This window comes from Varanus komodoensis, unplaced genomic scaffold, assembly GCF_004798865.1.
Source record: "Varanus komodoensis strain SLA01 unplaced genomic scaffold, ASM479886v1 scaffold7_3, whole genome shotgun sequence".
Lineage (NCBI taxonomy): Eukaryota > Metazoa > Chordata > Lepidosauria > Squamata > Varanidae > Varanus > Varanus komodoensis.
Genome location: NW_025336480.1, coordinates 534459 through 678637, shown reverse-complemented (window position 1 = coordinate 678637; position 144179 = coordinate 534459). Strand labels below are relative to the sequence as shown.

General features: G+C 43.1%; 1 protein-coding gene across 1 annotated transcript; it reads right to left on the bottom strand.

The window, feature by feature from the left end:
• Positions 1–42914: 42914 nt before the first annotated feature.
• LOC123035792 (Kv channel-interacting protein 1-like) lies at positions 42915–129726 on the bottom strand. The gene is made up of 8 exons (XM_044454384.1): positions 129498–129726; positions 56892–57016; positions 52167–52236; positions 51257–51327; positions 50469–50576; positions 47108–47212; positions 46842–46904; positions 42915–43072 (listed from the first exon to the last, which is right to left on the bottom strand). Exons 1-8 carry the CDS (start codon positions 129724–129726, stop codon positions 43025–43027), a joined length of 819 nt encoding a protein of 272 aa, XP_044310319.1. The 3' UTR covers positions 42915–43024.
• Between the last annotated feature and the right edge of the window lie 14453 nt (positions 129727–144179).

Below are 144179 nucleotides of genomic sequence, written 5' to 3'. Positions count from 1 at the left end.
CTTTACCTTAGGCTGGTCTTATTAATATTTCAGTATTGCCATACTGCACATTGTCAGTGAGGAAAGGAAGAAAAACAAAAGGGTTCTTACCCTTGCTAATCCTGGCCAGCTGTTGGTAATGGTAGTGTGTCCTCAGTGAAGTGAGATCAATAAATACTGCCAGGCATCGCTTGCTTATATATGATTAAATACAGAAACCACAGGGCCGCAAAATTATGACACATCAAGTAAGTTCCTTTTTTACAAGCAATACAATCTGAATGCAGAAGAAACCACTGGGTAAAAATTTGGGAGTCCCAAGTAATCCTTGAAGAGGAAATTGGATGCTTTGATAGACATCTATCCTATGTGGTCGGAATTTCCTTTTTTTCTTCATTCTCTTGCTGGACAGACACAGAGACACAACAAAGATATAGTAGTGTGATCTCACTGGGAATCCAGAATGTATTACGAATAAAAGAAATGGAAAACACTGCAACTCTTTCTAAGCATTCAGTGGAATTTTCTGAGGAAAATAAAACAGCAAGAAGAAATAAAACACAAATACAGAGAACATGGTATTATTTGCAGATGTTTTCTATCAGGTAAGATGCTTGATATTTAGGACAATGTGGAAATAAGTTGGGTGTTAATTCCATGTTAATTTCTGAAGACTGATGGGAATGACTTTCCCGTCAGTGCCGCTATGAAACTACTGCCCTGATTCAGGATTAGTAGTGCAACGACAATCTATATAAACATGAATTACAGCAGTTTCTCCTAGTGGCTATAATAAATGGAAGGAAGAATTGGACTTCACTGGCGTGGTGGAACTTCTACACTAGCCAACTTTATCCCTAAAAGAAAGAATCTTGCCTCCCATTTTTCCTGCTTTCTTCTCCCTCTTCCTTGTCTTTTTTACATCAGTGTATACACAACCTCAAATGAAATGGAGGTGCTTTTCTCACACAATTTTGATAGTGCCCAAGATTTCCTTTCCTTTTGGGAACTTTCTAAACGTAATGGTGGAAGGAGGCAAAAGTATTTGCCCATCCAAAGTAAGAGCCGTGTACCAGAGCACACATCATATACAGCCTGAATATCCTTTTCAGGGATTCATTGAAGGGTAAATAGGCTTTGGATGTGGATAAGGAGAAAAAACCAACCGAAAACTACTCATAAAACCCACATCAACCAAATCTAAATACAAAAATCTCCCATCTTGTTAGACTAACTCATAGGTTAGAGTAGGAATTTGCAAACTCTGGTTGAAGTCAATGACTTTATATAGCATTTTCTGAGTTACGCACAGCATTTCACATACTTGGTTTCATCGATCCTTGCAATAATCTTGCATTATCAATAATGACTATTACGACATCAGTAGTAGGGCTCTTTTTGGAAGGAAAAGTTGGAACTGCACATTGGTATGTTACTTCTTTCAACTGATTTTTATTGTAAAATTTCAACAAAACAAAACAAAACCAAACCATAAAAATAAAAACAATTGCTACATAGATTTAAATGAATTAATTATAATCCATGCATACGAAGGGTGCATATATGAAAATACAGCTTTCTAAGCATTATACATAAATTTTAATTGAAGTGGACCAAATATTCTTCACTGGAAATAACAGATAGAGAAGTTGTATTTCTGCTGGCAAAAGACCAGGAGCAGATTGCTGTAGAGACTATGACCTCTTAATATACAAGCCAATGTAAAGTTGAAAAAGACCACTAACAGAAACAGAAAGCCAAAATTCCAGAGGTCCATGTAAAGAACAGATCTGCATTACTTAACCCAATTAACCACAGACCAGAAGAACTGTGAACTGAAACCGAAGACATTACTAGAGAAGAACAGAAAAAATCCTTTGGCAAAAGAAATTAAAAATCTAGCTGAATGACAGAAGAAAATTTCACAGTTGCTAAAGCAGGTGAAAACCGAAGCAAAAGTGACAGAAATAGGGTCAGATTCCTGAATGCAACTTTTCAGTGACTATCCCACAGAGACAAAAATAACTATTACAATGATCTGTTCAAAGAAGTAGAAGAGAACAACAAAAGAAGATAACATGAAACTTCTTCCAAAAGGTACAGGAAATCAAGGGAAAATTCAAACTTAAATTAGGAATGCTGAACGACCAGGGAGGGATCATGTTATCTGACCAGGAAACAGTATATGGAAGAACAGCGTATGGAAGAAGAGATGAAAGAATGACAGACTCTTTCAAAGAGGAATCCTATGAGGAAGAACCTCTAATAATAGAATGTGAAGTGAAAGCTTCTCTGAAAACACTTGGAAAGAATAGTGTTTAGAGTTGACAGAGCACCAATAGAGCTATTCCAAACTGCAGAGACTAAATCAGTCCAGATCCTAACAAGAATATGCCAACACATATGGAAAAACAAAACAGTGGTTCATGGATTGGAAAAATTCAATATACTTTCCAGTTCTTAAGAGAGGAGATTGTAAGGATTGTAGCAATTATAAGACTATTGCAGGGAGGGGGGGCATGCGTGGCGAGGTGCCGGCTTGCTTGCAAGGAGACCATTGTCTCTGAGTGAGTCCAAAATGACCTCCTTGCGAGCAAGCTGCTGCTCAGCGTGCGCACTGCGAGGCGGAGGCTTGCTCACAAGGCGATCCTTTTCTCTGATCGAGTCCAAAATGATATCCGCCCGAGCAAACCCCTGCCTCGCCATGCATGCGCACATGTGTGCGCACGGATGGCGAGCCCAAAATCTCTATGGTGGGCCAGATAAATGGGCATGGTGGGCTGGATCTGGCCTGTGGGCCATAGTTGGAGGATCCATGCTATAGACAAAGGCATCAGACAAGGGTGTATTTTATCTCCCTATCTGTTCATTCTATACACAGAATATCATAAGGAAAGCTGGAATAGGATCAGAGGAAACTAGTGGATTAGGAGGGTGACTACCCAGAGAAGGGCCTTCTCTGCAGTGGTGCCCCAATTGCGGAATTCACTCCCTAGAGAGGTTCGCCTGGCACTGCCACTTTATTATTTTCGGCACCAGGCTAAAACCTTTTTATTTTCCCAATGTTTTAAGGCCTGATTGTTTTAATTGGGTGTTTTATTGTTAGTTGAATTTTTAGGATGCTGTTTTGTTTTACATTTCGTATTGTTAAACCATCCTCAGATTTTGGTAATGGGATGGTCTAGAAAAGTTTTAATTAAATAAATAAACTTCAAGGTCAATAATGAAGAAATTGAAATTGCGGAAGTTTTCCATACCTTGATTCAGTCATCAGTTCAAAGGGAGACTGCAGCCAAGCTATTAGAAGAAGATCAAGACTTGGAAGGGCAGCAAGGAAAGAACTAGAAGAGATAATCAAATGCAGGGACTGCAGACAAAGCCCAGGATGATCCATACTACTGCATTTGTGATCACTATGTATGAATGTGAAAGCTGGACAGTGAAGAAAGCTGACAGGAAGGAAACTGATGGATACAGAATATGGTGCTGAACATCTTTGTGAATTGACAGAAAGACAAAAAATTAGGTCTTAGATCAAATCAATCCAGGACTTTACTTGGAAGCAAAAATGATGAAACTGAAGCTGCCATACTTTGGGTATATTATGAGAAAGCATGGCTCATTGGAGAAGACATTCATGCTAGGGAAAGTTGAAGACAGATGAAGAAAAAGACTGAATGTGAGGTGGGTTGATTCCATAATGAAAGCTACGGGCTTATGTTTACGAGAGCTGTGCAGGTGTCTTGCAGCTAGGCCATTCTGAAGGCATTCATTCATTCATTCATTCACTCATTCATAGGGTCACCATAAGCCAGAGATGACTTCATATAGCAGCAGCAGCAGCAGCAGCAGCAGCAGCAACAAAGCACTCTCACCCATTTGCACATGACATGTATACATCACCCATTCAAATGTTGAAAGCATCATTAGTTCCTCAATCTATTCCATTACCAGAGGTGAGTGTTTATCCTTCCTATTAGCAGACTTTTAGCTGTCAAAAGTACATGGAGAGTGCATTTCTGTTGATCCTGTGTAACTTGGTCAATTGGAACTTGGTAAGTCTACACAGTTAAGAGGACACGTACAGCTATAAATATTAAAAAGTGTTCCAGTAAAAGGTCTATCTGTATAATAACCTCCTCCCCACAAAAGGCAAGTATTTGCCATTGCCAAACCATACAGTTAAAAGAAACCATTGCTTCAATTGGCTACACTGCTCAGGCAGTTTAGACAAACCCATGTTAAAGAGGCATCGTGGCATCCAATGGACAGAAAGATAAGTTTTTGCTGAATAAGATGTAAGCTGAGATCCACTGGCACATATGTTAAAGTAGGTACATATGCTAAAGCAATAATGTATCATACATGGATATAGCTGATCAGCCTGGATAAGTGCTTCCAATAGCAAAGGACTCTGTAAAAGCAGCGGTCCCAAATCTAGATTCTAACAGGTTCTGCCATTAAGCCACAGCAAGAAATTCCTATATGGCACAAATCCGGAACTGACAGAAACTCCTAATTATCTTCCTCTAATCGATGCAACATAAATATCAAGTTTATCGATCCAAATATGTCTTACCAAAAGTTACCAAATTTTCTTTCCAATTTAAATCTGAATTGTCCTGTGGCATGTGTAATGTATAAAAATGGAAGTGACAGAGCATTATACGTCACACATCTTTAACATATACGTATATCTGTGGGAAGAACTCTACCTGTGTTAATGAGCTGATCAACTTAATGCCATGCAGTTAGACAGAGAACTGGGTCAGGGATACTCCAAAACATCTAATCTAAGTGGAAAAGACCCAAGCGTAGCACAGGCCAACAAACAGGCCCAGTGATACAAAGCAGGATCCAGAAGGCCAAATACCAAGAAGCTGCATCCTGGTGTGTTATGGCAACTTGCGTGCACAGTGTATTCCCTTGTGTACATACTGACTGTCTTGCTTAGAGTCCCACTCTGCTCTTCTTGCTTAGAGTCCCACTCTGCTCTTCCGTGGTTCTGATGTGCCACTACAATGATAAATCTTGATAGAAGAGTTCTCTCCCCTGGACGCAAGCTTATTTCGTCCTTGAGTACAGTCTTGTTTTATTGGGTAGAATCTTTAATATAGGTGCAATGGGACTTTCTTTTCACTGAGTGCCAACTTGCCTGCTTCACAATGCTGGTTCTTCCAAACACAAAAACAATGGTGTGACAATAATGGAGGGATGGCATTTTGAATACCAGCACCATCATTTTGGCAGGAAGCATCCTGGCCATTGTTCCCTTCTGTATCCACAAAAGCAGAATACTTTTCTTTGCATGACAAGAGACATTGTTGTTTTTGCTGCAACAGACTGATACAGCACCTCTTCCTGAAACGGTTTCAGATGCAAGTGTTTTATTTAACATACCATGTTAAGAATGTGGTTGGATATTTTCTGACATCACAGTGCATTTGTTACACCAATAATTTCACATGCCTTGCCCAGAAAAGAGTCCCCATATTCTAGAATCATTTCCTTGATCTTTAAAACATGGGTGAATATGGAGAATAGCTGCAGGGTGTGTGAGAAGGAGTCTTAACAAAGAGAGAAGAAAGAACTGCACTTGGTGTTTTACAGCAGGTGACTTTTTGTGTTGCTTTCATTCATTCATTCATTCATTCATTCATTATACACATATTTATAGGCTGCCTATAACTGCCAGGGCCTTTCTAGGTGGTGTACAGCACATTAAACATATTAAAAACATGATAAAACCCATTAAAGCACTAAGGAACTAAGACATCTATAATAACAGTATAAAAGGGCCACAGTATTCAGGGGCTAAGTGTAAAAAAAAAAATCTAAAAAGGCATGTTTAGGAACTGTTTACCACAGGTCTGTTAGTTCCTCTTCCTCCTGCATTCACACAGGGGTTTTTTAAAAATTCAAGATCTTTCCATAGTGAATTTGAAACTATTTGCAAATTGTGTTAAAATCTTATGAAAACCAAATTGAGACAAATGGCTAGTTTTGTTTTGCTTTTTTTCTGGGCCTGGCCCAAAATCTAATCCTTCTTCCATGGTCTTATTATTCCAAAGCTGGATTCATCTTATTCAGAGGAATACTTAGACACCTGTTCTTTAGGTAGTTGTTTTTAACTAGCCTGCCGTGCTTCCCTTTGTGTCTCTTGTCACAAAATGGGATCATGAGGGAGAATGAAATGAAATTGCATTAAATGAGATGGAACTTTCTAGATTCTTAGAAAGTTTGTTGTGATCCTCACTGTGGAATTTTCCTATATATGAAAGCACAGTTCAGATTAAAATCTCCATCTGACAGAATGGTTTTCCATTGTGATGTCATGATTTGTTTATGGGGAAATTTGGAGTATGGCAGTTATTGCTTCCATTTTATTCTGCTTCCCTGTGACATTAACAAACTGAATCAAAGCATAACTGACCTTCAATAGTATTAAGAACTGTTTTGCAAAATATGCAAACTCTGTTACATCAGCTTCCTGTGATCAGGAACGCTTCTCAGTTGCACACCTCAAGTCAGAAAATTTATCATAGCTCTCCTGGAGTTATGAAGTTTGTTAATTACATTATACAAAGATATGTACCCTTAGAAAGAAAGTGTAAGCAAACAATCAAATACCTCACTTTTAAAATTCCTAATTCACTGCATGTCAACATTTGTGATCACACTCTGCAGAGGTGACTGGCTTCCTCCCGGAAGGTCATTCAAGAATTCTGTTACGTATCCGCTGAAAGAACCCCGACAGCAGAGTTCCCAATCTAAAAACACAGCACCAGGCAGGAAGTGTCTGGTGACTTTGAAATACTTCTTAGATCAATAGAAAGGAAAACCCAACAGAATGGAAACTTTGAAGGAATATTGTATTTATGCCCACACTTAAGCAACAGAGAAGACAAGCTAAAGATGAAGGTTTGGTAAAGAAATAGTGTTATATGGAGGATGACCGTGGCTATTTGGAAGCAAATGGCAACAGAAGTGTACAGATGTTTAAGAAACATTGGGTGAAAAAGCATGTTTTGAACAGGAACTCACAGAAATAAAGGGAGAGACAAAGGAGACACCATGAGAGAGTGCTGAGTTGAAAGCTGCCTGTCTTTTATCTCCAAATTTTCATCCCTGGCAAAAGAGGCTTCCATCTTTTTGCTTCCTCCTCAGAGAGAGTGCCCTTTGCTGACCGTTTTGGCTTTCTTGTGGCAAGTTGCATTGTTTTCCTTCTCTTTTCCTTCTCTGATATGTATCTCCATCACTCTGCAGCCTTCCATAAGTACAGTAAGTCTGTACTTATGAACCTGAAGAGCCCTGATAGGAAGAGGTACCTCGTAACTTCTTCACCGTGGTATTAACTCAAGCATGAAGTGGAGGCACAGGGTGAAAAATGTGGGAGAAGAGATGGCATAATGACAGACAGCACAAGCACAAGCCACCAACTCTAAACAACACCAGAGGGGTTTCTGGGAGGCCATGTGCCCTTTTTGACAGAAGACAGTTCTCTATAGGAAGGGCTGCCAGAATTCCTATTTGGAAATATTTTCTGTTTGAATGGCTGTCTTGCCCAAGCGTAGATTAAAGATAATGAACCAAAAGAAAGGATGGTGACGGAAGCCTTGAAGCTGCAGCTGCTCAACAAGAGTTAGCACCTGGGTAAGAGACCGTGAAGACGAACTGGACAACTGCTTGCAGTTTGCTGCCCTACGAAATTGTATTACTGTTTAAATTATAAGAATTGCTTCTAACTTTAACACTTAAATCTATAATATTGCCTTATTCTGGGGTGGGGTGGGGTGTCAGCCCACAAAATTTGCCAATCTGGTACAGCTCCCTGACAACCTGCGTTGCCACGGATGGGAAAGGGATGTGGGGCATTTTGAATAGAGACGCAGATCACACGAACCAGAATCTTTGTGATCACGTGACCAAGAGGACCAAGAGGAGCATTCATTTCTCCCTAAGAATCTGCCTGATCTTTGAGGTCACTCTTGGAAGGTCTGCTCTAGGTGCCCTGCCTCCTACCACCTGAGATAGTAGGACCTTTGAAGTTGCAACATTTCGGCCGAATGCCTCCTCTTCAGGAATGTTTGACTGGTGTGACAGCTTTGTAAAACTTTTCTGTGCCAGCCAGATAAAAAGCCCACACTGTTTCCTAACCATTTCAATGAAATGGCTTTTATTGAAATGGCATGTCATGAGTGGAGCTGGCTGGAGCCCGGCATCAGACTAGATGGCCTGGGAGACCCCTTGTGACTCTCTCTGTTTCTGTTTGCTGTTTGTTCTGGGCTCAGTTCCCCATGGTGTTCACTGAGCAACCTTGCATCAATCACTCATTTTCAATCTAAACTGAAAGGTTTATTGTGATAGTAAGAACCATAGACACACTCTAAACTCTGTCCAGGAAGTGTGGCATCACCTGATTTGCCTTGGTCAAATGTCTAAAATTAGGACTATTTTGAAGTGACAGAAAACCTCCATGAATGTCTGGTTTTGTTTGGTTCAGTGCTCAAATTATGGAGGAGAAAGGAGGGGGGGCCCTTCATGAAATCTACAAGTCCTGCTCCAATTTCTCCTAGTACAGTAGTGAATGGGTTCTGTGACTGCATGTGTTCACAAATGGTAAGAGGGCCAGGCCTCTCTGTTATTTGACAACCGGTCCAATTTCTTCCTGAAACTGAATTGCAGATCTTCCAGTATCCATAACTTCCTCAAATCTCTTACCTTAGTGATCTCACTGAAAATTACAGCCTACTCTTCAAATGTCCTACATTACTCCAGAAAATTACAGATCTCTGAGGCCAGTCTCAGGAGAGGTATTAAGCTGGGAAAATCCTGGGGTTTTGTCTTCCTGCTGGAAATAAAATATTACCACCATGCAGCCATTAATTTCCTTATTCTTCATGAGAGGCATATCTGATTAGTGTCCATACATATCAGAAGGGAGAGAACAGGTGTTTACACAGGAACTCCAGCTCAAGGAAGAACTGAGTGCTGACATCTCCTTCTTTGTAATAGATGGGATTCACGACACAGGTCTGGAATGTGTTGCCACTGAGCAGGTATGGAGAATGTAGTTTATCCTGCCTGCCACTTTAAACTTCTGCTCTTCACATGGCTCCTGGTGCGGCTTACACCTGAGGCCATTTGGAAGCAGTTACAAAAAGAACCCCTCCGTATACACCAAACCGACAGTAAAGAGAAAAAAGGATGAACATTAATATATCTAGCTTGTCTTAAGTATATCAAGGGGTGCCAATCTGGAATTAAACAATGCTTTTTGTTGCCTCTCATTTTTTAATCTTCTACTTTGTCAACTCTGCCCAATTTTATTTATCCATTTTTTTACATGTAGTTGTTTTACAGTTTCTCCACTTCTTAGCTTTAAGCAGCTTTGCAGCTGTTAATGGATAAGCAACTGTTTGGTGATGTAGTTTAACAGCACAATAGATTATCATTCTTTGAATAATTTTTTAAAAATGTGAGTCCAGAAATAATATCTGAATGCAACCATCTAACAACAATCTACTGCTGTTGTTGCTTATGTAAGCATGCACAAGCATTATTTTTAAAGGTTGCATTCATTCTGTGGGTGTCAAGTTTGCTCTTTGAAAACTTTGTCTGTAGAGCATCGGATCGAGGTAGACTGCTGTTGGGAGAGGCACTCCAGCAGGGACTGCAGCCCTAAGCTGTGCAAGTCAAAACCAGTTCCTTGAATTGGGACTGGAAGGATACAGGCAACCACACGTTACACATTGCACACACTTTTTGTAATATGCACATTTTTTTTCCAAGCAGTCTTCCCATGTAATGGAATTTGGTACATTGTTTTCACCAGTATCTAGAATTATGTGCACTTTCCTTTAATATGCACATTTGCATCAGGAGAACAGCATTGCAAAACTTGGAAAAGTGCAAAAAAAATTGAAGTATGCCTATATTTTAGTTTGTGTATTGTTGTACATAGTAGCAGTCTCTTTCCTCACACCTCAAATTCTGAGAGTTGGCTTCTAAGGGAGCTTTCTGTTGCTAATCTCATTACTATTATAGTTTCCTAATGTAAAAACTGACAGGATGATTGCTGCTCAGGTTACAAACTCTTTAATTAATCATGACTCCTACACTGCTGTTTTTCAAGATGCCCTTAAGTCTTAGTATTCTTTTCTTCACCCAGAAGGAATTTTTATTGGTAATTGTAATATAAATTAAACAGAGCAGGGTGTGTGTGTGTGTGGGGGGGGGTTAATTTATGTAGGTATTCTGTACATGTATCCTAAATTTGCATTGTTGCTACAGCATAAAAAGGCAAGCAGTGGGAAGGCGGGTGCTTTGTGTGTCAAATGTTCCGAGTTCTGTCCTCAGCATCTCAAGGTAAGGGCGAGAAAGAGCCCTGCCTGAAATCCTGGACAGCCGCTGGCAGCCCATGTAGGCAATACTGAGTTTGATGCAGCAACGCTCTGATTGGTAGAAGGCAGCTCCCCATGTTCCTGCTCTTGCAAGCCTGCGCCCTTGACACACGGAAGCCTAAGAGGCTTACGTGCAGCCTTTGCCAGACAAGCCCAAGCATGTTGCAGGGCAATATCCACTGCCGCTCCACTGTGGCTTGTGCTGGCTATTTCATGTGGCCACCTGTGCTCGGCTGTGCGGATAAAGCAGGCTGGAGGCAAGAGAAGGAGGCCTAGGCATCAGCATGAGTCCTTGAACTGAGCCTTTTTCCATCCCTGTGCCCTGGCATGGCCCGTTCTCCCTCTCTGAGGCCCACTTGCAACCTTGGGGGTGGGGTCTTCCCATGCTGGCTGTGAGAGAGGCAGGAAAGGGCTTACCTTTTGGGGTTCCAGTTTCAAGATTACAGGTTCACAGAGTTGGGGCTTGGAAGAATCCCGGAGGCTCTATTGATGCCATAGAATTGCACCCTACAGTAACGCTTTTTTTAAAAAAAGCCTCCACATCTTCTCTTATAAGCCCAAGATTAGTCAGAAAGTGTTATTGCATCATTTGTTCTTTAAGTGATACAAAGGATGAAATATATTAGAAAGGTTCCACTTTAGCTTCACAGTCTGATTGCTTTTTAGGACCTCTGGATGAGCAACACCAGCTTAGTTCATGTGTCTTTGTAATATTGCTACATATACCCGGAGTTATATTTAGTAAAATTACTAAATCAGGAGAAAACATTGTCATTAGTTTCTACCCTGTCATAAGAATTTTACAGGAAATGAAACTGAAACTCTCTCTTGCCTCTGGATAAACACAAATAATTGTATGGAAAGTAATCATATTCTTGGTTTCATTTTAGCACTGTGGCTGCTTTGTGTGTGTGTGTGTGGGGGGGGGTGCTATTGAGTGGTTCAAGGAGGATTTTGGGGAGGAGCGGGATGGTGACTGCTCAGAAGAGCTTTGGCAGAAGTCAGTAAGTCCTTCCCACCCGGCTTTGCCTGAGCGTTCTGCCTCTCTTTTGCCCCTTTAATGTCTGAGTCCAAGATTCTCTGCAGAGAACTTTCATCTCAGCCTTGCTCCTTTCCTGACACAGAAAGCTTTCCCTGTAATCTGAGCTGAGATCTAGATGCAGTTATTCTGCAGAGTCTTTCCTGTATTACTTTTCCCCTGAACTACTGTTAGTCACTAGAAGTTCTTAATGTATCCTGACTCCTAGAAGAAAAGATACTGGGACACCAGCCTGCCGAAAAGCCAAGCTTTTCTCTGGAAAGAGGAATTGCTGAGCCCAACTGTGGATTCCCAGTGGGGCTGTGGAAGGGGCTTTCTGCATAGCATCTTTTAATCATCATCATTAGTATTACTTAACCATTCCAGTGTAGAATTCTGGCACTGAAACTCATTTCTTGGACTAAGTTCTGGCAATTCCAGGGGAAATTAAAACTCCCAGTGCTTGGATGCTTTGTTTCATCAAACTATATGGGGCACTCGTCCAGTTAGTATATTGAATAGTGAATTTGAAGAAATAGGACTTGCGTAGATTTCTCTGTTGTCCTGGGCTTCATCTCTGGTTGCTCTTGCAAAAGGCAAGGCTGTGCTAGGCTGGCATCATCGGAAGTCCCATGGGATTGTGAACTGGAGCTCATTGAGTACTTGGGAGATACTCCCAACTCTGCCACACATTTCCCTTGACCTAAGGTTTTATTGCTCTATGCATTCCCTCTGCCCTGAAGACCATTCCCCAGAAATTCTGGAAGAATGTTAAAATTAACTCTGGAGGAATTGGAACATGTGTCTTTTGCCACAGTTTGCTGTTTCTTACATTCCTTTGCATCTTCTGCTATCTGTGTTACTGATATGCTGATAAAACATGGAAAAATGTAATTTTGCTGAGACTGGATCAAGATTATTTTTCTGCAGCTCTTTACTGATGCCTGAATGCTTTTGTGCTGTAAATAAAGCATCACACAGGCTGCAACATTTTTGTGCCAGCACTATACTCCAAACAAACTTGAGAAATCAGCAGCAGCAGCAGCAGCAGCAGCAGCAGCAGCAGTGGATATTCTTAATACATCAGTTCAGCTTTGGAAACAAGAATGTGTAATTTGGAATTCCAGAATCCTAGAAGATATTCAGATGAGTAGACCTTTGGGGGTGCTAGCGAATCATTCATAATAGAGTGGTGTAGGAGAGCCAGTGTGGCGTAGTGGTTAAGAGTGTGGGACTGGGACTAAGACGATCGGGGTTCGAGTCCCTGCTCAGCCATGGAGTCAACTGGGTGACTTTGGGCCAGTCACAGACTCTCAGCCCAGCCTACCTCACAGGGTTGTTGTTGTGGGGATAAGATGGAGGAGGAGAGATGATGTAAGCTGCCTTGAGCCCTTTGTAGGAAAAAGGCAGGATATAAATCGAAAAATAAATAAATAAATAAATAAAATAGTCACACACAAAAATTTAGAATCAGTCTTCAACTGTATCACTTAAAGGCACGCTGGAAATTTATAAAAGAGCTAAAATGGAATCCCAAAACATTAGTATTGGAACTTAAAATTGCAGTGTTCTGCAGGATCCATATCTGGTGCTTAAGAATGGTGAATATTCTTACTTTTCCAAGTAAAGATACATTAGAACAGCTTTTGTTTCAGTACATTCATCCATTCACAGTGCCTTTGCCATTTCCTGGTAAGTGTGTTTAGGACTCCAGCCTCAAGAAACAATTCAGTGACACTGTGAGTAATAATTCTGCACTGTAAGGATGAGTTTAAAATACTGTATAAACATAACAATGACAGTATAAGGAACTGTAAAAGAACAGCACTCAACCCAGCAGACCCATTTACAGGCCAAAGGCATTCTTGAATAAAATGACACATAACCTAACAGGTCTGCAAGGCTACTGCCATCAGGACAATGAAACTGGTGGCAGCAGCCAAATGAGGAAACTTTCACATTGTGAGAATGCCAGGTGTTGAATATGATGTCCATCAAGGCCCCAGTTCTATGCACACTTACAGGAAAGAAAATCCCATTGAACTCAATGGGATTTTCTTCTGTGCAGGCATTTATGAAGGACACTTTCAGTTTAGTCTCAATGCATTGCTCTTAGCTAAAGCCTCTTGTTTGACAGCCAGAAACCTATCTAAGAGATATGAGTGTTTTTCTGAATCTCATTCGTGGGCAGAGTTTTCACTCCCGTCCATAAGTTTAAATTCCTATGACTCACCGGTATCTACTTCCATGACCTTTTGAAAGATTCCAAGGAATTTCTGAGTGAGCTTAACCTCTACCATCACCTTCCCTCTTGCTGTTTGGTTCAGAGAGGTGAACATGCGGCAGTGCCCGGCTTCAGGGGGTGTTTCTCAGAGGCAAGTATTGTGGGAGGGGGTTTCCCAGGAGAGCAGCTGCTCTGTGATGGCAGATGCTGTGGAAGGACCCTTCAGGGCAAACACCCGGCTCGACCGCCTTCTTGGAGACCACCTCTTCTCTGGCTCCTGAGGTCCTGACAGCTTAGCTGCTTGTTGGCTTTACTCCACGGGATCCCTGGTGGGGGAGGCAATGAGGTTAGAGAAGGGTGGGGAGAGGAAAGACTTGGCAGCAGCCGCGAAGGAAAGGAGCGTGTCAGCAGCAGGTCCTTCTGGCGAGTGGAGGGATGGAGCACACGATTCACCATTCCATACCCTCCATCCCAAGGAGGGCGGTCCATGCAGCCTTGAGGGGGCAGGTGAGCTTGCCAGGCAGAAAGGGTGCTTGCTTGCCTGCCTGTGTTGTTCCAAAGTCCTCTAGAGACTTGGTATGGAATACGGGGCCATGTTGGAATGGTTGCATGCTGGCTTCTCTCCCAAAAGCTCGGCTCCCAAATCTGTGCTAAAAAAGGGGGAGCTGCCTTTAGCATTCCAAAGGAGCTGCATGCCCTCCCTCGTCTCTTCTCCTCATACGCGATGCCTTTTCTTCATGACTGTGCTCTCTGAAATGGTACAGTCCTTTCCACCATCTCATTCTCCTGGGTGAGAACAAGGGGGAAATGGGATGGTAGAGTCCTGCAAGCCAAAGGTAACAATTCAGATTACAGGTTTATTTATTTATTTATTAGATTTCTCTCCCACCTTTTTCTTACAAAGAACTCAAAGCAGCTTACATAATTCTTTCCCTTCTGCTCTCAATCATATCCCCACAACAACAAGTGTGTGAGGTAGGCTGGGCTGAGAGTTTGTGACTGGCCCAAAGTCACTCTGTTGGCTCAGAGGCTAAGCAGGAACTAGAACCCAGATCACCTGAGTCCCAATTCCACACACTTAGCCACTGTACCACAGTGCAATACTAACCTACAAGTAGAAACTAGCACAATAGAAAGCAGGATAGCAGGATAAACATAAAATAAGATAAAGAATGTGCAATTCTAAAAAAATTCTTTTGATTTTTGGACATCAGGGTACATGTTCTTGCATACTGGGAAAAATCTTCAATTAAAAATTAAACACATTTGTTATTGCAGAGAAATGTTTTGGTTTTGCATAGAAAAGCTTCCGAAAATGTGATCTCCACCTGTCGATGGAAATAACACAGCACTTTAAGTTTATTATTCTGTGGCATAGACGAGGCCTTTGTTGACAGCAAGATAAGCTTGAAGAGCCTTGGTTTAGTGGCAGATGGTGCTACACGATTAACTGTTGCCCCATGTTCATGGCAAAATTCACTTCTCCCTGTGATGTCAAACTTGACTAGGAAGTTGATTTTTGCTTTCATTTTATGAGGATTTGCTGTTTAGGAACCTTGTGTTTATTTGCATGGGCAGGCAGTGAAGGGCTGGGGTTCCCCATTCTACTCTTGTGTACTTTTGACTTTAAGGCCGAATTACCTATGTGTGGGTGACAGAAACATTTTGTCTCATTGCCCTTTGGAGTCTTGACCTGCAGTGAGACTGCCTGGAGTGTAAGATGTAACTGCTTGGAACCAGTGACTTATTTTCCATTGACCACTAAGTTGATGATACTTTTCTCAGTTTGCTTTCTCCCATGTTTACTTAACTGTAGGTGAAGGATGCACTACAGCTTTAAAATGATTGGGATTTGGTTTTCCTCCAAGCTTCACCCCATGGAAGAGCTAAGTGTTCATTGTGATGGTTGAGTCTAGAGAGTTCCACTGGGCCACAGATGCAGTTCCTCTCCTCCGAAGTGCCAAACAGGACCTGGACTTGGTCCACCCTGTGATTGTTTCTCGCTGTTCCATATAACAGAACTCAATTCTATGCCAGTCTGTCACAGCATCCTCTTTATAGTCACAAGCCACGGAGGCTTATTTAAGCCATGCACCTAGCTGCTGACTGAGAGGGCAAAATCATTATCTCTGCCATGGACTAATTTACTCTTTCTTCCTGAGAGTCTGGATTCTGAATTTCATACTCGCCAGCTAGGGCCCAATCCAGCTCCCTCTGCTGCAGAGACATGTAAGTCTCTGAACCTGGGGCTAATAAGGCCAGTGTGGTGTAGTGGTTAAGAGCATGGGACTGGGACTCAGACGATCTGGGTTCGAGTCCCCGCTCGGCCATGGAGCCAACTGGGTGACTTTGGGCCAGTCACAGACTCTCAGCCCAACCTACCTCACAGCGTTGTTGTTGTGGGGATAAGATGGAGAAGGAGAATGATGTAAGCTGCCTTGAGCCCTTTGTAGGAAAAAGGCAGGATATAAATCGAAAAATGAATGAAATGAATGAATAAGGATCCGATGCATGGAGCAAGGTTCAGGGAGGACCTCTGCTTCCGCGGTGCCTCATGGTGTACATTTCTTGAGCTGGATGGGGCAAACAGCAGGGATTAGACCCAATGGCCTTCTTGGCCCCTTCCAACTCTGCTCTTCTGTGATTCCATGATTCTTCTGCACAGCTGTTTTTGGCTGCCTAGACACAGCACTGGGGTAGGACAGGAAAGAGGCTGGGGCGCTGATGGGACATGGTGTGAGCCATCAGCCCTCACTTCTTCCCCTTCTCCCAGCACACCGGCTCCCCTTTCTCTGAGGCCTGTTTTGTGCACTTGGAGAGGCAGCCAGCATGGATCTTTCCCCACACACCGCAGCGCAGCCTTGATTCCTCAGCGCTGAGGTTGCCAAACCGTGGAGCCGGAGCACCACATGCAGCGGCCACCATACTTTTTGTCTGTCTGGTTGGCTCTCCTATGCCATCAAGCCAGTTTGTCTTTTGGATTTGATCTGAATACTGGGACAACTTTTTGGAATGATATCTGAGCTAAGCATCACATATTCATCGGCTTAACTGTAGCACTGTACATTAATGCAGTGACTCCTTAATTGAATAAAATGATGTTAGCAACAGTGCAGCTCAAAAGGCACATCTTAAATGAGACAAAGAAAAATGTGCACCGTATTAAGGAAAAAGTTTTTGGCTCGATAATTAATGTTTAAAACAGCTTACAAAGGCATGACAGACCACTGAAAATCAGGCAGGAAAAGGTGTGATTCCTTTATCTGGGCATTTTGCTTAACATTCTATTATTGTGTTGTTTTAACAGTAGCTACATCCCTCTTATCTTCTTGCCAAATTCCATAGCAACTATTGATAAAGGTTATGGACATGGCATGAAGTCATGTTCATGATTTGGGATACTTAACTGAATTCAGGGGGGATGATTCAAAACATAAGCTGTGGGTTCATTTCTCCTATGGAAATCAATAGAATTTGAAAATGAGCTTGGCTGAATCATATCGAGTGCAGTAGTCATTTCCAACTTCTGGGATAACTTTCGTATGCAAGAGCTTTGGAAGTCTGTTCTGTGTCGTCTTCCTTACCTTAGAAATCCATGCAGTTTTGGATGGATTTAATTACACAAGAAAAATGTACATGGAAAGTCAGAGGAGCAACTTCCCTTCTAGGCCAGAGGGGGAAAGAGATGTGTGTATTTTATGTGGTGCCTTTTGGACAGAGAGGTTCTCACTAGCTATACCCTTATTAGGGGAAGTATGTGGGATTGTGGCCATTGATGCAAGGATTTCAGTTTTCTAATGTAAGGGAAACATTAGATAAAGACAGAAACTCCATTCTGGCTTCATCGCATCAATATCTATTGCAACTTAAGTAGCCCTACAAGAACTGTCTCTTCTCTAAGCATATTTGACACATGATATTAATAAATATGATCTTATATTATGAATGAAATTGGAAGGTGAGGTCACAAGTGGAGCATTCTTGAGGTCAATGGGACAAAACTATTCAGTAGTGGAGGGAAGAGAATAATTAATAGAAGCATAGAAACAGGGCGAATCTGAAGGTGCCTCCTGGGCCATCTAGTTTGGGTTGGATGCATTCCAACCCAAAGCTCCAGCTAGCTTTGCTTATGACATGCCTACCATCTTCATGTCCAGCCTGTCCTTGAACACCCTCATGGATGGAGCTTCAGCCACCTCCTTTGGAAGCCCATTCCATACTCCAGGGGCCCTAACTGTCAGGACGTACTTCCTGGCATTCAGATTGAACCTTGGTTTCCTGAGCTTTGGGTTGGAAAGTGTCCTGCCCTCCTCTGCAGGGGAGAACAGGTCTCTACCCACCTCCGTGTGACATCCCCTTACATACCTGTATGTTGCCAACAGATCCTCTCTGAATCTCCTCTTCTCCAGGCTGAAAAGACCCAGTTCCCCCAGTCTTGCCTCATATGGATACGGCTTTCCCTGCTATCTGGCCACCATCATTGTGGCCCTACACCACACCAATTCTAACCTGGCTATGTCCTTCCTGTAATGTGGAGCCCAGAACTGAATGCAGTACTCCAGTTGTGGGCACACCAGAGTCGTGTAGAGGGGAAGTAATACCTCTCTCAAGCTAGAAGCCATGCTTCTAGCTATGCAGCCAAGGATGGCATTCACCCTCTTGACCACCACATCACACTGCTGACTCATGTTTAGCCTGCAGTCAACTAGTACCCCAAGATCACTTTCACTGGTGCTGTTCTTCAGCCACTTGTCCCCTAACCTGTACTTATGATACCCGTTCCTATGCCCTAAATACAAGACCTTGCACTTACCCACATTGAACACCATCCTGTTGTCCCTTGACCACTTCCATAGTCTGTCCAGATCTTTCTAGATCCAGAGAAACTGCTCCTGCAGCCACTGTTCCCCATTTTAGTATTGTCTGCGAATTTGATCAGGAGACTGGTCACCCCCTCTTCCAGGTCACTGACGAAAAGAATGAACAGAATTGGTCCCAGGACAGAGCCCTGGGGGACCCTACTCATCACTGGCCACCATTCCAATGATTCCTCACTAATAGTTATCCCTGCTTTTGGTCTGTCAACCATGCCCTAATCCATCAGACAATGCACTGGTCTATCCCAAAACTCCCCAATTTCTCAACCACCATATAATGCGGCACTCTGTTGAAGGCCTTGCTAAAATCCAGGTAAACCACATCCACCATGTCCCCTCTGGCTAGCAACCTTGAAACCTTGTCGTAGAACTTCACAAGTTTTGTCTGGCGGGACCTGTTTTTGTTGAAGCCGTGTTGTATGGCTGCTAACCTCCCTTCCTTACCTAGAGTTACCAGATCTCTTGCTATTATGATCCTCTTCATTGTCTTCCCTAGAATGGATGTAAGGCTAACCGGTCTGTAATTCCCCATGTTCCTTCTACTACCTTTTTTGAAAATTGGGACCACTGATGCCACCCTCCTGTCCTCTGGAACCTTACCTCAAAAATGGAGGCCAATAGGTGTGAGAGTGCCCCAGCCAACTCCTGAAGTATCCTCAGGTGTAACCCTTCATGGCCCGGTACCTTTGTAACATCCAGTGCCCCGAGGAGCTACGCAACATCTAGGGGTGTAGTGCTAATCTGTGCCCCTAAATTCCTGGCCTCATCCGGACCCCCATGTAGATCTCCCCTGTCCGGCTTTGGAGAGAACACAGAGGCAAAATAATCATTTAGCATCTGAGCCTGTTCCCTGACATCAGTTACCAAATCCCCTTCCTCCTTATTAAGTGGTCCCACCACCTGCCTCCCCTTTCTCTTGCTATTAGTTGTTGATAGAAGCCCCTTTTTGTTGCTCCTGGTATTCTTTGCAAGCCTCAACTCATAATCAGCCCTAACCTTGTGAAGAATCCTTCTGCAACGGACCTCCTCCTCCAGGTATACCCCTTTGACTACTTGCCCCAGTGCCCATTTCCTACAGAGGTTCCTCTTACACCTAATCCCTCTTACCACCTCCTTTCGCATCCATGGCGGCACTCTCCTCCGCCTCACCACCTTACTGACTAGAGGCATCGTCAAGGTTCGCACCTCCAAGATGTCCCTTCTGAGTTCCATCCACCCCTCCTGAACTCCCTTGCCTTCCAGTACCCTCCCAGGAGACTTTCCCCAGTTGGGCCTTCAGTTGACCAAAGTTGGCTCTCTTGAAGTCCCAGGTTCTAGTACTCGAGCTGCTGCTTGTGCCCATTCCCCTGGTCTGAAAGCAAAGGATGGAGTGAACACTCACATCCAGAGTTCCCCTAACCTGTACTTCATCTATCAGCTCCTCCCTGTTGGTCAAGACCAAGTCAAGGATATTCCCCCCCCCCCAAGTATCCTCCTGGACCATCTGCATGAAAAACCCTCCCTCTATAGCAGTGATGGCGAACCTATGGCACACCTGCCCAAAGTGGCACGCAGAGTCCTCTCGGAAAGTTATCACCCCAGCAGCCATGCGCATATTTGGAAAGATTAAGGGCGTCAGGTCACTCATTACCTGTGACTCACTGAGCTTTTGCATGGCTGGTCAGTGAGCTGCCAGGGATTTGCTTGGACTGTGATTTTAGCAGAAGGTAGGAAAGGTAGGAAATACACTCAGATGCCTTTTTCAGGGCCGGCCAAAAGCTGGTGGCCAGTGGAACGTTGCTCAGTTGCGCTGGTGGTCAGCAAATTCAGGTTTTATTGCAGTGTTGGCACTTTGTGATAAATGTGAGTTCTGAGTTGCAGTTTGGGCACTCAGTCTCTAAAAGGTTCGCCATCACTGCATCTAGGGAGTGCTGTGACCTGCCCAACTAACTTCTGGGAGACTGAAATCCCTCCCCCAAGATATCCTTTGAATCTGGTCTATCAGGGCATTGTCCAGGGTCTCAAGTTGTCTTGGAGGGCAATAACATACCCCCATGTCAGGTCCCTGTATAGGGATAGGGAAAGAGGTGTTAGAAATTGCTAAAAGTGAATGATGATAGATAACTTATTAATATGACAAGCTACTCGATTCTAACCAGGATTTTTAAGAGGGACATATGCAGATATCATAGCTATATATTTGCCTATCAGAACATCTCATTGAGTCCTGTCAAAAACAATGCCTTCAGATTAGTCTTTCTTCTGACAACTGTCCAAATGTCATTTCCCCTGAGAATGGGGTGGACCCGCAATCTTCGACTGTCCCATGCACCTAGAATTCTGGGAAAGCAGAGAAATGTGGAAGACACTGAGAACTCCTCATATAAAAACCACGAAGGAGCTGGTATACAGGGAAACTTGCACACCCTTTTGTGAACAAAGATCCATTTGTGGTTTTGCTTCCACATGACAGCTCGCCATTTGATGGCTGCCAAGGGAGCACAAAGTATCGCCTTATTTTAATTGCAGCTCTTGCTAACTTGGGCATTGTTGTTGGTACATATACAGCAAAGGGAGCGCAACTGATGGAAGTTCTCTAAAGGGCAATGTAACTAAGTAAAGTCCTGTGAGACTACAAGAAAATCCTGTTTGGTGGTTACAACATCCTATATAATGCAATTGGATAAAAGGGAGAAGGTGATTGAGGGCTTTTTCACATGATTCATTACAGCCCATATCGAATGGCTGGGCATGACAGCCAGATCCCTTTCCCCCAAAGAAGCACTTTTGATGAAGGAACATAGCATTCTTTTCAGTACACTGTGGCTGCACCATAATTCACCACCCTGTTCACAGGCTATGAAGCTTGTGGGGCATTTCTGTGTTCTTTGCAGGAGCCTGCATAATTTGCATTCAACATGCAGTGTGTGCTTTATTACGGTGAGGAGCCATTCCCCCCCCCCCCCCGTCCACATCAATTTCCTTTACCCAAAAAGTAAAGAAGAATTATCCTCACTCTGATTTGGTTTCGGAAATAGGAAAATGCCAAGGCCTGCAGGGGATGAAGCTAAATCGAAGTGAGGGCAACGCTCCCTGCCCACTGGCATCTAAGTATACCAAACAGGGAATTTTCCCCTTTGCCTTTTCTTTGTGTAGCTGCATTTGACCAGAAAGCTGTAAGGGCTGGTTGGTGATGGAACTGATCCTGCGGGACTGGCTTAGTGGGGGCTTCCTAAAGGAGCAGGTGCACACCTTCAGAGACAGGGGCTTCTGGTGCCTCAAGACACAGAGGGGGACAGGAGTGAGAGGCAGTGTGTGTGGGGGGGGGGGGTGAGAGTGTCGGACTGGGGACCTGGGAGATCTGGATTCTAGTCCCCACTTGGGCATGATGCTCCTGAGATGACTACCTCACAGAGTTGTTGTGGTAAGCATAAAAACAGAGCTATGCAAGCAGCATTGGTTCCTCACAAGAGGGAAAAGGCAGTATAAAAGCACAATATGATGAACATAACAGTATCTCACTTTTTCAGTCCCGATGCCTTTTTATTGTTGAACTGTCCATTGCTGTTGGGCCCCCTTTGTTCCTTTGCACACAAGATGCCAGATGGCCTCACTCTGACTTAGCTTCACGAGAATACCGTGGAGCCGGCAACCTAATTGTTCATTATCAATCCCTACGCAACATGCTCCCATGAATGGAATTTGAGTTCCGCCTGGAATGTGCTGTGTGCCTGCCAGACACACCTTCGAGACAGTATCCTCAGTGGCAGCACCGATCAAAAGTGCTGCCCTTCTGCTGCTCCCACAGTGGCTTCCGTCTCATGGCCAATGCTCAGCCTGAGGAATTGCAAAGCAGGGTGGAGCCGCTGGGTGGGTGGATCCGTGCCTGGCAGCCAGGTTCCATGCTCTGCCTCGAGGCACTAAGATGGCTGGCAGGGGGTTTCACCGCGACCAGCACTGATGCAGGTCTTTCTTCTTTTCAGGCCAAACGCTTTTTTATAATGCACTACAACTGGCTCTCCTGAAACAGGGCAACCTAGGGTGGGCTGAGGCTTTCCCAGCAGGCTCCACCGTTCGGTATGTGCCTCAGGAGTAAGCAAGTTCTGGGTAGCACAGCAATGGCTGCAGTGTGGTAGGAGCAAGCTTTGAACATGCTCTGAGTAGCCCCCTCTGGGAAATAGCTGCAGGTCAATCTGTGCACTGCTCTGCATCTTTTATGTCTAGACAAGTTCCAGGAGCAGCATCACAGCAAACAGCAGTCGCAACGACATCATGGTAATTAATCCACAGTATTTTCTTTCTGTTTTGTCACACAATTGAGATCTGAGCTATACACAAAAGAATTTTCTTCTCTTGCTTTCCTGCTACAAAGAGAGCCAGTGTGGTGTAGTGGTTAAGAGCGTGGGACTGGCAAGCAAGCAATCTGGGCTCTTGTCCCTGCTCACTGATGGAACCAATGGGGTGACTTTGGGCCAGCCACAGACTCTCAGTCTAACCTACCTCACAGGGTTGTTGTTCTGGGGATAAGGCTGAGGGCAGGATATAAATCTAATAAATAAACAGCCTCTAGGTTGTGCCATAGCAGAAGCAAAGCTAAAAGGTTACAATGTCTTCCAAAGATTGATGAATGTACAATCAATGTCTTGTGCTGAATCGCAGATAGAAATGGGTTTTTCATCTGCACTAGGTAGTTACGTCTTGTGTTTTTTAAAACATCTCTAATTTCTTCTTCGAATGAAACCTGTGAGACACATGTTTGCTGCCTATGTATCCATAAGGGTAAACCTTAGCATTTCTCCATTCGTGCCAGATGTGAATTTCAGATTGCTTTTCATCTTGTAGAACTCCTCAAATTTTACAAATCTTGCCTTCTTGGTTCTTTACATTGCACAGCCTTGGGAGGTTTGTGGAAGGGGATTTTTGCTCATGCATTTTGAAAGACAGAAGATGTCACCTCCATCCATGTCTGGCTGAATCACAGAGTACCACAGGAAACATCCGTGACTGAGGAATGTTGTCATAAAGCTGTCTGTAGTAATATTGCTGCCTAGCAAATGCATTTTAGGGAGAAACGGTAATAGAGGACTTGCCTGTGGCCACGATCCCGTATGCAGCTGGACTGCTTGGATTTCACAGGCTTCAGTGGGATTTAAGCAGGCTCCATTATACTGCAAGCAGGACACACTCTGGCCTTTCTTAAGCTGAGCAGTAGGGAGGGGTGAGCTGCATCCTTGCCGCTTTTTCAGGACTTTGGAACGTGCTACTTCTTCATGCTCTTCCTGTGAGCCACTTCAGTTAAAACTTAAGAGCCCACATAGATGTAATTTTAAAGGCATCATTGCAATTAACATGGATGTTGAATCTTTCCTCTCATTGGTACCTCTAATATCACTATCAGTTTGGACTCTGGTCAATGCTTCATCCAAAAGAGTGGGATCAGTTTTATTAGGCTGTTCTTTTCATTGGTGGAATTATACAAAAATAGGCCTAAAACATGTCACCAGCACAAGACCTCACTCCTCAACATATCCCACTGAATGTTTGGGGTTTTTTTCTTTATACAAAAGGTACATAGGGCAAAAAGTGGGTTCCCCTAAAATTAAAAGAAATCTTGGTTCAGGAACCACCCCCTCCTGCTTCAGCCAATGTTTGGGTTATAGTTTTTGAACAAAAGTAGGTCCAGTGAAGCTAATTTAAATGCTTACACATTGGAATCCCCCTGCTCCCCCCTTTCCCCCCAAAAAAGGCCTGGAATTCAAAATGCAGCAGGAAATCTATTGATTTTTGCCATTGGAGTCCTTTTTCGTTCTCATCAATATTAATGTATTGGGATTGAAAGTGCCCCATGATGCGAGGAAGCAGAATTGAGTGCATTTCTTTTGTAACTATTCCCTTGATTCTGTTTGCCGGATATTTTGTGACACCAAAGACCCAGTCCTGTGCAGGTTTAGACAGAAAAAACCCTTGCAGCTCCCAGCATTCCTGAGTCAGGTGTCCTATAAAAAACTGTTGACTTTTCTTCCGTATGAAAATGCACAGGATTGAGCCCTAAATAGCATTTGAATGTGGGATGGGGTAGTAAAGGCCACCCTCAAAGCATGCACATCAGTTTCTTTGCTTTCCTTTCTTCCAGTGAAATCTGTATCTCATCGTACGGAAAGTTATTTAAATGCACAGTGCCAGTGAACATTTTCAACAGTCACATCCTAAGTGAATCATGTGGAACCGAGGAAATGCTTTATGAATTGCAAAACTGCAGAAAGGCTCCATTATCTAAGTATGGAAATAAAGTGGGGCAACAGGTTCCAACCAAGAGATTATATCCTCCTCTTCCTTAATTGCTTGATGGCAAGGCTAAAGCATTGCTCAGCTTCTCCAAGCAGCTAGTCCTCAATTAAGTCTCAGGGCTAGAAAGAAGGGTAGGGAGAGAGGCACTGGGACAGCAGAGAAGGAAGTGTAAATACTTTATCCTCTTTCCCACCTTCTTTGTAATTAAATCTCCAGCTTGCAGCTTGCCTAATCTGAGAGGGAAGCATAAGAGCCAAATGGTTGCTTTAGATATTTCCTCTTCCCCACTTGGTTCATACACCCAGAATCATCCCACCTACTTTCCCCCTGATTGACACACTAACAAGGAGAAGAACTTTTTCCGTGCCAAAGAAAAAGAGGAAGTTGCCTGAGTGAGTCAGCCTTGCTTTCCTCTCATTAGTCCTGCTATTTGCGAGTGCACAGGCTTCTCACACTGTCTTCTTGGACAGGCATACAGAGGCTTGTCTGTTGCAACGCAATTCGAAATTGCTGCTGAGTTTTCCACCCTGCCAGAAGCAGGGCACATGTGGCCAGTGCTGATACATGTGTGTGCACACGCGTGTGTTGTCCAGCACCTCCTCAGCAGGCACTGGTTGCACCCCTGGAGGGATAAAAGGTTGCACACTGCGAGCTTAGAGGGTACAAATTTCATAATGGGTGCTTGTAGTTCCAATCAAGCTATTATGGATGGCCCAAGGTGCTATGCACTTGAGAAATACAAGTGGAAACATATAGGATCTCATTGTGTCTTTTTAAAGAATATATCCTATTTGGGGAAAACAAAACCTGTAGTCTGCAGGTACAGCCCAGGGTAAGATTCCAATGTGTGCGAAAAATCTATACAAAAATAGTATTGATGGGGAGACTAGTCCTCTTCTCTGCCTCCCTTGCACACCACAGTGGCGTGTTTTCATGCCACCGCAACCCGCCCTGGCAATGCACTTTCCTGTGCTCCCCAGCACCTAAACTTTTGAGAACAATTGGAGACCGGAGAATATTGTTAGGAGAGCTGAGTTCTAAGATGAGGCTGTTGCCACAAAGGGGATGTGAGCTCAGATTTAACTTGCACCTTTGGGTTGGCTTGATGGCTCACCCCTTGACAGTTCTCAAGTCAAACCAGTGGAGGAAAAGGCTATTCAGAGTCTCTCTGAGTAATTGTCCAGGACTGATAATCTGCTACCAAAGTGCAGCAGGGATCAACCCTTGACTTTGCCTTATCAAGTCTCCCCATGTTTGAACTTCCAGAAGTGACAGGTATGTGCTAGAGAAAGAATGAGAGGAAAAAGACAGAAACGTCTCCTTTCCAACGCAGATGACCTGGCTAGGGTCATCTATAGGCCTAATGCCTCCACTTAGCCACTCTTTTCAGTAGTGAATTGTCCGGGTGCCTGAACAAGAGGACCCTTTTAGCATCCATCTCAGAGCTTGGGGTCAGCCATGGAAGGTCAGCAGACAAAAGGCAAGAGATTCCTCTGAAAACTCCACCCAGGTTAGTGGGAATGAGGGGAAGAAGCAGAGGGTATGTACTCCACCAAGAAAGGGAGTGGGGAGGATATAATCTAGCATGGGGGGCCAGGATCATGCCTTTCCGGAAGTAAGGGACATTGAGGCAGGCCCAGGAAAGATTGCCTAAGGTTTCTCTAGTATTTCTCTAGTTTGTCCTCAGTTGGAGCAGGGATACCTGATACAGGCTCCAAAAGACCAAAATAAAACTCCAAAACTCAAACCCTTGCCATGGACGTAACGGATCTTCAGAGAAGCGAACCGGAAGCGTAGCGCAGAGCTGTGAGCTGTGTTGGTCCTACTGCTGCTCTGAACTGCCTCTTGCTTTGAGCCCAGCAACTGAGCAAACTTCCCCCCATTCTGTATCTTTCCCTGAATCTTTTGCCCAGTTTCCACCCAAACCAGGCTGTATGTTTTGGGAGTGAAAGAGTAGAGGTTCATGGGAGGTGTGCCGCCTTTTGGGCTCCTGTCACACTGCTTCAACTTCATGCAAAGTCCTGAGTGCATCCCGCAAGCTGGCTGTGCTTCCCCGGGGGCACAGGAGGGTTGAAAGGACCCCCAGCCAAAGGTCCCCAGTGGGATCCTTGCCAGGGGTTTCTGAGGGATCAAGAGCACTTGGGAATTGAGGAGACCGGGGCTGGTGGAGGTGGCCTGTAGCACTGGGCCCTGCTCCACCGGGCCTTGTATCCTTGCATGGGCTGCCTAAAAGAAGAACTTCACACCCATCTGTGGTTTAGGCTACCCACATTTGTGGGGCTGCCACATGGCCACACTGTGCTTTCCTGACTGGTTAAACCAGCCCAGTGGTGCTTTTCATTAGTATAGAAAGGTCACCAAAGTTTGCCGCTGAGGATCTCTAGTATCACATCAAGTTTGGCTGTCAAGTCGATGAATTAACAGGCATTAAATAAGTTCAGCACAGCTGCATACATGTAAAACAAAACCAGTCACCTCTCTGTAGTGTCACACACTTGAAGGCAGACCACGTATGGGAGAATTTAGTTAGACGTTAGTGGTTAATCATCTCCGATGTGTCTTCCTATTTTGTTAAGCATCTCTTATTTTCTTTTTCCTGTCTATTCCCAATCAGTAGCTGCTGTGATGCCATTTTTCTTTCCCATCATTTTCCCTACCAGTATTCCAGCTTCCTGGTGTAATTGATGTTAGACAGTGATATGGCTGTGGAGAAATAATTTTATTTCACAATGAGGACCAAGTTTACATCTTTACACTGTCCTGGTGCTAAACATATGTACTCTTTTATTCCTTTAAAGCTTCTGTGAGTAAAGATCCATATGGGGAGTACCTTTACTCACAAAAGCCCTGCTTTTGACTCAGCTCTAAGCAAACACCATTGGGAACTTGGAAATTTATTAAATGTTCACAAAACCTATGCATATTATATGGAGTGGTCCAATGAATTCCATCCCTAATTCTTGTATTTGAAGGCAGGGTGAAATAAATGTTTATTGTAAGAGCCAATTAAAAGATAAGTTAGTATGCATAGAAATATCCTTATTATTGCATTATCATTACACTTCCTTTATTTTTTGCCTTTTTTCCACTGCCAAGGAACCCAAAGTAGCTTACAAGTTTCTTCTCCTCTCCATTGTATCCCCACAACGACCCTGTAAGATGAGTTGAACTGAGAATCAGTGACTGGTCCAAAGTCACCCAGTGAGCACCTGGCGAGCTGGTGATTGGTATCTGGATCTCCTGAGGTCAAGTACAACATTCTTAACCACTAAACCACACCAGTTCTCAATAGCTAAAATTAAGTAACCCAAACAATCCACTAGAGGGAGATACAAACAAAAGAGAAAGAAACATACTGATCCCTAGGAAAATCACAAAATTATGGCCACCCTTGAGTGGAAGTTTGTCAAATGAAAGCTATCTCCATAGGCCTTTGGTGTTTTTTTACTTTTTTTATTTTAGGATTGCTCAGCTGATGCTAAATGAATCCAGAAATGGAATTAGGGCTGCAAGCCTCTGCACACTTTCCTTGGATGTAGCAAACAAATAATAAAATCTTTTCTTTCACTTCAAAACAAGGTGAGAGATTTTGCAAGTAATTCTTTGGTTTGTTGATTTAGAGTTCAGTAAAACAATTTACTGTTAGTGGTAGGCAGAAAGATTTATTATTGCTCTGCAGGACAGGAGTCCAATGTTAAAATAATACAATTTGATCAAAGGAATACCAAAGGATATATACTGAGAAATGTGTCATAAAAATGATAATACATTAATCAATCACAGATAGTTACACTTGATCTTAATACATGCAAAGGTGTAGCCACACATTGCAATCTAGCGGAAACTTATCATATATTCCTTTTCTTAGTACATCCCTGGCAGGGATGGCTGATATGGGAATCATCTAAAGCTTTCTATCCTAGAGATTTGCACTTCTTCAGGTTCATCTTACTATCTTTCTGTTTATGTCGTGCGCACCTGCTCAGATGAGATTCCCAGGCACGCACAAGAGATGGGGGGCTTTGGGGGGAATGGTGGCTCAAACTCGGAGGAGCAGGAGTGGATAGCCGAACCAGCTGTGCCTCAGAGTATCTCACTCTGATCCTGAGTGAGGACTCAGACTAGCGAGGCCATGGCGGTCCAAACTCTCCCAGGGAACCAGCTCGAGCCAGCTCTGGATCAAAGCACTTCAAGGACAACCACAGAGTGCCCCCTCTCTCCTGATTGTGGGAAAGGAGCCGGTGGGGAACAGGCAGGGGAGGGGTTCTTGGGAGGAGAACTTGATGCCCCAGGAGATGTGAACGTGAGGGCCCGATGATGCACCCGCCAGCTAGACCAATTAGGGGCTCGATGGGGAGAATGCTGGCGTGCCCACTCCCATAGCACACCTTGCTCTAGAGACTGGCCCTGAAGGGTTCGTAAGTAAAACTTTGGGTGAAGGGGGGAAGAGTGAGGGGTCAACATTGCACCTGGTGTGTTTTTCGAGGCTTGTGAATACGTTGACTTCTGTATGGAATAAAGACTCTTCCAATAATTGCTGAAGTGCCTGTCTTGTTTGGGAGGGGATGCCTAGCTCACAACATTTTAATCCTTACAGTTCTCTAGCTAGCTTTCTGTTTACCCCTGCAGTAGGTCCCACTGAACATAGTGGGATGGCTGATACACTTGGCATGTACTTAATTGTGCTGCCCTATACTCACCTCCTTTAAATTGTGCAGGATGGTTGTTGTTGTTAGTTGCGAAGTCGTGTCCGACCCATCGCGACCCCATGGACAACACTCGTCCAGGCCTTCCTGTTCTCCACCATCCCCCGGAGTCCACCTAAGCTCACACCAACTGCTTCAGTGACTTCATCCAGCCACCTCATCCTCTGCCGTCCCCTTCTTCTTTTGCCATCTATTGTTCCCAGCATTAGGCTCTTCTCCAGGGAGTCCTTCCTTCTCATTAGGTGGCCAAAGTATTTAAGTTTCATCTTCAGGATCTGGCCCTCTAAGGAGCAGTCAGGGCTGATCTCCTCTAGGACTGACCGGTTTGATCGCCTTGCAGTCCAGAGGATTCGCAAGAGGTACAGGATAGTACCTGCTGTCAAAGTCCAACAGGCCCTCACCAGAAGCACTGATGAAGAGCTATCCCCAGATGCCAAACTGGATGGAAGTTCCCCTCACAGAAGCAGGTGGCAAGTAGCTTCCGGGACTGCAGAACGTTAACCCCCTCCCCGGAATCCTTGACCAACCAAATGTCGAGGCTAAGCGAGGGCAGAGCAGATTCAACCCCTCATTCTGAAGGCATTGCTGAAATGACAGGCTAATATGGGAAAAGGGGTTTTCTCCACACATCAGACCCAGTGGCCTGTGATCTGGAGGAACAAAAAGATGTCATGCTGCATTGTGGACTTTCTTAAACAAGGGAATCCATCTTGTGGAAATACTATGAAGCTTTTGCCATTAGATCATAGAGAAAGGAAAGGAAAAGCTATAAGGCCACCCGCAGGAGAAATACGAGAAAGCTAATATGTTCCATTTCTTGATTGCTTGCATAACTGTTTCCTGTGCACACAACATAGTTTAACATTCTCAGTCATCTGGATGAATCCTCCCATTTATTTATTTAGAAAATTTCTAGGCCGCCCCATTTGCCGAAGCCTTGGGGCGGCTTACAAATAAATAAATTAAAATACATAAATAACAATATAAAATACATGTAACTGTATAAAATAAGTCACCCTGGCCAAAAAACTTTAATATAAAAATAACATTAACAATTAAAATGACACTTGAATAAAAAGGAATTTTCGGCCTGGCACCGAAAAACAAATAACGACGGCGCCAGGTGGACCTCTCTGGGGAGCGCATTCCATAGATTGGGCGCTACCGCAGAGAAAGCCCTCCTCCGAGTACCCATCCTCCTAATTTCCTTCACGGATCTCAAGGGGTGGGCGGGCATATATGGACGTAAACGCTCCTTCAGGTAGCCAGGACCCAAGCCGTTTAGGGCTTTATAAGTGATCACCAGCATCTTGAATTGAGCCCGGACTTCAATGGGAAGCCAGTGAAGCTGACGGAGGACTGGAGTCATGTGAGCATAACGCCCAGTCCCCGTCAACAGCCTGGCAGCTCTATTCTGAACCAATTGAAGTATCCGGACCGTCTTCAAGGGTAGCCCCACGTAGAGCGCATTACAGAAGTCAAGTCGGAAAGTCACCAACGCGTGTGTCACTGTTGCCAGGCAGTCGTACTCCAGGTAGGGGTGCAGCTGATGGATCAGCCGAAGCTGAAAGAAAGCGCTCCTCGCCACCACTGTCACCTGAGCTTCCAGTGAAAGCTCTGGGCCAAGGAGCACTCCCAAGCTGCGGACCTTGCCCCTAAGAGGGAGTGCAACCCATTCAGGACTAGGTTCAATTCACCCTCACCGAAGCCTGATCCGCCAACCAACAGGACCTCCGTCTTGTCTGGATTGAGCTTCAGTTTATTGGCCCTCATCCAGCCCATTACCTCGGCCAGGCACCGGTTCAGCACAGCCACTGCCTCACCTGGATTGGTGGAAAACGAGAGGTAGAGCTGGGTATCATCAGCGTACTGATGATTCTGCAGCCCACACCTCCTGATGACCTCTCCCAGCGGTTTCATGTAGATGTTAAACAGCAAAGGAGACAAAATGGACCCCTGCGGTACTCCATGGCATAGTTGCCATGGCGCAGAGCCATAGTCCCCCAGCACCACCTTCTGGAAACTGTCATTGAGATAAGAGCGGAACCACTGCAGAGCAGTGCCTCTGACCCCCAATCCCACTGGCCTATCCAGAAGGATACCATGGTCGATGGTATCGAAAGCCACTGAGAGGTCCAGGAGAATCAACAGGGACGCACTCCCCCTGTCCTTCTCCCTGCACAGGTCATTGTACAGGGCGACCAAGGCAGATTCAGTACCGTACCCGGGTCTGAAGTCGGACTGAAATGGGTCCAGATAATCAGTTTCATCCAAGAGTGCTTGGAGTTGTCCCACCACCACCCACTACAACACTGGTCTATAATTAGTGGCCATCTCTGGATCCAGTGACGCTTTCTTCAGGACCGGTCAGACTACTGCCTCCTTTAAAGAGGCAGGTACCTGACCCTCCCTCAGTGAAGCGTTAACCACTTCCAAGATTCAGATCCCAATCCCGTGCTTGGTGTAACCAAGACGGGCAAGGGTCCAATAGGCAAGTGGTGGGACGTACTCATCCAAGCACCTTGTCCACATCATCAGGCCGCAATAACTGAAATTCATCCATTAATTTTGGACCAGGCAGCGGCATTGGTATCTCCCCAGAAACCTCTGAGTCACTAGTAGAGTCTAGCTCATGATGCATCTGAGCAATTTTCTCCCTGAAATGCTTGGCAAAGTCATCACAGCGGGCCTTCGAGGGTGAAACCAGATCTTTCTTGGGGCCAGGATAAACCAGGCCATGCACCACTCGAAAAAGCTCCGCTGGACGGCATTTTGAGGAGGCAATGGAGATGGAGAAGAATTTTTTTTCACCGCCCTCACCGCCACAGCATAGGCCCGATAATGGGCTCTTAAGTGTGTTTGGTCAGATTCATCCCATGATTTCCTCCACCTACGCTCTAGCCGTCTCCCAGCCTGCTTCATCGCCCGCAATTCAGGTGTATACCAAGGGGAAGAGTGGGCTCTGCCCAGTGGGAGAGGATGCTTAGGAGCGATCGTGTCAACAGCCCTGGTCGTCTCCCTGCTCCACAGTTCGACCAGGGCCTCGACAGGAGCATCAGTCTTGTCAACCAGAAACTCCCCCAGGGCCTTCAGGAATCCATCCGGCTCCATCCGGCTCCGGGGGTGGACTCACACAATCGGGTCCGCACCCTTACAGAGGGAGAGGCCGCTCTCGAGCATAAACCTCACCAGGAAGTGATCTGACCATGACAGAGGTGTCAGGCATAAATTCTTCACCTTCAGACCACCCTCTTCCTGCCCCGTCGAGAAAACCAGGTCCAGGGTGTGTCCACGTTCATGGGTCAGGCCGGTGACATGTTGAGACAGCCCCATGGCCGTCATGGAGGCCATGAAGTCCTGAGCTGCCCCGGTCAGACCAGTCTCGGCATGGAGATTGAAGTCCCCCAGGACCAACATTCTGGGGGTCCTCAACACCAGGTCCGAGACAATCTCCATCAGCTCAGGCAGGGAGACTGTTGGGCAGAAGGGTGCACGGTACACCAACAGAATCCCCAATCTGTCTCAGTCGTCCAACACCAAGTAGAGACACTCCAGCCCTGGCCTCCAAGGGACCGGAAGTCCCGTGAGGAAGATGGAGGCTTGGTAAACCAAAGTGACCCTCCCTCCCCTCCCCTCCAGGCGTGGACGGTGCTGAACCAAATACCCAGGTGGGCACATTTGAGAGAGGGTGACATCCCCCCCCCCCCCCCCCCCAGGTCTCTGTTATGCAGGCCAGGTCGGCCCCCTCATACACAAGCAAGTCATGGATGAGGGAAGATTTATTGTGGACTGACCTGGCATTAAGCAGCAGCACCGTCAGGCCTGAGGGGCGGTTGACAAGACTACCTGGCACCCTCCGGCTGGGGGCAGAACCAGAAGGAGGGACAGGTGTCAGCCAACTGTCCCTCCTTCTTCTACGCAGACACGTTAAGCCCCCACCACTGTGACGCCCATTGCCCATGACCACGCCAATGGCGGCGCCCCCGCGCTCCCCAGGAAACTCAAGCATCGGCATGGCCAGGGCCGACTCTATAAAACAGATTAAAATACAATAAAAACTTTAAAACAATCAAAAAACTCTCCCTTTCCCCCCCAGTACAAAATTAGAAATCCCCCCACTGACCTAGTTCCCCCCCGCCAGCCCAGCCCCGCACAGCCCTTTGGCTGCCAGCCCCAGGCCGCGTCCGGCGGGTTAAGCCTGCGCCTGCCTGCACGCCCCGCCCCGATCCGGCGTCGCTCACACCGTTTCCAGCGGGGGGGGGGGGAGCAGAGAGGGCGCAGAAACCCGCCCGGCGTCAAGATGGCGGCGCCCTCCTCTGCGCCGTCGACGGCGGGCCTGGCGTGGGCCTGGCGTGGCCCCGGCGTCCTCCGTGCCCGGGGTGGCCCAGCGGTGACCGCAGGAGCAGCGTCAGCTGGCCCCTGGCCCGGTGGTGCCCTCAGGTCCGGCGGCGGCGGTGGCAGCGTGGCGCGGCACGTGTTCAGCCGCGGAGCTGCGGAGCGTGGCGGGTGTTCGGGGGTGGGAGGAGGGAGCTCCAAGCCCGCCCGCTCTGCACCTTATTTATATGCACCTCTGTTTCCGTATGCCTTGTTTGCAAACTTCGGTAGGAAAATATCATGGGATTGGCATGCCCCAAGTCTCTGAGATGAGTCCTGCTGGCTCTGCTGAAAGGCAGGTGGGCCTCACAGCTTGAATGATATGAAGGTTGTGTTCTGTGCATGCACATACTGGCATAGGGCAAATGCCCTGGATTGGAGACAGATGCTGGTCACTACAGTGTTGGGACCTTTTTCCTGTCAAAGCCCACAGTATCTTGGCCAGAATGTCTTAGGTGCTCTGCTCCAGTGGCGAGCAGCACCAAAGCAAGCAGGTCCTGTAGCCCTGGAACCTCCATCCACACGCATGTCCACGTCTATCCACACTGTCCGGGACCGCATGGCACAAGGGTGTTTCATGAGCCACAGTGGCTTGTTAACTATCCCCACATGCACCACCTCTCTGGGCACAGTCAGTCGCGTCTTCTGCACCAGGTGAAGGTGGGCGGGTGAGTGGAGCGGATGGCAAATTATCCAACAAGCCACAGGCCATTATAGCTTTGCTGGCTTGCTTGCTAGCCAGTGAAGCAACCCACCACACAATCTGTGCCAGGAAAGGGCAGTTAGGTAATTCGGGCAGCATGTGACGAGCACATATGAGAGTGGGCAACATGCCATGTGGCTTATTAATCCACAGGCCTCATGTGAACCAGGCCAGAGGCACACACAGTCATACTCACAAGCCAGTTACCCAGCTAGACGCCAGCCTGCCTCCCTCCCTCTGCATCCTCTAGTTGCCACAGAGGCCTGCCTGCTTCCCAGTCAGCTTCTCTGTCTCTCTCATTCTCCTGAGTGAGAAGGAGACATTGACTGGGAGGCAGGTAAGCCTGCCAGGGTGCCTGCCTGCCAGCCAACCAAGACAGTCACGTACTGACCGAGCGATTGACAGGCACAAGCGGAGCCGCAGAAGCATGGTGGCCAGAGCATCTGTCCTTGCCACGCATTGGCATCTTCTTCCTCGCTCCCACACTTGCCGGTCCGCTTGCCTTTGGGCTCTCATCTTCGTTCTCCTTGTTTTTCTGGGAGAACCTGGGGAAGATTCAGGGCTAGGCATACAGCACATGCTGAGTGAGGTTGTTCTCACTCTCTGGATGAAAGCTGGTGGTGCTCCTTCATCCCTTGCCTCCGCATGCCCCAGGGATGATTAAACGTCGTTGAGGTGACATACTGTTGACCATGTCATGATTATCCATGCTTTCGTACCTAGACTATTATTACATGCAATTGAATATTACAGCATGCACAGATCTTGAAATGAATGCGGAATGTGGCCCAAAATGCCACTCCCAGACTTTTCCGAGGAAATAATGTACTGATTTGGGGTAAGCTTTCCTATCATGATTCATGCATAGCTTAAACTGGCCTATAATACCAGATGGCTGAGGTTGCTCAATAAAGCTGCTGCTGGGACAATTTGGACTGCTGTCCCGGATGTGAGTTGAGAGAAACTCTAGGGCAACTTTCCCCACCTGGTGCCCTCCAGATGTGTTGACTTGCAACTGCCTTCATTCTAAGTCACAATGACAGGAGTTGCAATCTAACACACCTGGAGGGTAGGTTAGAAAAACCTGTTCGAGGATGCACCAAAAATCCTTGGCCATAGCGGGCAAGTTCTCATAGATAAAGTTAAACTACGGCTTAGGCAGGCGACTCTGGTGGTCTGTAGCTGGGGTGGCAGGAGGACAGCTGGGCCTGGGGCTTGCTGATGACTGAAGAACCGTGGCAACCAGCAGGAAAGCGGCTGAGGTGGCGTTGGGCCAATTGGCAGCACAGTTCTGAGGCTCCACTGGAGTCTGGTGCTAGCTGGGCCTACTGGAATTACTTTCCTGGGTGTCCAACTCTCTCTCTCTCACACACACACACACTCTCTCTCTCTCTCTCACACACACACACACACAGAGAGAGAGAGAGAATCAAGAGTGTCACAGCTTCTCTGCTTGTCTCACCTTTTAAACTGCTTTTCTTCTAACCTAAAGAACAGTGCATCCAGATGCCATCCTACCTGGCCATACAAGATTTCTGCTGCAGTTTACCTGTGGTCCATTCTTTGTTGAGTCCTTCTGTGCCTGCAGTGTCAACTCTACTCAGTGAACTACCGAGTGGACCAGCACTCACTGTCTTTGGCTAGAACTTACTGGGATCTTCTTGACCCCTTGCCTGTGTGGAAATGTTCCAAGCCAAGTTGGGTCTGAAAGCCCACAAAAATAGACATGCACATCACTTTATGCACATATTATATTTTTATTATTAAAACCAAAATCTTTTTAAATGTTCAACAAAATATTATACAAATTGATCATAATACTTGTGGAAGTGAAGATATGCATTGCTCTTCCAGCAGAATGGCTTTAATCATGAATTTCTGTTAATTTTCTGTTGGCCTTTAAAAACTGTGGTGGTGGTTGCATGAGGAAGGAAAAGGCTGTAATACCACTTAATTCTTATGTATCACAGCTCTTACGTTAACACACTGGGGATGATTTTTTCTAGCAGGGCAACATTTCAGTCGTTCCAACCAAACATTGCAGTACATTGCCTGTGAGACCATTACAATTGTCATCATTCATGGTTACTCATGGGACTGCAGTGAGTAACAGGAAAACTAACATCAACAGTAGCACACTTTTATTTATTTGCTTCATCATTATTGTCATTTCTATTTTTAACAAATGGATGCCTTAAATCCATATATAAACAACATTTTGAAAAAACTGTACTTTCGACACAATTGTAATAACTCATAACAAATGGTTGACAAGTATTTTGGACACTGCGGAAACAGTTACAGTTATGAGCAGTTTTCTACAATGGAGAACAATGACATTTTTAAACTTAAAACCCAAGGCCAAGAACTACCTTCTACACAATGCTTGTAAAATTGCAGAATGATGCAGTGGATCACAGTATTTCTCTTATTATCGTCAAGTTTTTGCTATGAATTTTGCAACTATGAAAAATGATCAGACTTTTGAGCTCCCAAATGTTCACAAAGAACTAATACTGGGCATGTTTAGGCAAAGTTCAGCACGTTTTAATCCCTTTGAACACTGAATTCAGTGGCATATTTAAACCTATGCTTAGCTCTCTCCTAATTATAGCAATCAAAGTTAAGTAGTGCATAACTTTGGCAAGCTTGTGCTCATCATCACACATGAGCTCATTTCCCAGTATTAAATGAAATATTTCTACTACGAATGAAATATTTTCTGTCTTCATGTTTCAGTCAGGCTGCATGCTCTAGTCATCGGTTCAGTCCATGGGTGAGACTTCCTTAACTGTAAAGGGGTTCAGAGGAACAAACAAGCAAACAAACCAACCTGCATTAAGGACCCTGGCATCATCACAGTTAGAGTTCAGCACTGGAAATTGTAATCAGAGGGCAATGGCTTCAGTCTGTTTTTACAGTATACATTTAAAAAAAAATAGAGTTTACCATTAGGTATGAAAGATCCTGCTACCACAATCTCCCATTGCGGTTGAGAGACATGTACTCCACTTGAATCATCAGGCTGGTCCCATAAGGGGTCTGCTGGATTAATGGAGTTGTTATCACTGATCTCAGTAGGAACAGAGGCAGAACCATTGTGCTATTTGGTGGCCGTGCCACAGATAAACCTCTGCTCCTGGCAGGACCCTTTGACAGGCGGAATTTGGATTTCTCTGCAGCAAAACAGGTTGTGCAAGCAGAGGATGAACTTGAACAAACTGTCTTAGTTGGCAGAATACTGGAGGGGGGAATTGTAGTTTTGGAAACAGTGGTAAGGCCAGACACACCGGGGCAGAGGACATGTTCTGGCACACATTGGGATACTAACAGGAAGACTGGTCATTGTTCTCATTGTTGCTGGATACAACCCACTAGCCCAGCCCACATTGTCTCAGTGGGATGCATGAAAAGCTGGCCCTCATATCCCACGTGCAATTGAGGCAGATTCCGGAAGTGAATCCTTAATTTCTCTGGGCAAATCTGATAGCAGGAAAATCATACTTTGCAGGGACTACATGCATGGCATTCCATGAGTTTCTATAAGCCCTGGCTTACTTAATCGGAAGGGTAAAGCAGACTGAGAAAGCAGTGGGTGCAAATAACCATGGGCTGAACTACTTGGTCTTTGGCTCGGTCTTTCTCGTCTGCAGGGCACATCCCTCCACATGCTCAGACAGAAAAAGCCCTAAACTCCCAGTGTTCCCCAGGCAACTGCAGGATTTTATTTTTCCGCATAACCATGCAAAGGACTGTGCACTTTGCCTCCAAGTTCATCTGCAGGGTTGTGGTTCTTTAAATGTGCAGCAGAGACAACCACACCCCCCCTCCCACCATGGCAGAGTGCAGGTCACTTAATTTGTGCAGGGAGGGGTGAAGTTTTGCGGAGGGAGACATTCATGAAGTAGAAGGAGCCAAAGGCACTTTCCCTCCGGGCACCCCAACTTGAGCGTTAATAGTGGAACTTGCAGAGAGAAGCATATAGGAGTCCCTGGCCCCCGCAGTCCCATCCTTTCCAGAATCCTGCAGGATCTCAAATCCTCCGTCTTTGCCTGTTCTAGGACAAAACCCAGAAATGCCGTGCTTTGGTCATCTCTGCACACTGCTGTCGGCTGCACATTTCAGTTCACAGAAACAGGTGCAGCAATAGGCTGCACACGCAGGCAGCAGCTGGCTTCACGTGTTGGCAGAACGGCTGCCGGTGGGCAGGAGGTATTCTGCAGGCAGAGGGGAAGCAGGCCTCAGGGCCAAAGGGGGTGTGAGGTGAAATGCGCAGCTTTATTTAAGAGCATCAGTTCTGGAAGAGGGGTGGGCACTGACAAATAGCAGACTGGCAGCAGGCAGGAGCTGCACTCTTTCTTTCCCTGCTGCCATCCAGAGGGAAATCCCTCCTCTGAAGCTGCTATTGCACTGGAAGGAATCCCCCCCTTTATTTGAGAAACACTGGCCTCGTCAGGCATCACATGATAACACTGGTGTCTCCGCAATCCTCCGTGCAGAACAGGGGACAGGACGGGACTGGACTGGACTGAGAATCCACTGATTTACTTCCAGCAGGATGCTGTTTGTTGGGCAAGACATTACACTAAAGTAAAACAGCTAGAAAGAAACAATATAAAATGAAGTGTGGGCCAATTTCAAATTAAGAATATAGGGCATGATATTCAAAGCTCTTCTTTTGCTCCCCATCCTTCCAGCTTGTTCCTTTTCTGCTCACTGAGGCTGACTTGTGACCTTGGAGAGGCAGCTTATGCGGTTCTTTCTGTGCCTCTGGCAAGGGAGTGGGACAGGGGTGCAGCTTTCAGTGTCTCAGCTCTGAGGATCATGGGACCACAGAGCCAGGGCCCTGAATAATCCAGGGGTCTCCCAAACTATGTTCTGTGGCCATGGGACCGCATCTTGTATTTAGTAGTGGTGCTTGCTGCTTCATTTGCAAGTACTTGCAAGAATGCAGTAGAAATCTAAGGTCTCAGGATCTGTGATGTGCGTGCCCCCTGCAAAACTCCAACGCTGCAGTCTCTTCCACAGCGTAGCAGAAAATATCTGAACAACGGAGAGTGTGCAGGTAGCCTGTAAAAAAGACAGACTCCTGCCAGGTAGCTGTTTGGCAAAGAAGAGAACTGGGGTAGCAAGAAGGGAAAGAAGAACTGGTTGCCAGGATTTGGCCTTCTTGGACTGGAGAGAGGAACCCTGTGCAGAGCACAGGGCTCTCCATTCAGCTACTGATGCGACAAGTCTCTGTGCACGCAGTGCCTTAACGGGGAGCAGGCTGCCTGGGGTCTGCAGTACAAAGCAGTGAATCTGGGGGATTTGGAGGTGGAAAAGCCGGTGGGGCTGAAGCCAGGCAGCGAAGGGTTATTAGGGCCTGGAACAGCCATGGAGAGCATCTCAAGGGCAGTGCTGCAAGGGGAGCGAAGGGGTGTATCCTAGGAGAACAAACCCATCACATCACAAATCCAGTTACACAGAGTTCCATATACGTGTTGGCTTTACAAGTAATGTGCTTTATAAAATATAGAACTATGAATGTCATATTTAAAATATATCTCCATTGCCGATAACAACATGTAATCTGTTTGTAAAAAATATATGTAGAACCTTCCCGGAACTGGACACTTCCAGAAGGTGCAATGTAAGTGAAGACACTTGCTGCTGCCCTTCCATATTTCTTCTGTTCATAGTCAATGACCTATCTAGGCGATACGCTTTCCAAACCTCTCTGCAAAACGGGACATGTGGCACTTCTAGGTAGGCAACCAAGCTCTTTGGGGTTGGTAGTAATCCTTTGTCTGACTTAATCCTTATTTATTTTAAAATGTGTCTTGTTCCCCTTTCTCCTCTTCTCCATAAAACAGGAACTCAAATTAAGAATCAGTGGTTGTATAACTTTAAAACCTAGGGTTATAGTATTTCTTCCTGCACTGACAACCCAGCTAGATAATAGCAAACAGCTGGTTCTTAGTCCCAAGTAAAAAGCCCCATGTTCTAGAGTTCATTCCACTTATACCTGATCACCCTTCCCCCACCCTTCCCCTCTAGATGCATTCATCCCTAGCCAGCAAGGCCCATCTGGTCCAATACCTCTGGAGGGCATCAGGCTGAGGAAGGGTGCTCTGGCAAGACCTCACTGGGCTTACAGAATGCCCAGGCTGTAGCTCTAATCGCTCTCTAAGTAATTGTGGCTGCTATCGGCCCCACAATTAGTGGGCTTACTGAGGCTAATTGGTGAGATTTGTTACTGGGGCTATTGAAAGCACTGGGATTTAAGTTAACTCAACCTTAACCAGGTTTACCTGGAAGGAAACTCCACTGGTTTTAGTAGAGTTTCCTTCCAAAACAAGTTGCTCTGGATGGGAGACTTAGACTGCAGTCCTGGGAATGCAGTTACGTGGGGTAAGATCCATTTTAATGAAGCGAGACTCACTTTGCAGAGCATATGCAAGGATTGTGCTGCACATCACAGCCAGCTTTAGCCAGACGGGGGCCTCGTAGCATGGATGGGATGAACTGTGTACAGTAGGAAACGCAATGCCCAACAGGGTCTTGCTTCCACATGTTCAGCATGCAACTACATTTTAAAACCGTGATTGTCTATTTCAGCAAAATGGGCCATGCTTGCTACAACTAAAAGCTGAAAATAACAAATGTGAAAGGCAGTTTACAACCTGTTAAAATGTTTTGAACCCCAAACCCCCTCTAGTCTGGAGATTACATCTTAAAAAAAAAAAAATCTTGACTCCTAAGTATCTCTCCTTGGGTTACAAATTGGAGCTCTCAACTACAGGGAAATCAAGTTATGTTTAATGTTGGCTCAGGGCTCCAGCCTTATGGCTTTGAATTACGTCAGAAAGATAGCGTGGGTTCCATCCAGGTCAATCTTACTTAGGCTAGACCAGTTGAAATTAATAGGTCGCAAGTTAGTCATAACTAGCCGAGTCCTCTTCATTTTAATGCGGCTACTCTAAGTTGGATTAACATAGGGCACAACTTTTAAAGTCCTTCAATCGTTTAAAGGACCTTTGCTTGCTTTTTTGTTCGAAAATACTAGACAGAACTGAGAGGCTCATCCAGACAATTGGTTCCAAGCATGCCCCTACGGCATTTTGGCTCTGAGCATAGTCCTTCCAATTCTAGTTCAAAGGCAGGGGAGAAACAGATGAGCCATATATAATGGGAGGTTGGACAACTTTAGGAGTGAGATTCCTGTTGCAATTCCTATGTCTTTTAAAAAATCTGAATAATGTACATGCAATAGCAGAGAAAGGGGTGCACCCAAGCCTTCAGGAGGAACTCTAAGAAGGTGGCATGTACTAGTCTTGGGGAACATGTGGCCGAATACACCCACTAAACTCACTCTCCCCACAGCAGCAAGCCCATCTGAAGCAGGAGCAGACAGCCTGCGGCCCCTCAGATGTGGCAAGCTCCATCAGCACTAGCCAGTGCAGCCAATGGAGAAGGATGGTGGGAACTGTAGTCCAACAGCATCAGGAAGCCCACCGCTCTGTATATGGAGCACTGCTGTGGCATAGATGGTGGTAAAAGTGACTAGAGGCTTAAGGAAGCCTTTCCCTGGAAAGTGTTACTTCCAGTTCCCCTTTTGCAGACCGGGTGCTAGTCAGTTGGTTAGAGTCACAGATGGGCTGTGTGTATGCTGGGAATGGAGTTGCATCACTCCTTGCGACTGAGATCATACATGCTAATCAACAGTCACGACCTACAGCAAAACCCCCAAAGTCCTCTAGATTGCAATGGCCTTTGCTAGTATGGGAAATGCATGTGTTCTTCCAGTAGCCATTCACTGCTCTTCATGTGCCAGGAAAATGCAAGATCGCCGAACACGGAACACTTCCTAGAAGGAAAATGCCTGGAATCTGTGCAAGGAAATTGGCACAGCCCTGTATTTGTTGCACAATTTCCTGACTGGGTCCTAAATTAATCCCTCCATTTACCATATCCAATATATGTCAGTATGCAAAACCAGCACAGCCTTTTCTAGCATATTTCTTGCCATCAAAGCAAAACATTAGCACACGGTTTTGTCTCATGATGATACAAAAGGAGTTTCTGCTCACAATAGATGGTTAAGCAAGCCACTGATGCTGTGCTACCATATGCAATCCAGCTTGCTAGAGCAAAAGCAGCAGTAATTTTGTGATTAGCAACAGGATGCGGAATATTGTTTTAATCATTTTAACTTCAATAATTCATAAAACTTTAAGCAGCAGGTCTCTCTGGTCAGGTTTTATTAGCATGCTTCCAAATAAATTCTAGCCTGGGAGGCGACGCTGAGTTTGTTGCATCCAGAGACACAGCTCAGTTTGCGATGGCATACAAAATCCTTGCACGCTGAGTAGGTCCAAGTAGTAAAAAGCTTTCATCAAAAAGGGTGCTGGAGAGAAAAATCTTGACTCATTTTCTTCAGGGTCTTATTACATATAAAGTCTCACATTCCTATGTTGCTCTTCAGGCGCTGTTACATGACATTTTCAAAAAGCTGTAAGGATCTCATGATATTGTCATCCTGGAAATAACAAGGAAATACACCACATATATTTATGTTGTGAACCCAAATGGTTCTGCCAAAGCTGGAGTACTGGAGATGGATGTGATCAGTTTTACAAGGTCTATAATACAGCTGAAGGCAATTTTGACTTGGCTAACATGGCATCCCTCAGCCTCTTTGCATATGCTAGCCTTCCCTAGCAAGGCACCATTCAGATTTGTTTGTTTATAACTCTTTGCATTCCTGACAATTGGCCCTACTAGTTGGGTGCAGAAATCTGCAACATCTGGAGAACAACAAGTTCAATAAGTCTGGTTTATGCAGTGGATCACAGGAGTAAGCAAATTCCCAAATTTGCACAAAACCTTGAGTGTCAACTGGTCCTTTCATGTGACTACTTCTGTGAAAATGCTCTGCTTATACAAACTGCCTGGCCGCTGTCAGGAAGACTGATTGTATGTTAGGCCCCATTATGCATGCACCTTTCAGACACTTAGATAGCCTTCTCCTAACCAGGTCTTCTCCAGATGTTTTGGATTACCTCTTTGAGCATTGGCTCTGTTGGTTAGGACTGATGGGCATTGATGTCTTAAACATCTGGAGGCTACCAGGAGAGAGAATGGTGCATTAGAATATTTCTATGTTATTTCCAGCTTTTCTGGAGAGAGAGAGAGACCTCAGCTCCTTGATGCATGCTTTGGTAACCTCCCAGTCTATATCTCTGCATGAAACCGAATAAGCTCTTTTGAACTGAATAAGCTCTTATTTGAACACCCTTTCGCTAGTTCCATGGCTGAGAGAGCTCACAACAGACTGAGGTGCTGTTCCTTCCTCAGACCATAAAGTGATTTCTTCTTTATGGACACGGTCCCCTGTTCATCAAGATATTCTGAAACATTCTTGTCTGAACTGAGATTCTACGTACAGGGCTGTTCTCTTGCCTCATTGACTTCACGTAATATATACTACGCCAAGTCAAAGGTAAAGCCCATTGCTTACTGAATCCTGCAGTGCAGCTACTTCAACAAAAGATCACCTTTGCCATTCATTTCTCTGCCATTTCTACACTTTCCCTTTGACTGTGCTCAAATAGGTTGGTAGTCGAAAGAGACACTGCAAGATACCTTATATGGAAATGAGTCTTTTGTTCTTGGGCTGCATTTAAAATGTACAACCTGTGCTTTAACCTATGTGAACTGTCTGTGCTTCCACGCATTTTCTTATGTGGAGTTTAATTCTGATGAGGGTTCACATCTTTGCCTGTGTTGTTTGAGTTTGTTGCTGTTTGTTATGTAGTAACAATGTTTCTGCCATGATTTGTGTGTCCGGTCATTCCAGATATATGCACAATTGCTGGAGAAAGACAAACTGTGGGACACCTGAAAAAATGCCCGATACAGCACACTATTTCTGCATGTAATAATCATATCAGTACCCCCCCCAAATCAACTTATGGTCCAGCTTGAGAGACACAGGCAAGGCAAGGCCTTATAATGGGCACATGTGGATGAATGCGTGATAATATCAACACACGTTTAGATAAGCAGAAGCACACCAATTTATACGGCCAAAACTAATTAGCATACAAAATGTTTCTGATTGTGGTTGCATTTCTGCAGCTTTGCATATATATCCACTCAGTGCTGGATGCATGCCCAGTGCTATATAGCGCTGGCCATCTGTCTGTACAATCAGAGACCCTGCTTCTGTTGTGATACGCTATAAACAACTCTGGATGCAGAGTAAACACAACTGCCTGCAAAGGAAGTTAGTTTTGACCGATGGCTGAGATCTCCGTAGCATACACAAGAAGTCAGTTAGAAACTGATGCTCTTATTTCCTTCCTCACATGAAGTACTTTTCTCACTGACGACTTCTCTTTTAACAAGAATGTTACTCTATCTTCTGCCATATTTTTCCAAATGGAAAGGAAATCTAAACTGATATTAATTCCTGGCCATTGTAATTCTGAATCTGGTGATACAAGGATCCCTATTCAGTAAATAAAATAAAGGAAATCGGATTTCACAAGCTAACGGTTAATGGAGAAAAGAGCTGGTCTTGGATTAACTGTTCCACTGAGAGTCCAACTACAAGGGAGAAGCAGCTGCTCAGCAGAAAAGCTGCACATTCTGCCTCTTCACCGGAAAGCAGTGTGGGGAGGAAGGACATCAGTAGGAGCACCGATGCAGACGTGGAGCTAGCCACCTTTCATATCTGCCTCAGCCCAATGTTTGTTTGGTGCAAAAAACAAATATACTTTCTTCTTCTTCTTCCTCTTCCTCTTCCTCTTCTTCAACACATATACCATTGTATCATTTTTTATTTGTGGCTTGCTCAGTTTCCCATACCTGCTATATACCACTCTGCTCTCTGGGAGAAGGAAGGACAGTTTTAAACTATCTTCTAAAATGTGTGTAGCATCTGATTAGATCCTTAAAGAAAGGGAGAGCCATCAATATTGCACCAAATGAAATTTCTAAGTGTCTAGTTTGTCTCTGCTCTTTCTTAAGGTTTCATTTTGATCTGCATTTCCACCTTTATCTTGAGCTTACAAGGTACTTATTTTTAAAAGTTTCACAGACGTAAAGCCATAGAAACTGTGTCATACTAGTTTACACAAGCCTAGTTAAGTTTCCATAGAGAGAATATCTGCATGTTTGCTCATCACTTCTATCTTATGCTTATTTCTTAGGCATTTGGAGGGAGATACATGTGGGTTTGTTTGTTTCATTGCACTTCTCCCCATACGTTTATATACAGAAGTATAAAAATGTTTTAATAAATAAATAAATAAATAAGTATTAGGAAACAAAGTGACTGGCCCACATGACATGCGGGTGGCTAATGTGCCAAGGAGGCTTTTTAACCACCTTGCAAGCCAGGCATCTCCAAAAGCAGTAACTATAACAGGTGCGACGGTGCACTGCAGTGATGCTTTTGCCCCAGTGAATGCAAATACAGGGTAATCTGCTAAGGAAGCAGGAGTAGCCAGGGGGCAGGCGATGCAAGGGGCCCTTGACACAGGCACTGTAGCACTAGGCAGGAATGGTTAGTGCATAGTCTAATTAGTGCATCCTTATTCAAAGAGGGAGGTCCTTGCAGTAGGTCTTCCACCAGCTTTGGCACAGCCGTGCTTACAGAGGCTGGCTGAGACACCACGGTAAGCCAAGGTTGCGTGGGAATGTTGGTTTCTTGTTCAGGAGCACTGTGCTACTGCACGCTACCGAATTGTTTTTGCTGCGACCAGGAGCATCTCGGCAAACCATGGGGCAAAACCTGCGGGAGCTGCAGGCCACATAGCTGGAGCACAGTGGGATGCATTTCGACACAGAAGGAAGTCCCACTGTGCACTCCCTGAGAATTGTCTTTGCAACTGCAGACAAAGAGCCTAATTCATCCCCGGGTACATAGCATGGGAGCTTTCAGGGCCCAAAGCCATTTCCCATGCATATTTCCACTTCATCCTCACTTCTTTCACATATTCCTTCTGCATCAGGCCCTTCTCCATGTACAAACGGACAACCCCATCACTGCAGATTTCAGCTCTGTGTGCAGTTCCACTAAATGACATGTGCTACTTCTGCATCTTGTCTTCCCTATTCTTTACTATCAGTGGTGAAATCCAGCAACTAGGCTTGAATGTTATGAGGAAGGTGAGCCACAATGACCCAAACTGAAACTTGATGTTCCAGAACTCTCAGCATTTGAATGAAGTGAAATCTAAGCTTTCTGGAATGAAATAATCTCTTGACGGGTTTTATTATGGAAGGAATTCTGTTCTTACCTCCTGACATGACTCAATAAACTCCTCCAAAGTTACGACACCATCTTTATTTTTATCCATCTTCTGTCAAATAGAAAAACAAACATTTTGAGTCCACAAGTATGATGTTTCTGTAAAATCTAGCTTAATATTAAATGGATAGCATCCAAATAAAACTACTATTTTGTAGGTACAGATTTTGTTATCCAGATATAAAATAAGTGAAAATATAGTAGCTACAAGTTAATACTGCAGGGATAAAAGCACACTAACAAACAGAAAATTACCTGGAAAAATACTTCTACATGCTGCCTTGGTGCATCTTCTTTCAGCACTGGGTAGGTATATTTGCCCATCATGTCATAAATTGCCTTTACTATATCCATCATTTCCTGGAATTGTGACAATTAAAAGAACAAGGGAGACATCAATTATGGCTGCGGCAATGACACACAGGAGTTTGATCAATCCTCAGTGTTAACTTTCACCAAGAACAAAAATGCACCAGTTTAGTGTGGCAATATCCCTGTTGTGGGTTTTCCAGCACAAATGAACAGCTTTGCTGTGCTTTAGATTTGAATGCATACAGAAATAGTACACAGGTATTATTCCACATTTACTTCATGATTTCCCCCATGACAAAATTTAACAGTTGTGCATTCTGCAAAGCATCTACCCTAGAAAAATATGTTTTGCAACTGCGATCTGTCTGCAAGAACAACCAGCAAGACAGAGCTGATGAGTATGATTGAGACTTCAAAGTTGTGTGTCCAGGCATGATTTTTGCTGGGCCTAATGTTTAAATAGTGAACTGATCTTGTTTTAGAATAGTGAAGCAGTTTCTCTGTCAGGAAAAGGGTCTGCCACTTAACTTCTGCAGGTTAAATTGCTTGCTTCAGTACCGCAAAACCCCCGTTTTAGTTCCACAAGTTAACAAGCATATTCTATTTCCAGGCCTATGTATGATGAAGAATTAGCACAAGGATGGTTTATTAATGCTATATTGTTAGTGAAATATGCAAAATGTGTTTAATGAAATCTGTTGCTCTTCTAAAGCAACACTAACAATATGTTGTTTGCTTGGTTACATCACCAAAAACAATGACGTTTCTCCAGGCACCCTAAAACCAGAACATTTACTATGACAGCAGGTTTCCTGGAGTAGAGCCCACCTTGTCAGGCTTTGGATCAAACACTGTCCCACAAAAGTGTACACATCACTAAATGTGTTAGCCTTCAAGGTTTAAGAGGTGAACATAGCTACTTCCCCTCTGCCTGGACATTTGTCCATAAAATTATCTCTGTCCATTTTACTGGCAGCTGCTTGTGTGGCCATGCCATGAACCTACTGGAATCCAGTGAAGTGAATTGGAATGGTTTCTTTGTGCAAAGTGGCATAATCTCTTTGCAGTGCTATAGTGAAAATAGCTTTTCATGCATTACAGAAGGCCTGCTAGCATTCGTGTAGAGAGAACGGGCTTTGTGTACGGGAATGAAGCAGCCCTCTTGGCTGCAGCCGGAGACTGCTAATGATTCAGGTGCTGCCAGTTCCATCTTTTTGCCCCACTCCAGGATAGAGGAAGTGCAGAGGTCCTGATCTGGCTCAGACCCCTGTGCCTCCTATGTATGTATGTATATTTATTCTAGAAATATTTGAAATAACTAAATAAAGATTGTCAAAGAGTAGCTGGAACTGAACTGCAAAAGCAAAAGAGGGTGGAGAGATAACATGCACTTTGGATCTCCGTCTGCAGTTCTGTGCCCACTGATATGGGAGTGAGTCCGACTGAACTCGGTGGGATGCAGTTCTTCGTCAAGATGCACAGGATTGTGCCATAATGATCAAATACAACACAATTATCTGATTCCTTTGATGTGGCTGCAGGCTTTCTGAACCTTAGCCTGTTCGGTTTCAAAGGAGAACACACGTTCTTTGGAAATATTTCCTGGCACAGCTTGTGGCTCAAAGGAGATAATTAGTTCGTGCAATTTATTGAACATATTGAAGGAGGTTGTTGCCATGAAAAACGGCAGAGTCGTTAAGGACTGAAATGGCCAAGTTGGCATATGGTGTTCCATGCATTGTGAATTTATCTGTGAGACTCATTATTGCTGTGGACATTAATGTGTGGTGAACTTGTTCCCCGTATGCATATTCTTCCAAGGCAACTGGTTGGTGGGATCCCAGTCAGACATTTTGTTCTTTCAAAGCTTTTCCTCAGGAAAGCCATACCCAATGCACATGTTACTTCCTGTTGTTTTGTAAGATACTTTCCACCCATTTGTCTCTGTTCCTCTTAAATTTCTTAGTTCTACAGAAATGTGTTTCCTATGGAGGATGTGCTCTTGCCAAAGTTAAAATACTTCATTCCTATTGGTTTATACAGGAAAGAGATAAGCGTGAGAGTCATTAGCACATATGGCTTAATTTTAGTGGCTTGCTCTCGCATCTACATCTGTGCCACTTAGAAGCTTTAATGGTTTCATTAAAAAAAACCCCATGAAGCTAGAAGCTCCCCACTAAAAGTTGCAGCTCCTTGCTGTAACTCTCCAGTGAAAGCATTTTTCTAGCCTTCTCAAACTGATCATCATCACAGTGTCTGCCTGTCCATCCATCTGCCTGTCCATTCATCTGTCTGTCTGGAGGAATCGTCGCACCAATATCATGAACTCCAGGTATATGCATGCAAAATGGATCCTAGGCCTATGCATCTCAGGAGGCATTGCTTTTTACTACTCGTTATATAGGACACATTAATGTAAATGCACCAGCATGTTTGAAGCCTGCACTGCCATCTTGAGTCAATAGATAGCAGAGGTCTCTCAGCAGCCCCTAGCTTTGCCGTTGCTACATCTGACACTGGGGCTTGGGGGAGAGGGCCAAGGGCCAGTTATACCACTGGCCCTTCCTTCCTTGCTGTGCTACAGAACCTGCCCTTGGGGAATTCTAGTGGTACCCCATGACAGAGCACATGACTAGGGGTACCAGGGGTCATGTTTTCACTCTGATTGCGTATGTGCGATGTGACAGTTGGTAATATTGATTGGAAGCTTCATGGTATCATTAATTGTTCTTCAAACCTATGTGAGGGATTTACTTAATAAACAAATAAATGTACCTGGTCATTTGTAGCATTGCCCTACCATTTGGTGAGATTTCTTTTTCTTTGTATTATTGTTTCTTTGTCCTGCGATAGTCCAAAACTGTAATTTTTGCAAAAGTGAGGGACTGGCCAAACTCTGCTCTGTTGTTGCAGGAAAGCTCCCTACAGTTCCTTTCAGGAGTGGGAAAAGAGCAAATCATTCTGTACTGGCACGGAAATAGTGTTGCCTCAGTCTGTGTTTTGTAGGAACAAATACTGTGTTCTTTCCCATTTAGAAAGGCCATTCGTAATATACACACCTACCGCTTCCTTAACTCTTATCAAAAGCAGAGCTCATTGTTCATCTCTTCTCTAAAAAGGGACACGAGTAGCTTTGACTCAGGGCCAGCAACAGCTGAATAGGCAGCACACAGCAATCTCACATGACATGTTTTGTGTCAGCTATGCCAGGCATGAATTACATTTTACAAGATGAGCCAACCTCCCCTCCCCTCCCATCCCTTTTCCTAATTTGATTAGATATTGATATTGTAGACAAGCTCACCTCCTTGTTTATGTAGCCATCCTTGTTTATGTCATACAGATTAAACGTCCATCGTAGCTTTTCATGAACGGTCCCTCTCAACAGAATGGATAACGCTGTCACAAAATCCTGTTGCAGGGATGGGAGGGAGAATATAAATATATTTTAATGGAGAAAGCACGCTTTCTCTGAGCCTTCCTGCAGATGAATATATATATATTCTAAGATTCATGTCTTCACTTTCCCACCGGGAGTAAAGCCCCTCTGTACCACCAGCAAGGCCTTTCTCCATTCGAAGGGCACTGCAGTGTGACCTGGGGAATCTTCCCACCAGACAGCTTGTGAGTTCTGCTGTCTACCTAACAGGCACAGAGGCCACTGGCCAGCCACTGACATGGACTCTCAGAAACGGCGGATGTGTCTCAGTTGGCTTTGCTGTGCATTTGCCACTGTTCGCTGCAGTTGATTTTGTATGTTTTGTCAAGGAGCTTGGGATCAACCATCCCCAAGAATGTCTTAATTGGCGCACTGAAGATGGGTAGAGATACACATGGCCCAGACTGTTTTAAACACAGTGAGACTGCTGTGGCAGTGAGTTCAAGGGGAGATCAAAAGTAGGAAAGACAATACCATAGACATAGATGTACAAATAGCTATAGATACAGATATGATCAATCGCTGTTGGCTATGTCCTGCAAGCAGCCAGAGTTACAACACTTTTCTTCACAGAGGGATAGAAAGCCCAGGGTTTAGAATAAGAAATAGAAAGATGATGCAGAAATAATCAGAACCAACTATGATTTCTTTACCTCAAACTTCACGGATCCATTCTGTGCTGTATCAAATGCGTTAAAGAGATAGTGAGCGTACATACTAGCATCTGAAAAACACACAGTGAGCGTACTTTAAGGCTCTGTTACAATAATGCAAATAAGCCTATGTATAGCTGATCTGAATGTTCTCTAATTTCACTCTTTCATTCAGAAGTGTATTGATTTATTTGATTTTAATGCTAATAGTTCCTCCAGCCTGTTCGTTCTTCCATTTATTTTCATGGCTTCCTGCTACTGTTCACAGCGTCCTCCCTTCTTGCTCCGCTTCAATGGCCATCTTTTTTCTCTTTGCTCGATTCCTTCTCAAGTGATTCCAGTCAGTCAGCAACTACATCTGTAGCCCTTTCAATTTCACGGATAAAGTCTCAGTCACTACAGGCAAATGAGGCGGAGGGCAATTCTTCTCATACAGGTTATAAAGAGGACTACACAGCCAATCAAGGATCTCAAAGCAAGGATTTCCAGAACTAACTGGGGCAGACTTTTCTGCTGAAAGGCTTCTAGAAACAGTTGCCACCCTGTGCCTAAGGCTCAGTTCTCTACATATCTGCAACCGTATCTGACAAATTTTAGAAACATGAGAACTAGAAGCCTATAGAGTCAATTTAAGTTTAAATAACCATTCTTTAATTTCTTGGAGGTGCCTGTCAGCCCTGCTTTCCAGCCACTCTGTAGGGAGATCAGTTCCCTTTAGCATCATTTAGCACGCATCATTTCATAGTGAAAGGCGGCAACAAGCTGCTACAGAAGAGTAGCTGGTTACAGTCTGCTAAGCTACCTTCTCTTTCAGTAAACATGCATTGCACAAAAATTACTGACAATTCTGTCTGACTTGTGACTTCTGCAATTTGAGCTGTGTCTCATAGAAGAAATGGCCTTCACTCACCCCCGTGTGGGAAGAACTGTGCATAGATCTGTTTGAATGTTTCTTCATTAACAGCTCCACTGGGACATTCCTTTTAAAAGCAAGGTGTAAAAACAGTTAAGATTTAATTTGCAATATTACCTTTGTAACAGATACAATCAAAGGAAATTCTACCTATTCCCAAACTCTAAAATATTATGGTAATTCTGCTGGATGAGGGCACCCTAAAGAGGTTCTACGTTAGAACTGAAGGAAATCTCTTTGTGGGGTTTCAAGCACTCTTTCCTGGACATACCATCATGTTTCAAAAGGGGATGTGCCAGGGCTGACCATAGCACCTGAATATTTGTAATCACCATTTCCCTTTGTTCTTTTTTTAAAAATCTCTCTTGATTCCAATGTCAACCCAGATAAGTGAGTCCTAATGTGAGCACAACCCTCCCCCAATTTAAAAATTCCAGTTGTGGTTAACAATACTTTTGTAAGTGCTCATAGCTGTGGAATAGGTTCAAGAGCAGCATTTTATGCTCAGATATTGAAATGTCTTTGGGGCAGAAGGTGCTTTGACATTAGTGAATGAAATGAAATGAGAATTAAAGTAAATCCTTGCTCCCAGATGCCACCTATTAACAAATAACAAAGTTGAGGTGCTAGGAGAGAGAGAGGCTTTTGAACAAGTAGACAAGAAGTTCAGTCTCACTGGCGTTAAGCACTATTAGTTCCTCTTGATTTTATTGGGGGACTTAATGGTATGCTTAGCCAGGAGTCAACAAATGTTCTTCAGAAAGGAGACAGAAGAGAAAAAATATCTCTGTGTGTAAAAAAGCAGCGAAAATCATAATTATGCCCTGATACTTTGTACACTGGAACATTTCCCAGTGTATTTGACCCATTTCCCCATATAGGGCACAATCCTATGAAGTTTAGACAGAGAAATGACCTACAACTCCCAGCAGGACCCACTTTGGAATGAATAAATTACAGACCTATTATCATGTTACCATTTATATTCTGTAGTTGCTTTATCAAGTTCTCATTAATGCTCTCATTTTCTGTGATTTATTAGTAATCCTGGTTCCCCCTATGCCTTACTCAAAGGGCCTTTCCCACATAGGGTGGCTATGTATTCTACTTTATTTCAGGATGTTAGATGAAGGTGTCCTCTGCCTGAAGGCTACAGATAAGTCCACTTAAGGGACTTAACACCCTGAGGGCCAAAGGAGACAGTGGTTTAAGTCACCCATGGGATGCTGCCTTGCATTACCCTGTGTACCTGTCTTGCAATGACTTACAATGTGCGAACCCAGGCGCCTGGGGCTCTTTGAGGATTAGGCAACCCATGGCATGTTTTCAGGTTGTTTGAGGCTTCTCTGACCCCACCCCCCAAAGAATCTCTGCTTTCTGGGCACATAGACCTGCAGGTAAATTAAGCCACAGGGGATCTTTATGTCAGCAAAACTAGGAAAGTAAATAGCTGGTGATCTGGATCACAATCCTCGCATGGGGGCGGTGGGGGGGGTTATATTTTCCTCCAAGTAGGGGCTTGAATCAGTTAAATTCATATTGCAGCTGTGGGGGGACTGATCCAAATCAAGCACAAGGAAGGTGCAGTTTGCGAAGCACCCTACCTCCCCCTGCTAAGGGCTGAGTCTGGATTGCAACCCCCGTTCCCCTGCCACACACACACTTAAACACCAGGAGTGGAGGAAGCCCAGCTGCAAGGTACAGCTTTAAAGCTGACACCTGCTTTGGCCATAAGAAGGTAAACCTTGGGCAGTGAAGTTCCCAGTCTATAGCTTTGCTTTGGCAACAGCTGACTGGGTTGGTAAAGCAGTCACCTGGTCATAGTCTCCCTTGCTAGGTATTGCTTTTCCAGTTAAATAATGCTAGCGATGATCTCTGAAGTGGCATCTATAACTGTTCATTGGAGTACGGTAATTTTATCCGTATCCTCTTCCGGTGAGGCATTTCCTCCTGCCGATGCGCACACTGCCACCCTGTCACCGTGTGAGTCTGGCCCACGGTGCCCCTTCCATATGCCGCCAGTCCTGCTATAGCAGTAGTGTGTGCTTCCTTGCACCACTGAAATTCTTGCTGCTCCCGGTGGATTACTTTCCCGTAGTTCACTGAGATCCCTGGCAAGATTTTGGACAAGGTCCTCTGAATACCAGAAAAGGCAAAATGGCCACAGATCAGCTAGATTTTTCCTTCTGGTGGCTGGACTGCTTTCAGACAGAACTGCCAGTTCCATTTCATTTACACCTAAATGGCCACCGTTTTGTTCCCAGGCAAGAATGCTCAAGAGGGCTCATTAGCAGACTAACTGAATGCAGCTGACTTTCCTGATGAAGCCAAGCAGGTATGCCCCTTAGTCCAATTTCTATACCAGCCAGTACGTTCTCATGCAATGGGGCCATCCTTGGTGTCTGCTCATTGTGGATAAATAAATCATTGCCATCTCTTTTTCTACCATATTCTTAACTCATTGCATCACAGTGAGTAAAGGAAAGCCATTGAGTGTATGATCACCTGAGCCTATCCATGTTCTCATTTTCTTGAAACCCAAAACCTTTGAAAGTAATGAGAGTGTTGCAAATGAACAGGACAACACAGAACTGTTCTTTTCGCACTCCCAGCTCTAGCAATCTCTCTTTATTTCGCAGCAAACCCAAGTGGTAGCCCATGAGAATAATGAACAAGTGTGCACATCAAAGGGAAAGCAGCAAACCACAAGGTCGGGTTCTTAGTTCTTTATTTTGCAGACCACATACCCATTTCATTCACTAAAATTAGCATTACACTGAAACTCACCACAAAGAAACCAGTATGCTTCCTCCTAACTTGAAGGTAATCTATTCTGCTGGTTGGTAATGACTTCATTTGGTGCCAGAATACAGGCCTTTATAATTGGGTGGCCTATAAATAGCATTACGTAGTTTCCAAGACTAGTCTCAGGAATAGACCACTTCAATGTGCCCGTATGATAGGGAAGGGAAAGATCCCTTCCTGCACTTAGAAAAATAGAATCACAGGGAGAATGGTTATAATCCAGATTGTTCCTGAAAGCTTAGCTGTTGGCTTGACATTTTTAAAGTAAGGCAACATAAAATATGAATAAAAGCCAACCTCTGCGCACAGTGAAGCTGTTACCTTTTATTACATGCTTTTGCCGTTCATCCTTGAATTGGTTCAAAGTGAGCTGAGACCAAACAGCAGCTTAAGCCTGGGGTTTGATCCTTACTCCAGATGGGCAGGCAACACTCTGTCTTGCAGAGGTGATCCCAGAACTCAGAGCTGCTCTCAGATAGAAAGTCTTGGCACAATTCGGTCAAAAAGCAGGAAGAAGGGCCAAACAGCAGACCTTCCTTTTAACAGTTGTAGCATTCTCATTTTTACTCTAGAGTAAGCCCTTGGAGGAATCAGGCTTGGGGCCTTAGCATAGCAGTGCAGGGAGGTTAAGTTCTGTATTGAGCCTCCTGCATTTATATTGCAGTAAAAATTTAAATATACGAGAAAACCCATAGCAGCTAGATAGGAATCTAAGGCAACATCTGTTTTGCCCTGTAGAGTAAATGGAAGGTACTCGTAGAAAGAAAATAGGGCACCGCGTCTTTATGTGTGCCTTTGATTGTGCACGGCTGTCCCTCTTGTGGAGTTCACTATTGACAAGTGCTGGACAACAGTACCCCTGCCCCACAAATCAGACAGGAAGCCGCACCCCAGGCAGGTCAATTTCCAAACCATTCACATGATAACTCTGTCAGGAGAGGACTGTAAAAATGTCTGCTGGAGCTTGGAGGGTAGCCAAGAATGAAAAACAGTGTTTTATCTCAGATAAAAGCTTCACATAAAGTTAGTCTTACCTGGGGGCATTAGACTTAACAGTTATCAATATACTTATACTTACAGATAAGTACCCCCTACCTCCAAAATGCGGTTTAGGATCAGTGCTAACTTCTTGCAGGCCTTTTGAAACTGGAAAGTACAGAAATTTAAAGCCTGCCCCTTGCTCTTCTTCTTTCCCCCGATTTATATTTTTGGCAAGCAGGACTTCCCTGAAGTTAGAAGGCCCTGGTGCTGCCCACACAGAATATGCATTTTGCAGGGAGCAAGATTAATGCTGAGAGATTCCCCGTGCTGCATTCTTGGCCAGACTGCAGGGTTTCATTTGCCTACATGCTTTTTAAAGCAGATTTCTGCCATGTAATAAAGTGTTAGGTTAGGGGCACACCTGTGGATACCCCTAATTAGGGCCCGTCACATTTGGTTCTTCTTATCTTATGCTGGGCTTACAAAGCAGGCCAACATGATCTGGAAGGCCACACGATTCTTTGGGGTCCCAGCTTGGAGATCCTAAAATCTTGGATCTGGGACTTGGAGAGCTCATCTGAGTGAGCACTCACCTCACCACCTTGTAGCCAGTATGGACTGTGTTGGCTGACCTCCCGCCCCCCCCCCCGCACCTCCCGTGGTCGCAGCTGGACCTGGAAGCGGGGGAAGGGGCACACTAGGGAACAGGACGAAGGGAAGGCTGGGGCTGTGGGGGCAGGCTGACTCTAATCTGCACCCCAGCCCCTTCCTTCACCAGAACGAAACCTGGGGATGCTGGGAGCTGTAGTCCAACACAACTGAAGGGCAGCAGGTTGGAGAGAGTGGTATTAGTGCATTTTCAATGTTTATATCTATTAAAGTCCTCTTCAAGTTATGGCCATTTCAGTACAATCCTCAACAATGTCATATTCTTACATTTTTGAATCCTCTGTAAAGCACTTGGAGTTCCTTCTTTGTGAAATTGGTTTGTGCCTCAAGTTGTTCCAGTCCTTCAGGCCGATAACATACTGTGGTCATTTCCAATTCATCTTCAATTTTGTCTAAAAGAAAGACAAAAATGTTACTTGGGGCCCCATTCTTGTCTTTGAAAGTGATGGAAAGAGTTAAATATAATGCCAGTTAATCTTGGAAACAATATTAAAGGCAGATACTAAAATGTAGATGCATATCAAAGCAGTTCCATTACAAATAAGATTAAAACTAAGAAATAGACATATACCTCACATTCCTCTTAAATATTTACAACTTATATTTGCTTTCAAGAAGTAAACAGTTCTTGGGATTGAAGACATTTCTAAACTCCTTCAGATGCTTCAAGCAACAAATCTGTTTGCCTAAATTTAGACACACTGACTTGCAAATATTTCCCAGCATGCAGGTAATATTTTAGAATGATCCTAATTTCACAGAAAGTAGCTATATAACATGGACCAGACATGCTTAAACATAATACACAAAAGCTGTGATCCCAAACACACATTGACATGGCAGTATGTACCACTGAAATTAATGGAACTTACTTCCAAGTAATATGTTTAGGATCAAGGAGAACAATATCTACACTGAACAGGAATGGAAATTACTTTCCCCCCTTTTGTTGTGCAACAAAAGAGTTTGAAGGATTGAAGACACTAATAGCCAAAATAAAGTGATCATTGTTTAAAGCTGTACGTCCTTTTTTTTTTTTTTTTTTTTGGCTTAAGTGAGGAAACAGGAAAGGAATAATGGGATGTGAAAGTGTACACACTATTTTCACCAAAGCAAAGGGTACATGAAAACAAGCAGAACTCCATTGTATCCCAGAGCTGGCCATTTCATCTTCTGTTGAGTGTTACTAAGTGTTGCATTATTTTTATACATAGACAGAATGCTAACTTCTTAAGATAATGATGACCAAGAAGCAATTTCACTGTATGTATTTTTTATTTAAAGTATTTATATACCATCTTTCATCATCAAAGCTGAGGGCAGTTTACAAAATTTATTAAAACAATGTTTACAATATAACGCAAATATCACAACAACAAGCAGCATATTACTGAGCTAGGTTTTAAAATCAGCAAATGCCTGGCAAAACAGATGCTTTTTCAGCAGGTGTTGAAACATCATTAAGGATGGTGCCTGTTGCATTGCAGGGGAGGGAGGATTCCAAAGGTGCCAGGCAATCCCCTTAGTTACCTGTGTAGGTAATAGGACAGCAGGGCATTGAGATCTGCTCTATAGATCACAATGAATGGGCAGGCTGATGTGAGAGAAGGGGATTCCCTCAGGCAGGTAGCTCAGGACTTTAGGTGCTTTCCTAAACCATTGCCTTGACTGAGTCATAAATTGCACCCTTTTTTGGCTCTGCGATATGTAGCCAAGTGTTGCTTTTCATTCTGTGGACACAGAGGATCTCCCTTTGGGATTGAGTTTTGAGGAGGAAGACCACTCAAAAGGGGCCTTTCTTCCCCATTGTATGTCTGTTCCTTTAGGGCGGGGTGAGCAACTTGTGGCCTTCCAGATGTTTTGGCCCATGCCTCCATAATTGCTCAGCATTGGCTATGTTAGGGATGATGAGAGTGGAAGGACAAAACATCTGGAGGACCACAAGTTTCAAACCCCTGCCTTACTGGAACCATTGCCAAACCCTAATGCTCCTAATCTAGGGATTTTCGTTCCTTTCTTTTCACTTCCATCAGCAAGAACACGTATACATTGAATTACCTCTCTGTTCTTGCCACCAAGGTAAATGCGTGTGTAAATTCTCTCCAGAGAACAATTAGTTTTAACTGCCCCACATGCACTGCTCTCCGATCATCTTCTCCTTTGGGCAGACTGCAACAGAGTGCTATGGCTCCACTGATTCCTTTCTACCCTGTCGATTCCCTTGCATAAGCAGTGAGTCCCACCAATTGCACATGCAGAACTAAACAATTTATGCAAGGGAGATTTAGCACTTTGTGGGGCAAGTTCTAAAATGAACAGGAAAACTTCCTTTTTGGAAGAAGGGTTGGCAAGGCTGATATACTGTCAGTACTGTTGACCTGCCCCTTCCAGAAAGCAGTGTTCTGACTCATTCAGATTCTTTGGAAGGGTTGGGGAATCCTTGCACAATGAAACTGGTGAGAGGAAGAGAATCAGCGTAGGCACCCAGTTGAATTCAGCCCTGAAACCTCACTCTTCCAGAAATGCTGGTAATTGGGGGGGGGGGGAGGTGAGAGGGGCACAATTTGCATGCTCATAAAGCTTGCACAGCAGCTTTCCTTACTGCTGCATGGACCTACTGTCTGGTACAAGCATGGAGCAACCTGTCCTTCGGTCTCTCCGACTGGCAGATAGGCCACTTCTGTTCTATCTTAATCTCCACCCCATTGTTCCTCTCCACCCTTTCCTCCACCTCACTCTACTCCACTGCAGCTGATTGCCTCCAACAGCTTCGGAGGAACTCCCATCCTGCTTGCGTGACCTGACAGCCTTCTGTCTCTCAGCCCAGAGAATCGGAGCAAGCAGATAGCAAGGGGCCACTGGCCTGTGTCCATCAAGCTTTCTGCCTACCCTCCTGGAGGCCTATCCTGATGCCTGCTGAAATAAGATCATATTAGGGCATGGGAAATGGATTCCCTACCCATCATGCCCTAACAACAAAGAAACAACACAAAGTTGAACATTATTGATTTATTAATCAAATTCAGGACTGTGAAATTCAAGGATATGTGTGTGTTGTCAACTAGCCACTCTTCAGCAGGACTGTGCCTTGGACACTACGTAATAGACAGTAAGCGGGGAGTGCAAGGGCACAAGGGTGTGGGAACCTTCTTGGAGGCACACGGTCAGCCGCCCAGGGCCTCGCAGCCAGGCGCATCCTCTTCACTGCAGCTGCTCAGGAGCTGTGGTTCCCTCCAGCTCTGCATGAAATGCTGCGTGGGGACAGCACGTTTCCTGTGGGACCATGGCCTGTGAAGAACAAAAGGAGACACAAAGAAAGGTAGCGAGAAGTAGCCAGCCTCAGGAGCACATCATCCCTGACTTTGGGTGCCATGTAGGTACTCATGAGGGAGCAGGAGCGGGGCCAGACAAGAGGTTTGGCTGCCAGAGGCAATGGACAAGCCGCCCCTCCATTTCATGTATCGAAGCTGGCAGCTGAATGTCACTTCAGTGCTGGCAATGGAGAGGATTCTCCAGCAACCTGAGGGCAGCGGACTAGCGGAGGAGGTGCAGAACAGGCTGCCTGGAACATGACGGAGGGCAGGAGCAGAGTGGCTGGTGGACCCGGGAACAACAGCAGAGAGGCTGCAGCCGTTGACGTTGCCTGAGGGCAGGAACAGACCTGAGTGAGCGAGGAGAGCAAATGGGGCAGCCCTCCGTGGCTGTGAGGACACATGGCCTTTCCCTCCTGGGGACTGCAGGAAACCTCCGTGTGCAGATGCGGTTTGTTCTGCTCGCTCCAGGGTGCGCTCCGACAAGGCAGGCCCGCCGCACTGGCAAGCAGTGGATGGCATGCCTGTGGAGGTGGAGTGGCCAACTGCCCCGTTTGGGGGGTACATGGCTCCCTGTTGGTGGCAGGGAAGTGTGTTAGAACAGTACAATTCAGGCAAATGGGATTTGCATCGGGCAACAGGGGTGTCAGGAGACATGGGAGTCAGTCCCATCCCTTCTACTTTGCAGGATGTATTCCTTCTCTGGCTAACTGTCTGAAGGGCTCTATTCTGACACCCTCAGTTGTCAGAATGGAATAGAGTTTGGTGTTAAGGCACTGGTATCTGGTCAACTAATTAGTAGTGCCTTGCAAAAGTGTTCAAAATCATTCAAATCTCATGTGCAATATGAGGCCGGGCTGCGTTGTGTTGAAAATGGTGGTCATTGTGCAGAGGCTTACACAATCAGCCCTCCACAGGCACAGGACTCCTGTGAAAAGCTGCAACTAGCTCCAGCCCCACTAAATCTTAATTCCATGGGGGTTAGGGGTGTAGGTCCCCTGCAAAAGTGGAAAAATTGCAAACATCTCTAGTCCCCACCCTAAACCTTACCTCTTAATACTGTTGACTGCATGTGTAGGGGATGGCTTCTCCCTCTCCCTCCCTCCCCCCTCTGTGTGTGTGTTAGCCTGCATTGTTGATGTGTACACCTATGTACATGCATCATCTGCAAGTTTCCTCAGTAGGCCACAAAACTAAAAAAAAAATCCATTTAATTATTGATGGCAAATTCACAAATAATCAACTCTGCAACAGCTAAACCTACGAAAGTTGAGGTTCAGTTGTATACTCTTGGTTGCATATACTGAACTGCACCATATTCTACTGTGGCCATGTGGGTGGTGGGGTGGCTACACCCCATCTTTTCCACCCCTGTTGGAGTCAATGGGAAGGCTTTTTAAAAATAAATCTGGAGCTGGTGTAAAGTTGCACTGTCCCAGGAGGTGTAGCAATGGATTGAGGGGATATAGGATATGGTGTAAGAGTGCTCCTTCCCTCTGTTCCCTAGGCCCCACTCACAACTTTGCCCTGTTCCAGCCCTTCCTCCGCGCATCTGGGATGCTCTGCCCGCTTATCTGTACGGCAGTGGCATAGCCAGCACTCTGCCACCACAGCTGGGCTTCTGATGAATACTGGATCCACTTCTTGCATTAAGAAGGGACTGGTGAAATTCTAGAGTATAATCCATCATCCTTACCTTTGTCTTTTGTGAACAGATTCTTTAGAACATCCCGGGGCCAGCAAATTGAAGTTTTTCATTAAAATTGCTTTGCTGTGCAGAAAGATGGTTCTTTTATTCACTTTGCAAAGACGCAGGCTTTTTCTTTTAGCAAGTTACCTTGCTGTTTGCTAGCTACCTAATGTAAACATCTTTTTATTTTATTTTATTTTATTTTATTTTATTTTATTTTATTTTATTTTATTACTTAGAATGAGAACCAAAACCCATCAAGCAAGCGAGCAAGCAAGCAAACAAAAAGTTTGACAACTTTCCTCTCTCTTTTTTTTTTTTTTTTTGATTTTATTAGAATTAGATCTTGATCGCAGTGGTGCAACAGGGACCGGAGCACAGGTCAATTTTATCTTCCCAGATGAAATAGGAAACATTGATGGGGCATGTGATGATTTGTTCAATGACAGCAAACACTGGGCCAAAGGGATCCTGGACTGAATGGCAACTCTATGTTATTTTTAAGCAATCATTGTCATAAGCAGCCATGCTAGGGAAAGTCGAAGGCAGAAGATGAAAGGAAAGACCAAATAGGAGAGGGATCCAATCCATCAAGGAAGCCACAGCCCCGAACTTAGAAGAGCTGAACGGAGCTGTCATGCAGGACCTTTTGGAGGGCTTTCATTTAGAGGGTGGCCACAGGTCAGAGACAACTTGTCACACAACAACAACCACCATTATGCTAATTAAGTTTGCATACCAACAAGAGCTCCAAGCTGATTTCATCAGGTGTGAAATTAAGATAGGACTTTTTATATCCTATCACTGACTTAATGGCATTATCCTGGAAATAAACAAAACTAAAGTTTGTGATGTTTTCATAAAGGACTTGAATCTGTACTAGGTGATCGAACACCAGCCTTGGTTGCAGTATTTAATGGACTATTCTAATTGGAGAGGAGAGGAAGCCTGATTAAATGGGCTTCGACTTCCAAGGGAAATCTTTATTATTTTAGGAGTGCAAGACTAGGCATGCTTAAACAGACAAAAGTTCCACCACTGTAGGGCTTTTTGTTTTCAAATATGCATAGGTTCCCTGCCCCCAACAAAAAAACCAAACAAAAACAAATCACCAATCAGCTGGATAAGAGGACATTCATCAGAGACAATATCAAATAGTCTTAAACAATTGCGGCTTACATCCAGAAAAATGCCCACTAAATGGTAGCACCATTTTTGAAAGTAGGGATGCTCTAAATGCTGACAATTCAAAATTTATTGTTGAATGGGGTGGGGGGAGTGAGGATGCTCCCTGAATGCTTTCCCCCAAGTGCTTATGTTGCTGCCTGTTCTCAGCTGCCCTTGCCCCACCTGTCTTGCCTTTCTGTCCTGTCTGTCTGTCTGTGTGTCTGGCTGGCTGGCTGTCTGCCTTGCTTGCTTTCAGCCTCCACTTCCTCCACCCTGTCTTCCCTCCGCCTCCATGTCCACATCCTCCAGTTCATTAGGTGGATTCAGCTAGCTTGTCAGCTAGAAGAGAGCTCAATGGAATTGGCTTCAGAAGGGCCCTGGGGTTGCAATTCCCCCACAATCTTCCTGTGAATTCCTACCCCGTAATTCTGCATGAAGCACATCCCTGAGGGGGAATATTTTCCTGAGGGAATAGTTCCCAGACAAACCAAACCGAGCCCATTACTTTTCCGAGTGCATCCAAGCTTTTTAAGGTAGTGCCTCTCCTACTCCAAGCTGGCAATGATGTTTAAGAGAGGAGAAGCAGGCACATGGCTGTCTGCTCACACCCGGGCAGGTGGGGCATCATATGCGTAGATTATTTTTAAAACGGCCATGCCCTCTGCTGTCTTATTTCTATGTTCAGCCACAAGGTTCAGTCATGTTCAATGACTATTGTTATTTTGGAACAAACATGAGCTAAATAACCCTGCGATCCTGTAAATCAGTTGTATCTGCTAATTTATTCATTTTATAGCATGTCCGGGGCTCCTATCACTTGCTAAACCATCAAAGCTTTTGTCTCTTCATGATGGCACTTACATCTTTTATAAGTGTGCAATTCAGACATTTCACAAACTTAAGTGTGTCTCATTTAATATGGCCTGTCTTCTCTCCTGAGACACTTGTTAAAGCCTTTCTTGTTCCCTTTAGGAGGCTTAATCATTACTAGTTCACTGTGCTTTTCTTTTCTTTAATCCTCTCCCTCCCAAATCAAAGATTCATTGACTCTACATAATTTTATCTGGTTCCTCCCAACATTTCTGTTTTGCAATACCTTATCTTTGGTAGGTCTCCAGGCCGTCTTTCCTTTATTTTTTGGCATAGGAGCAATGGAGAAGCAGAGCAGGTACAGCTCCTTTTATTCCTTAGTGCTTCATCCAAGCACAATGCGTTTCCTGCATGTTGGGCTTGGAATTTTGTGTCTATGCTACCTTGGCTTCTTGGCATATTCGTCAATGAGCTGTTGAAGGCAGTCTCTGATCCAACATGGAGGTTCTCTAAACTACACAAAGAGGCTAATAACGCTCTGTCCCAGCTCCCAGGACATTACTGAGCAGCAATCTGCTGCATATCACGCTTTTGAGCTTTGGATGGTATTTACTTGGATTGTGCTAGAACTGATCTCGAGTAGAACAAATTAACGCAACTCCTTTGACATTGTGGGCAGATCATTATTTAGTGGCGTTAGCACCTTCCAGCCTGCGTGAAAGTGGGTTGGAATGGTCTGTTTTGAGCGGCTGATGGATAAAATTGGTTCGCAGACTGTTGTTGGGATTTTACGGTTGCTGCCACGAGCTGTTCTGCTGAAGGTTGGATGGATCTCTGGAGGAAGCTGATGATCTCAGTGGTTGATATGAAAGCCCTGATGTCTCCTACTGGCCAGGGACAGCACTTCTCCATGGTTTAATAGGGAAGTTCCAAGCAATGTCCTAGCAAGGATAATGGTTATAGCACAGGTGGTAAAAATGTATGATGGATCCCATAAAGTATGTTCTAGAGTTTGGAAACATCTATATGTGGCTGAATGGTGGTAAAGCATTCTGCTTTATTTTTCTGTCACTTTGGTGTCCACACAGCCGAACTCTGTCTGGTCAAAGGCCTTCGGGAATTCACAACTGATGGCTCACTGTGATATTTTGTGAATCAAATTTTCTCATTCTTCTTTGATGTAGATTCCAGGTTGTCCTTAAGTGTGTCCAACAGGATTGCAATGGCCTCATGGTAGTTTTGTGAATAAGTTTCACTGTTGTAGCTTGATGATACGAGTAAGGTTTTTGCAGTTGAATGTACTGTGATATGTACACTGAATTTTTGTTCAGAGTGGTTAATTTTAGCATACCAGATGAGACTGGCTGACTTTAACATGACAGGTGATACTGGCTGACTTGATAAAGCTTATGTCTTTTGCCTCTTGAATGACAGCATCTTAAGATCTATTTGGAAAGAAACCTTCCTTGGAGCCATATGACCTAGGATTATGGCCTAGGCTTGCATGGATTATGTTCCATTAATAAACAGGGTAACAGAATGGATTAGGGGTACCTTGGATGAAGTTAATGATGCAGTTTAATTCAATCTGGGTCTGAAAGTGGTTTGAGGAATAAAAGATGTGTTGGTTGTTAATAAACTTTACCAGAAGATAGATTGGGGAAGCGCTTCTCCTAGACCTCTCAGCAATATCCTTCTGGACAGCCCTGGATAATTAGAAGGATTGCATTATAGCAGGTCTACTCCGACCTGATTGGTAGACTCTGAAAGGTAGTTATGGGTTTGCTGCTCTACTTTCTTCCTGTGGCTTCATGTAGATGTCAAACAGCATGAGAAACAGGATGGAAGCTTGAAATTTGTCCTGCTCCTCATGTCGTTCAACATCTATATGAAGCCACAGGGAGAAGTTTTATGAGGATTTGACTTTCAGTGTCATCAATATACTGATGACATCTAGCTATTGTGCTCTGTTTACTAGAATCCCAGTGACCCAATGGATTTTCTGAGTCAGGAATAAACTGAATAAGGGCTCATAAAATGAAACTCTATTTATGTTAAGCTGAGTTCTGGGAGACAGGTCAGTGTAATTAGGAACTGGTGAAAAAACTGCTCTAGATAGTAAAAAGCAGATGTGTGGCTTTAATTGTGTGGATCTGTTTTTTCACTGTCTCTTAATTAAATTTTTGTTTTTGTTGTATTATTGTTAACTGCATTGAAAGCTATCTTTGGTGGAAAGGCAACATAATAGTTTATTAAGGGTACAGTCCTGTCAGCTATGCCCTCAATGAACATACGCCCTTGAACTTGGAGACTTACAGGCATCCTATGGATAGGAGGAGGACAGAAAGGCAGAAGGAGCAGCAGAGGAAATTTCCACCTTCCTGCCCTTCTGTTTTCCCTCCTAGCGATTTTGCTAGACAGGCTTTTTTGCCTATCTAGCAAAAGCTTTTTGGAGGGGAAAGAGGAGGTTGGAGAAGTCCCAGATTTGCACGTCAGTGTCTTCCCCTGCCTGCCCACTTTCGCCCCTCTCTGAGATGGCATCCCCAGCTTCAGAAAGACAGCCACAATGGCCCTTCCCTGGCCAAGTACCAGGGGGCCGGGGCTGTGGGTTATGGATTCCCCCCTCCAAAGTCAGAGCTTTCTGTCTGACCTCAGCTCTTGAAATTCACAGTATCCTATGGCCTCTTAGTCACAGGGTTGCTCCCAAATTAATTCATCAAACTGGGGTGTTTCTCAGTGCAGATCCACAGGGATGGAATTCAGGCAGTGCTCAGTGGGTCTGGCCTACCTATTTTATTTCAGAGCAGTTAAAACAGTAGGCAACTTTCTGTCCTACATTTTGGACATCAATTCCCATCAGCCACATGCAGAATGGCCAATGATCAGGAATACTGGGAGTTGTAGTCCAAATCACATGCAGGGTCAGGTTAAGCAAGGCCGCATTATGTGTCAAGGACAAATAATTATGTCCTGTAGGCAAGAATTCTTGATGAATTTATACCCATTGGGGACAATTTCTGCCTCATCAGAGATGAGGGATTGTAACACTTGAACAAACTAGATATATAATTGATAGGTGTGAAAGGATGATTTGAAACAAGGGAGTAAAAGAGATTTTAAAAGGTAACAAAGAAAATTACTTAGCCCAAAGGAGGGGAGGGGCCAAAATCAGATGGCCCAAGGTATGGGGAAACAGGCACGTAGGCAGGAGGGCCAAATACTCCCTGATTGTTTATTGACAAGCTGGACAGAACAAAATGGGCCTATTGTAGCCCACCAGGGACAGGGCTGGATTGGGAAGGCCAGTGGTGGGGCAGCGCGGACTAGGCGGGTGGAAAGAGTGTAACCTCTCAGTACCCTATTAGCGAATTAGGGGAAAGGAGGAGGGAACAAGCGGCTGGGAGCAGGGTTCAAAAGAGGGGTGTGAGCATGTGCTCAGGTGAACATAAAAATGGGAAGGAAACCATTCCTTTCTGTTCCCTTTATTGCAAAGAACTCTCTGCGTGCCTGGAATATTTTTCTCTTCTGACGGAAAGGAAAGAGTGATTATAACATAATGCAAACCCTAGAAATAGTGTGCCAGCCATAAGAATAAATCTCTCTGGAAAATAAATCTTTGCTCAGTATAAATAACCATATGATACTTATGATAAGCTTTCCATCCTTTCCAGGAAAAGGATACATGTATATAGTTTTGAGGTGTGAGGTATCTCAAGAAAGCCAGACAAGTAAAATGCTTGGGGGAAGTTATTAAGCATGATCATGTGCAAGATTTTAAAAAATCATGCCTTTACTGAAACCTACCATTTCTCAGTAAAACAATGTAAGTATGTTTTTGGAATCCACAATACTTCATAGTGTAAAGACGATGAAACCACATGAACTCTATGTAAGGTCTAATTGAATCCACAATCTATTGGACCATTACGATACATGTAATGTTTGTATAACACTACAGTAATTAGGAACGATGAAGTACGTGTAACAACAAGAACAAATCTCGCAGTTCACATAACACATACTACTTAAGCAGCCAATGTACATTCACCACATTTCACAACTGCGTGTGTAGGGCAGACAAAACATCTACACGAAACACATTGCTGCTGTTGGTCATTGCATTGGCCACACACAGGACACCTTCCCATTTTCTTGGTGCCACCACTGGCGAGTCCCACCAGTTTGGAGGCTGTCTCTACTGATACGCTAAGCAAGGCGGACAGGTCCCTAGGCTCAATCCAGGGTTTGATCAACTCTAGATCCCCTAAGAAAGGACATCTTTGGGGATGTTCATACCATCTGGGCGGTTCCAGCAAAGACGACAAACCACAAGAGGCCACCATCTGATCATGAACGTGCAAGTGTATGTGGAGACCGTGTGGTCACAGGTGTCCACACTACATTTATCTTATTACACTAAAGACTGATCTCAGAATTACAATCCAGGATTGTTTAATTGTTGTAAATAGAAACATAGAAAGAGAGTGAGTCAGAAGGGTCCTCCTAGGCTATCTAGTCTGACCCCCGGCTCCAGCTAGCTCCACTCATGACATGCCTACACGTGCATGTCACATGCCTAGCATTGAAGAAAAGAGAACCACTGTCCTTCTGTCTTTGACATGTGATGTATGAGTGTCATTACTTCTTGAAAATCAAAGCTGCTGTTGACACTTCTAGGTTTGTATCCAAGAAACTCTGAGGAAACTTCTGGTTTGTTTGCTTGCTTGCTTGTTCAGTTGGTCAAGCAGAGTCAGGCTTTTCTTAGCTAATACCCCAGCACACTGGTGAAAAAGTTATTGCTAGTTACATTTTGTCCTGAATCTTGTGCAATGCCTCAACATTGTCTGGCATAGGTTCCTTATGTCCTGTTTTTTGGACATCAGGTCCCATCAGTCACAGCCATCATGGGCGATGTTCATGAATCCTGAGAGTTGTGGATGGTTGACTGGATGGATGGATATAAAAAGTCCCATGGGAAGGCCACAGTCTGTAAAAATCTTTTTGTGTATTGACTCTAATACTGCCAGAATTAAAACTTTATTTGTTCACAAAATTAAAGAAAGGGCTCCTGAAACAACAAAGAGCAAATTGCACCTTATCTTGAGCATGACATGGTGGACAACTGATACAAATTTTAATGATGTTTTTCCAGTCCTCTCAGGATGCATTTGACTTGTTGGTGGAAGGTTAAAATGCTGCCACTCTTTAGTGGAACACAACCCATACTTTCAGGTTATGGGGCAGTATAGAAGTGAAAGAAAGAAAGAAAGAAAGAAAGAAAGAAAGAAAGGAAGGAAGGAAGGAAGGAAGGAAGGAAGGAAGGAAGGAAGGAAGAAAGAAAGAAAGAAAGAAAGAACAGACAGACAGGAAGGAAGGAAGGAAGGAAGGTAGGTAGGTATTTGGCATATTCTCATTAATTGCAAGTATTCATACATGTAACAATGTAACAATATGGAGTCCTCATCCACAGATTGACTAGTCTGCATTGCTTTTATACAAATTATGCATAAAAGAGATGGACGTTTATGAGAATCAAAAACAGCTAATGCTCGGTCATAGATGGTAAAGCTGGATGCTCTTACCAGCTGTCATGAAGTGAGATCAGCCCACTGTGCCCAAGATAATCCGTGTGTCAGTTAACGAGGCCTGAGGACGTGGTGGTGGAGGTGGCCAGAGTGAAAAGCGACAGATGTACGTGAGCCATGGGCAGCACATCCATTCTGCTGTGTAGTCTCTGCACACTTTTATGTTATTCCACATACAAGCTTGTGCCAAGGTGTGTTGCGCCATCGTGGCCAGAATGCACTTAGGGTGCTTCCAGTTGGACGGCTTCCAATGCTAGTGATCAAAAAATACCATTCAGCCATTTGTTCTCTCTCCCCCACCCCAGCCCCCTGCCCTGCCACCCTTGCTGCTCTGTGTCTGTGTGCAGCAAGTAAAAAGACAGAAGACGTCATGGGGAAACGTGGGGCAGGGTTACAAATGGAAGACACTGCCATCTGGACACCCCTCCCTACAAGTTCCACGAGTCAGGCAGGGAGACCACACGATGGACGCCAAATCTGGAAGCACCCTTAGGCAGCTGCATGAGTGAATCACATATGGTGGTGTGCCGCTTAAGCATTCAGTGTGATAGTACGCCATCCTTTCGGATAATAGTGGCGATGCCAGTGCGCCATTCCTCCTTCATTGTGAGTACCACATTCACACACATTGTGAACTTTATTGTGAACAGCCCTGTTATGTGTTCCTCGAGAGCACTGGGTCGGTTCGAGACTTAGTCATCCTTGGAGTAGCTTCGCTGAAAGCAATGGCACATTTCAATGAGTCTGTGTCCATTACACTTGTTAAAAGCAATTTCCTTCATCCCAGTTATGAAGAACCCTGATCTGACAGACAAATATTATTTTATGGTGAATAGATATAAAATTTGTATTTCCTGTTCAACTGTACTATTTATAAACTTTTCAGATTAAATTCTCAGATTTTACGGGAGTAAATGATGCTTACTGAGTATGGGACTAGTTAAATGAATTTTAGCCTGCCAGGATGATACATTTCTTCTCCTCATGTAAAAGTAATTATGTAAAAATGTACTTGAAATGTCCACCATAACTTGTAAAACTGCTATGAACTCTACAGATGGGACAGATTAATCACTATAGGAGAAAGGTTTTATCTCATAGGTGAAATTCATTAGGAACGGTTTCACTTTTATGAGCTACAAATTAAGAAGAAACCTTAGGAAGAGTTACTTCCTATTTGTCTGTGATTTAAATTGTCTTTTTTGAAATACAGCCCCAAACCTTGATCTAATGTAACTGAACAATCAGGAGCTTCTATAAACTTTCACAGATGCCAAGCACAGCTTACCCCTTCAGCTGAGTGGCTACAGTAGATAATTCATAGATGTGTATCTATGCGTTTCTTCACAGGATAATATAATAGGGTGAGCCAGGGTGATACGGCTGTTACAGCATTAGAATGGGGACCTAGAAGATCTGGGTTCTCATTTCCACTTAACCAACCCACTGGGTGACTCTGGACACATCACTCACTCTCATTCCAACCTACCTCACAGGGCTGCTGTTGTGAGGCTAAAATGGAGCTCTACAAGCTGGCTTGGGTTCCTCACACAAGGTTCGCTATAAATGCATGCTTATAATAATAGCTTTGCTATAGTACTGTACATTCTTGCTCTTCGTGGCTTCCCAAAGCCTCTTGTGTGTTGAATCATGGGCCACGTCTAAGTTCCAAGGTAATGTATCCATATGCTATTTTATTTTATTTTATTTTATTTATTTATCAGTTGCAAATACAAAAATGGCTCCTGGCTTGCTGCACGCATTGCCTGAGTCATACTGACATTCCTTTGTACAGTCTCGTACTGACATTTATTTATTTATTTAGCTTGTATGCCGCCCCATTAACCGTAGGCTCTCTGGGAGGCTTACAACACAGGAAAATGACATTTTAACAACCATTAAAAACTACACTGTGTTAATGACAGTGTAGACAAATTCAGCTGTGTGAGCCAATCCCAAGCTCAGTCTCAACTGCATCTGCCTTTCTTGAATTGTAGCATTAAAGTTTGTGCACAGACAAAACTCATCCTCCTACCATACAAACATCTTTGGATTGTGTTATGCAGCCACAATTGGTACACTGGAGAAATAAGCTCACTTCTTGGAAGATCTAGTGTACTGCTTGCTTTATATGGGGTCTTATGTAAATATTTCCTTAGGTTGTACTCTCTTACAGAGGGGTTACAAAATCCCACAAATTTCTGAATAATGGGGTTGAAGAAGATGACAGGAGATCTAAACTGATTTACTCTGGTATCTTTACTTGGTTTTCTTTGTTCCAGATTTTGATATAGTTTATCACAAGCTGAATCACACAAACTATTCTGTTGCATCTAATGAATAGAAAAGTTCACTCTGTAACATCTGTAACATGCCAGAGGTTAGTAATCACAACCTCAATGTCCTGGCCTATATTTCCAGGTTTAAACAAAACCTTGGAGGTAAAAATCTGTAATAACCACGTATATCGTTGTTAGAAAAATAAGGGGGAAAACTTATTTTGAAAGTTAGTCAAATTGATTTAAATTTTACCTCTCTGAGACAGGTAATACCACCGGGCGAATTCTAGGAAAAAGTAAGAAAACAATTTAAAAAAAAGACTGAAGACACTTTACTTTTTTTTTTTTTTCAGTGTAAAACTGGATGGGACGGGCCCTTCTTTTCTAGATGACATGTTTGTTTCTTGCTCATAGGATGTGACATTTCTCACTGCATGGCCCTGCTGTCTTCCCCAGATGGCAATATCAAATGTAAGGCCCCCCCAATCCCTTGTATGAAACAGTATGACAATGAATGACACAACACAACAGGAAGGCCACATGCTATCAAACATGCAACCATGCAATTGGCAGGAATGGCTCACAAGAGAGGACAAATCATAACAGTTTTGAGGAGCAGTGATCCCAGAAACAATAGTCATAAGAATCATTCAGAGACATGGGAGAACACTTTGTAAATCTATCAGTGATTTTGTTTGCAAGGAGCCCAGAAAGGTTTCCTTTTCCCCAAGTAGGAAGATCTTGTCTTCTGTTTCCTGGTCAGCAGAGATGAGAAGCTACAGGAAGGAAAAATGACTTCTGTAAAGAAAGCAGCCTCACAGAGATTTTGGATTGACTAACCAATTCAAAAGACTCATTTCATTCTATAGAAATCATGAACGCAAGTAACATGGTCCTGGAAGAAAGAGAGTGAATAGCAGTTAAGGGGCAGGGTGGGAAGATTTGGCAAATATGTTCATTGCAGTTAATTCATGTCTACATCTTCCGTTCAAAACCCTGTGGGCAAATCTAAAAGGAAAAATGGAACTAGTTAGCATCATTGAACTTAGTAAGTCCATCCCACCCTCTCTCAGCTTTGTGTCCATGGGAAAGTGGCTGACGGTTGTGGAAATCTGGCACCAGCACTATTACTCTGCACCCTTTATGTTGTGTGAAGCCCTTAATATGTGAAGTTCTTTCTCAAACTCATCACATTCTCCAGACCATAACAACCTGTTTCTCACCACCCCCAGTTCTCTGAAACCCATTAAATAGGTTTCCTGTGGATTGCTTATATAGATCATTTGTCCAAGTGCAATTTGTAGTGTCGTATGAATGTGTTGCAATTTGTGGTCACCTTGGAATTGGACAAAAATCCTATTAACACTCTCAGTAGGGGTGCATGCAATTTAATCAACCCCAAATAACAATTTCTGTCTTTCTAAGGACAAAGAAACCCCAAGCTTAGTTAAAGGGTTAGAAAAATTGCAAGGAAAGCTTGTGAAGAACTGTGTGTCTTCTGCCTGCCTTTTGTGCCAATGTCTTTAAATGGTCATTTTACACTGGTGTTACTGTCTGCAGTTTGCAGAAATGCATAGGCAGTGTTACTGTGAACTCCACAACACCAGAGTGCTCTTATCAGATATCATGGAAATTTTTATCTTGGCTTAGAAAACTAAGCAATTAATTAAATCGCTGAGCCACCATGGTTGTAGCATTTGCTACATCTGTCTCCATTTTCCACAAGAAGCAGTATGCCATTATCTGTTGATGGAATCACACTCGCCACCTGGGAATTGCCTCTATCAAGAGGCTTCAGGTCAATCAAGCCAACAGTTATCTCTTAAAACAGCACTTTATAGCTTAAACCCAACATTCTGAGTTTGCTTAGAACCAGAGGCTAGGAAATAATTATCCTTTGGGTCTAAATTAGGTTGTTACCCTGGGCATTCTTTTTTTTTTTTTTGGTCTGTACTTTATTACATAACTTGCTGCTTGAAGGTCATTCTAGAGCAATTTCCATATTGCAACTAATTCTAGCATGAAGTTCATGGTATAATAGAACCCTTAATATGTCTTCTTTTACCCATATCATACATCTGAGGTATAATAGAATCATAGAATAGTAGAGTTGGAAGGGGCCAAGAAGGCCATTAGATCCAGCCCCCTGCTGTTGCAGGACACCACGCTACACCATCCCACTCAGATGGCTGTCCAGTTTCTTTATGAATGCCTCCAGTGTGGGAAAGTCCACAGCCTCTTCTGGCAACTGGTTCCACTGTTGTATTGCTCTGACAGTTAAGATCTGACATATAGCCTGAATCTTGGTCGTCCCAACTTGAGCTGATTATTCCATGTTCTACACTCTGGCATCAACAAGAAGAGATTTTGACCTTCCTGTTTGTGACAGCCTCTGAGGTACTTATAGAGGGATATCACGTCCCCCCTCAGTCTTCTCTTCTCAAGGCTGAACATGCCCAGTTCTCCCAGTCTCTGCTCATAGGGCAGTGTTTCCAAACCCTGGATCATTTTTGTTGCCCTCCTCTGAATCCTTTCTTAAATCTTGGTGCTCAGAACTGGACATAGTATTCTAGATGAGGTCTGATTAGTTATCTCAGTGATTCTTTTTTTCGTAAGATGCTTAACGATTAACACAATCTGATGCACATTTAACTGAGAGGAGACAGTGTCCTCAAGTTTCTCTTATTTCTGAATAAACGTGTGTAAGACTGCACTGCCATTTACCATGATAGCCATTGCAGTGCATGGAATATGGCAGGACGATACCTCCGACCACTCAGCCCATTTTAAAAATCTAGATAGCCGTTCCAGCCTTTGAGATTATGCAGCATGGAAAAGGAGGCTGGGCCACCAGAGGAGTCACTGTGGAGTGTAGCTCTCAGCCCCTCCCCCTTTCTGTCCCCACTCCCATCATGCTCTGAGGGCCAGTTGCATCTTTGGAGAGGCAGCCAATGTGGTTCTTTCTGTGCCAGCTGTGAGAGGCACAGAAAGAACCACAGTAGTTTACATCAGGAATACATAGCAAACAGGTAGATTTGTAAAAGACCGCCTCTGCAGGTGTGCCTCTTCCATGCAAATTTAAGGACCTGAGAAATAATAATAAAGAAAAATCATGTTCCCATTTGGAAAATTATGGGACACCCCTTCAAAAAACCCAACATGTCCAAGATCCTATTACCTAAATGGCTACTTCCATTAACCCTACCACCATCCACAATCAGTCAATGTCAGCAGAAGGAAATGGAATAAGTTCTCCAGGGCTGAACTGGTAGTATCTGTTGATTTCACCCACATTCCTGTTGTAGATCTTTGCGGAAGAAATCAACATTCAGAGTCCCATCGCTGCATTAACATAAGAGAAGCATCTTATGCTGATAATACATTGTCCTTCATGCACCGTCAAGTAAGTAAAACTAAGCCGAGATAACCAGAGTACATTGGGGATAAAGTTTATTTTCCATGCAGTATAGACACATGCAAATGCACACACGTAAACACACATGGACTCTCTCCCTCCCTCCCTCTCTCTCTCTCACACACACAAACATACACACTAATGTAGCTGAGCTATAACCACATTCATACCACAGCTAATTTCTTACAATAAATTGATAAAGAATACTATTGCCTTCTATGTATAAAACAGATTACATTCTGAGCTCCTGTGGGTAATACACAGTAGGGATAATGTTCTATTTAATAGGTCCATTTCTTAGGTTATTATGCTACTGCTGGTTTGGTTTTTTTTTTTTTTTTTTTGCAGCTGCTGGATTATAAGGACAAAGACAACTACACAATACCCACTCGCACAGTAAATTTAAGATTCCAAATCCACATGGCATTTGGAGGTTTGAGATACAGAAGAGAGACTGATGCTGTCAGTCAAGTTGCTTTGCCTTTAAAGGGAAAAGCTAGCTTGGAGCATGCATACAAAACTCAGCAAATGGAAGTTCCAAGGGGAAAATGCGGAAACTGTATTAGTGTGGGTTTTTACTGAAATAGGTTCGTTACTATTATACATTTCTTAGCAGCTCTCAGTTTCCCTAATCTCATTTCTGTACCAATACCATGTGGGAATTTCTTTCTAGCTCCCTGTAGGCTCCAAGAAACATTCAGGAAATATTTTGAAAAACAAATCATAGAGTTAGAATAGATTGGAAAGGTTTGGGCATGTCACTCACTTTAAATGTTTCCCAATTTATTTTCCAGACAGTCTTGAGAAAATACACTGGTTATGGAGCGGACTTGAATGACTTCTTACATCCCCTGAGTTGTTCAGCGAAGGTCAAAATTGAGAGGCTGCAGCTGCTTGCTGGAGTTCAGGAAAGCAGGTGCCACAACAGGAAAATTGAAATCTGCCCAGAAATTCCTAGCAAAAGATGAAGGAGCTCCCAGTGGAAAATGCAGACCTGCATGTGCTCTTAGTGAACCATGGATCAGATTATTTTAAAGTGAGGAAACAATATAAGTGATGTTATCTAGGAAAATAATCTAACATTCTCAATGGTGGAATAATTTGGGGGAGAAATAAATGAATTAGGAGTGCAGCTACAAAGTACTCTGAATCTAGAGCTTCTAATTTGCTTATATAAGGCATTAATAATGCTTCCAAACAATGAATAAACTTCAGAAGGAAAAATACTACTGGCTTTGGGTATGGAAATGCGTGATTCAACATATCTTTAGATATGCAAAGAGGTAACATAAATGTTTTTTATAACAGGCACTGAAAAACAATCAGGATGACACTGCGGTTTCCACAGCAAAGCAAAGTCTTTTCACACAGCAAAGGTCTGTGTGAAATTCAGCAGTTGTCCAACAGAAACAAATATCTTGAATCATCATTTTTTTTCTTCACAGAATGGTAAAACTAGGCACATAAATGTTAAGATCTGGCAGTATACTTGACAGAATCAGAGGATGATTCACAAGATATAAGTGCATTTAATTTTCAACAGATTACTTTGACAAGTTGTCCTAGGGAAGTAGGAAATGCACCAGAGAGGTTACTGACATCTCCGGTATGAAATATGGCAGCTAACAGGTATAGACTTGCTTAATTTGCATGTTTGTGTGAGGAGCAGCTGTGATCCAATTCACAGATTAAGTTGACATTTTGGAACTCACTTCTAAATATATGGTGAGTGATACTGACAGACTGCTGGCATTGTCTATGTGGCAATTAGTATAGTGGATAATGAATTATTATTATTAATAAGTGATAACAAAGCAGAAGACGGGGCATGAAAGCACTGAAGTCTCTGATTAGTAGAATGCAGGAGGACCACCAAGCAGAAGGCTGCTCTTAGCTCTTCTCATGTGCCTGCCCTGTGCTATCCTATGTGGCCCTAATAGGTGAGGCCTAGTGAGCTGTACCATCCAATGTAAGGGAAGGATGGAAGGGAGACGTGTTTATAGCTTACCTTACTGAAATATCTAAGTTGGCAACTGAATCTCTAAAGGAAGGAACAGCTTGTCTTAAGTCAGTCCTTCTTAGGGATGCAGTGCCTGAGGTTTCCAACTTTTTAATGAGGAATGGAGAAGAGAAGCAGCTTCCTCTGCATCAAAGAGGAAGCTGAGGGAGATGTGGGGCTGAGAAGGAGATGCCACAAGAACCAGATGGAAATCCTCCAAGGGCTTCATCTGGTCCATGAGAATTTGCATACTAATTCTGTTCATTGGACTACATTATACAGTCTTCCCTGCTACATGCTAACAGAACATTCATCCTCTGAGTTTGGACTATCATGTAGCCCAGATTGTGCCATTTGTACACAAGAGGGAGGTATCAGCAGGCTCCAGGAAACCTTGAGGTGTGTACCCGTTCTCACACACACCACCTTCAGAAACAAACAAAAATTCAGTGGGGACTGACCATGCTAATCTCCATGGAATGCTGGCTTATTTTATTTTTGTGGGGTGGGAAATAGAAAACCATGACAGAGAGGGAATGGAATGGAAAATCTTGGACACGGCATTGCTGGCTCACCAGCATCCTGAACAAGAGCAGTCCACAAGACAAAGATTTGCTGCCGGTCCCACTGGAAAAGGCAGTTCAGCAACAGCTAATTAATAAAGTTAATGTTACAGTTATTGGCTTGTCAGGATTTATGTTTATGACACAAATGGTCCTTTGGGCCATTGATGTTCTCTTTGTGAAGCTTGTGATTAAAAAGTATGCAGATGCCATTTATAGATGGCATGCAGATGACTGGAGAAGGACTAACGCTATTCCCATCTTCAAAAAAAGGAACAAAAGACAAACCTGGGAACTACGGACCAGTGAGTCTGACATCAATCCCTGGAAAAATTCTGGAGAAAAGTATTTAAAAATCATTGTGCAGGCACCTCAAAGAAAATGCAGTGATTAATAAAAGCCAGCATGGATTTATCAAAAATAAATCCTGTCAGACTAATTTAATCTCATTTTTTGACTGGATCAGCTCCCAAATGGACAGAGGGAACACTGTGGACATAATCTACTTCAGTTTTAGCAAAGTGTTTGACATAGTGGCCCGTGACATCCTGATAAGCAAATTAGCAAAAAGTTGACTAGATAGAGAAACTATTAGGTGAGTCAAGACTGACGGCTAAATCGGACACAATGGTACAAGCTCAAACTGGAGGGAGGCAACTAGTGGGGTGCCACAGAGTTCATTCCTGGGCCCAGTGCTCTTCAACATCTTTATTAATGATTCAGATGAGGAGGTACAAGGAACGATAACCATACTGGCAGATGATAACAAAACTGTGTGGAATAGTGAAGACAGAATGAAGATCCAGGGTGATCTTGATAAACTTGAAAGCTGGGCTGGAAGCAACAGATTGAGATTCAATAGAGACAAGTTCCAAGTCCTCCCCCCATGGTGCGGGGGGAGTTTCATTCCCCAATGATTCAAGGTGAGGAATATGTGGCTCAATAGAACCAAAAAAGACCTTGGAGTTATTGTGGACAACAGGCTAAATATGAGCCAACAATGCAGTGCAGTTGCAAAAAGGGCAAATGGTATTTTGGGATACATTTATAGAGATATTACTTCCAAATCGAGAAAAGTAGTATTTCCCTATACTCCTCACTAGTCAGACCTCATCTGGAATACTGTGTCCAGTTCTGAGCACCAAGATTTAAGAAAGATGTAGAAAAATGAGAAAGGGTTCAGAGGAGGGCAACAAGAACAATCCAGGTTTGGAAACACTGCCCTGTGAGGAGAGACTGGGAGAACTGGGCATGTTCAGCCTTGAAAAGAGAAGGCTGAGGGGGGACGTGATATCCCTCTATAAATACCTCAAAAGTTGTCACACAGAGGAACATCAATATCTCTTCTTGCTGATATTAGAGGGTAGGACATGGAGTAATCAACTCAAGTTGCAATAACCCAGGTTCAGATATCAGGAAAAGCTTCCTCACTGTCATAGTGGAGCCAGTTGCCTGAACAGGTCATGGGCTCTACAGGCATTCAAAAAGAAACTGGACAGTCATCTAGTGGGATAGTATAAAATGATGACTTACAACAGCAGGATGTTGGACCTGCTGACCTTCTTGGCCCCTTCCAACTGTACTATTCTAAGATTCTGTGATCCTGCTGAAGGGGAAAAGCCGCATAGTTTGGAGTATTGTGGGTTTTTAAAAGCATGGCAACAGTAGTGAATAACATGTGTGCGCATGTGTGTGAAAATGACGTGTCTAAAGCAGGGTAGGGAATAGACATCACTCATCACTCATTGAGAAACACAAAACAAACTATGATTACACAAAGCATGAATAAAAATGGTCAAGTGTTTATGATGAAAAAATTAAGGCACTGAAAGCAATAGCATACAGAGAAGTATTCAGAACCACTTATCTGGGGGTAGACTCATGGAATGTAAGGGCATTTCCTTTCTGAGCAGACATGTGCAAGATGGCATCATTAGTTGTGCTAAGATTAATCACCTGGGATAAATCTAGAATATTTCTCTTATCCCTTTTCAAAAGTACAACCACTTAAGGACACTTAACAGAAGGCTCAACTCCTACACATGTCACCACAGCTTAGCAATGTTGCGTACTGCAAACACATGGTGTCCCTATGCACCAACTTGCATGGTTCATGAAGCATAGCTCTTTTAATGAGGACAATGAATTCTAGTACATTTATTTAAAATTTGTGAGTATGCCTGGTCCAGTTAAGTGCCACAAAATAATCAGGTTTGCACGATCACCACAGCCCACCCTGGCTTATTTAAGTCATGCTGCATTGTGGCCCACACTGCTTGCCATTTTGAATTTGCAAAATGCATCATGGCTTGCTGTGCTGTGTGAACCAAAGTGGCACGGTTTCTGTTAAAGTTAAACAACCATTGGATAACCCATGAGTTGATCTAGGGCTATCTGAGGGTTGTTTAAATAATCCATGGAGGAATGTAGTGAATGTTCAGTGAAGAGGCCCAGTGGCTTACAATCTAGGTGCTATTGTTGAAATTTAGCAATCTGCTCTGGGCATGTGTGTTCCACAAGATACTGTATCTCCCTAATACCATTGGAGGTAATACCCTCAGCTGGACCCCTGCAACACATTTGGTGCAACGTTTGGAGAAGCCAGCCAAATAAATCCTGATTATTAAACACAAAAGACAAAGAACAATGGCTTTATAGTGGATAGGGCTAAAGGAAGAATTAATTTTGATGGGCAGGTTTTTTGTACCTGCTCCATTGAAATAAATACTGCTGTATTTTCACATAGCTTGAATGTTCATTCTGTGCACGGCTGTTCTAAAAGGAATGGATATAGGGATTAGGGAGGGCATTAAGGATAGCAATCACACCTCATTCATCTGCTCATCCTGATATATGTGAACACCTGCCAGAAATGCTCCTGTGTGTTGTATGAAGGACAAACCCTCTCCGTGCAAAAAGATGCACGCACGGACACAAATCTGACATCAGAAATGGCAGCGTATAAGAAATGAGCAACAGAATATTTCCGTCTCCTGGTAAGCTGCTGACCTGAAAGTGAATCCACAGTGGGACTCTGTCATCTGCCGATGCTAATAAGAAACAACATGTTCTTGGTTGCTGCTGGGGGTGGGGGAAAGTGGGGAGAGAGGAGATATACATGACTCTTTCATGTTGCAGCAGGCAAGGCAATTTGACCCTGTGGGGATGCACTCACCTGCTGCATTCTATGAATAGCGAGCTCTCCCTGCAGGTGAATATGCATCATTTCAAGGAAAAGGCATTATTTTGTGGGAGAAAGGTGGTTTGGAGACCCTACTGTAGTCACAGTTTTCAAAAGGTTGCCATCAAAGCAATTCTTGCCAGGGCTTACTCTGCTACTGCTGTGGACTGGGTCGGCCGAAGCATTCCACTCCGTGTCAGAAATGGCTCTTCCTGCTTTAATCACAAGCAGATCTTTTCTTAGTATCTTTCTGGCTTCCCAGCTAGCATGTCATTAGGGCCATGCTGAAGTTCTGCATTTTGAGGTGGAGAGGGGAACTTCTGGGGAAGGTTGAAAGCCCATGTCCAAGATTAAGGGCAGCACAAACATTAAGTGTGGGGAGGTCATTTTATTGAGGAGTTGTTTACAATTAACAAGACATCTAGGAATTCCACAAGGCAGTGTCTCCTACTCTTCCTTCTAGTTTATTTTTTTTAAATGAAAACACCACTCCAAGAAAATGCCGCATTTCTCAAAGCAAACTTTCAAAGCAGAGCTGCTGACCCCCACCAAACCATGCATTTTATTTATTTATTTATTTATTTATTTATTAAAACAATTTTTATGCATTTGGAGCAGCAGCTGGTCTCCTTAAAAGGTTTAACGAATAAGAAAATATTTGTTTGTTTGTTTGTTTGGAATTTTTGTATGCTGTCCCATTCACATAAGCCTCGGGATGGCTTCCAACATAATAAATAAACAATCATATAAATAATACATATAAAATTCGGATTCACCCTGGCTGTAAAAATTAAAAACCAATAAATAATATTAGCAGTTATTAAAATATTGTTTAAATAAAATATTTAAGGACTACCACTCCTCAGTCATTTAGTTGGTTGTAAACAACCCCCAACCTGACAGCCTTTCACTCCATCCCCTGTCCTCCAAGAACCCTTCCAACATTTGCAGGAGAAGAATGGTGAAGGATTTGGAGGGAGAGTTTTGTACACAGCTCTAACTTCACCGTCCTCCACTTGCTCTTTACAGTGCTGTTTCTGTTGCATGGAGATTCCTCTGAAGGACAAAAATAGTCACTGGTTTACTGACAGTTGAAAATGGGAAGTGCATTCAAAGCAGGAAAACACCACCCCACTTCATACCAGTCTGTATCGTAGGCCCCTCTGGCCCAGTACTGTTAACACTGACTGGCATTGACTCTTCAGGGTTCCTGCCAGGATTTTTCCCAGCCCTACTTGGAGATTTTAGGGACTGAAGCTGAGGTCTTCTGCATGCAGATCACTGCTCAGTCAATAATCTACAGCCTTTCCACCATTCAGTTCTGTTTGATAAGAGTTTTTCTAAATCCATTTGTTCAAAGATATACATTTGCACTCCACAACAAATCTACATGTTTAGTATCTACATCTTACATCTCCCAAAAGTTTATTTTTCCTATGGAATTTTACTTTATTTTAAAATAAGCTTAAAAACAATCACAAGAAGATAACCAAAGAAAAAGAAGAAAGTGACAGGTAAGCCTTACTATATCATGGATATACTTTTGGGATAACTAGAGCGATATAGCCTAAGGAAAGTTCACCTCCTAATGTAAAACTGGCTCTATGTGCAATATAGTATATATCAGAGGTTTTTTAACCATCCAATGAAAAACATTGGGTTCTCTCTCTCTCTCTCTCTCTCTCTCTCTCTCTCTCTCTCTCTCTCTCTGTTCTCTCACAGAAGAAAAGTGACTGTGCATAAAAGAGTCATTTCATATCCTTCACTTCTATTTACTTTTGGCCAGTCTTGAATGAATGAAATGCCCTCATTCCTCTGTCCCCCTCATTTATGTATGGCTGAGGTCTCCAAGTGGGGTCACAACGGTATAATTTGCGGTACTCATGCCACCTCTCTCCTTTGCTCTACTAGAGATGATATAAACATCTGACTATGCCTTGCGTATAAACCAGTAACTCTGCATCTTTTACATACAGATGATGACAAAGTGGCATGTTAGTAATACATTAGTCAGGAACAGCTAAAATAATGTGTTTAAAAATAATGTAGGATGAAAATGTATTCACCATTGGCTACTGTTCATGCATGCATTATTCCATGAGCATCAGGTATTTCACAGCCTGTGGAAGAACAGATTGCCTTTTCTTACAAGGCACAGCTAAAGATGCTCCATTTCTCTTTCTGAATTCCATTTTGTATATTGCTCTATTTGAATAGAGTTGAAAGTTAAAGATTATCGCTAATGATAACACCAACCTCAGCCAATCAAATAATACATTCATTACATGTCAATAAATGTGCAACTAGCTCTACAAAGGTCCCTGTTTTGGAAGAGTGGAGGAAGGTCGCAATCGTAAGTAAGTTAGTAAGTCCTGCTGAATTCAAGAGTGACAGGGGTTGGATTCCATGGAAGGGCAATGCAATTTTTAGTTAAATGCACAATAAACAGGGGCCACCCATAACCACCCCCACCAGCTCAGAGGATTATGGGCATCCTATTCAGGCCAGAAGGAGCATGGGGGTGAGGGTACCTCTGCTCCTCCCACCCTGGCAAACACTCAGACAGCCAGTTGTGGCTATCTCAGGATTATGACTTGGAAGGAAGGAGGCCAATATGCCAATTGTGGCTGCACTGGTCCCGTCCCCGCAATTCCACTCTCCAGGTTCCCCTTCTTTGAGGTCGGAATCGTGGCCTTAGGGAAGCAGCTGCCACAGTTCTTTTCATACTGTCTGGAGGCAATGGATTTCTGAGCTCAGACTATCAACTCTGACCCCGAAGCATATTTTGGAGGTCATAACCTGGGCTCTGATTAATCCTATGGCCACGCAGATACTGTTCACTGGCCATAGGGTTGCGCTGTTCATGAGGATGCCCTGTGCACTAGGCAGTGCAATCATTCACTTGGAACCAACCCCCTCTGTTCTCAGTGGTGCAACAAAGATGTATGAGTTTTGTTAAATCCCTTTTATCTGTGCTTCACAGACTGCCAGGAGTCTTTTGTTCCACTGTGTGCTCATTGACAGAATCAGATTTGGTTAAGCCAGAATTTCATTCTAGTTATGCTAGTGTGCATTAGGGACAATACCCTTTCAAAAGTGAAAAACCAGCCTGCAGGTCATGTGACTTAGAAAAAGTCAGTCTGCTGTAGAATCTTCAAGTCACATTCATAGGAATTCATTACAGATTTCTCTGACATGCCTGCTCATAACTTGCAGACCGAATAATCTTGAGTAATTTGCTCTTACAAAGGAACAATATCATTTGGTATTTCCCTTTTTCATTCTCTTTAACGACACTGCTATAGCCATAAAGCACTAAAAGAGCCCCAAAAGTTAAATATGTGCATCCATAACTCTTCACCCCTCCAATTAAAAGTGAACTCTATTAATACAAGTTTAATTGTTTAACCTACTGACTCATGTGTATAGCCCTCTTGAGTTCTTAGAGTATGAATGCAACTTTCACAGTTTTGACTTGATAAACTCTCTTAGCACGTACAGGATTGTGTTTGTAATAGAAGCAAATAATTAGAAGAGAGTATGTATATTAAAGCATAAACAGCTGAGCCTTTGCTCGGCTCAGAGGACCTGGAGACATGCGGCAGACAATCCCTTTCTGCCAGTTCCCATCTGTACCTGAACTTTCTCCTTTCCTTCCTCATTTGGCTTGCTTCTGGAACTGCGGGCTCCCTACTGCATTACTGATGTGTCCATTCTTCTGCAGGTAGGGTTGGGCACTGCCCATAATAACTAAAACCTACCAGAGCAGCCATAAAAGTGAAAATAACAGGCATCACAATTTGCTAACCACCAAGGGCCTCCTCCCTACCAAAAAAGGAGAGGAAAGGAGAAAAGTGTTTACAGGTACCTAAACTGAATTAAAGTTGGGATGCTTTATTTCTGCAAGGAGGAAAAAGACATGGAGGCAGGAGGTTGTTTGCTTCGTCCCTCTCTTTTGGTACACATGCCCCCTCCATCACTTACAACAAAGCTAAAATAGATAGGAACTGCAGCTTGAATCATTCCTCTGCCCTCAGAGGGCAACCTCTGTTAACTTTCACATCCCTCTGCTGCGGTGTCCCTCTCAGCCCCATGTGGCAGATTTGGCAAGCACGGGGTATGCTCAGAGGGGGGAAGGAGGAAGCATGCAAGTATGTGGGAAACATGTGAACTTGTGTTTGATGGTGTCAGCTACTGAAGAGTTATATTACAAGTGAATAATCAGCCAGGAGAGGGGCCACTTCATTCTTATTCTTATGCCTTTTTACACTCCATCACTCCTCTGCCCCAGCTGATTTTCCACTCAAGATGAGAAATATACAGGTTCCCACTAAGAGAGAGTGTGATAGCCATTTTCATCTTTTGTATTATGCCTGATGATGGATGCATGCTCTGTTTATGGCCCACTGACTGTGATCAGAATCAGACATTCAGCACAGAATGCTAAGTTGCCATCGGTTCTGGCAACAACAGCCTTAAAGGTTAATGCAGCCGTGTTACTGACTTCTATTACTGTGCCAACCACACAAAGAGACGGTGTTCATTCAGGGGCGATGCCAGCTAGTGCATCCGTTTGGATGATAAGATCCATTTCAAAGGACAGGATTGCAATGTGGTACACATTGATGCAGATGAGCAGGAATAAATTGTGCATGAGGGCATTTCTGATTTATTGAACAAGCTTCTTCTGCTTAACCTCAGCAGGAGAAGAACTCTCAACCTGCATCCATCAATGCAGGGGATGAATATAGCCAGTGCCTGCCTCCTTGACTTCATAGAGCTTCCCTTGCTTTGTGCTACCTGGAGGAGATCTTAATTTCCTCTTGATGAATTTAGGAAGGGAGCATAGTGCTCAATGTATCTCACATCCCAACAATAACACCAAGAATGCAAAATGCTTTTGCATGCTTTTCCTCCCAGTGCTATACAACATATCCACAATACTCTCACCCGTCAAAAATATTATTAATAAAACAAAAGTCAAGGTAGGTATGTTTGTCTATTGGAACAATCTAAATTACACCACAGATATGTTTAGCAGATTTGAAGGTATGAAATGCTGGGCATGTAAGCAAAAAAGAGGAAACAGAGTTGAAAAAGGAGGCTAGGTGTTGAACCCATAAGAACCAGTCTCATGAGAGAAATTGCAGAGTGAATGAACCTGTCCCTCCTAGATGCTGCAGGGAGCAGGTTAAACTAGCACTGGGAAGAGGAAGCCCAGGCTAAGCCCACTTCTGAAAATATGAAGTACAGTTGTTGCCCAGACAGGCCTGAACCTTCAGTGAAACAAGAGAGAAAGAAGGGGGGAGTGCAAATTGAAGCCTCACAAAGAAAGCCAGACAATGTTTCATGCTTGGGTTGCCATCTTTCACAGCTTAACCACAAGTGTGAGGGATTTTGTCTTTTTCTGGGTCTCCCCGGAAGTAAAATATTGGGGTTAGAGATCAGAAGCATGAGGGCAAGCTGCTTTTGACAGGGTTCACCCAGCTGTCCCCGCATTCCAATGTTAAACTCCTTCCTTATTCTACCCCTGGCTCAATGCATGCCACATCCAACATGTAAAGCACAGGACAAATGGTACAGTGACTTGGTTAAAGCCAAGCAGGTCTGGTTGGTGACTGGACAGGAAGCCTTCTGAGGAATCCCATTAGTGCTTCCTGAGTTCTGTGACAGAAGAAAGATGGAAGAAAGATAATAAACATAATAAATAAGTAAATATGAACTCTTTTCTAAATATAGTTTGTACTCAATAATGCATTTTCCTTTCAATAAAGGAAACTTCAACTCCATTTTCTTGCTGCAAATGACCTATTGAATATGAGAAGCATTTGAACAATTTGAATGCTCAAATGACTCCCTAGTGCTCTAGAAAAAACAATTAAGCTAATTAGGTAAATAATAAAGTATTACTAAAATAAGAATATGGCGGGTGAGCCTGTTGAGGTTGCTCATTTTTACCCAGCAGGATACATCGATCTCTGTACTTTATTAGTAAATAGTAAAGCATATTTGATCACTCAGTTTTTTAGAAATTTTATCACAAAGGACAAGCAAATAAAGAAAGTGCACATTCAAATTTGGTAGACTCATGGTTACTTTTCAGTAATAACCTCGGCATACTAGGAAAAGTTGAGATTGTTTTCTCTTCTAGGATTTATGATGGAGCTTAATGGGAATCTATTCATATTTCAATGGACTTTGATCTATGTTTTATGCTAAAACATTCCTCTGAATGACAGGAGTCCTTGAGTCCCGCCTTTTCACATACCCTCCTTGATATCTCCAGGATGCCTCATTTCCATTTCTGTCCTCAAAGTACTTCACAGGCATGATGTCAGAAAGCCTTCCAACAGTCCTGCAAGCTCAGACAACACTACCAAGGATGTGCTGTACTGCTGCTTAATCGCCAGATAGTCCGGAGGTAGTAATTGTCCTCTTTATTGTTCTTACTGAAGAGAAGGGCCTTACAGTTTTGATTACTACCTTTTGGGCTTACTAATTTTTAATATCGGCCCATTGGCATTGCCTGAGATAATTCTGAATAATGATTATGGCTTCCAGGAAAAAATACTACAGCAGTAATGAACCTCTGGAGAGAACATCCTTAAAATACTTCAGTGGCCAGAATAGCAGCACTCATCCAAGTACAGAGTGAAATTAAAGCAGGGACTTACTGCACATGAAGCCACAGAGCACGGCTGTTTCTGTGGAATCACTCAGGATCACTGTGTGGCTTATGAAAATCAGGGCTAACAAGGCGGAAGGGGTCAGTTCTATGTGTGTAAGAGAGAATAATGTCCTTTCCCCCTTTCTAAACATACCTAGGATTGCACCTTGAGAGAGTGGAACCTCAGCATTCACAGGCAGGCTTGACTTTTGAATAGCTGCTGAACACCCCAGGAGTGGCTGGTAATGCTGGCCGCATGTTCCGTGGCTGATGGATTCCCAAGGAATCATGGCAGGCACACGTGTGGGTCGTGCAAAGCAGAGGAAGGCTGAGTGCCTATGTGAGATGGAGTCCATTTTCAGCTCTGTGCTGTGGCTGCACCTGAGCACTGAACCACCCCCACCCCCCAGTAAAGCAAGGGCCTGATCGAACTATCTCATGTTAATCTTAATTCCTCATCTATAGGCTATCAGGGCACCGCAAGAACTGCCTGCTCTTGGACAAACGTACTTGAGATCCTCCTGCTACATTTATTTATTTTTTATTCTTTTATTTATATCCTGCCTTTTTCCTACAAAGGGCTCAAGGCAGCTTATATCTCCTCCTCCATCATATCCCCACAACAACAACCCTGTGAGGTAGGTTGGGCTGAGAGTCCGTGACTGGCCCAAAGTCACCCAGTTGGCTCCATGGCTGAGTGGGGACTAGAACCCAGGTCGTCTGAGTCCCAGTCCCATGCTCTTAACCACTACACCACACTGGCTCTCAGTATGTATGTATGTATGTATGTATTTATGTATGTATGTATGCATTTATTTCTTTATTCGATTTAATCCTATGTTCTTCTTATGGACTCAGAATGGCTTGCATCGTTCTCCTCCTCCATCTCATCCCCACAACAACAGCCCTGTGAGGTAGGTTGGGCTCAGAGTCCGTGACTGGCCCAGAGTCACCCCGTTGGCTCCATGGCTGAGTCCTGACCTGCACTCTTAACCACCCCCCCCCCGCCCCGCACACTGGCTCTCCCAGACTTGTTACACCTTCCATCTCTGCTCCCTTGCCGTCTAAGGCAGGGATGAGGGAGAGATCATTGCTGTTTACATTTAATGTGCAAAGAACTAATTTAGCACTTTCAAACCACTACCCAAGCCAATTCCTCTGAAATTTGTACTTCTCCAAATTTTGCATTGGAGTTCTCTAACAACCAGTGCATGTGAAAATGTACATATTAGGCATTTGACTAGGAAGTTTGCCTGCCAAAATATGTATCCTAGGCCAAGGTGCATATGTAGATGTGTTACAGGTTATGTGTCCCAAGATGCCTATGAATATTCATTCAAGCAAAACAAAAGATGAAAAATTCTCAAAGTTCAGGACAAATAATAATTAAAAAAAAAGCCTGGATAGCTTCAGCTAGGGAGTGATGTGGAACTGTAATACATATAAAGAAACATGAGAAATGAAGAGAAACAACACTGACATCCTTTGTCTCAGGTGCAACAAAGGGGCAACTGCAAGAGGACGGCACACAAATGGTTGAAAATTATTATTATTATTATTATTATTATTATTATTATTATTATTATTATAAATCTCACGGTGCTCTGTCTGGCTCCATCACCACCTGCCATTTATGCTATTTTATAGCCAGCTTTTAAATAAATTTATTTATTTATTTAAAACTTGTATATGCCATCCCCTCATGCCTCAGCATCTCGGGATGGCTTACGACATAAGAATTAAAACAATAAAACAGTAAGAGTAAAATTATATAAAAACCAAAACAAAAAAGCAACTGTTAATGATAAAATTGATTTTTAAAATAGCCATTAAATGAAAAGATTTTAACCTGGCACCGAAAAGAATATAGACTTGGCGCCAGGCGCACCTCTCCAGGGAGTGCATTCCATAACCTGGGTGCCACCGCAGAGAAGGCCCTGTTCCAGGTAGTTGTTCTTTTTATCTCCTTTAAAGAGGGCTCCTGGAGCAGAGCCTCTCCCGCAGATCTTAACCTTTGTATTATGCCTTGCTTTACCATTGGCCATATTGGTCATTTTTGTTGCTTTAAATTGTTAGCTGTGTTGTATACAGTCTCTGATTAATTAAGAAATCGCAAGAGTCAAGCATCACACGGGGCTTTTACCATCTATGCCCCTGCGAATGACTAACTGCTTTCCAGCTCGCTGTGCTAGTGGGTCTGTTGATGGGAGCTGGGACCAGGCTGAGCCTCAGAATCGTCATGGCTCAGGCAACCCAGTGGCGCCCTCGTTGCTGCCTGATAGAAAGTTCTCAGGTCTGTTACAGCTGTCTGGGCAATCCGCCACTCAGGAAGGCCGCCGGATTATCCTTCTGTTCTGCCAGATGACTGTCTTTGCACTAGATAGTTGCAAGGGATAACGATGCTGGAAGAGCATGATTTCAAGAATACACATGAAATCATGTTACAGAAGATCTTGGAATGTGTTGCCCATTTGCTCTCCCTGAACATTCATTTTCTGGAACTTTGGGTTATCAGAATTCATGATGTGGTGACATCAAGGGCCTATTGGATTATTGTAGTCTGTTTATCAAGAAATCAAACACTCACATTTTTTTAATTTAAAAGTAGTAACTGTCTCCCATTAATGTGGAATGTTACAGACTTGAAAACTTCCTAATGATTACTTCTTGCACACTGCATTCAGCACAGCTTAGCTTTTCTTTAGCAATCAAATAATGTGGCAATCAGACAAACAGTTCATGGTAATGAAATCAGGTTGGAAGCAATTGAACAATACTGATGGGTTGATTTAAAGAATACCAAATATTTAGGGCTGCAGTCCTGTACCCAATTACCTTACTGTAAGTTCCATTGAATGGTATGGGGTTTCGATTTGAGTAGATAATGGGTACGACGACACTGTAAGCCCCATCCATTTCAGAACCAATTCCATGTTACTGCAGTATGGGCTAGTAAATTAGCATTATTTTTTAAAGGAGACATTTTAATACGTTCCTAGCACTGTTCTACTATCTTGGCTGATGTGACATTGGGATAATTAATCTCAGAGTTACTAGTGATGTACAAGGAAGAAAATGCATTTATTCAGGCAATTCCTGTTCAGGAGCTTGCTTGCTTCTCTAGGAGGGGTGCACGCCAGAGGGAAGAAAGTGAGTTAAATGAGATATTAAATTCTGCTTTGGAGATACTAAACTAGCTGCTCAAGCAGAAAGTGCTTTACAGTCTGAGAACAAGCTAATACAAATTTCAATACTTAAATAAGTATTAAGGGAAAGGAGGCTTCTGGAGAAGATCCATGCAGCACTCACAAAGTCTGAAGACAGACTTTCTGTTCAGTGCTGCCTGTCATTTTCCTTCATGAAATTAGGGTAGTTTCAAGATTTTGTATTGTCTGTGTTGTGAACCAAGCCAATGAGAGCTGAACTTTCTGGAACGATTTACAGACTAGAATACAATTTTCCTTTGAATGCTATTCTTTTTCTCTTTTTTCAGTGTGGAATTTAGCTTAGAAAACATATCAAAATGCACATGAAAATAAAATACTTTTGACATACATGCTTTGTGAAGAAATACATTAACACATACTTAACAGATTTTGATATGAATCTACATGTGGATTTTTTTTTTAAATGTTGATTAATGAGGAAGCAGGACAGGTCAGACTTAAGGCTCTGTCTATCCTCACATGCCATAGTGCTTTTTTAAAAGCCAGCATGCTAGCCCTTTAACACCACTGCTTTAATATCCATGCTAGGCCTTAGAAAAGTGTGAATGCATGTGTGTGTATAAATTTTTAACAAATGATTAACTGACTTAAATAATTATTCAACAGAAGTCACAATATCAAAAACTCCTGACCTCCTAGAGCCAGTGGGACAGTGGAGTGGAAGCACATTTTGCTGTGCGCTAGGTGTCTCCTGGTGCGGAAAGTGATGGGTTCGAAGGTTAGTATGCTGGGGCTCGGACTGCACTCTACCTGTCCTCCGTCTCTGGGGCAGGTTACCTGTCCTTCGTGGAGCCTCCATAACAGCTATTTGTGGTGGTGCCTACTGCTGTGTTGCCAACTATGAAATATGCCCATGGCTCTCCTTTAAGGCCTTGATGCTGCTTTGGGAATATCAAAGATCTATGTAGTCCAGGAATCTACCTAAATATACCTCTGAATCTAGTCCAAAGATCCAGCTAGCCCCATGTTTCAAGGAGGAGCCACTTTGGCAAGCAACACTGAAGAGCTTTCATTAGGAGAGCTGCATTAATTCACAAGTAGCTAAATTAGCACAGAACGACGACAAATGTAACTTAATTGGAGGTGTGGATGCTTGCCTGGGCAATTGACTTTCTTCATGTGGTATCTGTGTTCTGATAAAACTTTCATATTTATATTATCGTTGGTTTATTTGGGGTATGAGATGCCATGCCACACAGAAAGATTGCAGCGTACAGTTTACACTGCCTGCTAATGCAGCAGTTCAGTTCACACACAGATTGGCCCCAGTTCAGCGACACACTGGCATGCCATCCTGACTTTCACGAGAGGGGGGTACAGTCCCTTGTCCCCCCTCCATTCTTCCTCCCCCCCCCACCACCCTCAGGGCAAGTGCAGTGGCTCTTGCTGTCACCCCTAAGGAAGCCAAGTGGCCACCTTGCTGGATCGCTTTATCTGTTTGCCAGAACAAAGCAGAGTTCAGGAGACCCAACACAACTAGCATGGCTGCACAGTGGCCAACACTGCAGAATTTTAGAAGACAGGGTCCTCCATCTTCCGCATTGCCTTTCCTCTCCTCTCCTCTCCTCTCCCCTCTCCTCTCTTTCTTTGCCTGCTTGCTTCTTGTGGGGCAGCAACATTATGTGGGAAGATCTCAAAGCAGGACAGAGAAAGGCAGAGAGGTAAAGGGAAAGGAGAAATGCCAATGGAGTGGCTATCCCTACCATATTTTGCTGCTCACTGGCAAATGAACTGCAGTTGGTGGTTGCCCTGTAGGGCTTGCAGTGAAAGACAACAGTTGTGGCCAGGCAGATATTCTCTGGAAGTTCACAGTCAAGCTTGTTGTTTGACCCCAGCATCTAGACTGGGGTCTAGATCTTACCCCTGATCTTGATGAATATTGTCCCACAAAAATGGTTTTGTTTTTAGCCTTTATGTTTAATAGCTATTGATAGAATTCATCTAACCCCCCTTTAAAAGGAATCTTTGGATATGTTAGTATCAGCTTTCTTGCTAAGTAACTGAACTCACTATATCTGTACAGTGAAAAGAGTTGCCCAACACCCTTGTCTGTTATGGTCAGTTCTAGGAGTAGATTTGGGCTTCTCCAGGAATAGATAATACAGTAATTTTGAAAGATTCAGACCACAGATTTGCTTCCCCATGTGCAATTTCTCTTTTGTGAGCTGCCCTGGGGAATTCCTTGCATTTCCAGCCTTACTGAAACTGCAGTGGTAAGAGGTGAAGACTCTGCCCACCTGAAAGAACACTCCACAGCATTAGCTGAGCACTGACCAAGCTGTCAGACTGTGATTGCTTTTCAGAAGCAGATCTCCACAATGTCCTTAATAAATGAAGCCCTCACTGAAGCACTCTGAATTATAAATGAAGTAATTCAGCTTTAATTGCTTTCTTTCTTTCCTGGAAAGGTTATGGTGAACTACCTGTGATGGCCCCAGATAATACATTGCAAATGAACTCCTTATTCCCTGCAGAACTCTTGTAGTTAATAAGGGTTTGACCTCATTGAAAAACTACTTGGACCTGTAGAGTTCCTTGATTTATTAATGGTCTTTTTCACATGTCAGCATATTTTAAGTGTTTGGGTAGAGAAATGAATGAAGCATCCAGCTGATGGTAAATTCTGAATATAACATTAAGTTGGCTCTTTATGCCTGTGTTTTTTTAAATATATACTTGGTTATCCAGAGCCTTGAGGAGATTACCCAGTCCAGATACTTTTCTTTTATAGGGTCATTCTTTTTAGCTGTTTTTAATTTTTACCGTTTCTCTTAAAACCATTTATGGTATTTTTACTGTATTGTTTTCATGGGCTGTTGTAAACAAAGGGGTTCAGCTATTTGGGGATATAAATATGAATTAATGAATGAATGTATAACATGGATTGAACCAAGGAATCAGAAATGATTGCCCAAGTAAGCGCAGGTGAGGTGTGTGTTTCTACTTTTTAGAAAGTAATATATCCTTATCTGTATCCATATCATCTATACCTACATCTATTTATTCTATCAATATCAATAGGATGAGAGCCTTTCCATGTGCGTTTTGAGAATGAAGGCAGTTTTGCAGTCAGGTTCAGGCCTCAGTATTTTATCTCACTGTTTGACAGCTAGAACCAAGATGGATGGGATGGCAACCTGCCTGCTGAGGCTGAAGCTCTCAAAGATGTACTTTGATTCAACATATGTGAAGTAAGTATTAACTCTGCCAAATGAGGACATTTTCTTATGCATCACCTGTTCTCCATTTTCTTGGCAGTGATGCAAAGATGAAGCAGCAATGATAAGAGCAAAGCAAACTGTAAACCAGTTCTTTCGATTCTTACAAACACAGTGTTTATGTTAGGGACTTCTACACACAGTAACATAGCAGCTGCTGTCATTTAGCATGATCTTGGGGAATTTGTTAGCATTACAACCATTCTCTTTTCCACCTGATGCTTCCTTATCAGTGAAGGATTCAGAACCAATCACACTGATGTTGCTGCTGCATTAAACAACTTAATTATAATCAAGCATAAATGTAAGTCATCTTTGAAAGTTATGGAAGAGTACCAGAAAAAGATGGCACAACATGGAGAGTGATCACTATATACCCCTCATAAATCTAAATCAGAAAAATAGTTCCATATGTCTATGCGAAAATGCCAAATAGCCAGATTTAGGGGATAGATGGTCTGTGCTTTGGCACTGCATTTGAGAAATGGTGCGCCATTTGCAAACAACATGAATCAACAGAGGCAAATGCAGAAGTCATTTGGTGATGTTTGATGCTGGAGATCCTATCACGTTTCTGAAAGACTGTGTAGCACTGGAGTCAAAAGTGTGAACTGCAAACTGGAATATCTCTGCTTAAAGGACACAACCTCACAGGATGGTCTTAAGCAAGCCACTAGCACCTATACAGAGGATATAATGCTGGCCTACCATAAAGCTCTGTTGTGAGGATGACTGAGATTTTGTATCTGAAGTACGCTGAGCCACTGGGAGGCAGGCAGTGGCCTGCAAGTGAGAAGACACAGCTGCCGCCAGTCTCCATTCTCTTGGTCACCTTTGGGATGGGGCTAGCATTAGTCCCTCCATTTCTGTCTGAGCTAGCCAGAAGTGGTGCCCCTGGGTGGTGTCTCTCGGCTGGCACCAAAGGGCATCTGCCTGCTGGACACCCATCTGGAGCCTGGTTGGCATGGAGATTATGGCACACTTCTGGCTTTTGGGTTTTTACGATTACCTGCTTAACTGAGAAATCTGAACATCATCTAAGCAGTGACAGATGTGGGTTTGTCAATTACAGTGTTTCCACATGCCACCATGGGGGCGATTCTTTAGGTTATCAAATAAAGTGGCAAATTGCAAGGACTGATAAAAAGGAAGACGCTGAAGAGGCCACAGAAGTTAACTAAATGGGTTTAAATAAGAGAGTGCTCACTCCGGGAAGAGGTTTTTCCACCAAAAAGGAATATAGGATAGGCAAGATGTTCATATCTGTGCTAATGCTTCATGTATAGATTCTTTTGTGAAGAGCCATAATTTAGCCATTTATAATACTTGTTTTTATTACAATTTAATGTATATTGGGAAGATTTATGCGGAAAATGTATCTTAAATGTTAGCTTTGTAGGATAATGTTTGCTATGTTAATGTAAATGTTTTTATTCCTTTTTATATTGCACACCACGCAGAGAGCCCTATGGGCTAATGGGGCAGTTTATAAATGTAATAATAATAATCGTTATCATCTTGGTTTCTCATGTTTCCTCCAGCCTGAGGGTAGGACTGTTATTGGAATTTAAGCAATCAATAGATACATTCATTTGGTACTAATCTGCTTAGAACTAGGACTGAGTGAAAAGCAGAACTTTTTCTACTCTATAACTGCAGTACTTGGAACACAAACATCTTAGTATGATCTTCTGTAATGAGAGTATAAAAGGCATCCATGGAGATGTACAACTGGCTTACTAACTGCCATGGAAGCAGAGAAAACGACTCACTAGAATGAAGGTAAGAAAGAAAAAGCATTCAAAGGTGAACCTTTATAAAGGTGAACTCTTCATAGCCACCTACCCTTTCTCTAGGTGATCTCAGTCAGGTCCACAATTGTGTAACATCACTAAACCAATGAAGCAATGCCTTCCAAACACTCTCTTCCTCCAATTTCTTCTTTCCAGAATTAAAAGAGCCAGGGAAGATCCACACAGGAGTTCTTAGCACAGAATGCATCTAAGCTGTGGCTGTAATTGGAGCTGCCCTGAAATGTTGCCCTAATTTAAAATATGGCAGATGGTCAGATTTGAACTTTGGCTTCTCATTCGGTGAATTTGGATGCTGGTTGGGTGGTGGTAGTTGTTTTGAAATTCTGATGTCATGAACAGAGAAGATGTCATCATAAACCCTGAAACACTGCAAAGCCATGCAATTAGCCACAGGAAATAGGGATATTGATGACTTCTGCTCAGCAAAATACTTACAATAGGACCCACTGTGTTTTGTGATATGACAATCCTTCATCAAGGGAACATCCAATATTAAATCTAAATTTTCTGGAATACTTTTAAAGAAAAAAATTAAAAACCTAACCACAAGCATTCAGATAAAACTTTTGTTGATGGAAAACAAATATCAATTTGCCAGATTTGCCAGTGACAAATCCCAACTTCTGATCTAACACAGCACTGTCCTCTAGAATATCTGGCGAGTGGAGAGCATGCTGGTATATTTAAACAGACTTATCTAATCTTTTGTTCCCTAGGATGCATCTAAAATACCTTAAGCTCTTTTCTGTAATAGCTTAACTGGTTTGAGCAAGCTGACTCTTTTGAAATGCAGATTTAGGGCCATTAGGAAGCTGAATCCAGCCACTAAGGATTTTTTAAAATTATTATTTGCCGGTTCCACCACTTGCATCAGAAATAGTTGGCATTGCCTTACTGGGCCAGAAAGCAACAAGGAGCCTTCGCTGAGGGGATGGTTTGTAGTGAACTCAGATTCCCATAAAACTAAAAGGCTGATCACTCCTCATGAGGTCTTCTATAAAGCATCTGCTTAGAGGCCCCATGGATCTAATCTTTTTTTTTTTTAATACATACTTTAAAAGAGTTTGAACATTTTGTTTATCCAAATTTGCTTCATTAGATTGAAACCACCTCTGCCCCCAAGAATAGGAACACTCTGTGCTTGAAAAAAATGTCTTCCTTTTCAGCAGAAACAAATCTTCAATATCCCTGCTTGGTAGGCATGCAGTCCTAAAAGTCAGCTAATTCTTTGTACTTTTTACACACTTGAACATGCAGTGGAATTGCTGTAGCACGGAAATAAACAATTCTGCACTCTAGATATCCACTCAGTACTGGCTAAATTGTGTAATATATTGGCCCCAAGAACTTTTACAGGTCCAGCCTCTGATACTGCTAAATTGTCACTCGTGAATAACAGTGAATTTCTGGCTCAGATGAAGTTTGGTCAGGGAAGCTTAACTTGGAGCCAGTTCACCCATGTGATAAATGTAATACCAGAATCACTGATCCTCTGAAATAAATTCTATATAAAATAAGGTCCACTGGGTTCAGTGAGTCTTACTTCTGAATAAGGTAAGGAGGATAACAACCTTAGATTATAATGCATTAATGCATAACCATTCTCTCTAACTTTATTCCCTGTTTAGCCATCCCATAAAGCGCCTGTGCCAACATTCAATGTCATGTCAGCATAAAGGGCACGCTCAACGATTGTGTCCTTATACCTCTGCAAATTAGCACATCTCACAGTTTCTGTGGTATAAAGGAGCATGTGAGGAAGCCAACAGGAATGTGAAAATCCAATGGATTTTTTTTTTTTACTCAGCCCTGTGATTCCTTTCTACCAATAACTTGCTTGGGTGGACTTAAGCTGATACAAGTCAAGCCAGAACATGGACTTCTCTCTTTTCAAAAAAGGTTGCTATTTGAATCAACCATAACAACGACAAATAGCCAGGGACATTTGCACAAAATTCAGGTCTCCCCCAAAGTGTGTAACTGGTGAAAAGTTGCAGGGATTGGGCCCACTCTGCCTATGATACAGCCTTCTATGGTTGTTGATTTGGATTCTGATTCAGAAATGAAGGACAAAGAAGAGCTGGAATTCACAGCTGGAATTCCAGGGCTACTGAACCCAGAAATGTGCCTGGCTGTCATTAAGAACCAGAAAGCTTCCAGTTCTGTGGGAAATTCTAGTGAGGAAGCTTACATGGGTGAGGCTGGACTGCACATCATTACTCCAATCATACAGCATCAAGCAAAAAGGACAGAGCAACTGAGAAGTGTCAGATATTCCAAGCAACTGACCCATAGACAATATGATCCACCTTAAAAGCGGCGCCAGCTCTTTCTGGTCTGGAAAGGAGGAAAGATATCAGATTTGCATGAGGAAGCATTCCCTCAATGGCCAGTATTCTTTGTTCTCACTTTTTAAATAATTGACTTATTTAATAGCTTTTTTAGCTGGTCAGCTTTAACATAATAAAGGCTTTAGCTACAAAGCCCTTATCCTGATCTTGTCCGGATCAGGGCCTGAGTGGCCCTGCAAGTGCCTGCAGAACCAGGAACACCTCTGCAGGAGCTTGCAGGGAGCAGCTGAGGGGCAATTACGCAGTGCAGCTGGAGGCCCCGGAGACCAGCCTAAAAGGCTTCCTGGCAGTGCTGCTCTTTGCCACAGCAGTACAAGCTATCCTTGTGTCTGGCTTTCTGTCTCACCTTGCTTGAATCCTGGTGTGCCCCCCCCCCCCACCTGCCTGCCCAGCTCCAGCCTGTTCCTGCTTCCATCCTTGTCACCAGTCTGACCCTGATTCCCAGGTACCTTCACCCACAAATGTGAGCCTCTTGCTTCTAGCCCATTGTCTCTGTTTCAGGATTCCACCTTACACCTGTGCCCTAATCCTGGCATTCCAATCTTAGTGGCCTGCTGCCCACAGCCTGGACCTTATAGATCGGCTGTGAATGCAGTGGAAAAGACCTGCTCACAAAGCAATTTTTCATATGCTGAAATAGGCTGCCAGAAAATTCCAGGTGGAGTATGTGCATATGCTGTGAGGGGAACATGCTTCGGTATGTTTCATGTTACACAGTACAATAAGAAAAGCAGCTGGAATCTAATGAGTCAGCCCCAATTTGTGCAATTTAAACAGTCTGCACAAATTCTGCTAGATGTATGCAGCTCTTGGCTCCAAGTCGATGAAAATATTTCATACAATTTTGCAGAAGCCAAATTCTGCTCTTTGCTTGGTCACTGTTGGACCATAGATATATTGGAAATCTATCAAGCTCACCCTCAAAGTTTCCAGTGTCTCACATGTACACTTATGCATCCTTGGCTCCTGCATGCCTGTCTAATTGCACGGGTGCGCCTGTCTGTGGATGCACGCTCAAACTGCTCATTCATTATCCTAGAAAAAACCAGCATGTAAACACGTACTGTTCACAACCATTTCTGTTAGGTCATCTCTACAGTCTTTCCACTCAGATTAAGTCTGCTCCCCTCCCTCAGATTGCAGGCATCCTTGTTCAAATGCTGGGCTGGTTTTATATACAGGATTTTGCCCCTCTCAGAGGATCACCACAAGCTGTTCAATGCATGGGTATTCTGCAGGGGCAAGCCCTCCTGCTCCTTCTCTCTGTTTCATCTGGGTTGGCTGTGCTCAGTGAAGCAGGTTAGACAGCTATTGTATTAGAGAAAGCATTGCAAAATTGTGCACATTTTGTGTGCATATTTTGCAAATGCATGTATGAATTGTGCACATTTTTGAAAATCCCCCCCCTTGATTAAAGTATGTTCGTATCATTTTTTGTTTAAGTTTATCTCTTTTCATGGGTGTTTTTCAAACACTGGTGAGCACCTGTGTGTGTGTGTGTATTTTTTGTATTTTTGTATTTAATGGTAATTTATTATGTGCTATTGTATTTCAATGTATTTTATTGTGTTGTAAGCCGCCCCGAGGCTTCGGCAAGGGGCGGCATAGAAATGTTATAATAATAATAATAATAATAATAATAATAATAATAATAAGCATGTGCATTCCACAAACTTTGAAATCTTTTCCCTTTTTTAACACACAATCAATGTCACAATTATTCTTTATATACCCTCTCTTCACTAACTAGAGAATCCAGTTTTTAATGAAAAACTTGAAATGAATCTTCATAAAAACATCGAAACAGAGCAAAATCCCCCTGCTCTGGATCACAGCTACCCTGCTTCATTTGTAGACAAGCTGGCGAAGCAAGAATTGTTCCTGGGTATAGTGCTGAGGCAGTTTGCTGTAGCCCTCTGGACTGTTGTTAAATGAAGGGCCATTACTGTAGATTGATCCAGGGATACTTGAGAGAACTTACTTGCTACTTAGAGGGACATCTGTTCTAATAGTGGAATTGCTCCTACTGTGATGTATAATTAAATCATCTAAATACCATGGCTGGTATCCAAAGGACAATTTGGGCCCCTGTTCTCTTTGTGTGGTGCCAATTTTCTTTTCCCACTGAAGGCCCCTTAGTATACTATATCGAATAGTCTTTGGGGGTACATAGGTGGAAACAGACTTCCATCCATTTATAGGGCCCACGTATGAATTGCTCCCCTGCAAAAGGAAGAGCATCACCAGAAAAGGGGGAGGGGAGAAAAGATGAAAGTGATTTGTTTAACGTTTGCTTATATGCAGCTTTAATAGAAATATAGTCCTTCTCACTGTAGTGCAGACAATTGTGACCAGATGACCAGTGTGTCTGCATTCTGCCCAGGTGCGAATTGGTAACTGTTTGTTTGTTTGTTTTTTTAATTAAAACTGAAATTAGACAGGGCAGCCCTTCAAATAATGTGTATGGAGTGGGTCACCCTTTTCTCCCTTCTTCCAAGCAGGTCAGGACAAACCCTTTCTAGTGAATAATCTTTCTCTTGTTAAAGCTGACCAGCTAGGCTGGCTTTGTGATACAAAAGAAGAGTCTTTCCATAGTAAAAGACACAAATAGCTTGCAACTTAATGATCCAACATTGATACCAAACCGAACAGCTCTTCTCCTCCAAAAGAAGCTGCTCCACCTTCAAGGTGGCTCTTGCTGCTTGTCGGCCAATCTCCCAGCTGCTTTAGTATTGTTCCACCCTCTTGACCTGTCCCCTAATGATTGGACTCCCCACTCCCACTGGTTGGAGCTTGCTCACTGCAATTTCTGGCAGAACTTGAAACTGTCTGGTTCTCAGTGATGACCTGGCTTATCTCTGGTTCCAGTGACCTTGATCTGTCAGCTGTGAATTCCAATCTCTCTTAATCCTGAACTTGGGAATCAAAATCCAAGTCAACAACCTTTGAAAATATATTATATGAGGAAGAATCAACCCAGTCCCTGAAGTGGATGATCCACACTTTCTATAATCAAAAATGATACCTACACAAAAAGGTATCATTGATACCAAAAATGATGCCTACACAAAAAGGTAACTGGGATGGAGAAATCCCTTCTTGTCAGGTAGCCTGTGACAGTGATATATGCCTGTCTGGGGACTAACAAGACAGATTCCTTCCACCCACCCACTCCCAAAGAGCACTGCTGCCAGTCTACTTCTTGGGGCTGCAAGTACAATTAAAGTTCTGCCAGTACCATCAATTAAAGTGGTCATCTCCAACCAGGCATCCTTCGGATGTGCTGGACTACAACTCCCATAGCTCCTTCCCATGTGCTGGACTACAGCTCCCATGGCTTGGGGAATTTGGTAGTTGTAATGGAACACCTCCAGTTAGAGCAGGCTGCCTTATTTATTTTTTTATTTATTGCATTTGTATCCCACCCAATAGCCAGAAGGCTCTCTGGGCAACTCACAGCGCAATCATAAGCAACAATACAGATAAAAATAGAAAATACAGATAAAAATAGATGACAGTGATAACTAAAACGATAAAACAGCATAGAAATGCAATGTAAATACAACACTGCCTTAAAGAAACTGCTGAATAATGCTGAAAGCATCCTGTGTGCCCATTAATGACCTGCTGAGAAAGAAAATGTTAGTGTAGATTCTAGGCCACTGGACTAGCAAAGCTTTTCCTAGTCCAAAGGACAGCATCTAATGTGGATGCTCAGCCGGTTTATATGCACAGTTCCTAAAAGCAAGAGACTTCATGGTCTTTCTGAAGATATCCAAGACAGAAGGTGGAATGCTCCAGAGAAATAAAAGGGCATTTCCCATACATCCCTAATGTTTTGCAATGCATTTGTTGCATCATGGAAGTAAACCTAGAATTCCCACAGACCCCATAGCATGTCTCTCTGTGTCATATAAATTAGTCTCTGAAAAAACATTAATTCCTCTGAAAACCATGAATAAGAAGAAAAAAAACTTAGTTTAGCATTTGCAGTTGCCATTTAAGGGAAAATTCATTAGGCCAGACCTTAAGCTTTGCTTTCTCAAATATCTGACAATTCACAGCCTGCACGTAACCAGGCTTCTACTATATCTGAGAAGAGCCTGTTAGCCTTCCTTTGCATTTAGATTTTGTTCATGCCTCTCATTTTTCATCTGTGTAAATCCTGATTAAATGTATCAGTCAAGCAGAGCTGCACAGAATAGTCAACAGCCTGAGGGAACAAAAAGGTAAAAGCCAGAGGGGAAAAATGCAGAGTTTTACTTAATATGAATACATGAGTTACAAACTATTTGAAGAACATCTTGATTTATTACAGGGTATTTATTTTAAAAATCATTTCAGGTTATATGTGCATTTGCTTTTACCTGAGGGGACTGTAGTTTCTTCTCCTTTTTTATTCCTCCTCCCACCAAGGCCTTTCTTATTTTATTTTTTTATTAAAAACCTTGCATATTGTTCACTCAGCCATGCTGGCTCTCTGAATGATTTACACTTATACAAACTTGGGCTAAAACACATGCAATTCAGAAATTCACAGCATGATTTACTTATAGCACTAGCTCCAATATGACTTAAATATGATTGATTGCAAATTTGAAATTACTGATAGATCGATTGATTTCAAGTATTGCAAACATCAATTCCAATGTGACATTTTAAATATGATTGATTCCAAAGAGGGCATTATGATTAAACAATAATGTTTACATTGCTATTTTAGGACTGAAAGTATTTAAAAATTGGATTACTTTTGTGAATTCTCCTTTGTGATTTCTCCACCTACACCTAACTTTTCCCTAGGCAGATTTTAGCAGGCATGGATAGAAAAATGCAATAGTTCACACACATTCCTTAACTTTTCTCAAAACCACTCAGGAAGCAAGAAGCTTCATAAGAATCTTCCAGAGAAGATTCCATTTAGATTGGGATCATTCTGGGTTCACAAAAGAAAGCTCTAATACATTGATTTTATAATTAGTAATGACAATAATAATTTCTGATGTTTTTCAAAAAGTGTTCAGAACCCTTTACATGCGTTAATTAGTTGCAATCATTACAAGAGCCCTGTAAGTTAAGTCTGAATACTAACTATTCTCTATGTTTCAGAGGGGATGAGATGAGTGTTTTGCATAAGGCCTTCTAATGGATTCATTGCAGAGAAAAGATTCAAACTCAGGGCTTCCTGATCGGCAGCTCAGTCTCTTAAACCAGCTTGGTCGCTAGGGGAGTCCTGACAGCAGGAGCATACAAACAAAACCATGCTTTTAATAACAGGTATAAAGATATAATGTCTAACTCTTGCACTATGCTCTACACAGGAAATACACATTGTGAACAATTCAGCAGTATATTGCATAGAAGAAATGTTCTTCAATACAATGCTGTCAAAATACCTGGAAAAAAATCTCACTAACATTATTTCTGTTTTTCTCCCCAAGGTCCTGTTTGCAGTGTTCAGGTTGTGCATTGCAGTTGTAACGCACCATATTCAGAAGGCTGTAGCATGAAACTGGGAAGACCCAACTGGTACTCAGCTAGAGCATGCCTGCATTTGCAACATGGTAGTCTCTATGGTTTTGGCAAAATTAATGCCATATAAACAAACCCACCACAACAGTTCTACTAGAATTATGGCTAAGTATTTGATGCAAAACAGCAGTGCTTTGGGGCACTTCTCATCCTGTTTTATGAAGTTCCAATATATCCCCTTGTTCTCTTTACAAACCATAACTTCGAAATCTGCTGGTTCTTCTAATTACAGAGACTGGAAACAATGGAGCTGTAGATAGTCATTAAATTACTTAGTGAAGCCTGCTAATACCCAGAGTGGGTATTTGTAAATTACTGTTCATTAAAAAAACAAGGAGATGCTGCTGCTTTGATGGTTAATTCTATGATTTTAGGTAGACAAAGGCTTAGAAAAATACTACAGTGAATCAAACAGAGTTTTATGCAGTGAGCTAATAAGAATGGTAAAACCCTTAATTGTTCACTTCCAAGATTATTAGAACCTTATTTCTGTCTTCCAGAAGGGGAAATGTATGTCTCTGTATATAATTTGCACCCAGCAGTGTACATTTGCTGAGGGCCAAACTAGATACCACCTTAGCAAAGTCATAACTGCCTTTCCCACAATTCTTTTAAATGGCATCTGCAGCGCCAGGGGACCTTTATTACAAATGAGGCTGCAGCTCAGTGAGAGAGTTACCTAACTTTGATGTATGGGAAAGCTTCCTAGCCCTTCCTGGGACACGACTGCATGGGTTAGTGTCTTCCCAAAGGACAAGTAGCCCTTCAAGGGCCAAGTTGTCCTAGGAAAATTAGTGGAGAAAAGATCAGCTCCTGTCCACAAGCTAAACTGTTGCATCCACCCATGGCTTTAATTAACCATTCAAACCTACTAGTGATCCAGTCACCCAGCTCCCAACAACAGGTGTGGGTGGTCTCCCAGATTTATCTCTTCCTCATTAACAGTCTCACCCATTTCCTTTGAATATTAAGATTCAGATAAGAAACAAGGAATTCCTGAAGCAAGGATTTGGTGACTCTGAATTCATTAAAACATGTTTGTTTGTTTGTTTATTTATTTATTTATTTAAAACATTTCTATGCTGCCCCCATCGCAACAAAGCCTCAGGATGGCATATGTCAGGAACAAGGCAGAAAAGGTTGCAGATCAATGTGACAATGCACAGTTAGAAAAAACACCCAGCAACGGAGACCATATACAATAGATTTTTGTTTTTTGTAATCTGTCCAGAGACTTATAGTATTAAGACGGCATATAAAAACTTTAAATTAAATAAATAAATAAATAAACAGATTTCTTGGAAGAGAATATGAATGGAAATGCCTCTGTTTCTATTCCCTTGCAGGCGAGGCTTCAGACCTCCAGAGAGGCATATTAAAAGGTAACCAATCCATCTCACTTCAGGCTCCTTTACGTGCTAATTCAAGGAACTCAGCGTAAACAAAGCCATGCCAAGTCCAGCCATGCACAGAAAGAATGGACATTGTCCCTTATTCAGTGAGCAAAGGATGTGGATTCAGATAATAGCTGAAGTGGTGAATCTGCCAAATATGACTCACAGTAATATTGTAGCCAACAGCTTCTTGGCTCCACTGTACATTTCAAAGGAATGTACGTTCATGGGGCATTCCTTTGAACTGTACATTTCAAAGGAATGCTCCAGGAAGCACTGAAGTGCAAACCCATCCTTTGGCAGTAGCTTGCCAAAGCCTGTGAAAAGCGGTCGATCTTTTCACCACCTTAGCAAACACCTCTCAACTCTTAGACCGGTTTTGCACAACATAAGGGCAGTTAATAAGCCACAGCTGCTTGTTAACCACCCCGCAGTTGGGCACCAACTGTGTCCTAGCTAATTTTCCTAACTACCTTCCCCAGGCCCAGCTTGTCATTACATATGAACAAGGCTGGATGGCTCGGGTGCTTAACAAACCACCCAGAAACCCTACAACAGAGCATTTATGTTATGGGTCTTGTAACAGTGCTCTTTCTGAAAGATTTTGATGCACAATATTCTTCCTTCCTTGACACATACCCAAAATCTGTGCAAAGGACACACAATGAAGAATGGCTTGGGTCCTGCCCAGAAATAATAGTGTAAGCTGCTGAGTGTGATTTCCAAATGCTGTTTCTGTTAGGGAAAGCTCAAGGAAACGATTGAACATGACTTGACTTTGGAAGAAAAACCCTGCTCTCTACCTACAAAGGATTTATTGGGAAAGGTGGTATGAGGCTTCAAGGTTTCAGCCCAACAGATATCCTTGGAGAGAGACACTGGTGCTAAATATTTGGCCTTCTTGCACAGCAGTATTCTCTGAGTCATTCAGCATAATGCTCCAGATGAACTCCAAGCACAGATGCAGAGAACTTTAGGCATGGCTGTGGAAGAACTAGTGAAACCCAAGTCCATCTTGCAGTTTCTACTTCCAAGTTTGGTTCACCTGACTCTCTCTCTCTCTTTCACGAGGAAATTGTACACTTGGGTGCAGATTTTCAAAGTCCATGCATAAACCCTATAGATAAAAGCACAAACGTGTATATTTATTTTCAAAATGCATCTTTAACACAGACATTTTTCTGATTTATTTATTATATTTTTGTTCCCAGTCACTGAAGTTCTATGCATTATTTTAAATTGATTTATTTATTTATATTAGGATATTTCTAACCTGTCCAATGCAAAATGTCTCTGGACAGCTTACAGAGTAATAAATATCCAATAAATAATAACAAGATAAAACAATAACAGGATAAGATGAAATTGCTTTGACGTTAATGAAATTGCTTTGACTGAGCAAGGGTTTCCTGTGCATAGCTGCAGAGCAGGTTCTAACACATAATACACTGCAACTAAATGTGGGTACATCCCTGCCTTTAAGTGTCATGAAAAAATTAGCAGTTAGGGAACTGATTAATTATTCTAAATCAAAAAGGCAGAGCCTTCGCCCTCAAAGACACCATGCAATTGGAACTGCTCAGGATTCACTTCCTTGGGTGCTGGTATGCTGTCCATCAGGATGGGAGAGGAGTACTTTAAAAAGCACGCATGGCTTTGACACCCACAAGGTACAAGGTTCTGCTGGGTCCCTGCAGGATGTGCTGTGCCATTTTCACCTCAGGCTTTTACTCTGGGAAAAAAAAGTAGTTCTGTGCAGACTGTGCACTTCAGAGTTTCAGATGTATTCCTGGCTTAAAAAGGAGTACATCTGAAAAGGAGTACCTCTTAAAAAGGAGTAGATCAGCCATGTACCTTTCCTGTCTGTGTGGCTAGAAGATGTGCTGTGTATTTCTGCTGACAGCTTAAACCACATCTGTTTTTCTGACTAGCAACTGTCTGTCTGCCTTATTTAATATATTTATTTCCCACCAGGAAATGCTGGGAACCAAAGGTGGCTTACAGAATCCTCCTCCTCTTCAATTACCCTCACAGCAACCCTGTGAGGTATCTTGGCCAGAGATTTGGTCAGTAGCCCAAGGTAACTCTGGGATTTAATTATTTTTTAAAATGAAAAGCAATGTACAAATACTTGGAAATGAAGGAACATATGAATGGATGAGTTTCAGTGACACAGAAAACTGCACCCATTCTGTGCCACAAATGGTGATGAACGATACGAAAGGGCCCTTTGTGATCGGTTACAAACACTCTGCCGTTCCCGCTGAAAACTATCAGCTGCACCTTGTCCTCACACTTTCATACAGTTAAGCCATGGCCCCTCAGCAAATGCAAAGCCCTGGGCCGGTTCACAGTGCACGCACATCCCTCAGGTTCTCAGCACTTGACACAATTTTCCTTCTCCATTTTCTATTTTTATTTGCTTTTACAGTTATAATAAGGAAGCACTTGGTGCTTTGTGGTTGAATGTGCAGACTCAGTGTCTGCACATGAGGGGAAATGAAAGTTCTGCCTGTGGCCTTTGGTGTGGCCACGGTTCATTCGCACACCCAAGCTACCATTTGATGCTGCAACCCACTTGAGCAATACGGGGTGTAAATCAGCCCTGAGCTTGCCTACACACACAGTGAATACCACAGTACTGGGAATCTTAGTAGTGGCTCTGCCTGCCTTACTCTGATTGTGTGTTTTGGGGGTCTGCAACATTTCTGGGTCATGGGCAATAGGGCTGTGAGGAAGCTCTGAGGAATCCATCCTTCCAGCGTTCACAGGCTTTCCCTCATGCTTGGCCCTGCCTTAGAAAGCGGGCAGAGCTGAAAAAAGACTGTGACTGCTCGTGGAATGAAGGCTGTCCAACTGGCAACCTTCTTCTGTGTCATGAGCCATGTCATGTGCGGCTCAAACAATGCTGCTGCATGTGATGCAGAAGAGGGATGCCACTTCTGCAGTGGCTACATGTGGTTGAATGTCTAGTGAACAGTGGGTGAACATGGGCACACCCGCCAGGAACTTGGGACCCATGGCCATGACAAAATGGGCTGGAGTCTGGAGAGCTGAGCCCAGGGAATCAGGTGGATTTCCACACCCTGGAAATGGATTCCTTACAATTCCTACTGGGCACCTTCAGAATTCAGAGAGAGCGCTGTGGGCAACCACAGCCAATTCATTCCAGACTTGGCTCCCGTGGGTAACTTGGTCAGTCAGAAAAGACTCACTTCCCAGATAGCAGACTAGCGAGACTAAAAGACATGTAACTGGTTGAAGAATATACTTATAGGGCAGAGCTGAGGTTTGAGCCCCATATGGTACCACCACCACCACCACCACCTCCTCTATCATCTCCTCACTCCATAAGTCACAACTCTCTGGGCAGTTCACAATTCATAAGCACAGGTACAACAGTAAAAGTGGGCAAAGAATTAAAACTGCTCTTTGAATCCAAAAAAGATGGTGCTGTAGGGCAGCACTTTGCATTCCAACACACTAACTTTCCTACACTCACACCCATACAAATCTTAAGAAATGAAATAAAAGGAAGAAGGGCACGGACTCTGGTGGGTTCTCAGAGAAGTTCCTAAGGGCACATTAGTGCGTATACGTGCTGCATTGGTCAACTTGTGTTTTCATAGGTTACATGGCATGGAATTGATCTTATGAATCGATTGCAGAACTTCAGATGGCTCTACCTAGTGCTTTAAATGTGCATACAGTTACAGCTGAACTCTCCTAAATCACAGCTTGATGCTGAGCCAACCACAAAGCTGCATTTGCATTTTTTAAGTGGAGGAGGGGGAAGTTTTTTTGCTGCACTTAAAACTAGTTGCTGATAGAAGGTACTCTAAGATCAGGACTTGACATTTCCAACCTATTGATTCTGAGCTACTCCATGCTGGGGGAAAAATGGGACATGCACACTGAAACGCTTCAACCTTCCCATCAAGAATGACCCACAATCACTAGCTATACCTTTAGAGGACCAGGGTGGGCAACTGTCTTTGGTCCCCTGCTGCTGTATGTGTGTATAAAAATCCCCCTTGGATTCTGAGAAATGCCAGCAGGCAAAAAGAAGTTGCTACATGGGAAAATGCATCGATCCACTCCATATATATGGGAAAGACTGACAAGCCGAACAGGATTTGGCTGTGCTAGGAACCTCTTCTCCAGATTTGCAAGCCAGAGTGTCTCATTCAGCTAACATGCCCCTGCTCTTGGGGCTAGCAAGGCTGCAGCATTTAGACTCTACCAGTGCAATCCTGATAGAGGGCTTGGGACTCATTTCCCATGGTTTCAGGGTCTTGGACAGAGTTTCATGCAGGGAGCTAAGGATTTGTGAAACTTCTTTGCGGTGCTGGTGGGTGGTCATGCTAATCGTTCAACAGTGTTTAAGCCGAGACAAATGATACTACTACCCTTTCATCTCAGGGGAGGAATATCAGAGACATTTATCTGGAATGCCTGATAAGACCTCAATGCAGGCTTCCCTGACCTGGAGCCCTTCAGATGCTTTAGACTACAACTCCCATCATCACTAATAATTGACTATACTGATGGTGGCTGATAGCAATTGCAGCCCAAGAACATCTGGAAGGCTTCAGGTTGAGGAATATCCTTTGTCCCACAGGAAATAATTTGCATGGCTAAATACATAATTCCAGCAATAAGTTTGAAAGACCTCTGAAATGCAAATTTCAGTGAGACATTGTGCATGAAGCTGATTGGCTGACCAATCCCTGGGGCAGGTTTACATTAAAAAAGCTGCTTCTTGTTTTTTGAAAAAGCAATAAGGCAACAGATACACACACACACACACACACACACACACGTTCATGCGGCACTTAAAAAACAACATACTTTCAATAAAAACTGGGATAGGACTAGATTCATGGCTTTATCAACTAACTGAACAAAGTTTGCAAAAGTAGATTTTGATTCCAGAAATTTCTAGATGATATCCCCCCACACCCACCTGCAAGATAAAATGGTTTGAACACTTTCTAGCCTATCAAACAGTTTGTCTGATGGAAGTATCATACAAAGCTTTTAAATATCTTATTATTCATAAAACTGACTATGAACATTATCTACTTTCAAGATATTTGTGTGACATACCAAAAAAAAAAAAAAAAAGGAAAGCAAAAGGAAAGAAAAAGGATCATCTTCAAATAAAACATCAATTACAGCAAACCAGGAGTTGTATGCTTAATGCTCATAAAACAAAGCCCTAAAACTATTGCTCAGAACATAAATGTCATGATAATATCAGCAGCTGGGGAACTGCTTCCCAATCCTAAAGCAAAGCAAGTGTCACTTACGACACCTGGCCACCAACTGTACCTTTTGCGTTTCCCTTGCAATTTCACCTATTGTTCAGTCTGGTGCCTGGCCAAGGTGCTGCTGAGGGAAAGGACTTTGCTCGGTGGTCTAGCACTTGCTTTGCATTCAGGAAGTCCTAAGTTCAAGACCCAGCATCCTCAGATAGGCTTAAAGGAGACGTCTGTTTGGACACTGGCTTAGATGGATGGCCTTCCTAAGTTCTAACAGTGTGAGATACGAATTTGGAGAGCATGGCATGATCAAGAAGATGCAATGGTTGAGCCAATGCTGTGGCTAGGTAATTTAGAGCAAAGTAGGGCTTAGATGGTCAATGGCCATGAATGTTGCATTAAATCTGAAACACACAACCAACTTTTCTCTTCTCCACTGTACACATGGAATAAAACAGAGTTTGCTTCTGCCACTCTGATGCCAAACACAGTTACATGCAAATAGGCATCATTTGATCACAGAAAAAGATAATATATCTTAATAGTAAAAACAGTATCAGATAATGGAATATACAGCTAATGCAAAAATAATTCTCATTTAATTGTTTATTTCTATCCAAACATCCTGAGCCTATAAAACCAGAAGGAGAAGGAGAAGGAAGAGGAGAAAAATGATGCTGTTGTGATTCACATTAGCCCCACTGGGACCCAACATGCCCATGCTGGCCCAAGTGCCCATGCTGGAAGTGTTTCCTGCTGCCAATACCACCTGCCGCTCTCTGGCATTGGCTGCCCCCTCGCCACACTGTGGGCTCCGGACAGAAGCCTTGCATCCTCTTAGCTGCACCAGTGCGCTGACGTCAGCAATGGGAGAACATGAACAGCACCAACTCTTCCTTCCTCACCGGCAGGAATGCTGATCTCCATGAGGTAGGACCAAGGAGATATCATTTATTCATTTATTTATTTACTGCTTTTGTATTCTGTGACAACTATCAAAGCTCTCAAAGCATATAATCCTCCGCTGCTGCCTGCCTGTATAAAGCTTTCTGTGCTTTGGGCCTCCCTGTTTATCTGCACACGTGGAGCATGTGAGTAGAACCCGGCCACAGTCTGTGCGTGCCGGCTGCTTCTGCCATTTTTCAGCTCTTTCCCCAGAGGCTGCCTTAGCTGCTGGCTATGTTTGGACCTGGAGTGCCAAGGTGCTAAGCTTCGCTCTTATGGTTTGCCTCTCATATGCATTCATTAGATCAAAGCAGGGTTTCCATGCTGCCTGTTATCAACCTCTACAGCTGTATCTGACCCAAAAAAAAAGTTTGGCAGAGACTATACCCACAGTCAGGGATTATAAATGAACACAGTACCAACCAACCAGGCAGGCCCCCTTGGTCTGCACAGTGAATGCATAATTTTGTAGCATAATGCAGGCAGAACATGATGATCACTGCATCACGCAGCGTGGAAGTCAGCAATTTAAACTATTAATACCTTGAATAATAGTACGAATGTGGTAATCCCACAGGGATTAAGAGATCAAGTCTGTGCTCAAATATGAGCAGAGGAGATCAATAGACTACTTAAGCCTGTGGCTATTTTAATGTGAAATAAAACAAGCCAAAAATGGTTTAAACAGCATGAGAGATACTAGCTTGGTATATTTAATGTGCACAGTTCTGACCAAGGAGAAGAATTTGGCATAGTCAGTTCTTCCACCATTTATTCCAAGGTTCCCATTGATGAACTCAGTGGGAGGGAAGCCAATGAATGGAGGGCTGCCACTCAAAACTGCTGTGGAGAATGTAATAAGAAAATCAGACCTAAAGAGGAGCACCTGATTAAAAGTAATACAAATATGCTTGCTTGCTTGGAATACTTATATCCCCCTTTGTAGTTCAGGGGCGGGCAACATGCAGTCCTTTAGATGTCTTGGCCCACAACATGTGTCAGATGTCATGACTGGCTGTGTTGGATTGGTAAGCAAATAGGAGTTGAAAGCCAGGTTGTTTGGAGATCTACAAGTTGCCCCAGGTGATGTACACTCATAAGGGACTCAGAGCAGGTTACAAAATATTTCCATGCAAATGTAGCAGAGGAGCTGAAATGACATTCTACCCATGTGGAAACAGGTTTGCTTAGGAGGCATTTCCTGACCTTGTCTTCGTTTTCTTCTGTTATCACACCAGGCAGCAGCTACCATCAAAATGCAGAGTCAACTGAGTGTTCCTTGTTTATCCTGTGATGGAAGAAGCCCTCGCTCACTGGTAGTGTCCATTAAGAGTCTCTCACAACTTTCAAAGGCTTTGGACTACAGCTCCTGGCATTCCTGAACATTGTAGGGACTGATGGGCATCAAAGTCCAAACTTCAGCAGGGTTCCAGGTTGCTCTGTTCATACTCTAAATATCATGTAATTCCTTTCCTTAGCATTAGCTCTGCATCAGCTGTATCAGCAGAGAGGGATGCCCTGTTGTTTATTTACTTCAACCTGATATAAGCCCTCCCCAGAAACCCTTTTTTCAAGGAAGCTGTTTAGATGCACCTGGTTGGAAGCAGTGGAGCAGCTGGATCTTGCTCCACCTACATATGAAAGCAGCCTTCCCTTGCCAGTAGCTCCCACCAAGGTCCACTAAGGAAAGGGGGTGGGATGAGGAGGCTGCATCCATCAGAAGCCGAGTGCCTGTTCCCATCAGGGCAGTTGCTCCTCATAGGACTGCGGAGTTGTCTTGGCTTGCCGGAGGAGAGGAAAAGGGCATGGAGCCAGAGCAGAGAGGAGAGATCTTTAAAGGCATGGCCACATGTTGCAAGGGGACCACGATAATCACTGCCTGGACCAAGAGGACCAGTCCCACATTGGCTAGATATTGCTCGTTAAGAGATTGATAGGATTGTGGTGTGGGAGGAAGCCTAAGAGCAGCTTTGGATCTCACAGCCAGAATAAATTATCGGCAGAAGCAGCGCTTTCTTATTTAATGAGAAACCCATTTGACTCCTTCAACTAATTGGCTTGCAGAAACTTGATTAAAGAATTCCTAAGGAAAGATTGTGTCAAAATCCAGGCTTGGCACAACATCCAAAAAGATAATATGCGGGCAGGGGAAGGGAGACAAAGAAGAGAGACATGTATACGGGAGGATGACAGTATACCGGTGGAAGCGCTGAATGATTTTCCAACAGCTGCAGGGCCTTGCTCCTCACCAAGCTTTCTGGTGCTTAAGCGCCCCCCCACCCCTGTTCTGACAGTGCCACATAGGCAATAAAAAAGAGAGGTTCTTCTGCCCCTAGGAGCTGTTACAGTTCACTAGAGACAAATGCCAATTCCCCCACATAGGGGGAAAAAACCTAGTGCATCAATACAAGATGGGGAAAGCATGGCCCAACAGAACTGAAAAAGAAAAAGATCTTGGAGTTATTTATTGTGGACAACAGGATAAATATGAGCCAACAATGCAATGCAGCCCCAAATAGGCCAATTTTTTTGGGGGGGGGGGAATGCATTAACAGAGGTATTCTTCCAGATCATGAGAAGTAGTCGTTTCCCTTATTCTTCACTAGCCAGACCCCATCTGAAATACTGTGTCCAGTTCTAGGCACCAGGATTTAAGAAATATGCAGAAAAATTAGGAAGGGTTGAGAGATGGGCAACAAAAATGATCCAGGGTTTGGAAACACTGCCCTATGAGGAGAGACTGAGAGAACTGGGCATGTTCAGCCTTGAGAAGAGAAGACTGAGGGGGATCATCGTATCCCTCTATAAGTACCTTGTAGGCTGTCACAAAGAGGAGGGTCAAGATCTCTTTTGCTGATGCCAGAGTGTAGGACATGGAATAATCAGTTCAAGTTGCGTCAACCCAGATTCAGGCTGGACATCAGGAAAAGCTTCCTCACTGTCAGAGCAATACGACAGTGGAACCAGCTGTCTGGAGAGGTGGTGGGCTCTCCCACACTGGGGACATTCAAAAAGGAACTGGACGGCCATCTGAGGGGAGTGGTGCAAATTGGTGTCCTGCACCAACAGGGGGTTGGACCCGATAGCCTTCATGTCCCCTTCCAACCATTCTATGATTCTGTGGTCAATTAACATGCACAAATGTGCAAGTCGGTGCCCTCCTTTACTGTCTCTCCTGGAGATTGACAGCCAGCATGGTTGGGTACGGCTGCTCTGACAAACTGCTTGAACCCCTGCACAGGAGACCAGAGGAATCCTGCATAGTCCCATGCTGCTCTGGAAGATGCCAGAGGGGCTCTGGGACTTTCATCGAAAGTGGCTTCATAGGGCCTTAATTGCCAGCAGTGCTGAACCAAAAAGCTCTGCTCTTTATGGGTGGGATTAAACTTGAGCCGCAGCAGTGCAGCCAAGAGCCTTCAGTCCAGGCTGACTTAATCTCAGCTGCATTTGTCCAGGTGGCCGTGTGCTCAGCACCCACAACAAGAAGAATGTGCGGCCTCTGGGCAGGAACTGTGCCTCTTCCCTGTTTGATATGCCTCTGCAACATTGTTTGGGCTAAATAACAAGCGTGGTGGAAGAAGGCTGAGGGTTAGCATGGGAGTTTCTTTCTCTCGCTCAAGAAAATACTCCTTATTTCATTAACCAAGGCAATTACAAATATATATAGAGAGACAATGAAGCAAAACAAGACCCAAGATAGCCCTGAAAGATTAAATTTGTTGTGTTTGCCCTTAACATGGCCTCTGTTCGAATGGCCAGTTTAATAGCAGTCTGAACCACACGAGGCCCCAGCACAAAGCTGTTGTGTTCTGTGAATCGGTTTTACAAGTAGATGTTTATGGCTCCAAAGCCAGCAGTTCAGCCAGCAGCCCTCCAATATTCAGCTTTCAATAAATTGAATATTGTGGGACATTGTTTCAGGAGTGGACCCAAGCAGACCTCTTATGTAGCATAACAAGCATTTTACATGCAGGATCTAATGAGGGGGTGAGAGGCGAGATGTTAAATTAGCTGAGAAATTAACATTAAAAATAATTGGTTCGCATCTAAGAGTGGCTTTGGATTCACTAGTTATATTCCCTATGTACCACCTTATTACCCCTAAATCAAAAAGAAAAGCTTGTATTTGCCATTAGGCCCTGCCAACTGCTAATCTGAATGGCGTCAGGAGCACCAGGGAAACAGGCTGGAGAAATCAGGAAACCCATGCAAAATGTAGATCTCCACTGACTGACAGCCAGTGAATGCCTAAGCAGGTACTTCGTGAACACAGACTCTTCTCTTTTATTGAATACTCTTAATAGGTAAGAGTACTCTTCAGATGCCCTCTTATGCATGTTTAGACAAAGGCCTACAACTCCCAGCCCGCTAGTGCCCCCCTAGGGCATCATCTTATGTTTCTTTAGGAAAAAAGGTAGCCCTACACTTCCAGCATACCCTAATCAGTTTTTCTGTTTGAACTTGCTTAGGATTATTCCCTTATATCCAACTTTCCAAGAAGAAACCCAGAGCAATTGATACAGAGTTCCCTAGGAAATTGTCCATTCAGATGGATCCAGTTTAAGACTCATTCACATGCACAGGAAAACACACTGGGGAATTCTGGGAATTGTAGGACTCTTTTCTTGTCAACCAAATTCTTTGCATGATCAAATTAAGACACCAGTGGCTCGTTTTAGTCAGCTGCATGCTGCTGCTTCCCCAGTGCCATTTCTTAATTACCTGCTCAGCGGTGTCTGTTGTAGGGTTGTCTGAAGGGTTCTGCCTCCTCCAACAAGCCTTGCTGCCTTGCTTTGGACTTCACAACAAGCTGTACCCAGGCAGGTAATTAAGGGAATGGTGGCTGGCATGTGTTGCCAATAAGAAAGTCACCGGAGCTTCTTTAAGTCAAGATGGCTTGTCTGATCATGCAAACCAGCATATGTTGAGCACGATAAGAAGATGCGAACAACTTAAGCAACAACCACCTCTGGATTAATTAGAATTGAGAAGATTACTGAAAATGAACTTCTCTGGGAGAAGAAAGAGCTTGGTGATGAAATAAGGCACAGTTTTTGCTGATCAATAACCCTTCCATTAACAAGCCTGCACACTTTCAGTTCTCTAAAAACTTTGAACTGCACTCAAAAGCCCAAAGGTTAAATTAACTTACAATTTACTCATGATGTGCGACAGACATGTGTTTGTTTTGATCCGTATTTTCATTCATATTGGGAACGTATTTGTTTTAATTCATTTTATTGTGTGCTGCTGCCGTACCGCTGTACCAATCTGATTGCAACTGCTGTTATTTTGTTGCTTTATTGTTTTACTGTCTTACTGTTCTAATGTCTCATATGTGTTCTTTTCCTTTTGTTTATATGTAATTTTGTAAACCGCCCAGAGAGCTTTCGGCTCTTGGGAGGTATAGAAATAGATAGATAGATAGATGATAGATTTAATTCAAATTTCAACAATTATTTTAAAGAGAGAATTATCATCTCACTCCTCATGTTTCTGGTCACATCTAGGATGTTTAACCTTAAAATGTGATAGTTGATAACAAAAGTTTTCATGAATGTGAAATTCTCAACTCTATAAGGTGAACTAAACTCATGCAAAAGTGTTATAAATAGTTTGTAAATGAACTGAATTCATTATATATAAACAAACACATACAGATTAGGCATCCTGACTGGCAGGGATAACCTGGTCAAAATGGAAACTATTTTTCCTAACCTCAGATGTATTTGGGTTGGTTATGGCAATTTGGGCGATTCACTTATTGCAGTTTTTTGACATGTAATTCTATATAAGAAAAAAAAATAGTTTTGTTCCTGTTCTATCTCTTTAGTGGGCAAACTAGAAATCCTAACAGTAAGAGGCTATGCAAGCGAATGGGGAGAGACAGTTTCACTTTCCTAGAGAAGCATTATTTATTTATGCATTTATTTATTTTTTTATTTATATCCTACTTTTTTCCTACAAAGGGCTCAAGGCAGCTTACATCATTCTCCTCCTCCAGCTTATCCCCACAACAACAACCCTGTGAGGTAGGCTGGGCTGAGAGTCTGTGACTGGCCCAAAGTTACCCAGTTAGCTCCATGCCTGAGCAGGGACTAGAATCGTTTGAGTCCCAGTCCCATGCTCTTAACCGCTACACACACTGGCATGAAGGAGTGTGGCCCTTTGTCTCACCTTCAGAGGCCAAAACAACCCTGGACATAGAAGGCTCAGTAACTCAGAAGCTGTGCTTACTTCCTTTCCCCATTCAAGTTTTCTGCTCTGGGTTTCCCCAGTAAGCTGTAATAATACAAAACTTAGGTTTTGAAGGTATTTGTTGTATGCTGTTGCTCTCAAATGTACAATAAGTTTAACATAGTTGCTTGGTTCACTATTTACAAGCTTAAAACACTTGGGTGCCTGTACACATAGGAAGTGTGTTGACAACCCCCCTTGGCTCTCTCCCCCACACTGTATCGCATGCATCTCTGAAGGATTTCTCTGACCCCCAGAAACAGGCTGGGGAGGCCAAGGAAGTTCTGGTGCGTGTACCCATTTATGTGAAATAGATCAGAACATGAATGGGGTGTGTGTGAATGGCGGGGGGGTTGTTTCCATGTGTGCATCAATGGAGCAATGGCCGTAGCGTCATCAGACAAACCCACAATGGATTCAGATGAGTTTGGATTTTTATGAATCTGACCTGTGCATTTGGCTTTTTCCAAGCCATGTAGGTACATAAATACTTGCACGCATACCATCTGATGCATGTATGTATCATTCACATCTCAGCAGCCCCGTATATGTTAATCTCTTCTTCTGAAGAATATGGATTTCACAGAAGCAATACAGCAGGAAATGAGAAGGGTATGTCTACCATGACATTAAATATCTGTACCGCATATACTTTTGAAAAAGCAAATAAATGTTCAGCTATGAAAGTGTGAGAACCTAGTTTCCATTATGGAATTATTTAATCAATGTTGACAACTATCTGAGAGCATACATCATATTTAAGCCAGATCGTGCTATATTTGGGAGAAATATGGTGAGTCATTAGTGATTGATGGAGGTTCTGGTAAGTACAGAAGAGGAGACAAACACAGGAAGCGACTCGGGCAGAGGTAGAACTCATCCTTGCTGCTTTTGCAGTTATGGAACACTGTGACAGTCACTCATTGTGCCTGTAAACGCTAGTTAAATCAGAGGAGCCCAATAAATGTATCCGCACTCCCACCAAGAAGGCCATTGGCTTTCCTCTTTAAATTGTCTGTCCTCAAAAATCTAAGGAGTTGAGGACTCCCAAGAGAAAAGCTAAAGAGCTGCAAAGCATCCACAGGAGAACAGAATGTTAGTTTGGCAAAGACCAATTTTAGAATGCAATCCTCATTTTATTGCAGCTGCTTAAATATGAAAGATTTATAGCCACAATAGGAAGGAAATCTTCATTAGGCAAAAGGGTTCAGATCAAAATGAAAGTAAAATGGATTTGGCTGAATTGAGATATAGGCGTGCACAAGTGGGCCCACTCTTTCCCCCCCTCTTTACTGTTCTGAAATCCTGTTTGCATCAGGTTGCTGAATGGGGAAAGCTTTCATGTAGGGAGAGGGGGAATCCCTGAAAATCAGACAGAGGTACCTTCCCTGTGGAGATCTCTTTGCTGCATGGAAGACAAACCCTGAATCTAACCCTGCATCTACACAGCAACCCTTGTCATGTTGTGTAGGTTCACACAACATGACAAGCCACAGTGGGTCCTTCCAGAGGATGGTCCGTTGTGTCACTGGGACTCTGTCATGGTATTTCAGCATGGTCCCTTTGGTTTTCAGAAACTGCAGTAAGAAACTATGGCTTGTTGTATGGTTTCCATGCTTTGCCATGCTTTACCCTGGTCATCTGAACCTGGCATCATAGTTTCCACAGTTTTGCCACGCAGCTACAAAACGTCCCCTGGAATGAGTAGCAGATGCAGGAAGTGTTCCAACCATCTAGCCTGGGCCTGAGTTTCAGGCATGCTGGTTGATGGGATATATGCCAATGGAAGGAGGACTGAACAAAGAGGGTGGAAACCACACTAGTGTAGAAACCACTTGATCTTCTGTCAGGAAGATTCAGGCAAAGACTATGCACTATGGAAACCACACAGGGGTTGCTTGTTATGATGTACAAGCCCAGCCAGTGTCCCACTATTGCTATTTTTGTCTGAATGTCTTTGCCAATTTGCTATTTAAACCACTAGCTAGCAGCCCAACGTACAGTTCAATTAAGCTGAAATTCTTGTGTCAGCAGGACAAAGAAATAGTTCTCATATTGATTATGTACATGGTATAAAGTTTTACAAGGTGACTTGACTTATCTTTTTGTTTTGCGTGATGAATTTATCCTGCCCTATGTACTTACCTTGGAAAAGCACTGAAACCTAAGTCCTCCATGAACAGATTGATAGTAGATCACACCACAAGGGGGCACATTCAGAAAGAAAGTTCACTTGATAACAAATGGTCAAGAAAAGTCACATTATGGAGAATTTATTATGATAAAAATTAAAGTGAGAACAGGAATTTAAGTACTAGGAGAGCTGATTAAATAATATAACAAACAGACTCACGCATCCTCAAAACTGAGTTTTTTAAATAATGGAATATAAGTAATTGCTTTTTGTTGTGGCAAGTACCTCTCTGAAGAGGTGATTTAATAGAAAACACATCTTCATGCCTTTCAAGAGATTACATATTTTATAAAATGACCTATGTACCAGGTAAACTATTGCTTGCTTAGACTGGTTTTTCAGTTTCATTCCTCAGGTAAATTGCTTCTTTTAAATCTCATGCTATGCCTTTTACTTCCTATTACCGTATTTTTCGCTCTATAAGACGCACCTGACCATAAGACGCACCTAGTTTTTAGAGGAGGAAAGCAAGAAATAAAATATTCTGAATCAAATGGTTTACTAAACTATTTAAAAAACTATAACAGAATACAGTAATACTGTATTTCAACCTTGTAAAGTGAACAGCAGTCAACAGTGGCATTAAGAACCATCATCACTGTCATTAACAAAAGAGGGACTTTAAAGTTCGAGTACTCTTCTAGTTTTTGCTGAACCCATAGAACTCGTCATCACTAGAGTCAGAATTTATGAAGCTCTGTTGCTCACAATCACTGACATCACTTTCTTAGTCAGTAGTGGAATTACTGAAGGAATCTACAATCTACACCAGTTATACAAGAGCTGCTGCAGACAATTCAATAACAAATCTAAAAAAGCCAGTAATGTCCACGCTGCCCTACTAGTAAATAATAGAAAAAAACTTCTGACAAAAAATGAGATATTGTACGGTAAATCAAACACACAGCAGACTAAGTAGCCTTTGAAGAATAAACTTCATACACGAAGGTAATGCTGTTCAAATATCCACTGATCCTAAAAAAAATGTGTCTGATCAACTAATAGATAACTGATCCATGGAAAACTTCCTGATAATCACAGGCACATTCCCCATCACTTCCCCATGGGCTTCATTAAAAGATGGGTTGCCATTTGAAAACACACACCAACCTGTGATTAACAGCTCTCACCTGCGCCGGAGGAGGGGGGTGGAGCAGGGCGTGCCGAGCCCGTGCCGGCCAGGTGGTGCCACGTGGGGCCGGCAGCATGCCGGCGGTGGTCTTCCAGGCGGTGCGGCGGCAGCGGCAGGTCTTCCCAGGCGGTGGGGGTGAGCAGTCTGTCTCTCTGTGCGACCGGCGGGTTAAAGGCCGCGGCTCCTCCTCCTCCTCACACCTCCCCCTGAGCGGCACAGCTCTCACCTGCGCCGGAGGGGAGGGCGGAGCAGGGCACGCCAAGTGCGTGCCGGTCAGGTGGTGCCACGTGGTGCAGGTGGCCGGCAGCGTCCCGGGCATCGGGCGCACACACATTCGCTCTATGAGATGCACAGACATTTCCCCTTACTTTTGAGGGGGGAAAAGTGCATCTTATAGAGCGAAAAATACGGTAAGTTGATTAAGGGACTCACTTCCAGAGAAGCTGGTGTAGTAGGGATGGGGAATGTGTGACCTGCTTCAATCCCCATCATCCCTGACCACCAGCCATGTTGAGTGTGGCTGATGGAGTTGGAGTCCAACAGCAAGTGGAATTCAGCAGGTTCCCCACTCATTATTTATAGGATTATATTATATCAGCATAGTTCTGAAAACATTTGGTTTAACTAGAAATGACTAAAACACACACACACACTCTTCATAGTCTGTTGTATGTTTACTTTTCAGTATGCATGATACAATATTATTCAAGATTGATAACCTCTTTTTGACTAAAAGTATGAAAACTACAAATAGAATTAAAGTTAGGGGTGCTGTCAAAATCTGCAGTTACCTATTTTGGAATGCAAATTTAGCTAGTTTTAACTCATGGATATATTCCAGATTGGTGATTTCTCTGAGAATCCATTCACATCATTCTTCCACTTAAGTTGGAACGTATGCTTTTGGGGATATTCCATTTTCTCATAAAAGTGCAGTGTTTTGTTGCTGAGCAAAAACAAGATGATAATGTCCCCTGGAAACTCATAAGCAGTGATATATGAGGCTTTTGTTTAAGAGGAGTACTTGGTCCGTTCACATTCCCAAATGTACACAAGCACGTTTGGGGTGGAAAGTGTGCATATTCCTGAGCTTGGTATCACATTCACTAAACATACACATTAGAAAAATGCACATTTTTAAAATGTGCATGGGGGGCACATTGTCACGCTTTCATTAATGGGAGAAATACAAATTTGGGTACACACTTTAAAAAATGCACACTAAGTGTGATTATCCCTCCCTCAACAACACCAGAAATTTCCCATCTGAGAATAGGAATGACACTGAATGAGCTGCAAAAAGGAACTTAGTTGGAGAATCTCAACAAGACCTGATGATTCCTTTATCTCCACTCCTAAACGGTCAGAATACTTGACGGCTTCAGTCATTGCAAATTTCTCTATAAAATCACCTGATCCACGTGTCTCAAGGCCAAAGCAGACATCCTGGAAAAATGCAGGAGGCAGCTATGCATTTGGCGCCGCTTGACTTAGTTACAGATGAAGTGCCTGTGCTGAGGGGAGGGTTGCGAGTCTTATTGCAAATGCTACAGGCAGTGAAAGGATGCTTCTGTTTTTATATCAGTGCAACTGGAACCTTACTCCCCTTCCCTCAGTTTATGCAAAACGTGGGAGAGGAGGTTCTATTGGCTGTAGTAGAACATGCACACACGCACAAGCCATGCCAGGTAGCAGTAGTGGGATTGATACTCTGACTACAATGGGGAGGAAAGAGCATTTTTGAATAGGATTCTACTTCAGATGTGGATACTGCATGCTAGAAACTTACATAACTTCTGCTTCAGCCCTTAAATTAACATAGGAATTGGAATTTAGCTAGCCATTAGATTTCACACCTAGAATGCTTAATGAAGTTCTCCACAGACTGAAAAGATTGAAATATTATTGAAACCTATTTTTAGAGAAAGCACATGTTTAAGAACATACTTAAGGAATATTTAAGTATGTGTTTCGAGAGACCTTCTTTAAAGAAAAGTCACAGGTTAATGTGGAATTGAAATGGAATTACAAATAAATATATGCAAAAGTGGCACAGACCAGAAATTGACTGATTCAATCATCTCTAATAAGTCAAACATAAAGGAGATGGTGCTTCTTTGTTTATCTTTAGCATTTTACACAAATGCCACATTTGAAATTTCTGCATTTCTGCATTTGAGGGGATATATCATCATTCCCTCAAAAACTGAACTCAGGTGGTTGAGTGTCTGTCAGTATGAAAGTGAAAAAAGTCATTTCCAGTAGAAGGTAACGAATTATACCTACCCAGGGGATCTGTGAAACGAAGTGCCAGACTTTGTGAATTAAAAAAAAAAGAAAACCAGAGTTTTTATAACTCAAAAATTACCTGAGAGAACCTTGTGGACTTACAGAATGGTGATGAGATGTGTGATCTAAAGAACCTAGATGTCAGTCACTCTGTGAGAGTCTACCAGTCAAGGTTATGGCTGAGAAAGAACTGATGCACAGATTGTTTGCAACATTCACATGTCAGCTAAAAAGAAAAACTGAAGAGAAAACCAGGAGGAGGAGGGAGGAGGAGGAAAATTGACCAGATCAGGCCACTGCCAGCCTATTATAGTATGTATGTATATATACTATGCATTGTATAGTATGTATATTATACTATATATAATATAGTTATACTATAGTATGTGTATTAAAGGACTGTAAACAGGGAGAGAACTGGTTGCAGGCAATGTCTGTTCCATCTCCACAAGCAGCCTTACTCTGGCTGCAGGGTGGATTGATTTAAATCCAATTTAAATCATCTTTTAAATCACTAGTCGGCAAGACTAGATTTAAATCCTGGTTTTGCAAGCATGCCTGCCTTACCCAGAGGTAGAAGATCTTCATTAAAATATTCCCAAACTGGGTCTCTTTTACGGCCTGCTGTCATTATAGGTTTTCTTCTCCAAGGAAAGAATAATATGAGAAACCTCAGGCTATACACAAAAGATCCAAAGACTTGTGGAATAGTCTGCTCAAAAGGCTTCACTTTTTACTGCTTGTCTCTCAATCCTCACACTTAGCTTTTTGTGCAGATCTCTTCCACTCTCAACAATTGAATATTCTGAAACTTCGCACTTAGGAGGAAAGGGGTTGGTTTGGCGTGCACAGGTTTGCAAAGGAACAATGGGATTAAGGTCTTTTGCACAATTTATAACATTTTTGTGGGAAAGAAGAGGCGTATGATCTGTGCAGACACACATCCACAGTTTCAGAACTGTAAAACCAAGCATTTGTGATTCTTCTAGATAGAAGAATTGCCCGGTAATCTTAAAAAAAACCTCTGGAAGAGCATGATTGTGAATGGATTAATGGAATTCATTTATCAAAAAATGTAAACATTGCATGAATATACAGCCTCATGCTAGATAATTAAAAACTAATCCTTATTTCATGATGAATAACCATTGGATTGTAATGTATCTTAGACAGAAAACTATCTTTAGCTAGATTTCCCTCAAAAAACATTCTATTTTTTTTAAATCCAATTTAAATGAAAAAAAAAATCTGATTTAATTTTATAAAATTCATGGATTTTTATCCACCCTGCCTGTCTATATAGCAGGATGGCCAGACTTGCTCAATGGAAGAGCCACATACAGTAAATGTCATATGCTTGTGAGCCACAAGACATGAACAAATATTTATTTATTATTTATTTATTCTGACCAAACAGACTTTGCTACAATTCTCAGGCTAGTTACCACCAGTAGAGGTCTTGTTAGTCTTCATCACAGTACACCACAAATGTACCTGTGCCCTGCTGAACACCACAAGAGCTGCCTAACTAGCACATTTCTTACTTCTTCGCAGCCAGATGCATTTAATCCAAGCCCACAATTACCTCCTACTTACAAAAGTTGGAATAGTTTCTTCCCTACACTCACACTTCAGTTTTGGATCCACTTCATCCCTAATGTCTTCACTTCTCCTATTTATTCTGCAAAACACGCACCAGTCCGCCTTGACCACATTGCCCACACTCACCTTTATACTCTGAGGCCTACTGTAGTCTCCCTCCTCTAACCAACTGTAGCCCAGCTGATCCTCCTTATACAACTCCCACCTCCAGCCTTCCCAATACTCTGCTCTTTCCTTCAAATCCCATGTGCCACGAAAACACCACAAAGTGGGTCCTCCAGCTCTCCTCTCTCCTATTGACACCCTCTCCCAATCCCTACCAACTATACTCTGTCAAGCTACCCCAGATGCCCTTCCCCAAACATTTCAGCAGCTGCACTAAGCTGCTCTCTCATTAAGGACCCTTAGCCACTTTTTTCTTTTCTCTCCCCAAATGCCTGTCCCTGAAGGTCCACTTATTTGCACTCTTGCACCGTGCTTGCCCCAAGCTTCTTCTTGCTCACTTCATATTTAACCTTTACAGACATGAACTGCTGCCCAGCACCACTTCACATCCAACACATCATCCCTTTTCTCCACACAAGGCCACACTCATCAGACCAGGACCAATTTACCCGCCTCATTCCCCATGGAGCTTGAGTTCCCAGAAGAAATCATAGCAAAACTCTGCCCCAAATGGTGGGCATGTCGTGAGCGGAGTCGGCTAGAGCCAGGGGTCAGACTAGATGGCATGGGAGACCCCTCTGACTCGCTCTGTTTCTATGTTTCTAAAATGACTGCCCAGCCCTGACTAACTGGGGGTTGGAGGGGATGGGGTGACTCACACCAAGGGCCATGCCAAGCGTAATGCACAGACACACACGCAAGCCTCTAGTGCTGATATGCTCAAGCTAGGGCCCCTCTGTGAGCTGCAAAATAAACTCAAAGAACCGCATGTGGCTCGTGTGCCTGGGTCTGGCCACTCCTGCTATCTAATAACAGATGTGTCTGTGTGTGCATGTCTGTTGTCCTTCCATCAGCACCATATGGGCAAGGCAGTGAAACCTAAATGCCTGAAGCTTGGCATGCATAGTAAGAATGCGCACCTCAGGATTGGTTTTTGTTTTTTTTTAAATGCATTTATTCACTGTGTTCATGTAGTTGAAGCCTGAAGTAACATCTGCAGCATTAAGGGCAGACTACCCAAGCCCCACACAATTTTGCAGTCCATACAGCTTGAAGTCTTGGGAGATTAGTTGGTGGGAGGGCGGAACGCCTGTCTCTCCCACCTGGTGAGGGGCAGACGGATGGAGTGGGCAGGCCTGTCCCTCAGATCTGTGTGGGTGCACCATGAGAAAGTCATGGCTTCACTCAGATGAGATGGACATGTTGCACCCAACTCCGTCAGCTTGCAATTTTGCTTGAAACGTGCTTCACTGTCCCCAAATATGGACTACTCCAAACCATGTGGAGCCATGTTCGTCAACAAGTCCACGAGAAAATACTCAAATTCCAGGCTGGCAGCCTTCTAGCACTAAATCAGACAGCAGAAGAAACCCAGAAGAGGGAAACAAACTCTGGCCCACTGCTGAAACCCATTCTGTAAAAGGCTTGAATAGTAGCACGGTCTTTCTGGAACCCTGAAGGCCAGCATTTCTTTTAGCAGATGGGGACAGACGGACACATATTGTTGCAAGTCTCGCTTGGCATGGCCAATAGTCTCAGATGGACCCACCCCAGTCTAGATCAAAACAAAACAAAACAAAACAAAACAAAACAAAACAAAACAAAACAAAACATCTACATAAAAGTAGTTAGCCATGCCAGTACCCTCAAGGAGTTTGAAAAGGTTAGGGAATCAGTGCCATTCCTTTTCTGATCCCATGCTTTGTCTTCCACAGGCTTGCTCTTACACGTCCATGCATTCTACTCTTAATAATGTCTTTCATCAGTTTGCCTAGGCTTATGGGTTTGCATTCTCATGGATCCTCTACGCCCATCCTGGGATATTCTGTGATGTTGCATTATGTTGCTTACCATCTAATTCCCCAAGAAAGAGATGAATTTAAGTGTTAAGTGTTTTATTAAAATATCACTGTTCATATTTGACAAAGTTAACAAATAATACTGTTCAGATTCAACAAGGTTGTTTATGAAAGACAAATGCCACCCAGATCTGTTTACTTATTACATGCTATTCTTTTCAGCTAGTGGGGATCCAAATGTCTTGGGATGACAGCCTATGCTGTCATCCCAAGGAACATGAAGCATGCTTACTGGAAGAACTCGTTTTTGCAGGGGCAAACAGTGGATGCTTTTAAATGTTTTAATAGGAGATGTAGTCTGCCTCTTCCCACCACTGTGATCCCAATACAAGATGAGTGGCCTGTGCCTCCTGTTTACATGCTGAAAAACTATGGACACAGTTGTGGTATGAATGGCTGTGCTTACTTATGGTCTGATGGCACATAAGGCACTCAGCATGTTGAAGCTAAGCAGATCTGGCGTTGGCCTGAACTTGGAGGGGAGACCACCTGGGAACCACATGTAACCACCTTGAGTTCCACAGTGGGAGAAAGGTGGGAGAGAAATATAATAAATAAGTAAAATGGAGTGTCGGTCACTTGCACAGGGAAAACATAGGAGAAATTTTCCTTTTGATGCTAAATCCTACAAGAGTTGAACAGAGCCCACCTTTACATTCTATTATTTGTTCACTCTGTCCCATCACATAACCACAGTGATTCAGGAGCTTAAAAAAGGGTGGGGGAGGGAATGGTTATCCCTAACCTCCCAAAAGCCTGGATGATTAATCCCCTTACTCATGTTTATTTCATCACAATTGATCCATGTAGGTGCCATCCGACATGGTGCTGAACTCCAGCTGGAGGCTTTAGAAGGCCTGAGAGAAAATAAACCCAGAACTTCTACGTGATTTAACAGTACATTACACAGCCTGCTGCCAAATCCTAGGAGAACAGTTTTACAGCCTCCAAGGCAGCAGCAATTAACAACCAAAGCTGCAGAAGAGATGCAGTCCATTAGCACAGAGACATCTTGTTGGCTTAGCATATAGTGCTTACTGCAAATATTTAATACACACAGCGTTGCAGTGCTCAAGTGAAGTTGAATGGTGCCGTTGCACAAGAGATTAGCTAAAACAACAACAACAAACTTGTTCCAAATTGTCATCTCATCTGGGATTTTATCATGGCAGCAACTCAGTAAATGCTTTAAACACACAATTAGATGCCGAGTATACTTTGTATAGATCTGGTATTGCACTATGCTAAAGCGTCTTCTACAAACTGATGACAGCCATTCGATCTTTCTAGGAGCATGTTGTTGAAACAAATCCAGTGATTTATCTTCTAGAAAACAACAGAATTTCACAGTTGGAATTACAACAAAGAACAAACAGAAAAGAAATCTTGCACTCACATGGACGGCACTGTACATGCAAGCTGCTGCAGAATTTCATATTACTTTTCTTTCCTTCGTAGTGCACTGAGGTGAGTCCCTTTCTTGATACCATCTACCTTGATGGTTTATTAATGGCATTTTTTCAGACTTCTTATTGGATTTCATTTCCTATCAGGGCAGATTGATCTATTGAAGACTCAGATAATTTGTGATCAACAGATACTAGGTGAATAACTGTACATAAAATACTATAGACCACTGGGTGACCTTTTTCATGATAATATGTCATCCATGGCAGCTTTTAACCCAGAAAGAGCCTTACAGCAAATTGCTGGTTTAAATGCAGGGCTTGTTATCAGCCTTCTTCTATGTGATACCAGGACAAAACTTTAGTAGGGGAGTCCTTTGCATGTTTATACAGAAGTGAGTCCCACTGAGTTCAATGGTGCTTACTCACAAGTAAGTGGGGAAAGATTGTACCCTCAGCTACTGTTCTTCTATGTACCTCCACCTTTTCTTTAATATTTGGTTGTTGATCGGTACAATCTAAGGTCACCTCTCTGTGCAGAAGGCATGCTCTTCGTGCTGACTTCATTTCAAACAGGTCCTCAGTAAGGTAAACATTTATTAGTCTATGGCAAGAAAGTCTTTGTAGATTCAGGAAAAATAGCTACTTCATTCCCTACCTTCATTTTTATGTTAAGTACTCACTTTTGTCAATATATACTGGTTTTTATAAATTTCATGAGAACGTGCTGAAAAAAATCTATATTGTATCTATCTATATATCTATATAGCATCAATATCTATTTCTCATGCCTGCTTAGCTTCATTTATAGCAAAATCTTATACATTGCTATTTGGAATTAAGTAGAAATATGTAGCATCAAATGTTTTCTCTATTGTCAGATAATAACTTTTCCATCAAGTTAGGGGAAGACTTATTTTACAGTGTCATTTTTATCACATTGCTGTCATTTGCTTTTTAAAGCTTATAAAGTGTCCTTTGCATCAAATGTTCTTTTAAAGGTTTCTCTTTCTTATGCACATCCCAGTAAGGACAACTGGGATGTACTTGCAACATGAACAAACATGCTCAGGATCAGGCAGATAAGCAATAACTAGTACTCCTTTTTTTTTTTTTTTACCAAGCACCGTGCTAATCCCAGCATCCTAAGAATTAGCGGATTTATGGTTTTCCCATGAGGTTTATTTCCCACCCAACAGGAACTGAGTTGCGATGAAGCACCACATACAGGAAGAAACACGACAGCTTCATACAACAAAGAATATCATGTAAAAAGCACACCTCCACTACAATTCTGGAAGCTTGCAAGAACACAAAGCAAGAGTCAATACTGCAGAATTAGACAAGGAAGAGATGTGAAAAAGAAATAGTCATAAGAGAAAGATGAGGATTTATGGGGTGGGGGGAGTCCCATCATACAATCCTATACACATCTACTCCAAAGTCCCACTGATTTCAGTGAGGCTTCCACTGAGTTAAGTTGATGTAGAATTGCAACCTGACTGCTACTATTAATTATTACTACTATTACTGTCTATATAAAAGCACAAGAGCTGGTAAACTTGAAGTTTGCTTACCATCTGACAAGTCAATTAGCCCAAGGTAGTGCAAAAGTTTCAGAGAGGAACAAATCACCACCACAATTCCTAAAGTCTGGAGCCCTTCAGACTCTCCTTTGCTCCACATCCTTTTAAGATAGCTCAGAGATAGTAGCCTCGAGTGTGCTAGCAAACGACAGGCAGGAATTGAAAGCAAGGGAAAATTCAGCTGTTTGAAGCTTTTCTTCCTGCTGCTCGCTAAGTGCATGGCTCATTTTCTCTCTTTCATCCCTCCGTTTCTCCTCGTGCGTGAGTGTGATTCTCACCCTTTTCCTTTTCCTGTTCTCCTTTCCCTCCACCTTCCCCCACCCTGCACTCTCGCAGCCTTTATCTTTCTTACATGTTAACCTAGGATTTATTTCTCCTCCCCGCTGCTCTCTCTCACACACGCACCCCGAAGCAACTCTCAGCAGTTTATGCTGCTCATTTACAACTTCACATCGTGTTGCTAACCTCAGCAGCAACATCTCTGGATCCAACAGTTAGCACACTCTTGGGATTGCTTGAGCGACACTGACCAAATGATCCTTCTTCCCCAAATGCCTTTGTTGCTTCATATGATGGGAACAGGGGGTGTGGGGAGAGCCTGGTGGGAATTTTGAAAGAACCTGTTTTCTCTCCATCCGCACGATGATCCTGGCTCTCTAATTTTTAAGACTTCCTCCAAGAATTCTTCAGATTTCAAACACATAGCTTCAATTATGCCCACACTGTGGGCCTAGTGCCAGAGGTCAGCAGGGATGGGTGCCTGCCAATGGCCCCACATGTTTGGAGGCGCATCGCTGACGGTTCCACACCCACAACCATCAAAACCCTTGCTCCGTGCTGCAGTCACCCACCAGCCAGTTGCTCTCACATCTCTCTTTCACGGACATGTTTAATTGGCAGGATGCTGCTCAGGGGAAAGGGGATGAGACAACCGGCCATGCCATGGGCCACCATATTTTCCTCCCTCCCAGGGCAAGGCCTTATATCTTGGCCTAAAATGGCAGCCATCCACCACAACTTAATTATGCTGCCACTAGCAACCATCTGAGATGAGGTGAATAACTGGCCAGGACATCAATGGATTGGGGTGGGGTGGCAGCAGCACCTGGCAGTGGTCCAGCTCACACGAGGAAGTAGCTCATTGCCCATACCATGTCAAGGATCCACAGAAGCCTGGTCCTGAGTAAGCCTAGACAGCCTAAATCCCACGTGTTTTCTTCCCATTCACTATTAGTTGGCCATAATTGTCTGCACCACCTGCCTGAGCTGGCATCTCTGCAATACAAGGCTGGTTTACGTGGAGCTTAATTCCCAATAGCAATAGGCAAAACCCAGACAAGAATTTTCTATGCACCAGATATCACGGCAGAGAGAGCCATTGTCACACACAGCCACCACAGATAGCATGCTGTATTTAAGATATGTGAGATCTAGGTTCAGTTGTTTGGTCATGAAATGCATGGATTGGAATAGGGCTTTTAGTTACACAGAGTCCATTTTCTGACGCTCCCTACTACTGCAATTTAGGCTAGGCAGCAATCCTTCTGTGTTTTGGTGCCTACTAAACATCACTTTTACAATGGGTATTTACAGGAAGGTAATCTTGTGCTCGGTACATTGCCTAGAAATTGCTTTGACAATTTCTGCTTTGCGACAAGGCTGGGCATCAGGAAAGGCTTCCTCATGGTCAGAGCAGTATGACAACGGAACCAGCTGCCTGGAGAGGTGGTGGGCTCCCCCACACTGGAGACATTCAAAAGAAACTGGACAGCCGTCAGAGATGGATGGTGAAACTTGGAGTCCTGCACCAACAGGGGTTGGACTCAATGGCCTCATGGCCCCCTCCAACTCTAGTATTCTATGATTTTATGATTCTATAAGTGATTCATACTACCATAAAATAAATAAACTCAAGCTGCAACTCAGTTTAGAAACACAACCCATGTTTCTCTTTCTCTAAACTTTTTTTTTTTTTTTAAGAAGGTCTGGGGAGACGGGCTGCTTAACCATTTCCCCTCCAGCTATTTTGCTGCCCCAAATCGTCCTTTTCTTTCTGTAGGGAGCAGCTTGGGGAGCTGTTCCCATATTCACACCAGTGGAGAAACAGCTAGTGTTCAACTTTTAGTGTGAAAATGGTTGGAAGTGATCCTTTCTCCCCATTTAAATATTCAGCCCCTGTGGCCTGGGATTTTTGAGGAATCTGCAAAGTGGGTGGAAATCTGATGGATTTGCTCAGTTTGACTCTGGATTCCCTCCTGTCAATCCTGTACTGGCAATGATTCAGTCTGATGTTAGTTGAGCCAGCAGATGGACCTCTTTTTAAATGGGTCATAATGAAAGGCCACTGTGGCACATGCGATTAGACTGTTGGACTGGGATACGGGAAGTCTGGGTTCTATTCCCACTCAACTACTGGGTGACTTTGAGCCAGTCACTGATGCTCAGCCAGATCTACCTCACAGGGTTGAGTGTAAGACTGAGAGGAAGAGGGGGGATTTATGTAAGCCACCTTGAATACCTGTATGAAAATGGCAGGGTACAAACATACTAAATAATAATAAATAAATAAAACCTGGGGAAATGTGCAGAAAATTCAGGCAACTACACTGTAACTTGCATAAATGTACAGAAATTGTGTAAGTGCCCATTTCTCTGAACAGAAATGTCAGAAAATTCAAGGTGGCTGAGGTGGAGTATGTGTATGAAGTGAGAGGAGTACACTTTGATACGTTTCATGTTAATTGCTACAAGAACAACAATGCAAATCTAACGAGTCAGTCCGAAATTTGCACAATTTATTCAACTGTTCCTATTTTGTGCTAGAGAAACATCATCCTTGGCTCCAAATTTGCACCAACATTTTAAGTTATTTTTTGGTAGTCAAAACCAAAATGTCCACCTTGGCCTGCTTATGGTTGTTGGCCCAAAGTCTATCAAGCTCAATTGGAACAGTTTTCCAGAGTCACGAACACCTGAAACCATTTTCTCCTAATGCATGCCTGTGTGTGTGTCACTTCTGCTTTGGTCCCTGGGTCCACTTCATCTGAGATACTGCTTTTTTAAAAAGAAAAGAAAAAGCTCTGTGAATGTCATCTGAAAAAGACTGAAGTCATTTCTGGAGAGATGCATCTCTGTAAACACAGGTGAGAACACAGGCCAGAGAGTCATGACTAGCTGGGATGACACAGCAGTTGCCACCACAGACTGTGAAGCAAATTCATGCGATTGGATTTAACCATCAACTTTCTTATAGTGTTACTGAAATGGTAAACAAGAAGTGAATGGCAAATGTCCCTGCATACTGAAAAGTGATTAGAAAGCATAGCGTGTTTGTGCAGAAAAAGGATTTTTTTCCTGAGACAGAAAACCTACTTCTTGTAACAAAGATATCACATGAGGTATGCCTTTCCCCTTGAAAGGGATGTCCAGCAGAAAGGTCAGAAGTCTATGATTGGATAGTCTAGCTCCTCACTACTGTATGATGGAATTTGGGATATAACTAGCTTATATCCGGGTAGAAATTGGCATTTTCTGAATGCCCGCCCCCCACTCCTGCATTTCGGAACACTGTTGTCCCTTCCTGAATTCCCAAATTTCACATAGAAGGGAGTTGTATTTATCTAATGAATGCAAATATGGAAGATGATAGTCACACAGCCAAATTCATATTGTGTGGCAGGACTTGGGAGTTGTTGCATTCTGGAAGAATATTTTAGTATGTTGCCAAATGAGAGCACTCAAATATTCATCCATCCAAAGGAGGAGAGAAATATTTGCATAGCAGTTATATCTGAAGGATAAAGCATGATTGTTATGATCAACAGAACTACCATCTGATGTATTAACATACTGAAGTTGCAAAGTTCACACCAAACTGTGCATCCAAAGGAAGTCCTAGAGCACTTCCACTGAGTTCAATAAGATTTTCAAGTTGTTTGTGAATTGCAACTTCAGCAACTTGGATGCTTTAGCAACTTAGATGAGTATTTTCAGTGCATTGGCATAATAATATATCTGGCAGTCTGTGGCATACAATTTTTTTAAAACCTTAGTTCCTTCCAGACAGAGCCAGGGAGTAAGAAATGAATCAGATTTGTCAGCTGTGTGGTAGAATTTTACATTCTGTCTTCTACTGTTAGAACTCCCACCTATTCCGTTGTAAAGACAGACTCTGGAGAAAAACATGGAAATTTTAAAGTGACATGGTATAACCATCATTCTGGTGTTTCCAGTCATTTTTTCTTTCCCATTATTGTCTCTGGTCAAAAAGGGTTTTGTAATGTTTCCAAACCCTCATCAGAGGATACAACAGGACAAGAAGAATGGCAGGAAGAATGAGCATGGCATTTCCTAAAAGCTAGTCTCTGTCTTCAGTTTATTTATGTTTTCTGTGAGGGGCCAAGTGCTCCATTTGAAAATAAAACAATAAGCCCGCTGATTTTAAAAATATGATTATTTAGGCTTTCCAGTCGGAGTAACTTACTGTGGAGTCACAGAAGTTAATAATGTCTTTGATAATCCACCTTTTGTAATTACATTTTCTTGGTTCCTGGCACACTTTCCTCTAGGAGTATTAGCTCATCTTTCTGAGCCTCACCATAGTAACATGGTTTGATTGCTTTTGGTAGGAACAATCAATGTGTGTGCCATTCCTGCATTGGTTCATATTTTGTTCATTTAACTACCAACAGGGAAACTGTGTTGTTTGCAAGCTGCTGCAGATTCTAGTGTGCATCTTCCTCATTCACCTGAAGAAGTGGAAGCAAAGACTTTTATCCACTTCAAATATGCACATGCAGTACTATTGCCTGGGATTTTGGAGTGGAAGAGAGAAATGGCTGATCTGTGAATCAATCATCCCTGAAACCCGGGGGAGCGAGCAGGGGAGAGTTAGTCTTTCCCAGCTGTGTCCAGCTGAAGGGTCAGAATGGGTGGTCACTGCCATCTGCAGGAGTGCCGCCTGCAGGCCTCTGGTGAGCATGAGTATAATTTGGAGTATGATCTTGGTGCCTAATGTTGGGCACTCAGACAGATGGGGGTTTCTGCTGATGTGCCATCCACTTCACTTCCCAGCAATCTCCCCCGCCAAGCTGATGGAAGTGATCTTGGACTAGCTGGAGATGTTCAAGGTCATTATCCCGAATGTTCTTGAAATAATTTTAAATTGAACAAGAAATTAAATTAAGAGAAATAAAAATGATACAGTTCATTACACTGGAGTTGTATTTTTAGAGTTTATTTATAAGTGTTTCTACACAAGGTGATGAATTGGCTGCTAATTTGTATCTAGTTTTGTTAAGTAAACTGAGATCCAACCTGTGTGATTGTCTTATTTTGTGCTAAGGTTTGGAAGTGACTTAATCTGAATTAGATTCAAAATGATAATAGGTAGCCAATCAAACAAACCTGAAAGAGTATTTACACATGAAGTTCAAACCTGTTATTATGATTATGTATTCTCCAACAAGGCAGAATGATATGCCAGATTAACTGACTGTGTTGTGCATTTATGAATCCTGGCTTCTTTACATGTACTATAACCCCATATTCAAGGGGACTAATGCCTTCAAATTTAGGATCATCCCTATAAATTATATGATCTAGTTTTCCCACCAGGACACTAGAAGTATCATGGCGTAGTGTAGACACCATATTCTATATCCCATAGTCAAGCTAGGGCTTAGCTTACCATTTTGAGTTCTGATTTGCAAAAAATTGCATAGGGAGGTACCAGTGAGACCTTTTGGCCCCCCTGTAAGTCAAGAGATGGGAGAATTGGGAAGAGTGCCTTAACCATTGATGCTTGGTGCAGCTGTAATACTTTGCCTGGAATAATACAGATCATGTCTCGTAAAATCAATGAGCCGTTTGTTCATATTTTGATTGGCTTAACTGTTATACATTCAAACATAACATTTAACAATGGGAAAGGAAAACAAACTTAAATTAATTATGGTGGTTTGGATCCAGAATAGCTGTTTCGTCAGTGAAAAGGCACCACTGGCAGAACTTGATATCGGCATCTCCTGGCCCCACAGTATTCCAAAGTGCGGCTGCCCTCCAAATCTTCTCCAGAAACTCCCCAACCCTCTGGCTCAGATTTGAAGGGTGTATGAATGGTAGGCTGCAGGTGGGAGGAGAGAAAATAAAGTCCCACCTGGTCAGTGGTATTTTTCCTCTGGTGGAAAGATAATTTTGCATCCACATCACCAGAATGTAGAAGTCCTGTTCCACCATGAATTATTCAAAATGAACCACCCATTCCAAATGAAAATACAAACTACTAACTACAAACAAAGGAACATTCAAGATAGTATGTGGTGAACATTTTTGCATAACAGGCAGCGTCTCATAGGGAGACGCTGAGTTCATTGTATAAATTATTTACTGTGAATAGCATTGTTTCTATTCTGCTTCCTGATCTTTGAACTGGTATTCATTAATTCTTTTTTTTCTTCAACATTTGAAATCACTGGTTTATAGATTCCTTAAACTGAGGGGCCGGGGTGTGAGTGTGTATGCATGTGTGAATTCTACAACAGTTTTCTCTTGAGAGGAGAAAATGCTGCTAGTTTCTGGAATACCAGACAGAAAGAAAACACCAAGGTATTTAATATAAACAAATAGAAATCAAATGCTTTGCCCAGAGGAGCTGCACTAGGATTATAATATAAAATACTTTGTTTCAATCCTTTCCTTCCTAACTTTGCTTTAGGGTTTCTTGTTCTATTTTCTCCAATAAATGGGGGCCAAAGACTTTTGTCGCTTGAGACTTTTGCCACTTAGTCTGCCCTCCCAGGATGAAAGGGCTGAGGCAGAGAGAGGCAGAGTTGGACCATGGTAAGCAGGGCCGTCTTAACAGCATTATGGGCCTCGGGCAAAGCAGTGGACTGGGGGCCCTACGACAACTACAACTACTGTTCATTTTGGACGTTTTCCAATTTTCCAAGGGTTAACATACACAGATTAGTATAGGGCCCACGGGCAAGTGCCCATCAGGCCCATGCGTTAAGACGGCCCTGATGGTAAGGGATGTGATTTAAAAATATCAGCTATGCAAGGATGAAGTATTTAACAAAGTTTAGTTTGGCCTTGACTTGCACCAAATGCTTAGACTAATCAAAATCTGAAAGCAGGTGTAAGAGTCATAAATGTTCACAAACATGTTCAGTTAAAATTAGCACCTCCACTACCACTAGAATTCTTAACTCCACTATGTTGGTATAATAATAAAAGTTACTACTCTCTCTTACTGCATTCTTCTATCTTCGGGGTGCAATCCTATGCATTGCTTAGAAGAAACAAAAAGTCCTTTAGCTTCCAGCATCGCATTCCACGGCGAGCATGTCTCAGCCTTCTAGTTCCAGAAAATTACCAGCCTGAGGGTGTGAAAATTATTCTCTGAGGAAGAGATGCGCAGTGGCCATCCCATCATTTCCAGCAAACAGTGGGATCGCAGGGCAAGGAGCCCAACAGCATCCTGAAGTGCCATCCTCCATACAAGCAAATAGTCACTATCCATTTCTTGGCATGAAAACACCAAGTGCTAGACAGTTGAGATGAGCAGGACTTAGCCTGAGCCACGAACTCTGGGAGGCCCAGTTCCCAGTAATGGGCAACCGTAATGCACATCTGTGCCCAAGAAGCACTGGGGGCTTTGCAGTATACAGACAGGCTTAGAAGGCTCAACCTCAGTGGAGGCATTATTCTGAGGTCTGTATAATACAGTATCTCCCGCCTGCCCCGATGCGTCTGCCCGCTGAACATAATTGCAGTGGCACAAATTTCTGGAGTGCCTTATGGCATCTGCTACCACTGTGCCTTAATGGCTGAGTCCTGCTTCCTGAAGAATATTGCTCAAGTACACGGAATGAAGTCCATTCAAACTTTTCTTGGAAAGCTTCCCATATGTGCCAGCAGACTAATAAATGAATAACATCTCTTAAATTGGTTTGAACACCCGAAAAGAAAAATCTCCTGAGCAGTGCAACAATGCAGATATTTTCAATTATATACTAAAGTTTTAAGCTCCCAGATGAATCAATAGAGCCGATGTACCTCGGCTTGCAGTGGGAAGAAACATAATACAAGTTTAAACTACCAGCTCTTCAATTTTTGATGGTAGCACGTATACCATGGGCAATAACTCTTAGGCAGCTGTAATCATTTTGAGCAGCATATATTAGCAATGAAAAGATTATATTCTGCGCAATATTGGGCTAGAGGGACAAACAGTTTGACCTGGTATGAAACAGTTTCCCAAGTTCTTAATCTTAGTAAGCCGAAACGAACTCTGAATGAGGCCCCCTCCCCTTGAAGCTGAGCTGGCCCTTCATTGCAGATGGACTAGGCAGACCCACTCTTTCTTTCTTACTCACATCTATATCCCACTTTTTCCTCCAAGGGGTCCAAGGCAGCACACACGACGCATCCTCCTTTCCATTTACCCTCACAACATGCCTGCAAAGTACCTTGACTCCATAGTCAGAGACTGGCCCAAAGTCACCCAATGAGCTTCATGGCTGGGCAGGGACTTGGGCCAGGGTCTCCTCAGTCTCAGCCCAACACTCGAGCCACTACTCCAGACTGGCTTCTTGACCATGTATCCTGACCTGCTAAGCCCAGCGGGTGGACCACTGTTCTCCCTCCAGGATGTCTCTTGGAACAGCACTGTGTTTACATAGCATCTTTCAAGGGCATTCAAGGGGATTAAGAATGGTGGCTGGCAGCACCAAAGACCCAGAGGAATGTGCCCACCTCTGGCAGCCTGCAAACAGAACTGCAAAAGGAGAGACATTTTTGCTTAGCCCAGTTTTTTGAACGGAATTTGCCTGGGTTCATCATCATCATCATCATCATCATCATCATCATCATCATCATCACCATCATCATTTTTCTATACTACCTAATAGCTGAAGCTCTATGAACATCACCATCACCATCATATAATGAAGCGAGGAAGCCGCCCTTGCCCTCCAACACTATCCCTCTCGTATTTCTCTGTCCAGCCCAGGAGCATTCACTCTGTGTAGCAGCAGCTCTCCAAAGAGAGACTTTGCGACTCATCTGGCCCTTCATTGGCGATGCCAGTGAAACATGCAGAACATTCTGAATGCCAACAATGTTTGTTATCGCACAGCTATATGATCCCCAGCACCACCACCACCACCACCAGGGGTATGTTAAGATTCTGGACCATCACCAAAAACCTATGACTTGCTTCACTGGAGGCTCTTATGGGAGAGGTCCTAACATGCACACCAAAGCCGCCAGTGCAAGTCACGGTGGCTCACATCGCAGCAATAGGTTACCTAAATAGCAGCTTCTTTGGCTGTCCCACATTCCTGTGGATACGCCACCTTGGAAAAGAGGTCTGTTCCAAACTCTGTCTGCCTAGGAGTAGTTATGATTTACGCTAGGTTCATCCATACTGTTCTGTCTAGTATCCCAAGGGAACCCAGCAGTAAACAGTGACTGAAATTTCCAGAAATAATGTAAAGGCAAACATAATCTGTAAAGAACCATTTTTGTTGCCATCCAAATGCCATCTGTACAACTTGAATGAGCCTGAGCTTGACAGATTCTTCCATCCCCACCTTTGCTATGGCTAACTGAACTATGATACCATGATCATACAACAGAAATAAAAACAAAACTCAAAGTAGAGGCAAATGCACGTATATAAAGCCCCTCTTGAGAGTATATTCCAAAACATAGGTGTGGCAGCTGCCTGAACCAGCCCTCTGAATTGTGCCCGGAAACAAACAAGCAAGCAATGAGGGACGGAACAATATTAGAACGGCATGTGTCTTGTGAAGCACAAGAACTAACAGCTGGGTCACTGTGTTTTGAACCCCATGCAGTTTTCCAAAGCAGCTTCCTGCAGAATAATCTAATTGGGATGGTACTAAGGCACGAACGACTGTTTGCTCCAGGAAAGAAATCAGCTGGCACACCATCTGAAGCTGATGCGAATGGCTTCTGGCTACTTACACCATCTGGGCATCCAGGAGCAGTGCCAAATCCAGGATCAGCACCATGTGGTTCTGATTCTTAAGGGGCAATGAAACTTCCATCCAAAACATGCTGTATAGAAAAGGTTTCCATTCGTGTCCTGTCTGCTTTAAGCCTCACTTTGTTCCTTATCATTCCGTCCATTGCTGGTGTTATGAACTGTTTCATTATTTCATGCTATTTAATGTATCTTGTTTGTACAATTATATTTCCCTTTTATATGGTTTCTTAACCTCTGTGGACATAGGATGTGCAGTAGGTGGAGGTTTTCACCAAGTTTTCAACATAGCATTAGGAACCTTTAGCTTATTTACAACATCACAGCATACAGGAATGATTTCAATCATTCCATCCAAAGTACTTCATCTTCTATTTGCCAGCACTTGAATTTCATTAGCTATCAGGCTGCCAATTTATCAAGTGGTGTCTCTTTGGATCCTGTTCATTCTGTGTAGCCTTGACTATAGATAAAACAAATCTCCTGGACAAAACTGGCCCAGGGTAAACATACAATATATAAATAAGTGACTAGAAATAGTATATGCAAGTTCATTTTTCTGAAAGACCCATAAAAAACAAGAGTTGAGAGATGTCCCTTCTGGAAAGTACTGAAGATGAAAATTAAAGAATATTGCATTTTTAGGGGAGATTTAAAGAACGGCATTAGGTAGCCAAAGTGGGATTAGGTGGCAGAGGTGGGAAGACTACTGCCAGTCAGGAGTGGGAAGTAGTCAAAGGCTCTCCAGCTTTGCTTGAGTACACTTCCCCAGAGCCCCAGCTAGTACTGAAGGATGCTGATGGGCTGCTGCCCAACATTTGGAGGACCACGCATTCGCCTTCGCTGGAGGAAGTAAAACCAAACTAGATGGAAATCTGTCCAAGGATTAGGGTTAGGTGGCTTGCAAGTTTTCATAAATGCAGGGTTTAGTGATCATGAACCACTATGTGTGCTGTGAGATGCTGGTGAAATGTGAAACTCCTTTATGCCAGAATTAGGAGAGCCAGTGTGGTGTAGTGGTTAAGAGCATGGAACTGTGACTCACTTGATCCGGGTTCTAGTCCCTGCTCAGCCATGGAGCTAATTGGGTGATTTTGTGCCCATCACAGATTCTCAGTCCAACCTACCTCATTGCATTGTTGTTGAGAGCAACAGAAGGAGAATTATGTAAGCCACTTTCAGTTTATTTTAGGAAAAAGCAGGATATACATCAAATAAATAAATAAATAAATAAATTCCAAAGTGCTGTACCTTATATTTAGTACTTTAGGCTTTTTAGTTATCCAGTTAGTGCTTTTTAGCTCTTACACTGCATCTGTTTAAATCTTTAGGTTTTTACAGTATGTCTTATTTTTATATTGCATTGGTTTAAGTTTCATTTTTGTGAACTGACCAGAGATCTTCAGCAATTCGGTGACATAGAAATATAACACATAAGAGTAAAACAATTGTTTACATATTATTTTTCAACTCAAGGCATGGACTGAAGTAAGGGAGAGCTTGAGGATGCAAAACAAAGGAAGGTGGATGCCTGTGTGTTCATGTGCAGGCATGCATTGCTCTTTGCCCTCTGCATGTACATGCTTGCAAATGAGAACGATGTTGGGTCATTCTCCATCCATCCACTGTCAGGGACAAATGCAAAATCTGAATGAATGCATCCGAGTTTATAACCTCTGGAATGCAGTGACTTTGTTTGATTCAGAGGCAAACTGCCTAGTATTCCCCAAAGCATGTGGTTTGAACCATCAGGCAATATCTGCTCTGCAGGCAGTTGCCTGAAGAACTTTGGATGATTTTCTTTGTAAATTTTGGTAATTTGTTATCAAAATGAACTGAACTGAAATTCTTACCCATGCCTCTTTCAGAGTAACAGCGCTCCCCTACTTAGGACAGGAATTCAAAGGCACAGTGCCCTGATCCCGGAAGCTGGCATACAGCAGAACCCTTGCTGTATCTGCTTCCCCTTCTGAAGCCACCCAAGTTGGCAACCATAAATAATTTTGTGACTGGAATTCATATTTTGACTATGAACCTTCATCTGTCTTAAATCTTGCAAGATGCAACTTTATTGGGTGACCTCAGGTTTTAGTATTCAGAGAGAGAGAGAGAGAGAGAGAGAGAGAGAGAGAGAGAGAGAGCGCGAGAGAGAGAGAGAGAGAGAGAGAGAGAGAGAGAGAGAGAGAGAGAGAGGCGGCTCTCTTGTCCACTTTTCTACACCATGCATCATTTTATACACCTCTATCATGATAGAGGGGACTGCAGGTGGCGCAGTGGTTTAAACTGCTGTGCTGCTGGGCTGGTAGATCGAAAGGTCGCCGGTTCGAATCTGCACAATGGGGTGAGTTCCCGTTGCTCTGTCCCAGCTCCTGCCAACCTTGCAGTTTGAAAGCATGCAAAGGCAAGTAGATAAAAAGGTACCACCTCGGTGGGAAGGTAACAGCGTTCCATGCACCTCGGTGTTTAGTCATGCTGGCCACGTGACCACGGAGACTGTCTGCGGACAAACGCTGGCTCCCTCGGCTAGGAAACGGAGATGAGTACCGCCCCCTAGAGTCAGGCATGACTGGACTTAATGTCAAGGGGAAACCTTTACCTTTACCTATCATGATAGTGGTTTTTTTTCTTAGATGGCACAAAAGAAATAAAATATAAGATGATTTGCAAGAAAGCTAAGAAATTATAGTTCCGTATTTCTCACATGCCTGTTAGGAGCATCATGCTATGCTAGGTGGTATTTACATAATAATACACATACATTTAGTCTCACACAGAATATATACTCAAGCATATCTCAGACATATAAATCTTAAATATGAACATAGCAGTGTGAGATTTATAAGCCATTATACAGCCAAAAACTAGGGAACTCAATAAACTATAAAAGTGGCAGGCTGAATTTGCTGACAGAAGTAAGTAATTTCATTGGCTATATGATGAAAAGGGTAGAAATAATCGGTTTACATGATTCCATTAACTTGGGTGGTAAATATTTCAGTGGAACATCTTCCCTGTTGGTCATGAACAGATAACACATTATGCACAGTTAAGAGGTAATATTTTTATGTAGCAGTCAGTCCTGACCCTTGGTCAGAATGTCCTACAAGACCTAGTATGTAAAGGCCATTCCAGCAAACAATGCAAAAAGGAATCGAGATGAGTGCCACAAAATCCCCTGGAGCAATTGCTGGCTGCTATCTTTTATCCCAATTTTATTACCATCATCCCTGATTTATTACTATATTTATAAGCCAAAATGAGGGCATATAAATACCCTCTGAAGATAGCTTCTGTATAATATTAAAATATAATTATAACCCATTCATCTGCTCATTGGATTTTAGGTACGCTAACAAGAAACCGTATTTCCCGCATTTACTGGGCTAAGCGTTCAATATTCAAGGTTTCAGCATTTTTGTACATATTCACTTTGCTCACAGTTGCACTCTGTGATGAACTTGGTAGTGCTGCAGAAAGGGCTTCTGTACACCCCCAGCACTAAAACAGGTAAGACACAGCATGATTGTGGATGAAATACAGGAACATCAGAATTACCCCATTTAGGCAGTAAATGATGTACTTGGCCAGTTGAATTAGAATGCAGCACATCAATCACAAATTCCATTTCATGTAGAATTTGATACTAACCCTGAAGATTGTGTTTAGCAAAAACAGTAAAAAAGATGACAAAAGATAAGAGGGTGCAAAATGTGTTGGCTCCGAAGCAGAATTTTGATGTAGCAATAGAATGAAAGGTTAAGCATTTGAATTATATAACACTTTCAATGCCATAAAGTGCTCACTTCTTAGATCCCCTTGTCTCTCTGTCCCACATTTAGTGTCCTTCAGCCTATTATCATTGCAATTATAAGTTTGCAAGTCTTAAGTCTGTAAGATGGGAGACGTCACCCTAAATGAGCCTGTAATTTTGTCCGAAGGTCACAAATTCATCTGCGTTATCTTAGAGTTCACTTTTGAGATTTTATTCGATGCATCTGTGTTTTGCTCACGTGCAGCATCAGGCAATAATATCCTGGGGGTGGTAGTTTGGAACAGCATCGTGTGGGATGATGCCACACATCACCGCGTTGGTTGCTTCCTTGCGGCTTTTCGGTGCGGTTTGTACCCACTATTGCCAACTGGGATATGGATGGGTATATGGAGGGGTGCACCAATGCGGCTGTTTCTTTGAACATTATGGGCTTGCAGAAAGGGTCCAAACGCCAACCTTCTCTAAAGGATTAAAGTAACACCACACTTCCTCCTGGAAGAAAAGGGTTGACTCAGTCAGATCAGGGCAACCCTAGAAATGCTGTAGTTAGATGCAGACTGTTCATGTTCCAAAGCTTGTGTCCTATTGTGAAATTAATGGAAAATGTGTATGACAGTGATCCAAGGTCACTATAAAGGCAAGAGCTATGAGCAACTGAGTTTTGACTGACGAACTGACTAATCACAAAATTTGGAGCATCAACAGTTTGAATACTGCAGTGCTAGCAAATCAAATCTCAAAGTCATTAACCTGTTCTTATTTTTTAAACAGAAAGAAAGCTTTTTGTAGTGGCAAAAAGCTAAATCTGAGTAGAGAGTAAAAAAGGAAAGTATCAATACTGTTCTACCACCAAGCATACGTGTGTGATGCACATGCACTTCAAAATACC

Bases quoted from the DNA above. Each gene is read 5' to 3' on its own strand.
- LOC123035792 (XM_044454384.1), bottom strand. From the start codon at position 129,726: ATGCACTTAGCGAGCAGCAGGAAGAAAAGCTTCAAACAGCTGAATTTT. The intron at 57,017-129,497 runs GTAAGCAAACTT...TCTTTCTTTTAG, and splicing joins GCTAATTGACTTGTCAGATG to ACAAAATTGAAGATGAATTG. The intron at 43,073-46,841 runs GTAAGAACAGAA...TGTTATTTCCAG, and splicing joins TTATTGAGTCATGTCAGGAG to GATGACAATATCATGAGATC.